Here is a 120283-nt window from a genome sequence, read left to right as displayed (position 1 = left end):
ACCTCGAAACGTGTTCCTCGTAAACTACACGTAAATACCTTGAAAGTGTTTCCTCGCAAAATACACGTAACTACCACGAAAGTATTTCCTCGTAAAATACTCGTTTATCTTTCCTCGTAAATGTTTCCTCGTAAAATACTCGTTTATTTTTTCTCGTCATTTCCTCGTAAATTTTCCACGTAAATAGGTCGTAAATTTTCCACGTAAATAGGTCGTAAATTAGCTATGAATTTACTTCGTTTTTTTTTATTTTACAAAATTTAAAAATATAATTAAAAAAATAATTAAAATTATTTAATTTATTAATAAAATTATAATTTAAAATAAAAATCAAATCAAGGCCAAAATATTTTATATATAAATAAGTTTTGAATTTATAATACAACAACCGGAAAAAAAAGAACTAAGGCCCGTTCATCGCCTGGTAGAATTCTTCACTCCTCCTCGCAACATCCGCCTCGTTATGTGTGTCGGATGACTCGCCTAGAATGGGATGTTGTTGTCGCATGTTCCTCAACATGGACTCCCATTCCGGATTTGTGGCCGCTATAACGTCCATGAAGCCCTCGACTCCACCCATACGAGCTTTTGTCGCGGCCAACTCGTTACGCAGCTCAGTGACTTCATCATCCCGTCGCTGACCATAAGACGATGTCGCTCTCGGAACATCGTTGACGGAACCAACGTCCGTCCCTTTTTTTTAGGGACAACCTTAAAAACAAAAAATAAATATTGTTAGTAAAAATTTAAAGTTAAATTAAATGAATAATAAAAAATTAAAATTTTAGAAAATTTACCTCCTCGTAAATCTTATCCACTTCAAGTGTGGATAAGGTGACGGATAATCCGTCGGTAGACTGCTGGGTCAGCTGGGTCTGGCGGTCTTCAACCCGAGCAACCAGGTCGTTGTAGATTTGTTCGGACTTGCCATCTACAAATACGCCCGCCTTGTTTTTGTGGGTCCTCTCGTAAAGTTCCATAAGAGACGGGAGATGTCCCTTCTCTTTGGCCTAAAAAGCATTTAAGAAAGTTAGAATAAAAATATATATATTAAAAAAATTATTTAATAAATTATTTAATTACCATTTCCAAACGGACACCGGCGTGGGGTTTTTGGCCCGTAGTGTGAAGCATCGGCCCATTTCCGTGCTCATCGACCGTGTTACGGGAGTTAGAGCAAGACTGGGCGATTCTAATGGAATCAGGAAGACGCCCATAATGGATGCGGCCATCCCACACATCTGTGGTGAGCTCAGCGGGTTTGCCATGCTCATACCCCTTCACGATCCAGTCACCCTTCCAGTTGGAGACCGTGCCCAACAAGCGAACTTTCGCCTTCGCGTTAAACTTCTTCCTCACCCTCTCAGTGTTCCCTGACATTCCGAACGGACTAAATCCATCTGTGCATAGTCCGAGGTACACATTCCGGCTATTGCTAGTGAAATCCGGATGTACTTTGTTGAAATGTTTCCAGGCTCTTGCATCTGATGGATGAGTCATCTCACCATCCGTCTGAGTATGCTCGGCATGTCATCTCATCTTTCCAGCAGTCTGCTCTGATTGATACAATCTTTTCAATCTGTCTGTAATTGGTAGGTACCACATCCTTTGGTACGGTACCCTATTACGTCCCCGTCCTTGCGGCTTGAATCGTGGCCTCTTGCAGAATCGACATTCTTCTAGCTTCTCATCATCTCCCCAATAGATCATGCAGTTGTCGATGCAAACATCTATCATCTCCGAAGGCAACCCAAGACTATAAACCAGTTTATGAATCTCATAATAAGAATCAGCAGACACATTGTCTTCCGGCAAATACTCTTTAAACAACTCTGCCCATTCGTTCATGTAACTTTCAGGTAGATTGTGATCAGTTTTAATATTCATCATTCTAGCAGCCAACGACAATTTAGAGAGACCTTCTCTACAACCACTGTAAAGTGGTTGATTCGCCGCGTTTAACCTTTCGTAAAACTTTTTTGCATCTATATTAGGTTCTTCATCTTCACCATAAGCTACGAATGCATCAGTTACCATATCATGAACCCTATCATAATCTACCATCTCCTCCTAATGGTAACTATGTTCATTATGCAAATGATGATCAACCGGTTCTTTTTCCTGAAAATTGCTATTGCTACTACTAGCTTCATTCTGATCATAATTAAAACCTTCTCTATGTTGAAACCAGATATAGCAATTTGGCGTGAAACCTCTATTTATTAAATGCTTCCAAACATTTTCACGGTTTGCCAGTTTCGAATTGTTGCATTTCCGACAAGGACAGAATATCTTACCACTTTCTTGGGCGAGCGGTGTTGAATCTGTTTGATGCATAAATGTCTCCAGCCCCGCGAGGTATTCTTTCATCACTCTCCCGTTAGCATCTCTATGCATATACATCCACTTCCGCAACTCGTAAATAGTCCCGGAGCCAGACATTTTTTTTTTTCTTTCACGTTTTTTTGTTGTTGGTGTGTTTAAAATGATGTTCAAACATCCATATTTATAGGAAATTTCGAATCTGGTAGTTGTAATTTTCCTATGAATTTACGACGAAAATTAATTAGGTGAAAAAAAAAAACGTGTAACACCTACAAAGTTGGTGAATTCAAAATTTACTCGCTAAATACACGTAAATTATTTCCTCGTAAATAACACGCGAAGTTTACGTTGTATTTACGAGGAAATAGTATTTCCTCGTAAAAGACACGTCAATTTGCATCGATTTTACGACGAAACGCTTTTGTCGTTACTTTACGAGGAAATAACGATGACACTATTTTTCCACGTAAGTTCCTTGTAAAATCGACGTAAATTTACGAAGATTGTTTTTCCTCGTTAAATTTTCTCGGTAGGCTTGTGTTTTCTTGTAGTGGAAGTACTCCATATTATTTTCTATTGCATTGTATTTTTTATTATTAGTTACACCTTCTTTAAATACATTTTATCTAAACTTGAATTTTTGTTTCAAAAGAATTTTAACACTATAAGAACAAAGAAAAATATATACAAATTTGATTTGATTTCAAATGAATTTTAATATCTAAAATTAGAAAAATTAAAATATTATGACATTATTATTAAAAACTTGATAATTTCTAGTTGTATTAATATAGTGTCACTATTATAATATTTTGTAATCCAAAACCAACTTCAATAAAATACTTATTTTTCGTATTTTGGTATTTTAGTTATTATTGTTTAGTTTAAATATTAATTTTAATAAAATCATATACATCTATTTATTTTTAGAAATAAGATTGGACCGGTTGGTTAAACCGGACGAGCCATTAGTTATTCTTCTATCTGTTACATATTGGGTTAAAAATCATATTTGGGTTAAACTAAAAAAATCAATTTAAAGACCGGTCAAAACAAGTGATTTGTTCAATACCAAATTAAATTTTTAACTTTGAATTAAAAAATTAAATAAAAAATGGTAAATTGTAAAAAATTACATTTCAGAAATATTTCACATTAATTTTATTTTATTTTTCTCTCTCAAAACCGCACTACCTTTTTATCAAAACCGCACTACTTTTTCAACCAAATCCGCTCTTGTCCCGCAAACCGCATGAACCGCAGTTGGATCGTAACGAATTTTAATTATGTACCGCTTATATTATCAAAACCGCTGTCACCATTCGGACCCTTAGTTTTTCTTTATTCTTCCTTGTCACATTAGACGACCATAGTGTCTAAAAAGTAATTCAATAATCATATTACTTTTTTGGATATAAAGATTATAAATAAGCAAAAAATGAGGGAGAAACCTGATTTCTGATATGAACTCGTTTTAAAAATCTCACCGCTCAATATATATATAACTAGGTGTTTTCCCCACACTTACAAACTTAATAATTTACAAAATTTTGTAAAAATATATATTATCAATTCAAAAACCATTAAATTTCATGCTTTTGAATATTTAATAACTAATTAAATAATAATTTTTATATACAATATTTTTTAATAAAATATATTTTATTAGGTAAAATAAATTTGAAAACACTCATATACACATTAACCTATACACATGGATTTATATTTATTTTTAAAATATTTAAAATATTATGATGTAAAATATTTTCTGGATAACATAATAAAGAATCTTTTTAGATAATGATGATTATCAAATTAATGATTTTTTTAATTTATGGGTAATTATATATTAAAAAAATCTAAGCTAATTATTTACTAAGGGTAATAAAGATTTTAAACGCTTTAACTTTTAACGTGAGAGTGAAAAAATCACAATGAGTGATTTTGATTTTCCTAAGAAATTTATCTTAAAAGATAAATGGTTCTTTCTTATATGATATATATTAAAATAGAGCCGGTTTAATATTACTAAACGAAATATAATATAAACATATATATAATGTTTTAATATTACTAACGTAAATATAATATAAATTTAACTATGATATTATCGTTATAATTTTTCAATTATTCTGAATATAATGATAAATTTAACAGTTAAACCACTTAAATTATTTATTAAAATTAATTAACAATAAAATATGAGTAAACTTAAAACTATGGAAAGCATGACAAATCAACAAATTTACTTTTCAAATAATAATATATATATGTTTATAGGCCATTTAGCAGAATATTCGTAACATGTCTAACAATGAAAAATATAGCCTTGTTACAGTAAAACAAAGTGGAAGGAACAATTACATTTAATTTTTTTTTCGAGCAACTGGAAATAGGCTTATGGGGGCCCAAATACAATGAAAAACAAGCTTTAGCTATAGAGTTTGTAAGCCCATCACTTGAGCGACAGATAAAAAGAAAGCGACAAAAGAGAAAGGTCGATGTAGGAAGAGAAGCCAGAGAATCGACGTCTGAGGGTACTCTAAAGAGGTCTGAAGGTCTTCTTCTCGTGGCGATTGCTCTAGAGAGCACTTGAGAGTCTGTTCTGAGACATATTTGAGTAAGATTGAGAGATGAGGCATGAATTAATGCTTCTCTTACCGCTAGCGCCTCCGCCAAAAGAGAAGAAGAGACGTGAAATTGAATGCTCGATCCTCTGGTAAATTATTGGCCTTCATTGTCTGTGAAGATCCATCCTAATCCGGCTAATTTTGTGTCTGATTTCCATGACGCGTCTGTATTGCAGTAAATCATCGGAGAGGGCATCTCGATCGCTGGAGTCTGTAAGGTCGATGGGACTGGTTCCGAAATGTTTCCATTCTGTCCCGCTTCCCATTCTTTGAATTCCAAAGCGCCTTCACCACAATCTCTTGCGGGGAGAGGGTAGAATCGAACACTAGAAGGTTCCTTGCAGTCTAGAGATTCCAACATATCCAGGGGAAGAGATTGGTAGTAACGCCAAGGAGGGGGGGGGGGAGATTTACCCATTTGCACGAAGCTTGGAGAGTGTCCTTGAAAGATGACATCCTTTCGGTATCAATGCTGATTGACCAGAGATCAAGCTTCCATACTTCTTTTGCGTTCTCACAATAGAATAGGAAGTGGTCGATGGTTTCCTCAGCTCCGCATCTCATGCAATTCATATTGACAAGGAGACCTCGCGATTGCAGGTTTGCACCGGTTGGAAGGGAGTTCGTGGCGATTTTCCAGAGCAAGAACTTGAGTTTCTGAAGTAGGGATAGTGTCCATAAGTGCTTGTTCCAGTTCCATGTGCTAGCTTCATCCACGAGTGATAGCGATTGGGTATCATAGCTATGCACAGAGAAATACCCCGACTTGACAATTTATTCTCCAGTCTTCTGCAGAGGCCATACGTATGAGTCCTCAGCTCCTAACATACTTGGTTTGATGTTAAAGATGTGATCAGCTAGTTCAGGTAAGAGGCTTACAATGCGATCCTTGTTTCATTCTTTAGTTTCTCTTGTAAGGATATCACCTACCATGAGGTCTTTATCTTGCAGGGCGACAGGGCCGATAGGTTTGAGATTTGTTTCAGGGTGTATACATGAATCCGACCAGAGATTAGTTTTCTTTCCGCTTCCTATTACTTTGCCAAGATGCTTAAGCAGCAAGTCTCTGCCCGCTAGAATGCCTCTCAAACCGTGTGAAATCGCTGAGCCTGGAGATACTTTTGTGAAGGAAGTCTTGTAGCAGTATTTGCTCAATAGAATTCTTGCCAAGAGACTGTTTGGCTTGGTGAGGATCCTCCAAACAATTTTTGCAAGCAGAGCCTTATAAAATGTTTGAACATCACGCCATCACAGAATGCTAGTCCTCCAAGACTCTTGGGATGAGTTAGAGAGTCCCAAGATTTCCAGCAGATTTTCTTCTCTCCATCCTTTGAGTCCCACCAGAATCTGGTGAGTATTGATTGCATTTGTTTGCACAGACTGACTGGTAACCGAAAGGCTGACATAGCGAAGTTTGGTGTGGCTGATATGACTGACTGGATCATTGTAGCTTTTCCCGCAGTGGAGAGAAAAAATCCTTCTTATTTTTTAAAAGCGTGTGTGCTTGAAAAATGTTAGAGCCTACTATATATAAAACTATCTATAAGATAAAACATATAGTATAGTCGGAAAATGAAAACCAAACAGATCACCTCTGATACTGCATATTGTTTTGTAAAAGCAAGTTTCAGAAATGGTGGGGGTAATTGGTAGTTGCTGTAGGTGATGTCCACAACCATATTTATTTCTACAGCACCAAATTCAGAGCAATCAATCTTTAATTTTTTTTTGAAACAACAGCTCTTGAAATAACCTACAGCTGTACAAGTGCTCTGCAGAGCCAAATATCCAAAGCAATTTTTAGTGTTTTCCATAAAATTCTACATCAATAAATTTTAAAGCCACAGCAAAAAATCTACAGATTTTTTTCTACAGCAAAAATTTTAAAGCTACAGCCATTACCAATCGGACCCGGTAAGTGTCCGTTGTGCGAATGTCTGCACTGATTCAAGAAGCAAATCACGATACAACTAGTAAATTTAAAAGACTCAAAATTGTTCTTTTCGATATGAAACATATCATAGTCCTTACACATAACATAAATTATATTGTTTTATACATGTTTATAATAAGAGGAGGAAGCTATACTGTTTCGATAAATATAATAGTAGAGTATAATGCACATTAACAATACTCAACATCATATTGATCATCGTTCATTTTTAATAATATAATCCTAATATATTGCCATTTATAAATGATTAATTTTAATCAGTAAGTATAAATCAATCGATTCATAATAATGTTACGCTTACAAAATATAACACATATTTATTTAATGTAAAGTCACATTTCTATATGTTCACTAAATTGAATAAATAAATAAATAAATAGTGCATTTGCAATGCAAGAAGGAGAGATGTTGAAGTAGTGACGAAGAAGAATTACGAGGTGCATGAGAAGATACGATTAGCAGTAGAGTTGATGTTTGAGTTGTAGTGGAGTCCATGAAGTACGAGAGAAACCACCACAAAAGTTAAAAGGAGAAGAAGAACATGTAGGAGGTAAGGACACAATGAGTAGCTAGTGACGGTGCTGGAGGACAAGACACTGGAGCTAGATGAGTAGTGAACAAGAAGACTCATGGAGGCAGAGAAATAGATACAATTCACATAAGAGGAAGAAGAAAAGTGTATCATATTATAATATAATTATAAAATAGAATAGAACATATGACACAAAATTTATTGTTCATCTTCTCTAACAATTCATCGCTAATTTTTCATCTTCTTTAAAATTATGGTTCACCCACTTATTTCTCTGGCCACGAAACTGTTGTTCGAGTCCCTAATTTCACTCAGTCATACCGAGCTTGCTGAGATTCAATGACTGGTTTCTCAGTAATTGCATCGCCGATAATCTTTTCGGATGTAACCTTAAAGTTGATTGTCCTACTTCTGTGAACACAATACGTAACCATAATTCTCTGATATACTTTTTTTTAACTCCTGGCCACAATCGCCTCTTTAAATTTCCTGGAACAAAGCATGAAAACATCTCACTTTTTTCCTACACGAAAGGAAATACATTTTTGTCCAAAATCAATATAATATGTAACATATCATAACCATTTCCTTGTTATGTGTATAAACTGCATTTTCATTCTACTATGCATGTGATCCTAAATTTCTCATGTTTGTACTACTTTCAAAAAACATTTAATTTTTGTCTTTCTCTTACATGCTTCTACCACAAGAACATCGAAAACAAATTCTCTGTACGTATATGCTAGGCCTGGGCGTTCGGGTACCCGTTGGCGTTCAGGTCGGGTTTTTCGGATTTCAGTTCTTTTTGATAACACCTCCTAGGTCTCATTCTTGTAAATTTGCAAGTACGGGTCGGGTTCGGATATAACACATCGGATTCGGGTCGGTTTTGTATCACATCATAGAACCTATAAAGTAACATATATCATTCGGATTGGGGTTATATCGGATCGGTTCGGATATACCCGAAATGAAATCTAAAATTTAAAAGCAAAACATAAGAAATATATACTTATTTATATATAATTAAGTATTTAAAGCAGTTATTTAAATTTTAAATACTTATTATTAGATACCATATCAAAATAAATATGAAATTGAATATTTGAATTATATATTCATGTTTCATATAATTACATTGTATATTAGTTTGGACATTCGGACCGGTTTCTTCGGATATCTTTTCGGATTTTTTGATTTTTTCGGTTTTTCGGGTTACCCGTTCGGGTTCGGTTAATAACACTTCGGGTTCGGATATGTTTTTGTACCGCCTTACAAGATCCATTCGGGTATTTTTTACATTTCAGATCGGGTACAGATCGGATTTTTTGGTTCGGGTTCGGTTCGGATTTCGGATTATGGATTTTATGCCCAGGCCTAGTAATAATAATGATAATTTAATTACCATTCAAGTCTAACAGTACAATTTTAAAAGAAAAAAAGTATCAAACAGAACAAAATGAATTTTGGATTTTAGACAATTTTATGTTTGTTTCTCGGGTTAGAAGACGGTATTGTGTGTGTTTTCATGGATTTTTTCGACTGCAGTGATTTCAACGAGCATCAGAAAAGCTTTGTCTTATCCTTTAGATTCAATACAAAAATTACAGAGATAAAATAAAAATGACAAAAGTAGATGCGGCGTGTACGTTTGCTTCGGATCATGGGCTATCAAATATTGTATGGCCCATAAATGTTTATGAATTGGTTAATCACTATTTGGGCTTTTATTTAAACAAAGTAAGTCGACTTACTTTTTTTTTTTTTTGCCTTCTGTCGTATGCAAGTCATAACTCATAATAAGTAACACCTTATCTTCACCCACGCAACCGCACATATGTTTATTTTTATTTATTTTTATATAAACATTTTGTTTTCACTTTTAAATTGGTATATATTATAATTTATGAGATGTGTATATAAAATTTTCAAAAATAATAATATGATGTTTTTCATTAAATAGTTTGTTTTAAACTTTCACATGTATTTATATCTTTCTTCTATATATTTTTTTGGATTATTATTTCATTATCGAGTAACTAATTAAACATTGAGTTTTTGTTATTTTTAAAAATAAACTATATAATTTAAAAAGATAACATCGACAAATATTTAAATAAATTAAATATGAAGGTATGCTATTACAACATAAAATTATATCTAAAATTATAAAATTATAGATGGGTAGAGATTTTTAGGGTATTCTACAGAGTATATTATGTGTGATTTGTAATTATTATATATTAAATATAGGATATAATACAAAATATAATTATATAAAAAAAAACGCTCTCTCTCTTCGGCGATGGTTTTGGCGATCTAGGGTTCCAATGATTTTTTGAATATGGGATCCGGGCATTCTCGTCAGAGATTGGATCGGTGTGGAATTTCAAGACCACAATCCTGATGGATGGAAACATGGCTTTATTTTGGTTCAATTAGGGATCGATTTGGGTATCAATAAGGAGATTTTGGGGAAATAAGCATACACAAGATCTGGTTTGAATGGAGTCTGATTCCGATCATCATCAAGACGGAATCGCGGACTCATGAAGGTTATCTCTCTGGTTACACCTTTTTCATTCACATATTATTTTTTCTGGAGATTGATCGAATCAATCTTTTCAACGGGGAATGGAGGTTATGGTATTTTGGGAAGTTGAGATTGATAGGTATCTATATACATCAATATGGGCTCATTGGGGAATATTTCTCGAGGAAAGATATGGAAATTTGGGGCCAATATAATAGAATGATGAGATCGTCTCTACGGAGTATCATTTTCATAACATTGGCATCTCTCTTCTCTAACAGAGCTCAAAGGTCGTGTTTCTTTGTTGTTATCATGACACAGAGTCAGCTGTTGGACCACAGCGAGGACACGAAGAATGGTGAAGGTTCTCGTAAGAGACTGAAGATCTCGGTGGCGCATTTTGATAACCCTGCGTTAATCAAGACCTACTCCAAAACCCTGGCGCTTTTCACAAATCTTCCAAAGATCTGGAAAATGGAGGAAGAGGCTATTGGAACTGATTTGGGATTTGGCAGGTTTCAGTTTGACTTCAAGACGGAGGAGGACCCGGAGGCGGTGTTGAAGCAGCAGCCTTTCCACTTCGACTATTGGATGCTTTCCTTGGCGAGGTGGCAACCGAAGCAGTCCAAATCATTTCCTTCAAAGATAATGTTTTGGATCAGAATCATTGGGGTCCCACTTGAGTTCAGAACGGTTGCAGTGGACCTTGATGCGTTCAAGGAGCTATGTTTGAAACTACGATGGATTTCAAAGGAGGGGAGTTCTATGATGGGGAAGATGTGGCAGTATCATTTCGCTATGAAAAGCTCTCTGGCTACTGCAAGCTTTGCTCTAGCCTCTGTCACAAGGAGGAGCTATACCCACTCGAGTTGAAGAATTTAAAGACGAGTCCAGAGAGAAAGCGGGAAGCCAGAGAGGGAAATGGAGGATGGTCTGATGGGGCAAAGCACGATGATCGAGCTAGGAGTTACAAAGGTGTGGTCATTAATAGCAATTTAGGACAACAAAACAAAGAAAGAGATGGAATGGACTACTACGGCAAGGGTAAAGGCAAGATGGTTGACGCACCAGACTCTAAATGGGTTAAGGTGGCGGAGAGAGGACATAGAAGACCCTCAAATCATCATGGATACTACAAAGGGGAGAGTGAGGGATCACAATACAGATCTGCACGTAGAGAAGATGGGAGAAATGGTGTTTCAGAAGCGGGAACTGGTGCTCAAGATGCATATTCTAGATCTTCCTCAAGATAGCCTAGAGCAGATAACGTTCCGTAGATTCCATCTAAGGAAGTGCGAGAAGAAGGAGAGATCAAGAGCACTAGAGAGGATGACACGTTGTTACCGTCTATAGAGTTCCAATTGGGGCTGGCTAAGACACAAGCATAGGGCACAAAGGTAGTTGTGGAGTCTACTGATGAGGACAAGGGGCTACAGATGGTTCGAGGATTGGTAGAACAATGGGACGATCAAGAAGATGAGTTTGATATGGAGATGGACGCTATCAATGCTACTTTAGCAGAGGGTGGTGTTGATATGGAGGCAGAGGAGGAATTTCAGACTCTCTCGGAGGAGGAAGCTGATCATGCTTCCCGGGCTCAGGAGGAGCTAGTTCGTATACAACGGGAAGAGGAGGTGGTGTCTGGAAAAGCTGACATTGAGATAGGAACGGGGGAAGGGGATCTGACGTTGAAGCAAGTAAGCCGTAAGAGGCTTTTTAAGCCTTCCATCAGCACGGCAGGAAGCACCAAGATGAGGATGGCTAGTGCGCTTGTCTCTCCACGAAGAAAGGCTGCAGGCAAGGTGGGACATCATGGAGAAGGCAGTAAACTGCCGGAGAGAAAGGGTCCTTCAAACCCGAAACCAGTCAACCTCAAATTTTAAGCTTATGAATCAAGTCTTATCCGCAGTAAGATTGAGTAAGAAGGAACTAGCTTTTGGGGGATTTTCAATTTTTACAATAAGCTCTATGAGTATTGAAGTTTTATTTAGTTCTAAGGGTAGAAGGGAAGTAGTTATTGCTTTGTCTTCTTGGTTTGTTTTTATGCTTAGGAATAATAATGGTTTTTGGTTTTCACGGTGCTCTGAATTGGTTTTGACGGTATTTCTATTCGGTGTTGGCTTCTCTAATTTGGAAATGAAGTATGGCTATGCTGAGGGTATTATATATGTGGCAAGCTTTTTATATCGTTATGGGATTACTGGTTAATGGTATGATGGAGCGGGAAGGTTTTCAGATTTGGTGGTTATGGCTCTCTAAGATACAAAGAGGGGCCGCGAGAAGAGTTTTTTGGTGTTACGAGAACGTACAAGACAGAGTGCTAAAGGTAGTATCTGATATGAAATATGGGTTCGATTTTATAGATATTCAGCTGCTATCAGACTATAAGAGTGTTCATATAATTTGTCTCGCTTGTATTATTATTTTGTGGAATGTAAGGATAATTACGCCACACTTTGGTACTGCAGTCGTCGGCCCCGACGTTAACACTTATTTTGTCGAGTGGAAGTTTAATTTGTTGGAACTAAGAGCGATATTATGCAAATGGTCACATTTGAAAAAGCTTTTCATTGGCAATTATAAGAAATCTACGGTCAACTGCTGGTTTGAGGAGATGGGAAGAAAGTATATTCACACTGGTGAGCCTGAATTATTGGTTATCATTAAGCTCAAGTCTACAAAAAATAACTGTTGTATGGCGTTATATTCGGATTGGGCTCGTGTACTTCTAATAGTAACATGTTTTCTCTTTGGTCTCCTATGGGGGTTTTGGAGTTTAATGTTACTAGCCTATATTTTAAAATTGGACTTGGTAAACAAAAGGATGGTCTTTTAGGCCTCGATTCGAGAATGGCGGTTGTTTGGAAAAATTTGGTCTAATTATTATCATAAGGATACTGAACTACGACGGCGTCTGTTTGTTTTACATTCGTTTGGTTGTTGTGAACAAGAGATGAAATCGTGTTCTATTGTTCTTATTATCTCTGAATCAAAGTGTTCCCTTATATAGGAGATACAAAGGGATAGATAAAAGGAAAGTATCCAAATCATAATCCTAGAGTGAAAAGGAAAACCTCCTAAAGATAAACATGAAAGATAAATGGAAACATGATAGACATGGGGCGGCCGACTCTCTCTCCTCTTGGGCCGCCGACTCTCTCTCTCTCTATGGGCCTCGGTCTTGGCCTTTGGCTTCTAGCAATCCACATTGTTCATAACACTCCCCCTTGGATGCTAGAACCATATGGGCTCGTATCATGCACGATGTTGCCTCGTTAAAACTTCTCTAGGAAAACCAAAAACCCAAGGTGGGAAAAAATGGAAACCGTAGACAGGAAAAAGAGTACAACGCATGACACTCCCCCTGATGAAGGCATCACTGCAGATCCTTCAGGCGGCGCATCCCTATCTGATGAACCAGCTTCCTGAATGTTGAGGTTGGCAGAGACTTGGTGAAAAGGTCGGCTGAGTTGTCGCTGGATCGGACTTGGACTACTTGAACCTCCTTTGCCTTCTGCAAGTCGTGGGTGAAAAAGAACTTGGGCATGATGTGCTTGGTCCTGTCTCCCTTGATGTATCCTTCCTTGAGCTGAGCTATGCACGCTGCATTATCCTCGTAGATGATTATTGGCTCCTCTTTCTCTTGTCCCACGGACAGACCACTCTCTTTCAAGACATGGCCGGTCATATTCCTCAACCAAACAAGCTCACGGCTTGCCTCATACATTGCTATGATCTCGGCGTGATTAGACGATGTAGCAACTAAGGATTGCTTTGTTGAACGCCAGCATATTGCGGCTCCACTATGTGTAAACACATATCCTGTCTGAGATCTAGCCTGGTGTGGGTCAGATAAGTACCCAACATCTGCATATCCGACCATGTTCTCTCCTGGCCGGTTGGTATAGAATAAACCAAGGTCTTTTGTTCCTTGCAGATACCTGAACAGATGTTTCACTCCGTTCCAATGCCTTAAGGTCGGACATGATCCAAATCTGGATAGTAAGCTCACGGCAAAGCTTATGTCCGGTCTAGTATGACTAGCTAAATACATTAAGGCCCCAATGGCACTTAAGTAAGGCATGTCCGGTCCGAGTGCTTCCTCGTCCGGTTTCTTAGGTCCGAATGGATCCTTCTCAAGGTCTAAGGACCTTACGACCATAGGACACGGTAAGGGGTGTGCCTGGTCCATATTGAATTGCTTGAGTATCTTTTCTGTATAAGTTTCTTGATGCACAAGGATGCCATTTGTTATGAACATTGTGGATTGCCATTAACCAAGACAAGAAGAGATGGCTTCTCAGGCCACGACCAGGCCCAGCCACGACCAGGCCCAACCACAGCCGTGTCCAAGAGGAGAGAGAGTCGGCGGCTGAGGAGAGAGAGTCTGCCTATCCTTTGGCCGACCTTAGATCTAGATGTTTTCCATTTATCTGTTTTAGATCTTTTCCTATTTCATGTTGTATTAGGTTTTGGATAATTTCCTTTTTCCTATTCCTTGTAACCCCTATATAAGGGAACACTTTGATTGAGTAAAAAGATACAGAGACACACGAAAATATTCAGTCTCAAACCCTTCGTTCACAACACGTTATCAGCACGATAGTCTCTAGACCCTGAGACAAAACCCTAACCTAAAATCCGTCACACATAAACCCTAAATCAGACGGAACTTCAAATCGATCTATCTCTCCAACCCCGAGGAACCAGAAGACGAGCCACATATCAAATTGAAGCTCTGGACGAGAAGAATCTATCTGCGAAAACCGTTTGTCAATCCGATCTCAGACGCGCCCACACTTGCAGAAACAACAGACGGCGCCGACTTAGTTCTTTGGAACCCTAATCCGAACCTACAAGTTTTCTAGCCAATTTCAAATCATGTTGAAAGATAAGTTTATCATACCTCAGTTATTTGATGATACCTTGTTTAGAATATGGTGTTTCATGTAATCTAATACCCCTTTGTTTAATTGTTTCATGAGCTGAAGAGGAGTTAGTGCGAAGAACCCTAACTTGTTCTTGCTTGAGTTCTGGCTTACATACATCTGATCAGATCCAGCCCTAAGGTGTTCCTGATCCCAGACGTCCTCAGCTCCCCGTTCAAAACAAGGCCAGCCCACGTTTCAAGTGAGACAGCTCGCAATCCAGATCAGCTTGCGCTCGCAAAGGAAGCAACTCGCGACCCAATAGGAGGCAGCGTCTGAAACAGCTCACACCCGAGACGGCCCGCGATCGTCCTCAGCTCGCGCCTGCATCCGTTCCGCGACCCGAGTGGAGACAGCAAACGTCCGTCCACTTCAGCTTGGAGGTTCATCCGTTCCTGATCTCTCTCTTGGTGGTCCGGTTCAACCCTTCAAACAGAGGTATACCGTGATCTGAGAACCTAGAAAGAACAAACCCTAAAATCCTAATCCATGATTATGGACTCCATTTGTTCTTGATGAAACCCTAAATTGATATAACCTAGAATTGATCATCTCATAAATCACTAGATTAAAATTGATTCCCTAGAACATGTTTGATTGTTTGATTGTTTCTGATTTGAATTAAAGAAACCCTAAATTTGGAATCGTAATCCTAGAAACCCTAAAACCCTAAAATCGGTTTTGACTTCATATGATCTATTGATCATTGAGGTTTCTAAATTAATTTATTGATTGATGATCTGAGATATGAGGATTGTTTGATAGATTGATTGATAGATCTAAATCTCTAAATTCGAAATCCTTAAGGCCTTGAAACCCTTAATCGGCTACTTGAAAGTTTTAAGATCCTAACTCTCGTTTTGATTTCCTAAAGGTTTTGAAATCTTAAATCTAATAAAAGTTTTAAAAGATTGAAAGTTTAAAAATGTTTTTTTGAATGAGAGTTAGGTTGCTAGATTGATTGATTCTAAAATCTAGTTGAAACATTACCAACCTTGAAATAGGTAAACTTGATATGTATTGTGTGGCATTGTGTTTTGTCGTGAATCATATTGGACGACTGTAAGGCCTAATACATTGTACACACTTGCGGCCTTGTGCCCTTGGTTGATTAAAAGCCATGTGGCTTAGTGTACATCTAAGAGGCCGAGTGGCCTAGCATCCGGATAGTCATATGACCCGGACTGCATCATGATCCGATCCTTAAGATCGTTGTATCACATAATAAATCGTGAAAGTCTAAGGCAAAAGCCGTATGGCCTTATATCCGGATTGATATAGAAACCGGATTGTATCATGAACCAATCTCTAGGATTGTTGTATCACACTAACATGGCCGTGTGACCTAATTCACACCATGATCGACTGTTTTCATAGATGCGTAAGACTTGTTTGTGGCCGAGCTTGTTAAATATCATGCGGCTACATGACCACATTGTGAACCGAAATTTTTAAATGACAATGTGACTCAGATATCGAAAAGGGACTTGGTGATACAATCACCAAGGACAACAATGAGAATGAATTGGTACAGTATTCCATCATCTCATTGAAGGTCTACAAGATCAGTACATCACTATGAAAATCCACTAGACTTTGGGGATGCTTTACGGCATAGAAATTACCACCAGAAAACGGTGTTGCTTCCAAAGGCTAGAAATGACTAGAAGAATCTAAGATTCTTGGATTACAAAGTCATGGATGAGTACGACTCAGTCTTGTTTAAGACAGTCTCGATGCTGAGACTTTGTGGTGAAGTAGTAACCAAGGAAGAGTTACTAGAGAAGTCTTATTCCACATTCCATGTGTCGAAAGTCATACTGTAGAAGGCTTCGCCACTTATACTGATCTGATTTTCAAAAGGACCAAATTTCGATACGACTAGTCTTATTGCTTTATGATTGCATTCGTGTTTACTTTAACCTAAGGATCATTCACGATTTATATGGAATTGGTTTTAAGTTTATTAAATCTTGTCTGATCTTACTTAAACATATGAATGTTTTAAAGAGTTGCCTAAAGGGCATAAAACCAAGTAAGAAATCATGAATGGTATAGAAAGCCTAGTAGGAAACTATGGCTAAGGCATTTGCCTATAAGGCATTATATACACCCAAAGAAATGTGGTCCATTGAAGTTATAATGAATGGTTTCCAAATAAGATACAATGGGCAAGAAAGGTAACAAAGTTCCTTCAGATCTTTAAGAATAAAAACGCCTAAGACCTTTGAAAGAAAGTGGTCGAGACTATACCGATGATCTCTACTGATTTATACTATGCTAAGGATCAGTATGATAAGAGGCAAGAGATGTGGTGATCATATTGAGAAACACCACGAAATTTTACACTATATGGCATGATAGGATTAGCCATCCTAGTATAGAACTTGATGCAAAAGATTAATATTGAAAAAGCACAGAGTTATCCCGTAAAGATCTCACGTTGTGAAACATGTACACATAGGGAAACTCATTAGGCTTAATTATCCCAAAGCACCACGACCTTATAGTATGGTCATGAGGGGGAGAGAGGATAAACCCATGATCAATACTACAAGTTCGTGTACTATGGTCTAAACACCATGATATATGGCTTGGCCATTACTAGACCATAAAGGGTCATTACCCGGCCAAAGAGGCCATGATACAAACGGCCAAACCAAAGAGGCATGTGACTTGTCCATTACACGACTTGGCCATGACTTGGCCGTGACTTGTCTGAATAGTGCAGGCTTGTCCGCACACAGTCCATGACTCGGCCAAAGAAGCCGAAGAGACAATGAGAGACAACGGTCTGGCCGCAAAGGCCATAACCGGCTGGAAAGATCATTACCTATAAAAGGTTCGGCCATTACCTATATGCTTGGGGACATTATGAATATACATGTACAGAATGATAATAAGCATCAGGCCATATAAGTGAGCATAGATATTCCCATCTAAAGAATGAATACGGGTCATTAAAACCAGACAAACCATCTTAGGAGATTCTGAGATAAAACCACCACATACATATATGTGCCGTCTAAAATGAAACCTCAGAAGAGGATTGGGAATATATGTTGGATAGGAGTAATACTTTCTCCCACGAATTCAAAGAAAGCTTGAGCCAAAACATGGGTGATTAAAATAGTGGTCAAGTACGGATTGCATGATCAAATGGATCCGACTATCCAAACATTAAAGGAGAAAGATTATAAGCTGGATAAAGAAAGAGTAAATGAATGATAAGAATGGTTTTAACCATCATTGTCTTGGCAAGATCCTCGGACTATACATTATGATATAAGACGTCCAAAGATAGATAATATAAAGATAGCCAATTGAGAAGCTAATCGAAATGCCAGACACTGACCCGAAAAAGAATGACTAACCAGCTTAGCACCAAACGAAATTTAAAGTCCTAGAAGAGACATAATCAAGTTGCTATAGAGTCTATGCAAGATAGACCAAGTGTTCCATAAGAGTAAAGAAACTCGGATAGAAAGAAAAGGTGCATAGACAGATCCGAAGTCATGATAAGAGAAACCATACCAGACATAGAGATAAAGGCTGGCCAGCTACACATCTAAGGTACCAAACCAAGTAGTCTTGGGACGCCAAGCTGCTAGGTAACAAAGGTCCTGGATAATGAAATCTCAAAGTGATCAGATCATGTCTGGAACATAGTGGAATCACATGAAAGTGTCGACACACACATTTGTATAAAGATACATAAGAGAATAGCACTTGAACATAAGCGAGGATCATGTACCCACGAATGAGTACTCATCATACAATCATAGAATCATAACGATTATAAAAGAATAGAAAGATAAACGTGGAGGTTCAAAGTATCTAAAGAGAGATGAGCGTATTGGCCATGTACAGAAACGCCATCTGATAAACCAGTGAAATAGATGGATCTTGTGAGATAAAGAAACCGTGAGAGAGGACACATGATCACGTGGCCTAGAGTGTCTATGACTTCATATTAACAGCATTAGATCATAGCTTGTTTACACGAGGTACTCACAGAGATCAAAGGAACAGATTATAAGGAGATGAACTCCTATGTGGTGATTGCTGCTACAGATTTTCGATATTAAACCAAGTCTGGTCATAAGAAAGAAAATAGATACACTAAATGTAGTAAGCAGCATATGGATCACTGGATAAGATAAGATAAGAGAACAGCTTTGTTCCTAAGCTGATTCATGGACTGAAGCAAAAGCAGCTGCATAAAGTATATAAAAGAAATTGATCACACATGATCATTGATCTTGGAGTTGTGTAAAAGACAATCCAATAACAATCCATATATATATGAGAATTTATAAAGAAATTCCTTGTGCTTATACTAAACCTAAAAGAGGTTAGTAGATATAGAATGAAATCTATACGGGTGTCTGGCTAAAAACGTCCAGCACACCAGCTAAGAGCATCCGGCTCTCTGACCAAAAGCGTCCAGCCCTCAGGCTATAAGCATCCGGCTCCTTCTACCAAGGATGTCCGACTCATATCCTTTGATCACGGCTAGTATAAGAGATCAACCAACAGGTTGTAATCCGACATCAGATCCCTTAAGGATCCGGGATAGCAGAATAGTTTACAGCTGCTGTGTAACCTACACAAGACTTTGTCGTGAGGATAATAGGAGATATTTGATCTACCCTTTCCCGGTCGGATACCAAAAGTATTGTAAGCCCGTGGAGTCAAGATCCATGACCTAACAATATATATTAAGCGTGTGATATGATCCACAACAACTAAGGTCATGAGACGCCATCATATGGCATTACCTAAGGCAAAGGAATCAATGCCCACATCCATGAGTGTGTTCGGCCTAAGAGCCACAGCAATGATTGATCATGAACACTCATGAAACAAGTAGTGAACATGTATAGACAAGGTCTATGACCTGGACATAGATCGACCAGATTGAAACATGGTCGAATGATAAACCATATGTAGTATGTTGTCCATAAATACTTGGTCTGTCCGACCTAAGTAAAGGAGTTTGATAAGTAGACAGTCACGTCTAGACTATGGACAGATGCAAACACGTTTTTGCAAAGACCAACATGTGATTCCCGAGGACAATGTGGTTCACATTGCTTAGCACACATGCTTCAAACGGGACACTCAATGTCAAAGGACATGAGAAACGACCTAAGAGGTCTAAGTGGTCTTAATTACGGTGCAGTAATGAAACTGGCCGATTACTCCCTTCCTACACAGACAGGATAGATCACGCATCAAGATGCGTAGTATGTAGAACCTACACCGAGGTTCACATCAGGGGGAGTAGTGCGTGTTGTACTCTTTTTCCTTCATCATGGTTTTGTCCCACTGGGTTTTCCTGATAAGGTTTTAATGAGGCAACATTAAGCGTACTACAAATCCTGTATGGTTATGGCATCCAAGGGGGAGTGTTATGAACATTGTGGATTGCCATTAACCAAGACAAGAAGAGATGGCTTCTCAGGCCACGACCAGGCCCAGCCACGACCAGGCCCAACCACAGCCGTGTCCAAGAGGAGAGAGAGTCGGCGGCTGAGGAGAGAGAGTCTGCCTATCCTTTGGCCGACCTTAGATCTAGATGTTTTCCATTTATCTGTTTTAGATCTTTTCCTATTTCATGTTGTATTAGGTTTTGGATAATTTCCTTTTTCCTATTCCTTGTAACCCCTATATAAGGGAACACTTTGATTGAGTAATAAGATACAGAGACACACGAAAATATTCAGTCTCAAACCCTTCGTTCACAACACCATTTGCTTTATACTCAAACTGTAATCCCAAACAGAACTTAGTTTTCCCTAAGTCTTTCATTTCGAATTCTTTCTTTAGACATTCGACCGTTTGGGAAATCTCTCCAGAGGTTCCTATTATGTTCAGGTCGTCCACATAGACAGATATTATAACATAGCCCTTGCTGTCGAATTTCTTTATGAATATACATGGACTTATTGGATCGTTCTTATATCCCTCTTTGGTTAGGTACTCGGATAGCCGGTTATACCACATTCGACCTGATTGTTTTAAACCATATAAAGCTTTGTTCAGCTTAATGCAATGTTGTTCTCGAGAACCTTTCTTATCTTTGAGCTCAATACCCTCTGGAACTCTCATATGTATTTCGTTGTCCAGTGGTCCGTACAGGTATGCTGTAACTACATCCATTAGGCGCAAATCAATGTTTTCTCTCACGGCCAGACTGATTAAATATCTCAATGTAGTCGCATCCACCACAGGGGAATAAGTTTCCTCATAGTCTATTCCTGGTCTTTGTGAGAATCCTTGTGCTACAAGCCGTGCTTTGTATCTCACTACTTCTCCTTTCTCATTTCTCTTCCTTACAAAGACCCATTTGTATCCCACTGGTTTGACATCTCTAGGTGTCAAGATTATAGGGCCAAAAACGCCTCTCTTTCTCAATGATTCTAACTCCACGTTTATAGCTTGTTTCCATTTGATCCAATCCGATCTTAGCATGCATTCTTGTATGGACGTGGGTTCTAGATCCTCATCTTTATCCATGATCTCAAGTGCTACCTTGTATGCAAATAAATCATCAACGTTGATATCTTTTCTGTTCCATTGTTTTCCAGACATCACATGGTTTATAGAGATCTCTTGGTTGTCCGGCTCTGGTGTCCCGTGAAGTCCAGCGTCCCGGACCTCACTTGGAGGAACGACCGGATCATCGGGTGTGGACGGTACACTCGGCTCAACCGTCATGGTTGGCTCGACCGGTCCATCTATGTCCTGGACGGTTTCCTTGATGCTCTCGGATCCAGCACCTTTCTTGGATTTCCGAGGCTGTTTGTCTTTGGAACCAATTGGTCTACCACGTTTTAAACGTTGCTTAGACTCTGTAGCCGCTTGACATTGTCCATCTTGGACGTCTAATCTTACAGGTGCATTACAAGCCGGGATATGTGATATTGTCACTCTATTTGGGTCAGCAAATGTATCTGGCAGTCTATTAGCTAGCTCTTGAAGATGTATTATCTTTTGGACTTCTAAATCACAATCTTTAGTCCGAGGATCTTGCCAAGATGTTGATGGTCTAAACCATTCTATTTCTTTTGTTATCAACCGGCTGTTATCTCCCCCTAAGGGCGGATATGTGGACTCATCAAACTGTGAGTCTTCGTATCTGGCCTTAAACAAATCACCGGTTGTTGGCTCAAGATACTTTATAATACTTGGGGATTCATATCCTACGTATATTCCCATCCTCCTCTGCGGTCCCATCTTAGTTCTCTGTGGTGGAGCAGTTGGAACGTAGACGGCACATCCAAATGTTTTGATGTGGGACACGTCTGGCTCATGACCCGTAAGTAATTGGGATGGTGAATATCTATGCTCACTAGATGGCCTGATGCGAATCAGTTCCGTTGCATGTAAAACCGCATGTCCCCATGCTGATACCGGAAGTTTAGACTTCATAAGTAATGGACGGGCTATCAGCTGGATACGTTTAATGAAAGATTCGGCCAAGCCGTTCTGTGTATGGACATGTGCCACGGAGTGTTCTACTTTTACCCCCATGGACATACAGTATTCATTAAACGCCTGGGACGTGAACTCACCAGCATTGTCTAGACGTATAGTCTTGAGTGGAAAGTCTGGAAAATGTGCTCTCAGCCTTATCATCTGAGCAAGCAGCCGTGCAAAGGCTAGGTTCCGAGTGGACAATAGACATACATGCGACCATCTGGTCGATGCATCAATGAGGACCATGAAGTATCTAAACGTCCCACAAGGTGGGTGTATTGGTCCACATATGTCCTCTTGGATCCTTTCCAGAAAGTTTAAGGTTTCTTTATTAACCTTGGCTGGTGATGGCCTAGTTATGAGTTTCCCTTGTGCACATGCAGCACATGTGAGATTTCGTGGGATTACTCCTTTAAACGTGTGCCCTAATGAATTCATCATCAGTTTTCGCATCATTCCTGTTCCGGGATGGCCAAGCCGGTTATGCCATAAAGTGAATAGCTCTGAGGTATTTGCCTCGACCATACTGATCTTTGCATAGTAAAGACCAGTGGACATTGCGGGCATGGTCTCTAGGATCTTTTTATTGCCTTTGGTGATCAAAGTTATGTTAAGGAATTCTTTGTTTCCTTCTTCCCATGTTTCAAGGTGAAAACCGTTCAACCTTATGTCCTTAAAACTCAATAAGCTTCTTCTAGAGCTTGGGGAATACAAGGCGGTTTTGATCTCTAGGTGAGTGCCTTTGGGCATCATCACATAGGCCTGGCCGTGACCTTCAATCAGGCTGGCCTCACCCGCAATGGTTTGTACCTTTGCACTTTGCAATGTGAGATTCATGAAATACCTTTTGTCTCTAAGGATCGTATGACTTGTGCCACTATCCACCACAAGTATACTCATCTCATCATTCATTTCTATAAGTAAAATTTTACTAGGCTTTAGAGACTTTGTAAAACTTTTATTATAAATGTCATTTCATAAAATAAAAACACCAAATCAAAGACATAAAGCAATAAGACAATGTGATTCGAAAAACTAGTCCTTTAGACAGTCAGATGTCTCAAAATCCATTTGGTCATCTTTGTTGTCCCTGTCGGATTCATCATCAGCATCATACCCATATCCTTTGTCATCATGACCTTTTTCTTGGATCATGTTTGCCTCCGGGTTCTTATTCTTGATACTCTCTTGATAGAGTTCGCACAAGTGCTTTGGAGTTCTGCAATTCTTGGCCCAATGATTGTCCATCCCGCATCTGTGACACAATGACTTGGACGTGTAAGATGGTTTGGATATGCCACCTCGTCCACGGCCATAAATCCCTCGGCCCCGACCGTAATTGGAACCACGACCACGGTTATTGTGGTTTCCTCTTCGGCCGGTTGAGTAGTTATCTCGACCGTTATGATTGTCACGCCTACGCCCCCTGTACCCACCACGGCCATGACCGTATGGTTTCCTGTTGTCTTGGGCGTAGTAGGTTTCTTTGGGATCTTTCTTTTCAACGTCATGGGCTTCGGGTAATGGTGCTGTCCCGGCCGGTCTAGCTCCACTGTTCTTCATGAGAAGCTCATTATTTGCCTCGGCCAAGAGTAGACAGGAGATCAGATCAGTGTATGTGGCAAAACCTTTTGTTCTATATTGCTGCTGCAATACAGAATTCGACTGATTGAAAGTCGTATAGGTCTTTTCAAGCATCATCACATCAGACACTTCTTCACCACACAGTCTTAGTATTGAGACGATTTTGAACAAGGCTGAGTTATACTCATCCACGGACTTAAAGTCCATGAATCTGAAATGCATCCAATCGTGCCTTGCCTTTGGAAGCAACACCATCTTTTGGTGATCATATCTGTGCTTTAAAGCATTCCAAAGATCCAATGGATTCTCAATCGTCATGTACTGATCCTTAAGACCTTCAATGAGATGATGGCGCATATAACATATGGCCCTGTATCTATTCTTTTCATTCTCATTACTGTCCTCGATGATAGTATCACCGAGTCCCTTGGATTTTAGACTAATCCTTGTGTCTAGCGCCCACTGCAAGTAATTGTCTCCGGAGAGATTCAGGGCTGCATAGTCTCTGTTTGCTATTTTCGACATCTGATCCACATTATCATACAAGACATTAGATTCATAATGGGATCACGTGGCCGCATGATATAAGCAAGCTCGGCCACAACACGTCTTACGCATTTATGATGTTCAAACAATTCTAATTCGACCATGGTGCTATCAAACAAGCCGCACGGCTCTATGATCAATCATCAGGTTCGGTTATGCAATTCTAAATTTACCATGGTGCGATCAATCCTAAAAATCAATTCTACATGTACCAGGAAGGTTAATGCCACACGGCCATATGAGTTTTAATGCAATCAGATTCGAGGTCAAGTGTTTTCTATATGCTGGCCGATCTTGTTTTAATCAGTTGTGAATGCAATACCATGTTCGGATTTGTGCAAAACGATTTAAGCATTCCTAAGGTTTCAATCTTTAATGTTCTATCAACTTATGTTTAAGGTTTCAAGGCCTTAAGTATTTTCATGTTCAGACAGATTGATTCAAGCAATCTAAACAATCCTAAACCTCAATTCAAATCAAGCAATCAAGATCAATCTTAGAATCGGCTACATGTTTCCTTTAGGGTTTAGGGTTTTCGATTCCTTGATTAGGGTTTGTCAAATTCAGATTCAATCAATCAACATACAGCAGGTTCTAATTGGAATCAATTCATGTTTCTAGTTCTAGGGCTTGTCGATTTTAATCTCATAGTTTCTTTTAGGGTTTCATCAAGACATTGTTTCCATAATGATGGAATTAGGGTTCTTACTGTTCTAGGTTCTCAGATTGTGTTTATACCTTAGTTTCGTAGGGGATTATGAACCGGACCACCAGAGAATGGAAGAGACTTCAAGCTGAGATGATCGGACGTCTGCTGCCTCCTATCGGGTCGCGGATGGAGTCGATCGCGGCTGGAGGTGTCTCGGCTGATCGCTAATCGGAGATTGGATCATCTCGGGTCAGTCGCGGGGTTCGGGTTTGATCGCGAGCTGGTTTGCGGTTCTTCTCGGTCTGGAACGTGATCTGAGAAGCTAGGATGGTTCTTGATGAACAAGGGACAATATTAGGTTTAGGGTTTTGGTTTTGGATCGCCGGCTTAGACTTTTGGGTTTCTAGGTTTCGATTTTTTTTGGTCTCAGGGTTCAGAGGCTATCGTGCTGATAACGTGTTGTGAACAAGAGATGAAATCGTGTTCAATTGTTCTTATTATCTCTGAATCAAAGTGTTCCCTTATATAGGGGATACAAAGGGATAGATAAAAGGAAAGTATCCAAATCATAATCCTAGAGTGAAAAGGAAAACCTCCTAAAGATAAACATGAAAGATAAATGGAAACATGATAGACATGGGGCGGCCGACTCTCTCTCCTCTTGGGCCGCCGACTCTCTCTCTCTCTATGGGCCTCGGTCTTGGCCTTTGGCTTCTAGCAATCCACATTGTTCATAACATTGGTGAGTATTTGAATGTTATTCTAATATGGTGGTTATGGAATTTGAGGTTAAACATTATCGGGTATCATTAAACTTGTATTTTCTGGCTCGAAAGAGCAATATAAATTTTGTTATATATGAAGATTTTAAGCTGGAATTGTAGAGGACTCAGAAGTCATTGGACCATAAGTTGTCTTCGGGAGATATGACACCAACACAAACCAAAATTTCTAGTTTTGTCTGAAACGAAACAGAATTTCGATTTCGTATAAAGATTTCAAACACATTTTGGCTAAGATAGTATGGTTACGGTGGAATAGTATGGTTACGGTGGATCGAACTGGGAGAAGCGGTGGATTAGCCCTCTTTTATAACAATGAGTATCAAGTTAAAATTTTATATTCTAGCAACAGAATGATAGACATCGAAACGGTGGTCAAAGAAAAACAAGTTTTTCTTACTTTTGTCTATGGGGAACCGGTACAAAAGTTAAGAGAACAGGTATGGGAGAGACTAACTCTGTACGGATTATCATGATCTGAACCTTGGTTTATTATTGGAGATCTAAATGAGATCACTGGAATCATGAGAAGGATGGGGGATCCCTAAGATGTGCAACTTCGTTCATCCCTTTTAACAATATGATACAGAATAGTGGACTACTAGAAATTCTGGCTCGAGGTAATAAATTTTCATGGCAAGGAAGGAGAGGCAAAGGAAAAAGTGCAGTGACGGTCAGATGTCGATTGGATCGGGCCTTGGCAAATGAGGAATCGCATACGCTTTTCCCATGTTCCTACACAGAATATTTGAGTTTAGTGGGCTCTGATCATCGTCATGTGGTCGCTATTTTGGAGGATAATTTTTCAAGGAAAAAAAGGGGACAGTTCGGGTTTGATAAGAGATGGATCAGACAGGAGAGTCTTATGGAATCAATTGTGACAGGCTGGACAAATAACCAGGGAGGGCAAAATGAGGACTTTGTTACAAAAATTAATATTTGTCGTCATGAAATTTCCTCATGGCGAAAAGACAATAAGCCATATGGGAAGGACAAAATTAAAGATCTTCAACATGCACTGGTGGAAGTTCAGACAGATAACAATAGATCACAAGAAGAGATTCTTGAAGTTTCCAGGAACTTACAAGAGGCTTATAAGGATGAGGAGGAATATTGGCATCAGAAAAGTCGGAATATGTGGCACTCATCTGGAGATCTTAATACCAAGTTTTACCATGCTCTAACAAAGCAGCATAGGGTCCGCAATAAAATTGTGGGACTCCATGATGAAATGGGTAATTGGATAACAGAGGAGAATGAAGTTGAGAAGGTAGCGGTTGATTATTTTGAAGGTATGTTTAGTACTACCACTCCAACAGAATTTGATAGTTTTTTGGAAGAGATAGTACCGTCTATTTCCCCCCAAATGAATCAAATATTATTGAGAATAGCAACAGAGGATGAGGTCCGAGAAGCTTTATTCATGATGCATCCGGAGAAAGCGCCAGGTCCGGATGGAATGACATCCATTTTTTCAGCATTTCTGGCATGTTATTAAGAAGGATGTAGTCGAGATGGTGAATACTTTTTTGGTTTCATGAGATATGGATCCACGGTTAAATATTACGAATATTTGTATGATTCCGAAAATAGAGAGGCCTACAAAGATGACGGAACTGAGGCTGATAAGTCTATGTAATGTGGGTTACAAGATTATTTCGAAAGTTTTGTGTCAACGACTGAAAATTTGCCTCGCACGTCTAATATCGGAGACACAATCGGCTTTTGTGGAAGGAAGGTTAATATCGGATAATATTCTTATAGCGCAGGAAATGTTTCATGGACTGAGAACCAATAAGTCATGTCAAAATAAGTTTATGGCGATTAAAACAGATATGAACAAGGCGTATGATAGAATATAGTGGAGTTTTATTGAGGCTCTTCTTCACAAAATGGGGTTTGATCCTCGTTGGATCAACTTAATGTTGGAATATATATCTTCGGTTCAATATAGGGTCCTTCTCAATGGTCAGCCACGAGGCCTTATAATTCCCAGCGGGGCTTACGTCAATGGAACCCTTTGTCTCCTTATTTATTTATTATGTGTTCTGAGGCTTTAATTATGAATATCAAGAAGGCGGAGAGAGTGAAACAATTAACCGATATGAAGGTAGCAAGAGCTTGTCCAGCAATCTCTCATTTACTATTTGCCGATGATAGCTTTTTCTTTTGCAAGGCAAATAAGGAAGAGTGTCAAACCATTCTCAGGATTTTAAAGGAATACAAGGCTGTTTCAGGGCAACAAATTAATTTCCAGAAATTCTCAATTCAATTTCGACATAAGATCAAAGAATCCAGTCGCCAAGAAATGAGAGATATTTTGGGTATTCAGAATTTAGGAGGAATGAGATCTTATTTAGGGTTGTCCGAAAGCCTTGGAGGATCTAAGGTACATGTGTTTGAGTTTGTTCAAGATCGCTTGAATAATAGGGTTAATGGATATACTTTTAATTCTTTACTAGAGGAGAAAAAGAGGTGATTATTAAATCAGTGGTCACAGCCCTGCCAAAACATGTGATGTCTATTTTTATCGGTTACCAAAAGCTACAATAAAGAAGTTAATGAGTGCAGTAGCTCAGTTTTGGTGGAGCCCAGAAGGGAGCACAAAAGACATGCATTGGAAATCATGGGATAAGGTATGTGTGCCTAAAGACAATGGTGGACTAGGTTTTAAGGATCTTATGGATTTTAACACGGCGATGCTTGGAAAGCAATTGTGGAGGCTGATTGAAAAGCCAAATACTCTTTTTTTCTAGAGTTTTCAAAGGACGGTACTACAAGAATGCTTCACCCCTAGAACCGATCCGCTCTTACTCCCCGTCATATGGCTGGAGGAGTATTATATCTGCTAGACCTTTGGTTTGTAAAGGACTAATTAAAAAGGTGGGAACATGTTCATTTATTTCGATATGGAATGATCCTTAGATCCCAGCCACTCACCCGAGACCGGCAAACAAAAACCTTCAACACAGTTACCAGGACCTCACAGTAGATTCCCTCATCAACTCAGAATCCCAAACTTGGAACCTTCTTGCAATTAGGGCTTTGGTGGATCCTCATGATGTAAAAATTATTGAAAGTATCCCATTAAGTAAACATTAGATAGAAGATAGGAATGGATGACATTTCACTAACAATCGGAAATATTCGGTAACATCAGGGTATCAAGTGGAACGGGTCTATCCTGATAAGGAAAAACCACCAGAAATTTTTGGGCCCACAGTGGATTTACTTAAAGCCTTCTGTTGGGAAGTGCGGTGTCCGCCGAAGATTAAGCATTTTTTTATGGCAACTCCTTTCAGGTTGTATAGGGGTAATGAAAAACTAAAGGCGAGAGGAATACAAGGAGACATATGTTGTGCTCGATGCGGAGACCCGGAGGAATCAATAAACCATGTTTTTTTTAAATGTCCTCCAACACGTCAAGTGTGGGCATTATCTAAAATACCATCGAATCCTAATTTTTTTCCTGTAAGGTCTTTTTTTGGTAACATGGATCATCTTTTTGGAGAGTCAATCCAAAGATGGATGACCATCAATTTGTATGGATATTATGGTACATATGGAAATGTCGGAATAATAAAGTATTTAGTAACCTGGATATTGACCCAAGGAAAACATTTAAATTAGCAGAATTGGAATCAACACTTTGGGTTGAGGCACATGTACTCACTGATCAAAAGAAGGAACTTCAGGTGGAGACCAGAACCCCATTAGTAACTTCAGGACGTTGGTGTTTTATAGATGGTTCATGGAAAGATAATGAACTATTTTCAGGACAAAGCTGGTATAGTACCCTACCGGGTTTTGATGGTTTATTAGGGGCGAGGAATGTAAGGGCATGTCTTTCACTTCTTCATTCGGAGGTGGAAGTTTTGATTTGGGCAATGAAATGTATGAAGAATTTAAGACAGTTTCATGTTACGTTTGCCACAGATGTTCTCAATTGGTGAAGATAGTTTCGGAACCAGAAGAATGACCAGCATTTGAAAGTTATCTGAAAGATATCAAGTTTTTACAAAGAAGTTTCCTCAACTCAGACATCGTTTATATACCTCGGACGGAGAACCAACGGGCGGATAGCTTAGCACGCAGTGCTAGAAAACAACGGTCTTTCGTCGTTCACATATATGCAGAGTTACCGATTTGGTTTACAGAGTCAATATGAGTATGTGAATGTCTTGTTTTCAAAAAAAATATATATTAAGAATCTGTTGTTATGGTTACCTATATTGTAGATATTGATATATTCATCGTAAATCTGGTATCAAATATATTATATAGAGGATATTATGAATTAGTTGTTATGGAAAATATAAGTATATTAGGTAATTCTGTTTCGACAAATGTAGGAAACCATTTGAGAAGGTGTCGGCAAAAATAAATATGTGATCTTGATCTCCAAGCTTTGAAATTTATGCGTAGAATATCCTATATTTTATTACTCACACGATAATCAATATTCTTATATATTAAAATAGAAGTCACAACTTTGATTCATGTGTATTTTTTTTAAAAATAGACCTAATGGACATATTTCTAGAAAATCATGTTACATTTAATCTCTAATCTTATCATTTAAATTTTGGGCATACCAGAAATTTTTATTGGGCTATCAATAATTTGATTTAAACAATAGAAGATCCTTTGGATTTATAGATAGTATAAATTAAATATACATAATTTAATGTTGTAATATTATATCTTCATAAGTTAAATATTTAAATATTTGTCGATATTAACTTTTAAAATTATAAAGATTTTTTTTTAAATATCAAAAATCATATTATCTAACAGTGATTAATCTCTACCTTAAACCAATGAAAACAAATTTTAAACTATATAGTTTATTTTAAAAATTAAACAAAAAATAAATGTTTAATTATTTACTCGATAATATAAATCTATGAAGCGAAATGTTTAATTTTTTAAAAACTTTCTAAATTTGTAAAATATTACAATATCTTTGAATATGACAATAAAACAATATTTTACTAATCTTTATATATATAGTTACGATTTTAATAATGAAATAATAATCCAAAAATATATATATAAGAAGATACAAATACATGTGAAAGTTTGAAACAATCTATTCAATGAAAAAAATATACCGTAAACTTATTATGTTTTAAAAATTGATAGACACATGTATATTACTCTCGCTGTTTCATAATACTTTTTTCAATAAAAATAAAGTTAACCTTAAAATCTCAAAACTTCATGTAAATTGAAACAAAATAATCATTCTAAAACATCATCTATATTGAAACGGAAGAAGTATAATATATACCAATTTAGAATTGAAAACAAAATATTTATATAAAAATAAATGAAAACAAAAACCCGCGCGGTTGCACGGATCGAGATCTAGTTTATATTTAAAAGTAGATACAACTGAATGATATTTTTAATCTTGCGGTTGAAAATTTGTAACTACTAAAATATAGTCATAGATGGGTTTAAAATGATCTAGGTACAAATTCTTAATGACGTTAACAATGCACCAATTTCATCTTCTCCAAATGCTCAATGTGTTCACTAAATTATTAACAAATGTTCAAAGCTTACAATCAAATAATCTATAGTAAATGATAGGACAACTAAATCAACTTAATTGTATCAAGCGAGCATAATTTAAATATTGTCTTCGCTTTCGTTGACTGCAAAAACAGCACTACCAAAACACAATAAATCATAGAATCTGGGAAAACGCATGTGACCGTCAAAATTGACATGAACTTGATATTCATTAAAAATCAGAAACTGGAAAGATGATATTAGTTTATTATAGAGTAACACTTCCGAGACGTGAATGAGTTATAGACGTTTATGTCTTTGACCGAAGAACAAAAGTATTCATTTAAAGTCATGAGCTGGCTCAATGATATTAGTTCATTTGGTTATAGAGTAGATGTCGAGATGTGTTTCTAATATTGTCTTTACTTAATATTAAAGTTATTAACGATTGAAAAATGTAAGAGCATGATTAACCCTACAACCCTATTAGGGTCTCTTAATGATTTTTTTAATAATAAATGTTATTTAAGAACTTAGTTAAGAGACACTAACATTTATATGTTCCAATGCTAGTCTCTTAATTAAGAGTTTTTAAAAAAAATTATTTGGTTTATATTGAAAATGATTAACCCTTTATACAGAGAAGGAGAGAAGAGAATATGACTTTATAGAAAGAACGAGAGAGAAAAAAATTGTGATCAAATTGTTTGGTTTTACCAAAACTTAATATAGAGAAGATTACAAGGGAACAATACTGTGTAAGCTTACTTGATCTAGAGAACGATAAGCCATTAATGAAAAGGGAATAATACCTTTAGTTGTATCAAGATATTCCATCAAGCAAGATCTTTCAGATTTTGATCCAGAGAACCACTGAGACATATTCGTTACAGCTTGGTCGATGCTCTCGAACTCCCACCTTCACATCAAATTAGCTTCAATAGCAAGAGAAGTGTCTGTCTGCATAAAGATATAGATAAACGTAAGAAACAATAAAAGCAAAACAGTGGAGAATTGCAAGGGAAGTACCTGTGTTAATTGCAATAGAAGAGACGGCTCTTCCGCACCCTAATTAGGAGACGTCTCTTGTGGTAATTATATTTTTTCTTTTTTCTTTTTAAATCACAATTACACTAAAAACCTATCTAAGAGACAGCATTAATGCTTTTCTAATGTAATCAATTCTAGTAGATGGTTTATTTTAAAATATCACACATTAAAAGAGTCATGACTGTTGATCGAAAAAAAAAAAAGAGTCATGCCGTCTTTTTTAATAGATTAGATTAGATACTGCAATAATTTTGTTCAAGTAAGACTTTAATAAACTTATACACCATTTGTTCTAATAAAATAAGAACTATAAAATTCTCAGAATTTTGAAGTAATTGTCAGTCAATTGTCGTCAATCAACGCCCTAAGCCGCTCTCCGATTAGTTTCCAATGATACAAAACTCTTGATGATCCTTTTATAATATTGGTATGGTTCATCTAGACTAGATTGCGTTTTGAAGAATCGAATATAAAACTGACTATTTAGAGTTTTAACTAGATATGGTTTGACATAGTTGTGAATGTGAAGTCATTGAAGAAATACACATAAGAGATGTTTAGTTTAGCGATGTAAGAGTCTTCGAACTAATTATTTATGGTCCAGGTATGAGTCATGTGGACCTACTAATTCATAATTCAAAATCTAGAGAAAAGTATAAGTATTATTTAACCAAATAATATGAAATGGAGTTGAGAATAGTTTAAGATTTCGAGAATATCAGAACTGGAATATGTATACTACGTGATAGCATTGTATTTTGTCGGGAAAAAATGCAAATTTCAAATCCAACAATTTTAGTCGTGCCAAATATAACCTGAACAAATAGTTAGTGTCAAATACGATTTCGACTCAATTATAATTCAATAAAACTACCCGGACTTCTTAAAATGTGCATAAATCAACATTAACTCTAACAGAAGTTAGTCAACCGTTAACAAGCTAAAACGACATCGTTTTGATTTTTTAAATATGTTCATTCCGGAATTTGAACTTGTGCCTCGATACCCATTTAAAGGGGCACATTAACCATTAGACTAAAGTAAATTTTTGAAAAATTATTATAAATTAGAAATTATATAAACAACTATACTTCTTCATCTTATCCAATTAAAAATTTGGTGATGATTGTTTCTGATTTAGATAAATATATTAACATTTTTTATTTATCATATCTTTCATAATAAAATATCTTACTAAAATATAAATAATAAAATATTTCTAATTATAAGAAATTAAATATACTTAAAACTTTGAAGCTATTTATAAAACTTTCTTATTTACATTATTTTTAATTTTTAAACTTACGTGGATTTTTTTATTTTCCAAAGTTAATATTATATTTTTTTGTCAGCAAGTTAATATTATATATTTGTAATATTTTGTTCAAAACGTTAATAGGCCTTTTACCTTTCTTTCACTAAGATATTTTGTTCAAAATATTAGACATATTAAACAATAACTAAAAATATAAAAACATAAAATATATAGTATGTTGTATTAATTTTGAAGAAAAAATTACCATTCAAGGTTAAAAAAAATTAAAATAAAATTATAAAATTGTATAAAACTTTTATAAATAGTTTCAAAGTTTTAAATATATTTAATTTCGTATAAGTATAAATATTTTATTATTTATATTTTAGTAAGATATAAATTTATTAAATTTATGATAATTAAAAGGATTTTAATGTATTTATATAAATCATAAATAATCATCACCATAGTTTTAATTGGATAAGATGAAGATGTATAGTAGTTTATATAATTTCAAATTTTTAATAATATTTCAAATGTTTCTTTAGTCTAGTGGTTAGTGTGCCCTTTTGAACGGGTATCAAAGCACGGGTTTGAGTCCTGGAATGACCATATTTTTTAAAAAAAATTAGATCAAAATGAAGTCGTGTTTTTGGTAACGATTGACTAACTTTGGTTAGAGTCAATGTAGATTTAGGCACGTTTTAAGAAATTAATGTAATTTTTTAAAATTATAATTGAGTTAAAACCGTATTTGACACTGACTATTTGTTCGGGTTGTATTTGGCACGACATAAATTGTTGGGGTTGAAATTGACACTTTTCCCGTTTGGTCTTAGTCCAGTCCACGATGGGATGGTATGTCACCGATCGGGGGCAAGTGAATGGTTGAGTGTGAAAACTTAGGAATATAACTAGATTCATGAGAATGTGATTATGTGCTGATTGAACCCGATCGGAAAACTTTTTTTTTTTAATTAATCTATCACTTGTGTTGTAAATCCTTACAAAATAGAACGTCATCTTTCTTGAAGTATAATATATTTTGTCAGCATAGATATATATTAAACATATGAAACTGTAGGGATATAAAATCGACATTGGCCTGACCAAGTTCGGTACAATGTTGCTAACAAACATATGCAGCAGGAGTTGTTTCTCTCCATATTCAAATACCTAACAATGTACGTTCATGATGATACATCTCACATGTTATTTCAAAGATATCTAACTTTCTTCGAATGGTAACACCTAATTCATCAGGTCTTTGCTGTAGTTTATCGCAGTAACAACAGCTCAAAACCCTATTAATTGGAGATTGTAACAGTTCATTTTTTCTTTTGTTTTGGCATTCCTTAATTTTTATTTCTTTATTTAACTATTTTGTACTTTTTGTGAGTATTCAGTTAGATTAGATTTAGTTCCCACCTAATTCTGATTTAATGGAAATCTAATCATCAGAAATCACAAGCCATTCTCATGAACGATCATTAGTTTCAACGGTTCTTTAATAAATCAATTAAAAACTAATCTTTTTCATCATAGCAAGTTAGCAACCAACAAAGATTAGATCTGTGGGCCTCTGGCTCTCCTTTTAATTCAAAGTTTTTTTTTTTTTAATTTTCTAGTCATTTTATATAAACTTGAAGAAAACTATCTTTTAACACAAAATATGTAAAATATGTAAAAGAGTATTTTTCCATATTGGAAATGTAAAAGAGTATTTTATTACTGGAAACATGCACGGAAAGGCATATTCCGAAGGAAGTGGTACCTTATGGCACAATCGGTAATTATGAACTTATATAATTTAATCGATCTCTAGTTTGAAACATGTACTTTTGAAAATAACATTAATATATGTAATAGTGATTTAAAAGTTAACTACCACAAGTTCCATATTTTTTTAAAGGCAAAAGGAGTCCTCTCAGCATAACCAAATTTAACCGTTTTTCTCTTCTCATTCCACAAAATTAATATAAAATGATGTATTTTGTCCGTACATACAAATTTTTTTACAAATATTTATTAGTTTAAAATTTTGCATAATAAATAATTATTTATGTTCTTAAAAGATTTAAAACAAACATCAATTTATTTATATATGAGAATTTTTTTCATCAAACTATAAATACTTATTATTGTGTTAAAACTTTAAAAACACTCACGTATTAGAAATAATTTAGAAAATATCTTGATACAAATGTTTTTGCTTAGTTAATATTTAATTATAATTTTTTTAAAAAAAATTTCGACTTTAGAATAGAAAATATTATTTCTAGATAACAACATGATATATATAATAATTATCTTGTTTTTAGAAAATATGTTACTTATTTTGAAAATTTTACTATACTACTTTATAATAAATTATTTAATATAACTGATAATCTAATATTATTAACATAAAATTCATTTTTAATTATATAATAAATTATATATAAAATTCATTAAGGGTAACAATGTCTTTAACCGTTCTAATTTTTAGAAGTATATATGAACAATTAAGAAATTGAGAGAAACAATAATTCTATTTCTATATTTATCTAGCTTTGTTACAAGAGAGGAACCTTCCATATATGTTAAGGGAACAATCAATCTCGTTCATTCATCAAGAAATACCCATATATACATGTTCTAAGAATACAAGATTAAATTTGTTACAAATTTATTTCACAATACACTTAGTAGTTTGTCTTAAAGTGACATTGATTTGAAACGATATATGCTTCGACCACATAATCAAAATACATTAATTTGACCAGAAACAGAAAATCAAACTTTATAAAACATTACATAAAAACAACAATAATCTTCTTTTTTCTTGAAACTTATAAGCTTCATATTTCATAGATCTTTTCTGAGACATGCTTAAAGCATCCAGTTATTATAGATCTTCCACAACCTCCAATCTATACATCTCTGAAATTTTCTGCTTTACTTCTCAACGAGACACAAACCCTTGACACTACGAAGGTATTAAAACAATATAATATATATTTTCAGAATTTCAGCCGTGTATTATATATATAATATATAGCACACAAAGACACAACCAATTAACTCTTACCTAGGTCTAGTTTTTACTGGTCTAGTTTCCAGTCGAAGGAGGTGAATTACAGTCGCAAACAACCTCGGTTTCGATTTCTCTACGATGGAAACTGCGGTGGCAGCCACAGGCGGCGCACGTTAGCGCTGCCACCGAACCTTCCTCTCCGTTGCTTGCCATGAACTCACGGCAGCCATCGACGGCGTATCCGCCGACCGCCGCGGCATGGTTCTTCTGACACTCGCCGTATCTCAACCCTCTCACCGTCAGAGACGAAGCCGTCGACGAGCTTCTAGAAGGTTCCTCCGGCGAGGCTCTCCTCAACACCACTTGACGCTTTCTCATATGCTTCTTCTTCTTCTTCTCGACTCCTTTGTAAAATTTAAATTTGTAATAATGTATTAATGTGATGTATATATATAGGTATATTTAAGAAGATGATATATCTATATATAAATAATTTTTATTACTTTAAATTTCTACGGTGGGAGATAGAAATGAGAGTGAAAGATCGAGACAATTACAAGAGTTGTTAACCCTAACCCTAGATGACATATTTATAGCATTCCTGATAGCAATCGACAACCAACCTTAGATATTTTTCGTGTGTATGTCAGTATGTATATATATATGGGTGTGTGTGTAGATGTACATGATCATGGTATATATTAATGCATTATCACATATTCAGATTCACATCCGATAATCAACTTATCAAATATTTTCATATATTTAGATGGATATATGCAACATATATTTTCATCCGATAATCAACATATGCAAATATGTTTTTTCTTAATTTAAGTTTATTTTGGCGTCCACAACTATGCATTCACATGTGTATGCATGTTATTGAATGAGTACATCTTCTTTTTGGGTTATGAACCTAAATGTGCTGGAAGTTTCTTTTGCTCATGTTATTTAAAATTCATTTTACTCAGTCACTAAGTTTCTTCATCCAGTTGGAAGTGATTAACTAATTATGCTGAGTCAGAAATTGGAACTTGGCTAGGCTTAGCTAGAAAAGAGATTTATTTGTCTACTGTAACCTATTGGTTTAGTAATAATGTTCAAAAATATCCGTAACTCCGGAGATACCAAGAAGAAAAAAAATCACGTGCAATTATAAGCATGAGACATGGAGCCGCACCACTATGTGAGTTAGGCACCCGTCTTTTAGTTGATAGTATTATGATCCTTGAACGTAGTATTCGGATAAAAAAAAACTGCTGCTATATGAAACTTTCAGAAGAAAAAAACATTATCATATTCCATCATGTATATATTGCGCGCTAGCTTATAATCTATTTTTATTGTTTTAACTAACTTATCAATGATCGTAACAATAAGCAATAGAATAACGTAATATCTAAAGAAGTGGGTGCTGATACAGATTGTAACAATTAATATCATGAAAGGAAAATTAAATTATGTTTGCAAGTGCGTGAATGAATCTTTTGTTCAATCCTGCTAGAAAACCCTAAAATGATGAAAAAACTTTTCTTTAAGACCAAACAAAGTGATTGGTTTTAAAAGGAAGAAAACAGCTAAGCTTGTCTTTTAAGACCTAATATGTACTGTGGTGGCCCCCTTAACCCTCATCCCCTTTAATCCCATGTTTTGCTTCTACTATATTCTCTTATTCATTTTGTTTATTATAATTACACGTATGGTTACGAAAATCATTATTACATATCGTAAAGAATATGAATTAGTATCCAGCTCGAGTATAAATCTATGCATAGACAAAAATAACTGTTTATGTCGGATACGTGATATTGTGATCCACTTGGTTTCTACCCGATCAAATGTACGGACTTAAACTCTAGATTTCAACTTCTGTTGTAATCTAAGTAACAATCAATATGTTTAGATTGTGTGATGAAAATGCATGAACTAAGATAGAAATGTGTGTATAAATGTATACATTTGGACCTAAAAACGTGGGACTGATAAGTTGGGCTACCAAACTTACTATGTACATCATGAGGACAACGCAATCCTTCACGATCTTTTGCTACTTTGCAATTACGTCTTGATATTTTCAATTACACGTGCATACATTCATTCGTATTTCGGTTAGACATCAAAGGGTCTTTATTCATGTGTTCCATCAATATCGGATAATTAGATAAGAAATATTTTGATCTTTTCTTCTTCGAGATTTGATATAAATATATTAACCTTTGAATTTTACGCAAGTCATGAGATATTATCTGAATATCATCGTATTAACTGAGATGACATCATTGATATGTATCATTCATCTAAGTAAATATACGTGTATATATAGTGTCTGTGTGTCTTCAATTGATTGGGAGTTAAAAATGTCAAATAACACTGATCATAGTTTCCTTGTTTCAACTTTCATCTTACTGTTGGTGGAAGATTGATTTAGAATAGACGCACTCAGTACAATGCTCACTTCACATCTGCAAGTTCCGAGATTCATCGTTCTGTCATATTTTTATAATTTTATATCAAGACATATATATGCATGGGTGTAGATAAATGTATAAAGCATTTGCAGACAATGTACAACCAATTTTATTTTGATTTGATAAGATTGTTTCTGTCTAACGACAATTAGGAGTCGTACCAGACATATATGCGCCATAAGTTAGTAATATAATTATAGGCCAACAGAACCTTTTTGTAGTTTTACTTGATAGTTTATACAGGAATAACTAAATGTTCCATGGCAAAAAAATCTTTATGGTTCCTTTTTACTATTTTTGGTGTGGATTAGGATTTAAACAATATACAACGTTCTTATAGTCAGGTCACTTACTTTAAATAATAGAGTATAATCTAATAATCTGTGTTAAAAACCATTTCCCCATTTGGAAACTAATATGTCCACACAAGTCAGAAAAAAAGATAAAACCTTCATGATCGAAAGTATTCAAATGCCTTACTAACCGTGCATTGTGTTAGTCGTTTAGCACAAATATTGGTTCTGTTGTACTCTTATTTCGGTTTCCGTTGAAAAATACTTTACGCTATGCCATCAAATATTAGCAAATACTGGTGGTCTTAGATCTAAAAAGAGATTAGGATCTGACTCGAACTCCTTCTAGTTATCAAAAAAAATGTTAAAAGAGGGTTAGTGGAGGCTGAATTTATATAAGTAAAGTAAAATTACAATATATTAATGGAAAAGACAAAAGTGGTTAGTGGAGTAATGATGGTTATGATAAGGAGAGTAGATAGAGATTTAAAGCAACGAGAGATTATGTTTCTCAATAACCCAACTCTCATTCCCCAGCTTCCATTAGTGATGTGTAATCTTTGACTACTCAACGGTCAATCTTATTTATTTATTTAGGAGGTACTAATCTCCTTGCGGCTAAACAATTTGTATAGGAAGTGCGAGTTTAAAAAATTGACTGCAGTTTTAATATTTTGTAAGATAATTGCAATATGAACCTGTCTGAATGTTGATTCCATTAAGAATGAAAAGAAGCCCTGATTTTTGAGTTTCTGTGAAGGAACCTCTTTCTTCTTCAAATTTTATCGAATGTGTTTTCACTATTTGGCAAATGTTAGAAATTTCACTTGTTTTTCAAAACTTAAAAATAAGACAGACAGTTTAGCCATGAGAAGATTAGCACCTTTACCTGATCTAGGTCGCATGTGGGGTGTTACCAATTCACTCTCAAGATACACTGAAAAAAATACTTCAAAATTTTTCTAACCTTTTTTTGTAATTTTTTTTTTAACCTTTTAAAACTAAGAATTACCGCATATCACATGATGCAGTTGTTCTCTAAACATTCACCTAAATATTTTCGAGAACTTTTTGACTTGAGCGTCCGAATATCCTTATAAGGCATACTTTGCCTCTAGTGTCCGAGCCATCATGGATGTTTTCTCAGTGGTGCATGAACAATATTTGTTACTATATTTTTGTCATATTGGATCTGGTACTGCAAGCATTTTACTTATTTATATGAGTTTGATAGATTTTGTTTCTGAAATCTTTCATTTATATGATGCAAGCTCCTCAAATATTTTGATGTTTTCTTGTTCTTGTTCTTGTTCATGTTTTTTTATCAAGTTCATGTTTTTTTTATATTTATCTATTTAGGAATTGAGTTATAGATTGCCAGAAGCTTTTTGAATAATCGTTCCTATATTTAAAAAGTATTATCTCTATATATTTGCATTAACTAATAGCCATATCTTTGAATTATGTCCTCTTCGTAGTTTCATTTACATTATTTAAATATTAATGCAAACATATTTTTTTTATCAATAGATTCTTGGAGTTTTGATTTGATCATGATTCATGAGAACGATGGAATAGAAGAAAAAACAAATAAGCTAAACAGAGTCACGAGTCATGGATACGAAGAGTACAATTAAATTTGGATAAACTCCAAAACATTACAAAAACATTTGGATTTTTTTTTTCGATTTGACGTAGTTTGGAATTAATTACAAGACTGAGAATCTAAATAATTTAACTTTTTAAGGATTGCTTTCATTTGAGGGAAAAGCGAGAAAGAAAGGCTTTCAATCAAAACCTGTCAACCTCTTATCCTCCTCTGCATATTGCATAATTAGGGTTTTGGACCACACACGGCCACTACTAAGAATCAATATTCAGAACGATGTTCATTATACCCCAATACTTATAAATATGGTGATGATGATGAATGTCATCTTTTTTTTCTCCATCAAGCTAATACCTATTAAGAACTAAAATTAACCAGTTAGAAAAGAAAACCACCCATGTTATTAAGGTCATATTGTAGAGAATTCAGCTTTTCGTGAAAGTTAGAACATCAGTCTTTCCGTGATTTCAATCATGGTTTTAAATTTTGAAACCATCCTTTGGGAAAAATGCCACAAATATATTAATAGATTATAATTAATAAACTTCAAAAATAGACAAATTAGAAATAATTTTTTGTTAATATCTAAACTAATAAATTTTACAAAATTAATTTCGAATATATTAAGTACAATCAACATTTTTTTTATTTCTAAGATTTTTTATTAATAGATATAAGATTACAAATATATATTATTTATTATGTATATATATGGCCGCATTTGATATCTATGCTTTAAGCCACCAAAATATTAGGGACGATACTATTTACACCTCTGGACAAAACAAAATCCATGCTAAGAAATTATAAATGTTGTTCAATCCATTAATGAACACAATAGTGAACATTGTAACAATAAAAACTTAATTTTTAAAATTATGGAGAAATTTCACTTTTACCTTTTTTTGGTACCACAATTCATGTTTACCTTCATGAAATAGACATTTTCAAAAATATATATTCATTAAAAAGTCAAAAGATCATACCTTTACTTTATAGATATAAAAATATAAATAATTATTTAAATAAATAGTAAAAAGTAAAAATAAAAAACAATAATTTTATATGGTTTTCGAATTATACATTTTTAATTTCAAATTTTTTTATAAAAAAAATTGAATATATATTTTTCTTCAAATTTTATTTTTGAAATTCGAAATTTTTCTTTGAAACTATTTTTAAAAAATTTTAAAAGAAATTTTGACATTTATTTATATATTTATTAAAATTCTAAACCCCACATTTCAATACTTCAACTTCAACTCTCAAATTTAAATTTTAAGTCTGATTAGTTAACTTAGAGTTATAAATGTGTCTATTTACCTTTTTAAAAATGATATAAATATGGTTAAGCTAAACGTGAAAAATGGTATTATATGAATGAGATGATTTTGACAATTTCTCTGGATTTATCCTAAATAGGTGGGAATGGGTCTTGGGATCATCCAACACTCCTCTGCCATTCGACTAAAATCATCAAAAGCTTACCTTTCCACTTTGTTTAGATTTCAAGTCTTAAACGCATCTTGGTTAACTTTATTTTCGTGCCTCTTGTTATTGCTTCACTTGACTTTCGTCATTAACTTGACTTGTATCCACTTACTTCCGCTTCTACTATATACATGATGTCCATTTTAAATAGGATGTACAAAAGCATTATAATGTTTGATGTTTGAACAAAGTTCATGTTTACCATATTGTTTGTATCATTATTCATGTTTATCTTCACTAAAACAATATTTTCTTCATTAAGAAGCAAAAAATTCTTATATTTTTCTTCTTTCTATATATATAATAAATAATTATTTAAATAAAAAGTTTTCAAATTTGACTTTTTTTTTAATTCGAACTTTTTTTAATTTTCTTTTTTCGATTTTTTTTTCAAATTTTATTTTTTCAAATTTTATTTTTTTTAAAGTATGTATTTATATATTTATTAGAATCATAAACTCTACGTTCCAAAACCTATCATATCCCCCAATTTTAAACCTTAAATCTAGATTATTTAACTTTAGAGTTATCAGCAAAGATCTACAATCTCCTCCACTTTTTGCCTCTGGAATGGTTGATTACGGATTTCTCTTTTTGTGAGGGTCAGGGGCGGGACGCCTAACCGCCTCCGCATGTATCCTCCAAGATTATCTCCGTTGTTGCTCGCTTCTTCCTTGACTATTTGTCTTGGAGGTTCATGAATTAGCTCAGTTGGTCATACTGGTTGCTAAGTGTTAACGGCTTATCTACTCCTCTAGCTTTAGTCTTACTGTCTTAGTTACTGGATTGAGATTAATCAGACTTAAGTATTGTGTTTAAGAATATTTTTATCTGTTTGGGGGATTTTTAGATAGTCCTTTATTATTTGTAGCAGATTTTAATTCAGGTTTACTTGTATCACAATGCCATTTTTATGAAATAAATTTAGAATTTGACAAAAAAAATGTTACTAACATGTTGGTTGTATAAGAGAATGAGCTTATTTGTGAAATAGCCAAAAAAAAAGAAAATTGGTTTTGTAGAAATAAGATAGAAAGAGATAGGAAGAGAAAAAATGTGAGAGATCGTGTTATTCTGGTTAGTGAGTGAATTTTAAATTTTTTGTTGGTGTTATACCATGCAATTTCCATCAGAGAAATTAGTTTTTTTGTGCTCCGAGTTCAAATCACATTTAATACAGAACAATACCTTTCAGATAAAAATATTTAAAAGCTGACTTCAGAACTAAGAGAAATTATGGACCTTATATATTTAAAATTGGAATATTTAAAAGCTAACTTCGAATATGTAAGAGATTATACGGAGCTTCAACTGTTACAAAAATAATAATATTAATTCTGTATCACTTATATAGATTGAATTAAGTTAACTGTGTGATATGCACTTTATTATGGGATGTTCTTAATTAACTTTAGGTAGTAATCAACATTTTATCGTCTAGTTTAATTTAGGCACTCTGCTACTAAATAATTAATATCTCAGTCATAATAACATGTGAGAAAGCAAGAAAGATCATTGCACTAAATAGAACCAAGAGGTTGGGCTTTGAGACCTCATGCAAGAACGCACATGGTTCTTCAGTTCTTTTTAACATTTTTTCTTCCTATTGGGCTAAAAGTCTAACACGGGCCTAAGACCAAGTTCACCAACTATTCACAACTCACACACACATTGACTTGCTTATGTGTTATTTTATTTTGCCAACTTATAATGATCCAAAAGAATGTTTTTATGTTTGAAATTTTAGAAAAAATTACATCTAGACATACTTTTACCCTCTCATTTTACACTTACACATACTTTGGACTGATCATGTACTTTGTTCTTGTAATTTACCCAAAAAGCCCTTGTACTTAAAAAACTTTATCTTCTTCTCTTTATGTCTCCATCGCCGCAAGATTTCAATCTCGTCCAACTCCACCATAAGCCCTCACTCCTCCAACACTCGTGGCTGAAGAAGATGGTGATAGTGATGGTTCTGAATCAAATTTTTCGAGGAGCCATTACCTGCGTGACGCTCACCATAACAATGATGTGAGGTTCTTGAGGAACATTGCTTGTACGAAGACAGCTATGGGCAGGGGTCAGGTGAACGATGTGGGTTCTGGAAATTGGAAGAAGCTTACGAGGTAAGGTGTGGTATTGGCGGCCAGTTACAGTGGGAGATGAATATACAGCACCGTTTCATGAGTCCATTAATTACTATTTTTTCCACCAAGTGTTTATGGTATGGCCAGAGCAATAAGATTTTGTGCAGTGACCATAAAGATGAAAATACACCAACCAACAGCCTGGATCTACGGATTTACCAATATCTAGTGCCCACAATTTCAAGTTGTTTTTGACCACTGACCACAACTACGGCTAGGCTAACTGTTACGTTTGTCTTGTGACTATACCTTCAACATTAATCAATGACCACAAGTCCAACAAGACTTACAAAACCGTGACCACGAACTCGGTTGTCAAGTAACCACAAACTAGTGTTTAGGACCGAACCAATGTTGTAATCTATTATGTTAAAGCATTTACTTTCTGTTAGGGGCAATTTCGGCACAAAAAAAGACCAACACATGTCGAAAGTACACTGCAAGCATAAAGTATGTTAAAGTGTAAAACTACAAGGGTAAAGTATGTCAATGTGATATGCTCTCGAAATTTTATTGGGAAAATCGCATTTTAAACTCTGAGAGTGTCACAGTCTCGCACATTGAACACTGAATGTTTTGACTAGCACTTTAAACTTTGAAAGTGACATTTTTATCATAACAAACCTCCAATGAAGTTTACTTGTTTACCAAGTCAACTAGGTGACATGTACTTAGAGTTGTCAAAATGGGTAAACCAACCCAAACCAAACAATATCCAAATAAATCCAGTCTTCTATTGGTTATGGTTTGGGTTCAACCCAAACCATTTACCTAATGGTTTGGTTTAGTCTCTAATTCATTTAGAATGGTTTGGTTTAGTCTCTAATTCATTTAGATTAATGAGTTAGTGGTTTTAATGAGTTGACTAACTATTATATAGTAACAATATTAACCAATAATACCATAACTCATATAACCTTTTTTGTTCTCTATAATTTATAAATTAAAAATCATAAAATTTAATACAATGGAGAAAATTGTATAAAATGCATGTTTCACAATAATATTTTCATATTCTCAGCAGTTTCATGAAATTAAAAACTAAAGCATAGATTTATAAAAGACTCTTAAGATTCTCCTCTTCGTCACCAACGTAAAAGCTTACGAATCTCTTCATACTGACAGAACCAATCTCTTCCTTACAAGTGCCTGAAACATGAAATGAGCTCAGAGTGAATCAACTTGCGAAAGCTCAGAAAAACTGTCTTTGACTGTTGTAAATAGCTACAAAGATCTGAGCACACAACTAAGATACTATCAGAAAACAACAAGGTAATATAAGCTAAAGTACAAGAGCTTCATCAAAACTCAATGAATCTAGTGGAAGGAACAACACTTTAGCGCTTGTAAGAGAAAAAAAGGTCATAGAAGCTAAAACGATGATTAAGTTTCACAATACACTAAGACCTGAAAACTAAAGCGATGATTAACTAAGTAACTTTCAGACAAATAAGGTCATAGAAGCTAAAGCTCGAGCACACCATAAAACACACAAACCAGCGGCAAACTACAAGTCTACAACAGTTCCATCAAACTCAATCTATCTATAAGCTAAAAAACAATACTTTGAGTGCTTGTAAGACCTCAAGTTTACAATGTTTGGATTGAAGGTTCTCAGTTCTCACCGGTGGAGGACGTCGAAGTTAATTATGGATTGGATTGAAGGTTCTCAGTTCTTTGGCTGCTCCCAAATTCTTCTACTCCATTTGGGCTTGCTCGAATAATAACCATCTCACCTTCGTCATTTTCTGCAATACAATTGAACTGTTAAATTCATCTCAATTCACAGCAAATAAATCATGCTAATCAACAGACAAAATACTTTTACCTTCATCATCAAGTAGGTAACCATGTATCCAAGAACGTGTACACAATAGAGCCTGAACATTACTAGGCAACAATCTACTTCGATACTTGCTTATAACCTGAGAACCAATACTAAACGAAGATTCAGAAGCCACTGTAGTTATAGGAATGCTAAGCACATCCATTGCCATATATGTCAGAGCGCCAAAACGATATATATTTTCTTTCCAATACTGCAGAACATTCAAATTAGGATGGCTCCTCATATCTAACTTTGGATCCTCTAAGTACATATCCAAAGCTGACTTTCCTTCTTCCAAATAGTCTGGAACATCATCTAAATCAAACAGATCATGTATCATTTAAAGAGAAGTAATCAAAGATCATTTGAAACTTAAATGAATCAACGATCATAATAAATAACTCAAACAGAACTTACATCTTGTACATCCAAGTTCCCTCTTCCTCTTTTAGCAACACGCGAGTCTACTCTTGTAGAGCTCACAACAGGAGTTAAAGGATACTTTTTCCTATACTCTTCAAAAAGCTTATAAAGCTTATCCTTAAGATGTTTAATCTTTTCTTTCGAAGTGAAGGGATCAAGCTCGTCATAAACAACGCTTCAGGAGTCTAAATTTCATCCTAGGATCAAAGACTGCCTCCATTGCTAGAATAACGCTATACTGCTCCCAATATTTATCGAACTTTTTTTCATCTTAGATATCATCTCTCTAATGATGCTATCTTCATGGCTCCTGTTCACTTCCAACAAACACTGAATTTTCCAAATATGCCCAAAGTATAAGTTGGATGTAGAATAACTTGTCCCAGACATTAGAGTGGTTATACAGTAAAAGGGCATCAAAATCTCGTGGATAATCTTTGCCCTCTTCCATTCTTGACTCGAGGGACAATGCCTATAGCTTTTATCAACCACTTTGAACCTATTTAAGGCACGCTCATACCTCAAAGCTTTCTCAAGCATTAAATAAGTTGAGTTCCATCTATGCTGAACATCCAAAGAGAAGACAGCTTCCTCATCACTTTCTATGCAATCTGAGAGTGCAATCCTTGTAGCTGTTGAAGCTTTGAAATACTTCACAGTATCTCGAATCTTAGACGATGCACCACTAATACCATCTAAAGCATCTTGTACTATCAGGTTTAAGATGTGAGCACAGCACCGCACGTGAAAAAATTCTCCTTTACACAACAGATTATCATCCAAATTTAGCATATCCTTCAAAATCTCTTGCATAGAATCGTTAGCTGTGGCTTTATCTAATGTCAAAGTGAACACTTTTTTCTCAATTCCCCACTCCTTCAAGCATTCATGAACTTTACTAGCTAAAACATCACCAGTGTGTGGAGGAAGCAAATCACAAAATGACAAAATTTTGCTATGCAATACCCACTTCTCGTCTACATAATGTGCAGTCAAAACTATATATCCATCTCCTGAGACTGAAGCAGTCCAACAGTCAGAGGTTAAACATATCCTACTAGGAATATTTTCTAACTCAGACTTTAACTTTTTCTTCTCTTTCTCCCAAGTTTTAACCACGTCGGCTGCAGCAGTGTTCCTAGTGTAAAACTTATAATCTGGGTTTAAATAACTTAGATAATCCCTAAGTTCCTTATATTCAACCGCAAGGAAAGGAAGGTTATGTCGGATAATGACTCGACTGAATTTTTCCCTAGCAACTTTATCATCAATCTTCCTCTCCTCTTTCACCATCTAATCCATGTGAAACCATTAAAACCATCAACATAAGCTCTACGATACAAAAAAACCCACAACGAAAACAAAATACTCACAACGAATATAACGATCGAGAAGATGGAGATGAGATCGAGCCTCTTAGGTGACGAGATACGGCAGGTGACGAGATGAGATACAGTAGATGGAGATGAGATCGAGCCTCTTAGATGACAAGATACGGCAGGTGACGAGATGAGAAACGATAGAGATCAATTGAAGAGGTCGAGATCAATCGAAGAGATCGAGAGGGTCGCGGCCGAAAAGGGTGAAATAGAGAGGGTCGCGGCCGAAGAGGGTGATCGAGAGGATCGCCGCCGAAGCTTAAAGGGTAGCCGAAGGCGAAATCGTCGGAGCTTTCGAGAGGATCGTCACCGCTTCTAATTTCTTTTAATGGAATTAAAGAAGAAATTGGTTTGGTTTGGGTTATTCATTAACTCATATTAGTCCAATCCATTCTAAACCAAACTTATTAAACCCACTATCCATTAAACTCAATTATCCAATAAGATTCAAATTCTTGACTCATTAAAGTCCATGGGTTCGTTAAGTTTGGGTTGATCCACTAAATTATACCCATTTTGATATGTCTACCTGTACTGTTCATTTTTGTGATGACGTGTCGGTTTTTTTTTAAAAAAATAGAATACATTGAAATTTCGAAAAAATTAGAAAAAATCGATTTTTTTGAAAAATTCAAAAAAATATAAAATTCAAAAATAAATATAATATTTCAAAATTAAAAATAAAATAAAATATTTTTAAAAAATTGATCCAATTATAAACCAATATATATATATATAATATTATAACTTGAATGGTGATACTAGATTCTGTTTTTTTTTTTAATTATTTTTTTTTAATTTTTGATTTATTAATATTTAACTTGTTAAATTTTTGTGAAACTAGAAAAAATCTCATAAACCACTTAAAATGTTTTTGACCTTAACTAAAATTTTGTAAGTTAGTTTGAAATATAATTAAATGATATAGATGTATGCCTATAGATTTGTATATGTTAGGTTTTGGTATGCGTTGAGCTTCTTAGATAAGTAACATATATTTTAGTTTCACTAAAGTTTGATTAGTTATTTATTTAATTTCAAAGTTATTTACTATTTTAAAGAACTTCACGTATAAGTTAATTTATTTTTAAACAAACTTAAAATTACTAAAATAAATATCTTTTTGATAAATAATACCAATAATAGGATTAATTTTGAAAATTTAACAAGTTAAGTATTAATAAATCAAAAAAAATTAAAAAATCAAAAACCAAAAACCAGAATCTAGAATCACCATTCAAGTTATTATATTATATATATTTATTGGTTTATAATTGGATTAATTTTTAAAAATATTTGTTTTATTTTTATTTTGAAATGTTGTTTTCTATTTTTTTGAATTTTTACATTTTTTGAATTTTTTCGAATTTTTTCGATCTTTTCGTATTTTTCGAATTTTCAATGTATTTTATTTTTTATTTTTAAAAAATGAAAAAAAAACCGACACGTCATCACAAAATGAACAGTATAGGTCACCTAGTTGACTTGGAGGTTTGTTATGATAAAAATCTCACTTTCAAGGTTTAAAATGCTAGTCAAAAACGTTCAGTGTTTAAAGTGTTATAATGTGACACTCTGAGGGTTTAAAATGCGATTTTCCCAAATTTTATTTACAGACGTAATGTTTGAACCGTTTGCAAGAACTAAGGGGAGCTTATTGTATTGATGATTTGAGAGTTTTGAAAGGATTTAACAATCCCCTAAATTTGTGATGTAGCGTACATCCTAAACCCATTGAGCTTGGTTTTCTTATTTCCTTTTCTAAGTCATCTAGGTTTTCCTTTTATTCATACGTTTAGTTTTTCCTTTATTCTTTTGTTTTAGGACTTCTGTCCCTATATATTGTGATCTCTTAGGTTTGTGAGACACACAACTTTGATTATTGATTTTTATAAAACTTAGAGCTTTGTTTTAAACAACTCTTGAATCCTTATTTCCGGGCATTCTATAAGAATTCAACGGTGTTAAGAAGGCTAAGATAACAAGCATTCTCAGAATTCAACGTTAGCTTCGCATTATCGGTTACTAAAGGTACTTCCGCTCCTTCAGTTGGTATCAGAGACTTTGAACTTCGATTCCTATCGTTGTTTCAATCTTGTGATGGCTCCTCGACCGGGCAAAGAACCAGCCAATGACTGGACACACTTTCAACAATTCTTGGAAGACTTCCAAGAAAACTTTCATGATGAAATCCGTAGAACATTGGCTGAGTCAATTCAGGCCGGAGTTCAAGCCGGAGTTCAGGCTGCGCTAACGGCGAACGCAGCAAACGCGGTAAACGCACCAATCGCACACCCACCGCAACGACAACATCACAACCACAATCTTGTTTTCGAGGAACATGAAGACGACGACGTAGACAATCCTTTCGGGGATCAACTTCTTCATCAACAGTATCATCGACAACACCATCATGACAACGCTCCTCGATGGACTTCGGGTTTAAAAATTGATATCCCTGAGTTTCACGGAGGATCGCAACCAGAGGATTTACTCGACTGGTTTGTGGCTGTCGACGAATTCATTGAATTCAAGGAAGTCCCAGAACATAAGAGGGTGCCTCTTGTCACAACTCGCTTTCGCGGACATGCAGCCGCGTGGTGGAGTCAACTGAAACTATCCCGTACTCGACGTGGAAAAGAGAAGATCTCATCTTGGGAGAAATTAAAAAAGTATATGCGCAAGACATTCATCCCTTTCAACTTTGAGCGTCTTCTATTTCAAAAATTTCACAATATCCGTCAAGGCTCTCGTTCCGTTGAAGACTATTCGAATGAATTCTACCAGATACTCACTCGGGTAGATATTCAAGACTCGGAAGACCAACTGGTGGCACGATATATTGCAGGGCTGCGAACTCAACTTCAGACGGTGCTTCATCAATTTGATCCAAGTTCAGTATCTGAAGCAAGACAACGAGCACTCCTGGTAGAGCAGCAAAATCGCTACACCGCCAATCAATGGAACAACAACTCAAAACCACACAGTTCAGCGACTTCAAATGACGAAACAAAACCGTCATCAGGTCGTGATACTACATATAACACGCGGAACAATCCTCGCGCAACGGCCAATATCACTACAAACGTCGACGCCAGACCGTCCCGACCAAACGCCCTACGCTGTTTCACTTGTGGGGAAAGAGGTCATATTCAAACTGCTTGCCCAACTCTTGGTCGTCATGGTCTGCTCGCCTCAGATAAGGAAATCAACGGATACCCCATCTATGATGACGAGGACGAGAAACTAGAGGAGCTCGACGAAGAACAGGTCGCATGGGACACCGGGACAATGCTCATGCTACGTCGTAATTGCTTTGCTCCAAAGACAAGTGAAGCATGGCAACAAACGTCATTGTTCAGCTCAACGTGTACGGTCAAAGGGAAAGTATGTCGTTTTGTGGTCGACTCAGGTTGCTCTGCTAACGTCGTCTCTGAGGAAGCAGTGCGCAAACTAGCACTTACTGCGGAAGCCCACCCACACCCCTACCGCCTCTTATGGATGCAGACAGGAGCTGAAGTCTTCGTTTCCCAACGAACCCCAGTAACTCTGTCGATCGGATCCTTTTATAAGGATACATTTTATTGTGATATAGCTCCAATGGACGTGTCACATATAATACTTGGGCGTCCTTGGCAGTACGATCGCGAGGTTATACACAACGGCTTATACACAACGGCAAAACAAACACTCATTCGTTTATATTCCAGGGTCGGAAGATCACGCTGCTTCCCTCACCTGAAAAGGACCTCACGACTTGCGCCAACCAGCAACAAACGGAACCCAAGCAGAACCTTTTGATTATTTCGAGAGCACAGTTTGAACTCGAGCTGCGGGCTTCACGTCCCATTTTTGCTTTGGTCGCTACGTCTCCAGCTACATTACAACAACAATCAACGCCATCAACATTTTTGCCGTTATTACAAGAGTTTAATGATCTTTTTCCGGACGACCTCCCAGCTGGTTTGCCTCCTCTTCGTGATATACAACATCAAATCGATCTTGTACCCAACGCAGTTTTACCAAATCGGGCACATTATCGAATGAGCCCTGAGGAACACGAAGAACTTCGTCGACAAGTAGAGGATTTACTTCTCAAAGGCTATGTACGGGAAAGCTTAAGCCCATGTGACGTTCCAGCCTTATTGATAAAGAAGAAAGATCGTTCGTGGCGCATGTGCGTAGACAGCAGAGCTATCAACAAAATCACAACTCGGTACAGGTTTTCTATCCCGCGACTTGATGACTTACTGGATCAGATCGGTAAAGCATCAATTTTTACGAAACTTGACCTTAAAAGCGGGTATCATCAAATTCGTATCCGTCCTGGGGATGAATGGAAAATGGCTTTTAAGACTCGGGAAGGATTGTTTGAATGGTTAGTAATGTCGTTTGGGTTATCAAACGCACCAAGTACCTTCATGCGTGTCATGAATCAGGCCCTTCGACCGTTCATCGGGAGGTTTGTGGTTGTCTATTTCGATGACATTCTGATTTTTAGTACCACGTTGGAGGACCACTTGATACATCTTTGAGACGTCTTACACGCGCTAAGAAAGGAGAAGCTCTTTATCGCCATGCAGAAGTGTGACTTCGGGACTTCGGAGGTTTTATTCCTTGGCTATGTGGTTTCGGCGGCCGGTTTACGGGTGGATCCTCAGAAGGTTGATGTTGTGGCTTCCTGGCCAACGCCAAAGACAATTTCAGAGGTCCGGAGTTTTCATGGATTGACCTCCTTCTATCGACGCTTCGTACACAATTTTAGTACTATTATGGCACCTATGACGGATTGTATGAAGAATGTCACTTTCTCGTGGACTAAGGAAGCCGATGATGCCTTTTCACTTATCAAGGCGAAGTTGACAACAGCCCCAATACTTGTGTTACCAGATTTCGACGCCCCTTTCGAATTACACTGTGATGCCTCGAAATTAGGAGTGGGAGCTGTTTTAAGCCAACATTGTCGCCCTATTGTTTATTACAGTGAGAAGTTGGCAGGTGCTCGTAGTCGGTACAGTACCTATGATGTGGAGTTCTATGCGGTTGTGCAAGCAGTCAAACATTGGTGGCACTATCTCGCCCACAAAGAGTTTGTGTTGTTCACCGATCATGTTGCTTTAAAGTATTTGGGCACTCAGGACAAAATCTCTTCTCGCCATGCATCTTGGACTGCATACTTGCAACAGTTTACATTCGTTATTAAACATTAGTCCGCGAAGCTCAACAAAGTTGCAGATGCGCTTAGTTGACGCCATGCTCTGGTCGCTACCTTGCGGGTTTCGGTCCTCGGGTTCGAGTGTTTTGCAGACCTCTATCCGACTGACCCTTTCTTCGCCGCGATGTGGTTGGATCTTACGCACGGGGTACGTTCTGATTTCGCTATGGTTGACGGTTTTGTCTTCAAAGACAATCGATTGTGCGTCCCTGCATGCAGTCTTCGTTTGCAGATCATCAAGGAATTACATGGAGAAGGCCATGTGGGACGAGATCGGATGCTAAAACTTGTCTCCGAATCTTACTTTTGGCCAACGCTGCGGCGTGATGTGGAAAGGTTCGTTACTCGTTGTACGGCGTGTCAACAGGGCAAAGGACATGCTTCCAACGCTGGCCTTTATCTCCCTTTACCAGTTCCGACGCAACCTTGGAGCGATATCAGCATGGATTTCGTTCTCGGGCTTCCTCGAACTCAACGTGGGAATGATTCTGTTTTCGTTGTGGTTGATCGATTCTCCAAAATGGCACATTTTATTCCTTGCAAAAAGACTACAGATGCCGTGCAGATTGCTCAGCTTTTCTTTCGAGAAATTTATAGGCTTCACTGACTCCCTACGTCTATTGTTTCAGATCGCGATTCAAGGTTCATTAGTCACTTTTGGTGTTCTCTTTGGAAGCTCTTTAAGACATCCTTGGACATGAGTTCTGCTTACCATCCCCAAACCGATGGACAAACGGAAGTTACCAATCGGAACTTGGGAAATATGTTACGCTGCTTGGTTGGTGATAATCTTCGCTCTTGGGATTCAGTTTTGTGTCAAGCAGAGTTTGCTCACAATCACGCAAATAATAGGAGCCTTGGATTCAGCCCTTTTAAAGTTGTTTATGGTGTGGTGCCGTGGGGGCCTCTGTCTTTGACTCCTCTTCCCCAACATGGCGAGTTCCATGGACGAGCTGTCGAGCTGATCGACGAGATCTCCCACATCCATCTGAAAGCGCAGGATAACTTGCAGGGCACATCCATCAAATACAAGCGGACAGCAGACAAGCGTCGCAGGGAAGTGCATTTTCAGGTTGGCGATTCTGTTTGGGTTGTTCTCACCAAGGAAAGGTTTCCAATGGGTCAGTACAACAAGTTGAAGGCGCGAAAAATAGGTCCGGTGGAAATCATTGAGAAGATTAACGCCAATGCCTATCGGCTTCCTTTGCCTCCCCATGTTCATACCGCATATGTTTTTAACGTCCGGCACCTGTTCAAATACGAACCTGATGATGACTTGCTATCTGGATTGGACGAATCTCTCGTACGGGAGGGGACCTGATGTAGCGTACATCCTAAACCCATTGAGCTTTGGTTTTCCTTTTATTCATACGTTTAGGTTTTCCTTTATTCTTTTGTTTTAGGACTTCTGTCCCTATATATTGTGATCTCTTAGGTTTGTGAGACACACAACTTTGATTATTGATTTTTATAAAACTTAGAGCTTTGTTTTAAACAACTCTTGAATCCTTATTTCTGGGCATTCTATAAGAATTCAACGGTGTTAAGAAGGCTACGATAACGGGCATTCTCAGAATTCAACGTTAGGTTCGCATTATCGGTTACTAAAGGTACTTCCGTTCTTTCAATTTGGGATTTGAATAAAAAAATTTAGGAAGAGATTAGAAGAGATTTTATGAAATCTGATGGTTTTTGAAAAAAGTTAACACGTCACTTTTAGTTTTATTAGTTTGAAAGTATCAATAAGACAAAACAACTCAGAAAACTGTTGAATGAGAAATAGTTAGGGAAGTCATTCATGTCGTAATGATGAGATACATGAATGGTATCCTCTCTCTTTTGCCCATGATGATGTCACCTACAGTCATGTCAATAATCTTGAAGACCACCGTTGTAAGCGCTTGTTTCTTTTGGTCCAAATATTGCAAATTGTAGCGTGTGCAGCAATGAACTTACGGGTTCGGGAGCAATGAGTCCCTCAATGAAAGCTAGTCAGAGAAAGCATTCCAGATTTCTCAGACCTATCCTGAGAATCCCAATGTTCTGTAGCTTATCCTTTGAAGAACCAAAAACCAGATTTCTCAGATGGTCCCTGCTTTCAGAGACGACTTCACAGAGGCAGCAGGACGACGATGGAACAAATGAACAATACCCCAGATGAATTCCAAAAAAAAATTTGTCGCCAACAGCTTATCGATCAATTTTGGATAAATGTTTAAACGAGAAAAGGAAAATACCTTTTCAATTTTCCCAAATACCATATCGTGAGGTGGTATTTTGTGTCTACTAAATTTTAACTGCAAATCTGTTTTTATATAACTCAAAATAACCAGTGATATATTTTACTAATGAAATTCTTATTTTCCAATAAGGGGGGATTTGAAAGAGTTTTTATAAATGATTAGTCCAATAAAAAGAGATTTTAAAAAGTTTTTATAAATATTACGAAGGTGATTGGTTGGGATTTATCTTCTTACTTTAGCTTTATTTATTTTTAAATCACTAAATTTTATCAATCATGTTGTAGCTTTATTTTTAATAGTTAAAGCTTAAATCAAGTTTCTATAAGTTTTTACCAATCATGATTTAGTTTTATTTTTAAAACTACAGCAAAAAAGTTAAAGCAAAAAATTTTTTAAAGTATTTTAGGTAAAAAACCTAAAACTTTTTTTTATAGACTGTAGAATCTGTGAAATAAAAAAACTATCTATAATATCAAATAAATTAGATAATCATAATTAAAAACATCTTTAAATATTTAGGTTTTTTAGAGGGTTCCTTAGAGGGTGAGCATCAAGTGAAGTCGGCTTTTTGGGTTCTTTGTCGGAGATCTGGGAGTTACCTTTTTCAGATCTGGTTCTCCGACAGAAGGTGGTAGCGCGTGGGGGTCCGAGCAGCATCATCCTCTCCACATCCGGTGTTATAGTGCTTGTTTCGGTGGTTATTTTGCGGATCTGGTCTGGTCTGGTTCGCTTCCTCTCTGGGTGTCCTGAGGGTTGCCCCGTTGTTTGTTACAGGCTCAAGGTGGACGTTTGTTGCTATGGCTTCATCATCTAGGCGTGCTTGTGTGTCAGTCTCGAGCTCTCCGGTCAAGTGCGTGCAGGTAAAAGGTCTTCAGGTTTCGCTTACGTCTATGTTCTGTTGCTCCTCCCCCGTCCACACCGTTCCTCCAGGCTCTGTGAGGCTTCCTTGCCTCTGTTTGGGTCTTGTTCCTGCCATCATGTGCTGCGGGTTTTGATGTCACCGAAATTTCAAAGCCTTGGTCAAAGGACTCCTTTCCTCATTGCTGGTATTCGGTATTCTTGTGATTGTTTTCTTGGAGTTTACTGATGCTAGTGGTGAAGAGCTCTTATGCTCTGGATTAGTACTTTTCTGGGATAGGACTGTTGATCAGTTTAGCTTATGTTCTTCATCTCCCTGTATTTTGTTCTTTTGCAGTATGGTCGTCGCTCAGGGACTTACTTCTGTATTGATACTTCTGTCGTCATCAAGGTTTGATAATTAACCTTCAAAGTTTCCAACTTTCTGGTGGAATTGTTCTGAGTAGTGAATATATGTATTTGTTCAAAGATTATATGATTTTGGAGGAGATTGCTTCTTCTACTTGTAGATAATGATTTGCCAGAAGTAGATTTAGCGTTGTTTTCTTGATGTATACAGTAGCTATTTCATATCTTTATGTGGAATTTTGTTGCATATGTGGTGGTTTTTGTCTAAAGTAACTATCTTTCTGCGTTGATTATAATCTACTTGGAGAAGAAGTTCATTTGAAGAACTTGAAATCTATTTCTTATTAACTGATCAACTTGCTGAGTTTTCTTCTTCTAATAGTGAATGAGTCTGCAGAAGAAACTGAGTTGGTATTTGGGCATTATTTTTAAAGAGCATTTGTAATTTTAAATATCAATTCAACAAAGTCTGATATATGTTATTTTTGGTGTACACATTTTGATGATAAAGCTCAGAGGTTAGACAGGGCTCGTGGAACTCTCCTTGTGTTCCAATGAGAGAGAGGTAAGAAGTAGCTCCATGTGCCTGCAGAATGTGTGTTTGTTTTATATACTAAGCATAGAAGATTCTTTTGGAGACACGGGTTATATGTCATATGCTGGAGACCGTCTTAGAATTGTTTATGGTTTGTAACTGGATAGTGTTCAGAAGCATATGCACGTTATAGTTTCCATAGAGGTTACAAATGCCAGATTGCTAGGCAAGTAGAGGTTTGATTTACTGAATCATTTCTATCTTATTTTGTTTCGCAACTCTGTCTCTCTCTCTCTTTCTCTTAGTGTTCTTATTCTGGTTTTGCTTTTTTGTTCTTAGTTAAACAAGGTGGAGGCGGCTGAAGAAGCTTGATGGTGGTGGTCTCCCCACCGACGCCATGTCAGAAGAAGCATGGCTCGAGACGAGAAGACAAAGGTCTGGTGATTCAAGATTCAAGAAGAACATAACTCGTGATGCCCTTTTTCAAAAAAAAAAAAAAAAAAGAACATAACTCGTGCTCTGTTTTTTTTCTGTGTGTGTTTTTTATTTACTTGGGGTAAAGTTCTGATCTTGTGTTGCAGTTTTGCTAGATTTACGTTCACAATCTCAATCTAGCATGTCTGATTCAATTGTTTGTCCATTGAGTTACATATAAGTCTAATGAAATACCATTACAAAATACTCTCTCTGTTTTTTAACGTAACATATTCTAGATTTTTCACACATTTTAATAAAACACATTAAATTTGCATATTTTTTGTGTTTATCTTTGTTTCATAATTTTAAGCCAATAACAATTCAATAATTGCAATTAAGTTTTTGAAATTTACAATTAGTTAATAAAACATGTCTTGAAAATGGATCTTTTTAAAACATTTTTTTTCCTAGAATATGTATTACTAAAATTTTGTATTTTTGGATAAGTTTTATGGAATAGAAAAATTTGTATTTTGTAATTTAAAAAAAAACAAAACAAAACCCAAACCATAAACATGTTTTTAAAATCTAAACCTCAAATATAATATAAATTTAAAAATTTAAGTCCAAGTATATTCTAAAATTCAAACCATATAATTAATTCTAAATCTTTACCCTAAACCCTGAATCACATACCTCATATTGACCTACATTACAAAACATTAAATCTTAATTTTCAATCTTTTCATAATATAACTTCAATTTTAATTTAAACTTAAAATTTAATGTTTTTAAAATATAACCTCAAATGTAAAATTTAAATCTCAAACACTAAATCTTAAATCTACATCCTAAATCTAATACCCTAAACCCTAAACTTAAACCCTACATACAAAATCATAATTCTAATCTTTTCAAATATTATAATTACTAGACTAGAACCAATTTCTTATAGAAATTATAAATTATAATTTATTTTTCAAATATGTATCCTAATTTATAAATAAAATATAATTCCTAGCTATTAAACATGACTTTTAAACTTAAAACTAATTGTAGTCACTAAAGTTAATGATATTTTTATTTCTCGATCCTCCAAAACCCTAAACTTTAAAAACAATATCTATAACTCATTTGTATTTTGTAATTTTTTTTAAAAAAATCAAACCCTAAATATGTTTTATACCCTAAACATAAACTTTAAAATTCAATATTTTCATAAGATAGCTTCAACCTTAAATTTAAGTTCAAAATTTAATCATTTTAAAAAATATAATCTCAAATTTAAATTCTAAACCTCAAACACTAAATCTTAAATCTATACCCTAAATCTAATACCCTAAACCCTAAACTTAAACCTTGCATACAAAGTCATAAATCTAATCTTTTCAAACTTATATATAAACTTTAAACTTAAACTCCAGTTATATTCTAAAACTCAAACCATATACTCAGTTATAAATCTAAACCCTTAACCCTAAAATACATATCTCGCACTAACCTATATCATAAAGACATAAACCATAATTCCATTTCATATATCCCAAACATCAATAACAAATTTAAAGCTAAAATTAAATTTTTAATTTTCAAATTGTGAATCCTAATTCTTTGAATTATGTCTTAAAATAATTTTTGTACATTAAAAGTCACCACTAATTGTTTTGTGTATTAAAACAAAAATAAAACAATAAATAGTTATAAAAGATATGATTGGTCAAAGTAAAGTAACCAATAATGTGCAAGCACTAGGATTACACTATATTTCAATCACAACCGATGATTAAGATACATCCAATGGACAAAAAAGCATTGAAAAAGATGTGTTTGTTTCTCTCTCTCCTCTCATCCGTGTATCCTCTGATTCTTTTCTCTCAATTTCTCTGTCTCCGTCTCTCATCTTCTTCTCCATCCCTCTAACAAAATCTCTCTCAACCACCACCATCACCATAACCACAAACGAATCTGTATCTAAGACCCTCACGGTGTTGTTTGGAAGTGATGTGCCGCAGTCCACGGATCATTACATGGAACCAGCTCAGCATGGAGTTCAGGACGTTTTGAACATTTCAACTGAGGTTCATGTTTTTCACCGTACCAGACTTGACTTGGATCATGCCAGACTTGAGAAAGATCAAGCCATACTTGAGAAAGATCATGCCAGACTTGAGAAAGATCATGCCAGACTTGACTTGGATCATGCCAGACTTGACGTGGATCATGCCAGACTTGACTTGGGTGGTGAAGAAACCGAAGACGGACATGCATTCTCATCCGGCGGACCATCCGGACAGTCCCGCAAGCGTCCTTATCGTTACCCCGTGCATCCATCTGGTTCGGATGAACCTGGACATTATCTGAAGGGCCATCTTTGACCAATCTGCATGGAAGACTGAGTCTTTGACTCATTAATTCAGATCTGGTCAAATTTGTATTTTCTATGCATTGTTTTCCCACATTTTCTTTAATTGTCTTTGACTACAAAACACTATAAATATGTAGTCCCTTTGATGAATAAAATCAGTTCAGTTTTGGTTGTTTATTTTGTTTCTTCTCTGAGTGAGAGAGAGAGAGTTCTTTAGCTAGTTCATTGGTGTGAACTGGCTTGTTGATTTGGTGGTCAGCCAATTCATCTTTGTGTGTTGTTTGGTGGTTAGCCAACACATTCATTCTTTCTTTGGTGGTTAGCCTTAGATCGTGGGTATATCAAGAGTCATTCTGCATCTCTTGACGATCCTTTCAATCCATCTCAGTTCCAGAAGTGTCGTTTGCCTTCTCGGATCCTATCCAAGACCCAGCTAAAGTGATCCTCCCTATCTTAGGGTTCTTCAGTTGGTATCAGAGCCACTTTGGCTGGTTTGTTTTCAATTCATCTTTTCATCTTCTCATCTCTCCACGATTTTATTTTCTTATTTCTTGTTGGATCCGGGCTGTTCCTTTACTCCCTTGTGATCGCCAGTTATTAAAAAAAAAAAAAGAGAGAAAAAAAAAATCTATCAAAAAAAAGAGTAAAAGTTTTGGCTTGAATCACTTCTGAAGAGAAATCCAGGGGGAGTGGTGGAAGAGAAACCCTGCCGGCTGAAGAGAAACCCAGCCTTAGGACAGTTAAGGCGGATCCATATCAAAATTCTCTTCATCTTTCTTTCTCTTTTCTTTTTGCCACAAAGTTCGTTTTGGGTTTTGATTGCTGAATTTTGACTGCATATCATCTTTTGAACCAGTGAAAGAACTCTGAGTGACCATCTAAAAATCGTGAGCTAAACACTTGAGAGTGTGAGGATTCTTATTTGCTAACTTTGTTAAGTGTTTTCAGGATGTTTGGACTTCTCAAAAAATCAAAACCACAACAAGACGTCTACTTTCCTTTTAAAACTGTTTTTGAAAAGGAGCAATTAATTTTTGATAAGAAACAGTTTGCTTCTAATGGGTTTGACTTTGTGCAGAAACAAAGGAAGAGACAAAACAGATCCGATGATGAGAAGTTGGTCAGAAGTGGTGATCGTCCCTTCACCAAAGCCAAGAGAAGCAACCGTGATGTGTCTAATCAGAACGAGCTTCAGACTTATGCCAGCTTGGAAAAGATGTTGCATAAGGCGATTCATGTTGTCCGGCAACTCAAAAAGAAGGGAAACACCAACACTTCTTCTGCACCAAAACAACAAAGTAATTCTTCTTCTCCTTCAAATTCTGATTTGAAAATTAATGTGTTGTCTTCTGATAAAAGCAAGGCTGTGAAAACCACAAGCAAGGCTCTTTCTACCAGGTGCTTCAAATGCCATAGGGTCGGTCATTATGCCAACAAGTGCCAAAAACAGAAATCGTTGGTGACTTTGGAGAAAATTGAAACCGAGCCAGAATAGGAAGACCCTTTACCAATTTTCGATGACTATGCACATGAACCGAAGGAAGGGTCAGGTGGAGAGCAAAACTGTGGTCATAAAGAAGGATCTTCTTCCATTCAGAAACCGGACCAAACTCAAGGTGAGCAACGTTCTGATTATGGTTCTTTTGCTTATAATCCTTTTCCTTTTAGTGTTTCAGATTTGAGGACAAATCTTTTTGAAGTGGAAGGGAATGATGTGCCGCAGTCCACAGATCATTACATGGAACCAGTTCAGTATGGAGTTCAGGACGTTCTGAACATTTCAACCGAGGTTCATGTTTTTCACCGTACCAGACTTGACTTGGATCATGCCAGACTTGAGAAAGATCATGCCAGACTTGAGAAAGATCATGCCAGAATTGAGAAAGATCATGCCAGACTTGAGAAAGATCATGCCAGACTTGAGAAAGATCATGCCAGACTTGACTTGGATCATGCCAGACTTGACGTGGATCATGCCAGACTTGACTTGGGTGGTGAAGAAACCAAAGACGGACATGCATTCTCATCCGACGGACCATCCGGACAGTCCCGCAAGCGTCCTTATCGTTACCCCGTGCATCCATTTGGTTCGGATGAACCTGGACATTATCTGAAGGGCCATCTTTGACCAATCTGCATGGAAGACTGAGTCTTTGACTCATTAATTCAGATCTGGTCAAATTTGTATTTTCTATGCATTGTTTTCCCACATTTTCTTTAATTGTCTTTGACTACAAAACACAATAAATATGTAGTTCCTTTGATGAATAAAATCAGTTCAGTTTTGGTTGTTTATTTTGTTTCTTCTCTGAGTGAGAGAGAGAGAGTTCTTTAGCTAGTTCATTGGTGTGAACCGGCTTGTTGATTTGGTGGTCAGCCAATTCATCTTTGTGTGTTGTTTGGTGGTTAGCCAACACATTCATTCTTTTTTTGGTGGTTAGCCTTAGATCGTGGGTATATCAAGAGTCATTCTGCATCTCTTGACGATCCTTTCAATCCATCTCAGTTCCAGAAGTGCCGTTTGCCTTCTCGGATCATATCCAACACCCAGGTAAAGTGATCTTCCCTATCTTAGGGTTCTTCAGGAAGGGACCACACGAGAGAGACGACTACAGCAACGCATCCGAAGAAGACCATGCCGAAGGATGAGTGGAAGAAGAGGTGAATCACGTGATGGCTCCACCAAGTCACCTCCTAGATTCTGAGATACCCAAAAACCTAAATCAGAAACAGGTCTTTATATCTCCTACGCATCTCTCTCTCTCTCTCTCTCTTGATTCTGGTTTTGTCACTGTTTTTGGTATAGAAAGTTGATGGAAAGGATTTGCCATGAAAGTTTAAATCTTTTAATGTTTGTGTTCTGAAATCTGGGTTTCAGGATAAACAGAAGATGAAGAACATCAGGAGACATAGAGAAGAGAGAAGGGGCGAAGGCAGATGAATAAGAAGGTAAACAAGGCATAGGAGCTTAAAGGAGGTGGAGGTAAGGCGAAATCGGAGCTCTGTAGTGATGGAGATGGCGGCTATGACAACCATGAAAGGAGGAGAGAGTAGCGGCTTAAAGTTAGGTTTTTGGAAAACTAGGTTTCATAGATGGATGTTGTGTGGCGGAGGAGGCAGAGCGGGGGAGGCAGTGCGAAGAAGTTAGGTTTTTTTTCCAGATTTCGTTTTTAAACTGGTTTAATTTGTAAACCGAAAATATTTGTAATCTGGTTTAATTTATAAACCGAAATCAGTTGTAAACCGATTTTTTTAATATAAACCGAAATAATTTATAAACCGGTTTAATTTATATATCGAAATCAGTTGTAAACCCATTTTTATATATCATTTTTTTTTATTTGTCAGCAATCAATATTTATAGCAATGAAAATATGTTATTATAAATTACGTTATTACAAAATAATAACGCCATAAAAAATAATGAATAGCCAAAATAAGGTGCTATTAAAACAATTTAATATAATACATGATAAACGCTACAATATATCTATTTCTTGTAGCACACGAAAATACGCTACGATAAGGGGGGAGGGTCTACTATAGCTGCGGCTGTCAGACGGTTTACAAAAACGCTATGAAACCCTATGATAGCGTTTTTCGGGTGCTACTAATGCCGATTTTTCTTGTAGTGTATAATGCACAGGCAAAATACTGATGAACCATGTATATATTTATGCCTGCTGTTTTAATTTTTAAATCAACAAAAGATAAAATAAAACGGCTGATGAGAATTAAATCAAAAGCCAAGAAGTTGCATACGGTTCTTGCCGTACATAAGCTTCACAGCAAAGGAGCTGCTGCTTCTTGTGCCTCTATATGATTTTCACTATTTCTTGTTTGGATCAAAAAATTCATGATAAATTTTCTCTTTACGAGATTAGTGGGACAAATACAATGTATTAGCTTAAAAAATTACAGTGTATAAACTTATGTCATATTAATTCATTTGGGAATAGTGGGTTAGGCCGATTGAACCATAATCCAACAAACAATAACACTAGCTCAATTTAATCTCCGGTTCAATTTTTGTTAACACATGATTCCACTGTTCTTTTACCGTCAAACGACCACGACGCATTATCTTAAAACCAAAGGAGATGGTAAATTAATGGTGACATTGACTTCTGGAGAACTTATCTTAATGGTAAGTCACGAGTCGCAACACAACTCACAAGGTCACAAAAGATTGAAAGTCAAACTTTAATTCTTCATCACTTTCAATCCATCCCGTTTTAAAATACTTTTATAACTTGTCGGCCCCATTTATTTCAAGCAATAAATATTTCATTTAATTTTATTTACTAGTGTTATTTTCTTTATCAATAGGTGTATCAAATTCACCAATAGTAAGCCTGTCTTTAAATCTACGTTTTTCTTTTGATGAGCGTCGCCATTTGACACTCTAAACCAAGTGTAGTGTACTTTTCTGCTAATAAAAGGGCAAGTTGGAACTTGTAAGTATTGATTGTTTACTAGTAGTAATCGTTTTATAGCAATAGTTCTTATCTACCCACTACACATAGAGCGCATCTTATACTGAATTAGCCTAACTAATCCCGATATTAGTAAACAACTTAACAAGTTGCTAAGTTTTTTTTTTTTTGTCATTTCAGTTTAGGTATATAAATATATTGGCGTTTATGTCTACATGCAATGTGGACATTTCAAAGACTCAAATATAACATAGTAAAAACAATGATTCAATATAACATTTAGTAAACTGAAAATATAGATATGGAATTTTACGCCAATACTAAGACATTGGGTGAGCAATATTTTACCCCTTTGGAATTCATAAGGCCATTTGTAAAACAACGCCCCCATAATAATTGTAATTACCGAGGGAAATTAAATAAAATTATTAATATTAGCTCAGGTTATCTAAGCTAGTTAATTCGGAAAGCCAAAAATAAACAAATTATAAAAAGAAAAAGAGATGATGATCCTAAAATTAGAACCATCTGATTAGGCAAATTCTTCAGAAGAAATTAGGGTTTTCATCCAACACAATATCACCAATCGGTCCACCAGAATCCTCAAACAGCCACTTTTCAAACAAAGACCATTGACTTTGGTTACTGCATCCAGTTATGTCTGGTTTGGTCTCATGATCCGGTGATACTCCAGCCTGATGATATGATGAGTCACAATCTTTCAAGTGATCAAACCCCGAAAATGACTGGAATTCCCCTGCACAGTCCTCGACATCACTCTTGAGCACATCTTTTGTCTCAGAATCTGGAGAAACCATTAAATCCGCAGAGTTCGAAATCTTCGGAGAGTTCTTCACCCACCCTTTGAGCAATTTTGCTATATTCTCGGTGCTCGAGGCATAAGCGGTAGATGTTTCTTGCGTCCTAAGAAACCTGCAAGCTGAGGAAGTAGAACGTCTTGATTCAGCAGAAGAAGATGTTGTGGCCGTGGTGGCAAATGTAGAGGTAATGATTGGCGCCACAGCAGGAGACAAAGCCTCAGAGAGAGCCTTCTTCGCCAAGTGAATATCAGTTTGAAGCCTTCTTTCCCATTGGCCTCTTGAGATGTTTGAGTTGGAGTTAGCAGAAGAAGATGATGGAGAAGAAGAGAGGTCTCTTGATTGATCAAAATCTTGATGAGAATCTTGATTGGCTTTGTTGAGTTTCTTCTTCAAATGAGTGTTCCAATAGTTCTTAATGTCATTGTCGGTCCTTTGTGGAAGATATGATGCAATTGCAGCCCATCTACACCAAATATTAAATGCCCTCTATTATTTTTTCATTCGTTTAAACTCAAAAAATTGCGGAAAACAAAATTAGAGAAATCATCTTTTGATTTAGGAGTGAATAATTAAATTTACCTATTGCCTAATAGGGCTTGGAGATGAACAATCATCTTTTCTTCATGTTCTGTGAAGTTGCCTCTTTTGATTCCTGGCCTTAAATAGTTTGTCCATCTAAGCCTACAACTCTTGCTGCATCTAAGCAATCCTAAATTTCCAAGAAAAAATGTTCATGAAGGTTAAACAATGTTTAAAAGTTAAAACCAATGAGTAGAGCTTGACCTTTACATACATACATACATATATATATATATATATATATATATATATAACAAGAACAAGATCTCATGCATTAAATCTTGATCTGAAATTCATTAACCAAAACGGCAAAACCCTAGCTAATTTATTTCAAATATAGTTTTGGTTACGATTATTTCACAATCAAACCCATTTGGAGAACAGTGTATATATTCGTTAACCAAATTTAATCCATACCCATTTTGGTTCCTTATCTACATATATACATATAAACCTTGAGAGATGATTTAATATCTATGTAAATAACGAAAGAGATGAAGAATGAAGATTGACATACCAGTATTGGTCGGAACGGCTCTCCAATTACCAGGACCATGTTCTTTGATGTAAGTAACTAAAATGATATCTTCTTCAGGAGTCCATGGCCCTTTCTTCACTCCTCCTTTGTCACAACAAGGAGGTCTCACCATTATCTTGAGCTCTCTTAATCTAATTAAAAATCACTCCCTTTTTAACTTTTTTCCCTCTCTTAGTTTCCCACTACAACAACTCTTTGCCAAGAAAATAGAAGAAAATTGGAATAACTTTACTTGTTGATAAGTCACAGTACTCTTAAGCTCACTAATTAGTACTCTTGACTTTGGATGTATCTAATGGTTAAGCTTGGCGACAAAGTTCTATGTCCACCTTCTTCTTCTATATATATATAAATAGAAAGAGAGATTGCTGACCCCTCTTGGTCTCTCAAAATTGAGTATTTAATCTAATAAATATAAAATGAATTATAATAAAATGTGTAAAGCATTAACTACAAAAGTAGAGGTAAAGCCTCCAAAGTCAGCTGTGTAGCGAAAGTAAAAGTCTCTACCCTCCACACAAAACCGCGTGGCATTCAATGTGGGCTTGCTCCTTTCAAAAACCCTAATATCAAAACAAATATATTATTATTTGGGTTATGTTATTTTTTTTTGAACAACTGGGTTATGTTATTTTTTTTTTTGAACAACTGGTTATCTATTCTATTAAAATAGCAGTATGACCCATTGATAAAAGTATGATCCAACTATTATTTTTTTTATCTTTATCATTATTTAGAATATTATTTATTATGCTTTATGTCATTAGACCTATATTTAAATTACCAATTGAAAAGACTAAAAAGATGTAAAACAAAAAATATATCCGCCTTTAAAAAGACGGGTCAGAATCTAGTGTTATTTAAAAATGAAGAATAACGGGAACATGCATGATAACATGATAATGATATGTGAGATGCTATCTCCCTCTCTAGCTTTTGATTTATTGCTATGATAATTTTAAGAATTGAATAGTGGCTATTGCATTTATGTGTAATGCATAGGCTTTGTTAATAATAGAAATTGACGAAAGGGTCTTTTGACGAACGAGATTTTCTCTGCGTCATGATTTGCTGTTTCGGTGTTCCATGAAAATGAATTGATATTCTTTTAAAAAGGAAAAAAATTGCTGTTTCGGATAGAACCAGTGGGTCTTTGGCGTTTGTCAAATTACATGATGGTCTACGTCATTCATGATGTTAAGGACTTCTCTATATAAAATGTTTGTATATCCATGATAATATATCAAAATATGATTTTGTATGTTTTATTCGGGTATGGTTCGCGATTGGTATTAGTGGACCACATCTGGATTTTTGGTAAACATAGTTTTAGATGACATTAATTGTACGTTACATATGTCGTTATCGTAGGTGGTGGTGTAAGCAGATTAATTAGAGATATTAGTATGAGAATTTGGCATAAGATAATGGAGATTTCTGGATTTGATAGACACAAGTCATACAACCATATCTATTTATGTGAACATGTGTATGTATGTATATATGTCAACAAATAGTTAAAAAGATGAGATCAATTTGATTTTCACGAGGCCGGAAGAAAAGGAAGAAGAAGAGACACGGGACTCCTTCAATTTCGTCTCTTTTGTCAATGTTGTGCTATGTCTATTTATTTTATGCAGGTAGGTTTTCTTTTTTAATAACAAGTGTGAAATTTCATTTTGTCGACAGTTTACCGATTATGTACGAATAAAACTTTTTTTTATTGTGTTAACAGGCTGTTTATCAACCATTTAGATTTAAATTGCATAGTTGCGTTATCAACTCAAAGACGTCAATAAAAATACAACTCATATAGCACGAATCCAACTTTCTTTTAAAGTAATACGAATTTTCAACTCATATATATTGTAGATTTGATATTTTTACTATATAATATATCTCACATAACGCATTGAAAGTGTAGGGATGAATCATAATAAGCATGGAGGTGGAATATCAGAGGCATAATATTCTTATAAATGCATATATATGTTTTGCTATTATTAAATGACGACTCAATAACATGGAATGCATGTGTGATGTATGGATGGTGCTTGTGATGTAGGGACGGGCAAAGCACATTTTCCAGCGTAAATACCTATTTTAGTTATTAGATAGATAAAATAAATAAAAAGAGGGAAAATTATAATTTATAAGCATAAAAAATAAATATTAGGTATTGACTAGTATTTGCCAATATTAAAAACAGAAAACTAAAATAATATTTGCAATGAAGAGAAATAAAAGCACTGCAAGCGCACATGCAGTAATACATAAGAACAAATGCATAGTTCAGTCGATATTTATTATCAGCAAGTGACAGTGCATGCGATCGGTACCATTTTCCTTTAACCAAAACGAATTGATAACCGAACTTAACCGGTTGTTAGGTTTGGTTATCAAGTTGTTAAACTACCGAGTCAAGGCTATTGAATGTTTGGGCCTGGTGATCAAATAACGGGCCTTATTTTATAAACTGGGACCCATTAATTGAAGTCATCTTCTCAGATATTCCGGCCATCTGGTCAAGTCTTAATGGTATCAAGAAGACTAGCCGTTGGCAAGTCAAGTATTTTACCTTTATCTGCCAATTTGATTGTTAGTGCCATTCAAAAAAAAAGTCAAGGGTATAAATAAAAAGTAACAATATAATTTTAAAGTTAATTTATGATTTTTTTTTCTTTTCGTTTTAAATGATATGATATAAATGAAAATTGAAAGTTTTAAATTCTAGTTTAGATGTTTTTATAAAGATTTTTTTTATAAAAAAATGGACAATGTTCAATCGTTATGCTTACCTATGCTATTACACGACTCAGAAAATTGTTATTCTTCTTATTAATTTTGATCAATTTTGAGTCAAATAAACAAAAAAAGAGAACAAACTTATAAATAGTAGTTATTATGAAATAGTAATGTCCAAAAATTCTTCTTAAATAGTTTAGGCCGTTTAAACCGCCTTATTCATGCAGATTTTATGACTTCATTATGCATTATAACCATCAAAAATCGATCCACGGGAGTAGATTGTCTTGCACCTAATACTAAGAGGATGAATGGCCTGATGAATAATGCTTGAGACTTATATGATAGAGACTTGAATAATTCTAAACTAGAGATAACATATATACTAAAAATAAAGATAAAATAACACACAATAAAGTGCGGCTAGGTTGGAAACATTTTTAAAGTGGGAGGAGATGAAAATGTAAATCATATAGTTTTTGCTTACACATTAATTCACCGTTTGGATACATACTAGTGGATGATGACTACATTTTTGACTCAACGCATCTTAGCCTATCAAGCTATTGTTTCCAAACTATGATTTATTAAACTTGAAAACATAAATTCTCGAAGGCATAGATGGTTGTTTTGGACACAGAATCATCATCATCATCATCATCATCATCCTGTATCAATTGCTTTAATCAGCAATGCAGTCACAGGAAGTATTGAACCAGCCCTGGCAAATGCATGTGCCACAACGTGTACTGTCTTTTCAGCAAGTAGTGTCCCCACCGTCACAAGTCAATTATATAAGAAAGGTCTAAATTTACATGACAAGCTTGTAATGCAAAGTCTCTTATATTTTACATGACAAGGTCATAATCCATTAACATTTTGTAAAAATCACAATGTTGAAATAGTATTTGTCCAAGGGCGTAGTACTCTTATGTTTTAGAATCATTGTGGCATAACCTCGTAAATAGCAAAAAGTATATTTTCAAAGTTCCCAAAACTATTGTTACAACAAAGCAGAGAGCGTGAGAGAGAGAGGCCAAAACATACCATTACCATCTATCTGAGAAGAAAATACGGATCAAAACCTTCCCAAACCTCTCCAGCAAGAACACTAGACAGGTCCACCAAAGAATCATCCACCGACTTCTCATGTAATCCGACAACTACTCTGAACATGTTAGACACCAAAGGGTTCCTCAGAAACGGTTTCAAGGCTTCCCCGAGCTCAACCATATCAGCAAACATAGCTTTCTTGTCATTGCCATCAGTTGAGAATCTGAGAATACAGTTGGAGAAGACGTAGAGACCTAAGAGGTTACCATAGAGTGGCAAAAACACATCCTTGTGGTTCCCTACACCTCCCACCCAGCTCTCTCTTTGTTTCCCCACATGGTCTTTAGCGAAACAAAGCAGCTTATTGTGAAATTTACTCCTCCACTCCAGTAGCTGCCCTTGGGGCAAGTCCCTGTTCGCTAGCTTCTGCAGATGGTCACAGCAAAACTGCAAGATGAGGAGCTTTTCTTCGTGGTGATTATCTATCTCCTTGTCGAAAACCCGTCTCACTAGATCACTACCTCCCTTTAGCGGTGCAGTGTAATCTGCAGTGCTGAAGACCCATCTCGAGAGATACAAGAAATACTCGTTCCAATGACCAAAGACGGAAGATAAATGGTCGAAGCTCAGTTCCAAGACTTTCTCAACTTGCGTAGGCACTTCCATGGCAGTGGAGAAGAAACACTTCTGGACATCCGTGGCGAGTTTTGACCTGATGAGATCATCTTCGTCCTCCAGCAGTTTGATGCAAGTGAACCACATCTCCAGGATCTGATACGCGTATACATCACAAGCGTTTTGAAACTTGCTTCGTGAGGGTGTTTGGTGATTTGAAACAAGAGGACCAATGAGATTCGCTTGTTCTAATATACCAGATGCTATAATAGCCTCTGCAGATGCTTGGCGAACATTCACTTGCTCGGATGATGAGCTTTTCTCTTTGATCAAGTTAACAAAGTAGGAGACACAATCGATTACACAACTCCATCTTGGCTCCTCTTCCTTTTTGTCAAAGAACAAACCAGTGAGATGTTTCACACAAATCGCTAGGCAAGACATGAGTGTACCTCGAGTCTTAACATGTCTTGTCCTCTCATATAAAGAAGTCAGCCTACCCCAAAGATGAACCACCGAATCATAACTCAACGAACCAACATAAACGCCTTCTTTGGATGATTTTTTGAACATAAGAAGATTCCATTGGCAAAGAATCCTCAGAATGTAATTCTCACATCTATGATTCTTCTCCTTCTCCAAGAGATCCAATAACATCACCTGGAGTCCGTTACTCGCCCAATGCCAGATACTGCTCGTCTCTGAGAAACTGGAATCTTCTGCTTTCAGAAACTGCAGAAACCACTTCAGTGTTGCTAAACGAACTTCATATGACTGATCAGATAAACAACGGAGGAGCCTATCCTTAAGGTCAGGAAAATCTAACGCTTCAGGAACTTTCTGCAACGGCGAATTTGGTTTTTGAGTGATTTGGAACACTTCAGCTGCTTCATCAGATGGCTGAAACACGCAGCCAAAGTAAGATACAGCTGCCTGCTCCCTAAGCTCAGCGACTGTAGGGTCATAGTAGGAGAAACCGTAAGAAGCGTCTGCATCCAAGCACCTTGTAGATAAATCCAAATGCAACTTGTAAACATCCCTTAGATTTTTCCATCCAATAGCTCGCATATGATCAAGCACTCTCAAGAACGATGTACTGATGATCGGACAAGGGCACAGTAACGGAGAAACCATCCATGTGCATTTCGCAAGGACATTGACTAGTTGTTCGATAATCTGATCCTTCTTGGAGTCATCAGCAAGGTCTCTACAGTTTGTATCTAGGAGATTGCCAAGCTGCAACAAAACTCCGTGAAGATAGTTGAAGGACCCACATTGGACTTCATTAGAAGGCAATGTTGAGGCAATGCGGAGAAGAACGCTTTGTAGTTTCTCATTGGAAACGAGACCTACTAAAGCACGGGATGCCAAAACACGAACACGGAGATTGCTTTGAGTAGAGCATTTCATAATAAAGGGCATGAACACAAAAGGGTCCAGGTCATCTCCAGATTCACTTGCGATGGGTGAAGGCTTGAGCCTTGATAAGAGAATGAGGATGGGCCATAAACTCGGATGCACATGGTTTGCGAGGTTTGAATCTGATGGACCAGATGTGTCGAGCATATCAGTCGCTGCCTTTAGTTCACCGTATATGAAAGGGTGCAACAAGGGGTACCTTCAAAGAAACCACCACAATATTAACTAACTACAAAGATCTTTATTTCACACTGGGGAGGATCTAATAGACATACCTGTGAAAAAATTCAAGGCCAGTCAAGCCACGCCGAGCAGATCCACGTTTTTGAACATTAAGGAAACCAACCATTCGGCGTAGCAAGGCGGTATACGCAAGTGTGGCACTGTTTCTGACCTCCCAATATGGTGAAGAGAAGGATCTTATTGCAACAGTCATAGCCTCCGCAGAAAATCCAGAAGTATCAGTGCCCAAGTTTGTGTCGTTGAAAGCAGCTTTGAGAACATTGAAGGCATGCACCGTTGGAACAACACCTTCATCACGGACCTTTGAGAGTTTTTCACTTGGATGCATATTAGAAGGATCGACCTCCTCATCCATATGTTTAGAATTAGAATCCTTCTGCTCCACGGGATCCATGAGAGGCTTTTCTGCAAGACCTATCAGCCACCTAAGCGCCTGTGGGAGAAGTTTCTTTGGTGAACCTTCTGGCTCTGAGAGAAACAGAGCGATGAATGCAGCCGGAATGCCTGCACTTCTTCTTAATAGATCGTCCACTGTTTGTCCTTTGGCTACGGTTCTTTCCATAAGTTGCTCCATCCAGGATTCTGTCAACCTACAAAGTCTACAAAAAGAAAAACACGAACACAATATGTCGGTAAATAGAAGAACAAATTACAATATTACATGGACATGCAAGAAGCTTAGAATCATACCTTGGATCGTTAGAACATAGCAAACGGTGGCACAGAGCTGAAAACCCAGCTCTTGTCTTATCTATGGCACCATTGTGCTTCATTTTTAAAAGTACTTCCAAGAAGTGATCTCCAATCTTTTCAAGCTGCTTCAGGTCAAGCAGTGATTCAGAATTTCCTACTACTGAATCATCAGGGACTGCAGAAGCCAGATCACCATTCTCTAAAGGTGCAAGGCTGCTGGTAGGTAATGGAATTTTTCTTATGATGGTTCCTAAAAGAAGACTCACCTGAAGAAAGAAGACAGTTTAAGAAACACACAGAAAAAAGTGACGTCAAAGTAAAGATAATTGGGAGAAGAAGACAGAACCAGTACCTCCTTCATGGCGAGCCAACAACCAACCATAACCACCTGTTCTGATTGTATTGTTTCTTGAACAGGTTTTGGATGTGTATCCTTTTGTTCCTTTGAGATAGCTGTAGCAGCAGCAGCATCTTGAACATCTGACAAGAAACTATCGTCATCTACTATGTCATCCATATCCTCATCCAAACACAAAGCATCTGCAGAAACCACCCAGAGCGCCAACGTAGTTATCCGCGTCACCAATTTAAGAAGCTTTTCAAGTTCCTCTCTCATCTCTGATACGCTAGATAACAATGCGTTGGAGTTCCAATCCAATTCCTCAAAAGTATAACGCAAAGCCAGTAACACTCCATGAACAAAACTGTTTCTGCACGCTTCAGAGAGATCACGCTCTCCCTCCTTCACACAAGTATCAAGCCAGTGAATCAGCGATTTGATATACTCAATCACAGGATACTTGGGCTTGGAGTTCTGATGAAACCCATTCGTGGCTTCACACTCTCTTTGACAACAAACAACATCGGTGGAAACCTTGACTATCCATCCAAGGTCCAACACGTACTTTCTAAAGATGAGCCGTAGAGTCAAAGAACCTGCATCGCTCTCTCTTACACGTGGACTGCACACTAGATGTTTGGCCCAGGGGATAATGGTCTGAACCATGTCTTCGCTTGAAACGCCGGTAAATGGAGTTGGGAAATGAAGCAGTATACGGAAAGCGTTTTCCCTAAGCCTGTCCCAACTATCAACAATCGATCCCACCAGCAATAAAGTTGAATCATGCGAAGTGACAATATCACAGTAAGGGTAAAGATGAGAAGTGGGGTCCTTGGAAGGTACGATAGGCCAGAATTCAATCATGATTTGTATAAGTTCCGTCGCCATTATTTTTCTCCTGTAAGGAGCAGACGGGTAGCAAGACAAAGACAAAAACGAGCTCAGCCACCTCATAAACTTGAACAGACTCTCTGCTCGTAAGACTGCATCCTCGTCACACTTTTTACTCAAACATGTTTCACTGTTTCCGTTCGCTAGGCGTGGCTGCCAGCTTCCTAGCTTATACTGCTTCTCCAGCGACGTGCGAACTCGAGAAAAGAACTTCCTAAACAAACTAGTCCATTTCATTTGAAAACCTGTGGAAGACGACCTCATGTTCAAGGGAACAGCCTCCTTGATGAGATAGAGCTCTAAGGGGGAAGGAAGACTAGCTGTCTTGGGGTTTAAGAAGAGCGTCTCTGCAGCATCCACACGAACGGACTCATCAACATGTGTCAATGCCATTTTAAGCCACTCAACGGGGACTTTCAACTCGATACCCTTGATTTTGACAAATGCAAATGCATCAGCGCTTCCTTTTTGTTCAATGTCCCCTTCAAGGAAGGCAAGTGTGCGACAAACTTTCAGCAGCGACACTAACACAGCCACTTTCTGCTCAACTGTCAGTTCCATACTAATGCTACTCAACTCAGTGTAGACTAGCTTGGTCTCTTCCTCACTCGGCCCAATTGATATCAAACCAAGCAAAGGAAATATACAATCCACATCCAGCTCTAGCAAAACTTGAACTGCATAAGTATTTAAATTAGACCTGAGTTTCGACATTCCAGAAGCAAGACCGTAAAGAAAAGGAGGCAAACAACGCTGTCGATAAACCGCATAGCCCCGTTCGACGCCTTCACTCCCCCAGCATTCATCACGCAACATCTCAAGGAAACATTTTATAAACGACGTGACAGCACAGCAGACATCATCATCAACATACGCATTCGCCATCTCAAACAATAGGTTAGGACTCATATCCAACAGAGTCTTCGCACCTAACCGCCTCGTCAAGGACGCTAACGGAACGTACCTTCCTTTACACCGTGACCCCAAACGAAGAAGGTAATTAACAATCTTCAGCAGAGACTCCCTCACTTCCACTTTATCATACGTCTGGTGAACGGTGGTTTGAATGTCTAGCAAGAGGTCGAACATGAGATGAACTTGCTTGACCGTCTGGCTCAGAGGATCCTCCAAGTTGTTCCATATGATTTTGAGCACCCGGGAGACTTTGCTGTCCGGCATTGGATCATAATCTTCCGCCAGATCGTTCAACGTAGACATCTTGATCTGCTGCAAGCAGATCTGCATCACGGTTAGCGCGTGGAAGTTTAAATGGCTGTCGATAGGGTTCTCGCATAAATCACAAAGCTCAGGCAATATTCCATCGTACAGAATAGTTTTATTATCACAATCAACAGAGGAAACAAGAACACCTCTAGAAACCGCTGTAAGAATGCCTCTGATCAAACAGAGTCTACTCAGAGACGAAAAGCATCTGATCTCAGAACAAATGTCTCCACCAAATGGAATTTTACCAACAATATCATTAAACTCAACGACACCGCTCCAGCGAAACATACCTTGAGCTATAAACAATCCAACCTCCTCCTCCTCGAGACAAACCTGTAGAGCAGCACAGAAACTCACACCAGCAGCCACACAACAGTCTCTAGAGAAAGCCGCCGACTTCAAAATACTCATCTGAACAGCGAAAACCTTCTCCATAAAACTCGCATCCTCCCCAACTAAACTCTTAAACTTCAAAGGAAACCGCTGAAACAAGTAATAAGAACAAGACAAAGCCTCTTGGCACTGCTCCATAACGGTAGGAGGAGGTCTAGCACAAGCTTCGGTCTCTAAAACAATACCATTCAACCCGGAGACAACATCACGACCCACCAAAACAGCACAATCCTCAATTATATCAACCAAGTATCCCAATTTAGGCATTCCCATCACAGATAAAGCAACTCTAGACACGCAGAATCTCTTCCCACCACCGTCTTCCAAACCGCCGTACACATCACAAAGCTCTCTAAAACACAAACTAATCACGGAGTGGAACTTACGGGTTTTAGCCAGAGCTGAGACGAGAGTTCTATGAAGAGGCTGTGAGTTCTCCATGAAGAGAACCTCAAGGTAAAGCCTGATGGCTTCACGTACAAAGGCTGGCTCTTTCTCCCCGTCATTCTCGTGGGTCTTCGAGAGTACTTCGCCGAACGAAGCGACGACTCTCTTGGCGTGGTTAACTTGCGCGTAGGTTGAGTTCAGAGAGACCAACTCTTCGATGTCGGAGTAGAACTTGGGACAACATTGAGATAAACTAGATTGGTTTAAAGAAGTGGTGAAGGAGGTTGGGAACACGATGGCGCTGTATGTGTAACGGTGGCGATGCTGGAGAGCTCGCCACTTTGCAGACATTGTTGGATGAGCTGAGAGTGTAAAGAGGAGACAAAGTTAGAACTTTTTTCTTTTCTAAAAGCAAAAAAAAAAAAAAAAAATTAGAACTTTGTTGTACCCTTTGTAGCAGAGGACCAAGACGAGCTTTGGATGGAGGTCCTTCAATGGCGGCTCGGTACTAAGAACAAAGTTTTGATTTTGAGAGGCAAAATCGAAAGACAGAGGTTTTAGGGCAAAAACCTGAGTTGGAGATTCACTGTAAGGAATATTTTGAGAAGACAATAAAATAGGCCCAAAATAAGTTATGGGCTAATCCCTTAAGGCCCGTTAATAATTTTTTTGAATCTAATGTATTTGGTGCAGTGGTGGAACTAGTTTTAGATGGGAAAACATTAAGAAGCAGCGTTGTTCTTATGAAAAAAAAATGCGTCTTGACCTTGTTGAAGAATACGGTCTTAGTTGCAAGAGAGAGAGAGAGCTATACTCTTTGCTAAATCCGTGTTGCTTCAAGAGAGACAGTTTATTACTCTTGGTTAGATGAACACAACGTATCTTAGATTTAGAATGTGAAGCTCTTCTTGTAAGATGAACAGATATGGACTTTTCGATGAAAGATAGAACAAGCTCTAGCTTAAAACCGATGTATGCAATGTTTCCATTACCTGGCTTACACAATCCAAGTTCATAGTAGCGTATTTTTTTGTTAACCGAGTATCTTGCCCCAACCGAAGTGGTCCAGACTAGAGACCGAAGTGAGCATGGACGCTGCCAGGGCGTCACCATGTGGCTCACCGTGTAACGGTCTTCGGTCTCGGGTGCTGCAGCCCACATGTAAATTTCGCAGTGGCCAAAGTTCGAACCCAGGGACGGACACTCCAGCTGGAGCTCCTATACCACTAAACCAAAGCAACTTGGTTCATAGTAGCGTATGAACTGTGTGTATAGTCATTTGGGTGTGTGTGAAAGAACCTGATGAATCCTAAAATTCACTCAGAAATATAATTTATAAAAAAAAAGACTAGACTATGATCAACTATGAAAAAATAGATGTTTTATTGATGATTTAATAACGAGTACAAAGGGTGTGCTCGATAACAATGGAGTTTGAATATCAAGAGAATATAATTTAGCTATAATAGAATTCGGATCCCCTTTCTTTGGCTCCTCTTTGTCTTTTTTATTGGTTGTCCCGGTATATCGTAACGGTGGCATGGTTTCCGCCTTCCGGTGCAGATCATGTGATTTTACGATGGGCTGTAATGACTTTGATTCCTTCACGTTTTGGGTTAAATTCCCGAGCTTGGGGTGTTAGACTCCTCGAAGTCATGATGGACTTCGATTTTCGTGGACCTATGTTTCTTTCATGGACCTTGATGGTGCTCGATTTTGGGCTTTATTGCATTCGGGTTGAGATCTCAGACCGAGTCTGGATCGGGGTGTCATTGGCATATCGGTCAACCTTGTTCTTACTAAGAGCATATGCATTGGTGTACTTGTATTAGGAGTCCTTAGGAGTTAAAAAGTATTATTTTTTAACTTTTGAATAGTTAAAGATTATTGTCTTAATCTTACGTCCAATAGTGTTATCCAATCAGAAGTCCTTAGGAATAAAATAATAATATATTTTTTAAAAAATTGAAAAAAAAAAAAAAAATTTATTGCATAAAAAAATATAAAAATACAATAATTACTGATTTCATGATTAAAAGAAACATACAACAATTATTAATTTTGATCACCAAATTTGTTCCAAACATTTTCGATTAAATCGTTTTTTAGTTGTTCATGTATACGCCTATCGCGAACATGAGTCCGAATGCCAACCATATTATCGAGATTTGTAGGCGTCTCGGTACTGTAGGACATATCTACCTGAGAACTTCTGCTTCCATCTCCTTCTTCAAACTCAGATATATTGTACTGAGTGTATCCGTCTCGTTCATATTCGACTATCATATTGTGTAGTATGATACATGCTCTCATAATCTTCCCAACTTTCGTCTTGTCTAATGTAAGAGCCGGGTTTTTCACAATCGCAAATCGAGCTTGCAAAACTCCAAAAGCCCGCTCAACATCTTTTCGAGTCGCTTCTTGACATTTAGCAAATAACTCTGCTTTAGGACCTTGCGGGAGGGAGATAGATTGGATAAATGTTGACCATTTTGGATATATGCCGTCTGTGAGGTAGTACGCCAAATCATACTGGTGTCCGTTGACCACGTACTGAACTCTTGGTGCTCGACCTTGTAAAATGTCATCAAAAACAGGTGATCGATCAAGGACGTTAATATCGTTCAAAGTACCTGGAGAACCAAAAAAAGCGTGCCATATCCAAAGATCTTGTGAAGCTACTGCCTCCAAGACAATTGTCGGTTTTCCGGATCCACGTGTGTATTGTCCTTTCCAAGAGGTTGGACAATTTTTCCACTCCCAATGCATACAATCGATGCTTCCTACCATTCCAGGAAAGCCGCGTATCTCTCCAATATCAAGTAGTCGTTGAAGATCCTCTGGAGTTGGTCTTCGTAGATACTCATCTCCAAATAACCGTATTATGTTTTCTGTGAACTTATGTAAACACAAAAGTGCCGTGGATTCACCAAGTCGAAGATACTCGTCAACTGCGTCAGCTGCAGAACCATAAGCGAGGAGACGAATAGCAGCCGTACATTTTTGTAGTGGAGAAAGACCGGGCCTCCCGGTTGCATCTCTTGACTGACGAAAGAAAGGGACGTCATCTGAAAGGCGATGGACAATATGCATGAATAAGTCTTTGTTCATGCGGAAACGACGTCTGAATAAGTTGGGGGAAAAAGTCGAATTCTCGCAGAAGTAATCATTCCATAAACGTTCGTGTCCCGTTTCTCGATCGCGTTCTATATAAAGACGTCTAACTGGGTTATTGTGATGGGACTCCACTATGTTGTTGTATGTGTCCTCCAAAATGTCGTCAAAAACTTCTTCTAGTCTTTCTTCGAGTTCGTCGGATGAAGATGATGACATTTTGTGTGTTTACTTCGTAATCCTTCACTGAAAATGAAGATTGTTAATTAATTTTTTGTTTAAAAAAACACTTGTGTTGTAAATTTTACAAGTGAAGACTTCTGTTATCTAAATAGTTTGCTAAAATGTTGTATATATTTTTTAAAAATTGTTTAAAATTCACAAGTGAAGACATATTCTTTGTAAAATTTTTTTTTTTAAAAATTCACAAGTGAAGACATATGCTTTGTAATTTTTTTTTTAAAATTGTTTAAAATTCTCAAGTGAGTTCCATATGCTTTGTAATTTTTTTTTATTTAAATTTGTTTAAAATTCACAAGCGATACACGAAGCTGATCACATTAATACAATCCGAAAGAACCACAAGCCATACATAGATAACAAAGAAACAAGTACCTGCTTACAACTGATACAAAGTGCTGGAGTTATGTCAATACAAGCCGAGGCTTCACGCCAATACAACGGTTTTCAAGTACACAGAAAGCTAAAGAAACAAGTGAACTACAAGTGCTACCTAAACCGAGGCTTTACGCCAACTTATAGAAGTACATAAGGCCAAATTAGAGATGAAAGGACAAGTCATGACAGAGGAACCCGTGAGCTTACTTCACCCGTGAGCTTACTTCACCCGTGAGCTGGCTTCACATGTCCTCAAAATGTGACAAGTCTAAAATGCACCCGTGACCCTGCAAGTGAAATTATATTCAAAACTATAAACATACCTTACTGTAACATCTCAGACATTAGTTTGTTTTTAAGTGATGTTTCCATCTCAGAGAGGGGGTCTTGTTTGGCTATCAAACGTTCTAGGATTTTTTGGTTAGAGAGTTTCTGTTTTATTTCAAACAGGGCCTCTAACTTTGACAACTCAAGTTCCTTACTGCTCTTCTTCCTCTTTAGAACAGCTTTTGCAGCCTTTACCCCGATAGGTCTTGCTTCAGGTTCTCTCACTTCCTCATCTCCATCAACCTCCAACACTTGCTTGCGCTTCTCCTTAGGCCCCTCCTTAGGCAGATAGGTTGAGCACCATTTACTGTCATGCCGGAGCTCCCTCCAAGCATGTTCGAGGTTGAACTTGATGGAGTGGTCGTTGTAGTAGAAGTCCAAGGCAGCTTTCATCACGTCATCCTCGTTTTGACCACTACTCTGGCACCTCAGAGCCGCGTCGTAGCAGCCAATGAACTTACAGACGCCCTCGTTAATCCTCGCCCACCGCTGCTTGCACTGACCGAGCTCCCTAGGTGCTGTCCCAACCAAGAGAGGGCTTGCATTGTAGTAATCAACGATTCTCTTCCAAAAAGCGTCAGCTTTCTGCTCATTGCTCACCACAGCGTCTTTGCTTGTGTTAAGCCAAGCCCCAATCAGGATTTTATCCTCTTTGGGAGACCACTTACGCCTCTCCTTAACATTTGAACTCTGGCTACTCATCCAAACATGTTCAGGTGCATCAAGATCAACGGGATTTTGGCTATTGAGGAGGTTAACAAAACTAGGGGTATCCATGGTTTACTAGATATAACTCTGTGTTACTCAACTACTAACACAGAGCCTTTAAGTAGAGGATTTAAAGTTTTCAAGTACACACAAGTTAAAGAAAGGTAGATAGAAATTCACTAGCATTTAAAATTATCATTTAACACCAATCAAATCGGAGAGGTTAGGAAGATATAAAACATTTTTCATTTAATTTTTCAACTCTTAAAACATTTCAAGTTATCAAATCCGAGTAGTTACTTGGTAACTATACTTATCAAAAACAACAAGAAAGATGGAAGTTGTTACAGTTAGTACCTTTTATATACACAGTGTCGAGGTGAGACACTCCCGCTTCAAGCTTTGGACCCTGCCCCTGATCACACATTACACGAAACAGTTAAAAGCTTTTAAATAACTTAAGAAACACTAAACACAAGCACAAGTATAGAACTAACCCGGCAGACACATAAGCAGGAGAGCTATTACGAGACCACCAATTAAACAACAAAGCAAGTGGAAGCCCGTGGTAACCCCTGAATTCTTCTTAGCTAGCTCACAAACTGTCTCCTTAAGCTTAACCACTTTCTCCTCACTCTCGTTACCTTGGTCCTTGAGCTGCCTAAGTTGTGTCTGAATGTCACTCAACTCCTCCGTAACGGCCACATCCCACCACTTCCAAACATGGCAGTCGTCGTCGTCTACGTTCTGACATGTGAAATACCTTCTCCCTGGATCTCTCGGTGTGTAAGATGTTGCGACTACAGGGTCACCACCACAGTAACATGTCTTCGGGATTCCTTCTTCGACATCAGGTTGAGGAACGTACTGAACAGGGACTTGAAGGTTCAACCTACTCTGAGCTTCATCGGCATACACATCTGCTTCTTCTTGAAGAAGCCAAGTTAAACTCACTTCTGAAGACGACGGTTGGCTATAGCTATAATCTTGGCCCATGATTCCGTAACCTGAGAGAATAAGATGGAAATTAAACATCAATACTAAATCAATCGAAGGAAAACAAAATCGTATTCAAAGCCTAATCAATTCGAATCGTCATCCCCAAATCATTTGAAACCCTAACTTCAATCGAAATATCCCCAAATCGATTTAAAACTGAAAAGAAACCCTAAATCTCGAGGAGAACAACATCCGACCAAAACAAATCCATAAACGAACGATAGGAGGCTTCGATTTACCTTCGATATCACCAAGTCGTCTGTCGCCTCTTCGATCGCCCAGAGCTTTTTTTTTTTAATCTCCTTCGCGTTTAATTTTTTTTTCCCTGAACCAAATTCATCCCGACATCGAACCGGGGAAGGGATGACACGTCGGTAAGGATTCAATCCTTCCAGCCTTCTAATTAAGTTACGGTCCTTAATAAACCGTACTTAATTAAAATTTTTTAATTCTATTTTTCCTAAAACCGCGAGCTAAGGACTCAATAAACCGACCGTTGCGGTTGGTCTAACGTCTTTTAGCTACTTATCATTTTTATTCATGTAACTAACACATCGGCGGAAAGAACATATATGTAATATTTCACTTTGGCTCCTAAGCGGAAAGGTTTTTGAAAAAAAAAAGATTTGGGTGTGTGTTTTACGGCAATGTCAATGAGGAAAATATGAGGAAGTTTAGTGTAAAGGGGTCGTGACAAAAACAGTTGCGACAATAACAGGTTAAAGGAATGCATGTTCTAAAGGCATTCTATCTTTCTTGTGCATTGTATCATTATACCTTTAATTTATTTGGGTATCATCATTTCCTTTAGTTTGTTATTATTGTGCGGCATATATAATCATTTTGTGGGGGGGGGGGGGGGGGGGGGGGGGGGGGGGGGTTATCTAATTAAAAGTGGATTTTCAATACTCTGAACTGTGATCTAATGAGATATGATTTTTGTTATGTGCGAATGAAGATAAAACGAGAAAAAAAGAAACTTATGGTGAATTGGTGATCTTCAAAAACAATCAACATGTTTGGAACCTTCCGAAAATAGTAAACTCGTTTTAAAATATGGGACTTACATGATCAAGCCACTGCTGATTTGAATTTAATTTGCATTTGATCAAGTCTTACAAATTACCATCCGTGTGTAGGTTTATGGTTACTTAAAGCGCATGGGTTGGTCATGTTGTGCTTCTATTTTGAGCTTCCGGTGATGAAAATGCTTCACCTTCATGCTATGTCTACGGTCTTACAAAAAGTCTTACAATTTTCATTATATAAAAATTATAGAAATGATGCCTCTCACACTATATAGCATTTCAATGTTGCATGATAACGGCGACGAAAACTCCAAGTTTGGTATTATCTTTGATCATCATTAGTCGAAATGTCTATATATCCGACGCCAAAAACGAGGAAGACAAAACTGATATCAAAACGGCAATTGTAAATTTTATCCTACTACTTTACTGATAACAAAATTTTTATTATGGGATTAATAGTTTTAGTAATTTATAATTTTTAAAAATTAAATTGTCAATATTCGTTCAAAAATTTTATCAAAAAGAATTGTTCAAAGTAAATTTCAAAATTAAAATATTTATATATTTTATATGGTATATAGTTTAATTTAAAACGATGATATATATATATATATCTTTTAATCTTAATAATTAACTAAATTAGACTTTTTATTATATGATTTTGTAATCATTTGTATTTTTAAACCATTGATCACAAAATTTGAATGTGAGACTTTTAATAGTTTTAATAATTTATAGTCGTTTTTAAAATTCAAAATATAACGTGGACATAAATATCTAAATTTTTATTATATGGTTAATGTGGTTTTTAATTTATTTTAATAGTTTAAAATTAAACAAATATGATAGAAGATACACTATTTTTTATCATATCTTTATTATTCAAAATTATTAATTGTCATATATATTTTAGCCACATTAGGTAATTCTATAACTTTTATTTAAGTAATATAATAAAAAACATTAATAATGAATTATGGTTAGTTTAATAAAAATTATATAATTAAATGGACCAACATATTTTTCTAATGATTCTAAGATCATCATAATAATGACACGTGACAACAAAAATAAGTTGTAATGTTTCTTGATTAATATACAGAGGATTGATTCTCTCGCATTTTAATTTTAACTAGGATAAGACCTGCGCCTTGCGCAAAGTAAATTTATATGAAAATTATTTAAGAAATATTTTATGGAAAATAAAATTTATATTATTGATCGAATTAATATTTTTGGCCCTTAAACAAAATTTTTTTTTAAAATTTGTTAATTACATAATTTGTTTGCTAATGAACTGACCCCTTTTTTAAAAATATTTTAGGTCAAAAAATTATTTGTCGCATAAAAACTTAACGTGTAGGCCGAAGAATCTCATGTCTACTATTTGGTTACAATGAAACTATCTTAGATCGGTTTTATATCATGATTTAACGATTTAAAAGTTAATTATGGTTATGAGAAGTTTACGTTCACGTGCCAATCCTATCTATCTTCGATATTTTTTTCTTTTTTGTATCATTTTGGTTATTGCTCGATATAATTATTGATTCTGAGTTTATTCTCATTTCTTTCTTTTATTTTGGCATGAGATTTAGAAAATGTTTAAGATTCAAAATTATTAAAGAGAAGCATACTCATGTTAAGATCTACGCCTTGTGCAGGATAAATATTTTATATTTATTACTTATTTTATATTTTTCTGCATATTATGAAATAATAAAATTATAATTATATATTAAATAACTAAGAAATCAGTTACTATTATGTAATAAATTGGCTTGTACATATAAATGAAATGACCGCTCTTGTTTATTCACAATCATTTTAGGATAAATAAATCAAAACAATCAATCTTATATATCGTATATGATATATAATTAACTTTAAACGATATGAATTATACATAAACACCAATTAAAATAAAATTATTTATTTATATGATTTTATTATCATTGTATCTTATTATAGAAAAAAATTTAAACATCGATCACAAAAGTTTATGTGGGACTTTTAACAGTTTTAGTAATCTATACTCGTTTTGAAAAATTCAAAATACAACATATTCAAAAAAAATCTAAAATTTTAATATATGATTAATGTAATTGTGTAATTTATTTTAATAATAAAGAATTTAACAAAAATGATAGAAAGTATACAGATTATTAGCAAATCTTCATTATTTAAAATCATTATTTACTATATATCATAATCACATTAGGTAATTCCGTAAGTTTTATTTAAGAAAATAATATATATTAAATTTCAATTTTGTAAATGAATGGTCCATAATGGACATACTATATAATATAACATTCTCTAGCAATTTAATTTTGGGCTAACAAAATTCTCAATTAATTTTCAAGCCGCCAAGTAAACAAATTAACATTCCAATTACGTGACAACTCAGCATAACACTTTTTTAATTAATACAAACTACATGTTATAAACTTTTTAAATGTTTCTCTATTAATATATATGGAATGTTAAACCATTGATCATTAATTTTTAACATAATAATTTTAACAGTTTTAGTAATTTTGTCATTTTTTAAATTCAAAATATAACATATATGAAAAATCTATATTTTAATTTATAGCTAATTTGATTGTTTAATTTATTTTAATAATATAAAATTAAAAAAAAAACGATAGATGAGATATAAATTGTTATCAAATCTTTATTATTAGAATCATTAATTGTCATATATATATTAGTTATATTTGATAATTCCGTAGCTTTTATTTAAGGAAATAAAAAACAATAGTAATTGTACACTTTAATTAATTTTATGATTAGTTTAATGAAAAGTATAACATATACTTAATTGGACCAACATATTTTTTAAGGATTATGAATTTTATTCTGGTTATCTACGATTAAAGTTTATAATGTTTTTCAATTAATATACAAGAGATTTGAAGTACATAACTATGGTTAGAAAAATAAGTCAATCGTTGGGAGTCGGTCCCAATATGGCGGAAGGTGTCCAATAAAATAAAGCATAACATAAAAGACCTTTCTCTGCATACTGAAAAAAATATTAGATTGAATTTCTTAAAAATGAGATATATTAAAGAGTGTGATTTAAAGGTGACAACGGCATCAAGACAAACTAATTAATTATAATTGCATCAAAGGAAAAGTGATTAATGTTGGTCCCTACAATACCCATAAAAAGGCAAACAATAATAATTCCCAAACATGTTCTATGAGTTGGTTGATCAAATTATCTCTATAATATTATCTGAGAAGTTTGTGTTCAAAAAAATATATATATATTATTTGAGAAGTCAGTTTCTTATGTGTCGCGTTCATGTTAATTTTCATGATAATTGATTACACTGATATCTTTAATAAATTAAAAAAATATTACATTTAATACTATTATTGAATTTTTTATTTAGTTTCCTTTTTAAAATTTTCTAAATAACATATATAATAAAAAGGAAACATTTATAAAGTTTTAAAAACAAATTTTAAAACGAAAATATATGTATATATAATATGATTTCATTAAAAAAAGAAAGTTCACAAAATAGAAATATTTCATTTAATAAATATTTTTAAATAACATAAAATATACTTTTGAAATAATAAAATATTTCTTTATATATATATTTTCTTAGATGAAAATATATATTTGCATATAATGTGATTTCATAAAACAACATTCACATACATGATCTTGAGATTAGAAAAAGAAATATTATTTCTTTTAATACATAATTTTAAAAAATACAAATATATATATTTTAAAGTAATATAAATAATTTTTATATATCTATCTATTTTCTTAGATGATTACATAAAATAATTAAGTAACATAAACTAATATATGTTTAATTGACTAAAAATAGTTTAAAATTAGTATTATTGAAATGTTTTATTTATTTTTCATATATTTACTTAACTATAATATCTTTCAATTACAGCAAAAAATCTATAAATTATATTTTACTTAAATAATATGATTTTTAAAATACAATCATACCTTTTTTTTAAACTGCTTATTTCTAAGAGATATTAAAAACATAATTGATAATAAACATCTTTTGATCAAATAATTACAAAATATTTTAAAATAACATAACATTATATACTTTAACGAGGTAGATATATTATATTTTTATCATTATTAAAATTATTTATTTTCATAATATTAAATAGCTCAATACAAGATATTTTTTATCTTTACCAAGATATTTTCATAATATTAAATAGCTCAATACAACAACCAACGTAAGTGAAAATTAGAAAATTAATCATAATTGTAATATATTTAAAATAAAAAAATATTTTAGTTGAATTCAGAAAAATAGATGCAAGTTAATATTCTCAAATGATAACTAAATCGACTCTTGAAAAAAGAACAAAACCAACTAGATATAACATATCTAAAATCATATCTCTAATTAAAGTAATATAATACTATTGATATAAATTATGCATAAAAGTTATAAATTAATTTAAAATTAAAAAATAAATAACAATCAATTATTATAATATATTTATTTTGTAAATATTCATATTCGTGCATGAGCGTGGAAAAATCACCTAGCATAAATAATTCACGTACTCACTCCACTATAATCAGATTTATTTATGGAATTTGGTAATTAGCACTCTCTAAGTAGGGGGTATAGAAAAGAGTGGGCACGAATCGGATATCTGGTTTTTGAAGGTATTCGTGATCTAATACTTTCGTTCGAATAACCAATTATTCAATCCGATTCGATATGTAACTATTCGGATATTTGAGATCCAGAATATCCAAAAAAATTAGATTTTTGACCGGATATCCGATTTGATCCGTAAAAAACAAGTAAAAAACTAGAAAATAAATAAAAAGTCCAAAATAATATAAAATAATAATAATTTACTACAAAATAAATATTTATATACTTTTTAAGGCTCTAATAACTGTAATAAATTTAGTAAATAAAAATATTGTAAAACTTATATAAAATATAATACATATTCTCTATGTTTCATAATAAGTGTCACTTGAAAATATTTATTTTATTTCAAAAAAATGTCATTCTATAATTTCAATGTAACTTTGTACGCTAAATTAAATCTACTTTTTACCCTTTTGAATAACTAATATATTTTTATTTAAATATATTAATAATCAAAGAGATATATTAGTCTATTATACAAGCTTCTTAATCTCCGTAAAAAATGTCAAAGTGATATTTTTTAACAAACCGAACTAGTATAATTCTTTAAATATATGTTTATAAATATATGCATATAACATATCGAATCTATAAAATATTTTTCCCAACCCTAGTATCTATAACTACTAGTATCTATAACTATATGCATTTATATAGTCGAATTTGCTGAGTTTTAAGTACCTTTAACAACTAATAAAGTTGTGCCTATTGTAAAGTGAAATCTCAAAAAGGTAATCAAACCAGCCGATTCTTTTTTTTCTCTCTTTCCTTATAAAAAGTTCATTAGGTTCAATTAAAAAAAGTTCACTTGGTTCGGCAAAATCTGATATGATACAAGCCTATATCTATCAATCTTTTATAAAAAAAAATTTGTAAATTTTTCTTGAAAATATCTTAGACAAAATCTAGTTTTCCAAAAAACAATACCATCGATTATTTTGGTTCCCGATTTTTCTAATAGTGCATAAGATATGCCTCCATCTTCGTCTTACCAAACAGTAGTAAATTAATTTTTAGCAGGATTCAAACTTAAAGCTGACGAATTTACATTTTACCTCAAACCTTCTTTTTACCACCAAGCTATCGCTTCTTGGTTTATCTCTCGATTATTCTTGTCGATGAGTTTTAATTTGTCATATGCATATATGTGCTCGCTGTAACAAATATGTTCAACATGATCTTTGTTTATGTAAATGATCAGACGAACCAATCAACCTTTAGAAACAATGTAAATATTTAGTGACAATCAACCTTTAAAGTTTTTAGCGAAACTTGTTTGAGGGGTGTTTGTTGTTACTGTATATCGTGTCGTGTCCCCTACCAAACATCGATGCTTCCTCAAAAAGTAAAAGGCACTTCGTTGAAATATACCACGATATCTTCATTATGTTGGATCATAAGCTTTATAAAAGCATTATATGAAACATTCCATCAATGGATTAAACTAGTTAGGAATAATTATAGTAGCAAGAAACCGTAGACCACAGCTTTGTCAACACATCACATGCCCCGATTTTGGCCACAACCCAATCTTTAATCTTCTGTTAGACAATAATATAGAATATTATATGATATACTATAACATAAGCGAGATGCTTTGCTCGAGAAAAGGGGTGCAGAAACAACCAAACCCACTTATTTACTATATATTCATTTATTTAGTCTTTACTATTGTCGTTGGCCACTTGGCCTATCAGGTATCTGTATTTTCCCATTTTCACTCTATTAGCTTTCAGCCTTTGACTACTTGTTTTATGATATTATTCTTTTTTTTTTTTAATGAATGTAAAATTTATTCAGTCAAAAATGTATTACATCTGGTGCTACTGTTTTATTTTTGTACAAATAATCAAAAAATCAGAGACTCTATTGTTAATCCTCCTCTCATCCTTCTCGAGACCCAAACCAAGTGATGAGACCCTCTTCAAGATATTTTTGCCCTTTGCTTTTAACTGCAAATAGCTTCAGCCTGATTGCCTTGTCAATGAACTTGACCAAAACAGCCACATCGTGTGACTCTTCACCATGCCTACGGGAGTTTCTCTCTCTCCAAATCGTATGCACAATCGTTTGCAAGCTGTATCTTATGAGAAAGGTCTCCGTTGGGTAAGAGCCGGGGTTTGCTATAATCCCAATAAGGTCATTCCAAACTGCGGTGTATCTGTCTCGCATAATTCCCTCCACAAGCTTCTTCCACACCTGCTCTGAGTAGTGACACCCAAAGAAGAGATGGGCGCAAGACTCTTGAGCGACATTGCATATAACACAAGTTTGGAGTGATATTATTCATTATAAATAATAACTAAAAAATTGGTATAAAGAGGTACAATAATATTTACATCTCACAAAGTAGTTATCAATTTTTAGGACTGACAAAAAATGATGTACCAATGGATAATATTACCGAGTTAGAGTATCCCAACGGAGAGTTCTCTTCATTGGGGTTTCAATATATATATATAGTATGACTATTTAAAACTACGGAAAACCCAAAAGAAAATATCTCATTCATTGAATGGTGAATTTGAAACAAAAAAAAAGATAATTTTGAAAAAAAATCATGAAACTATATAAAATTTGTTGAATAAAAATCTATGAATGGGACAATATTTGCTTTCCAAGTATCCTTTTTAGTATGGTCTAGGTCTGGGCATTTTATCTGATATCGAAATCCGAACACGAATCTGACCCGAAAAATTCGAACTGAAATCCGAACTAAAGTAGCAAAATATCCAATCCGAACTAAAGGAGCAAAATATCTGAGTTAAGAGAGATTCGATATCCGAACCCGAACGGATATCCGAAAATAACCGAACATATATATATTAACCTTATATTCCTAGTTTAATTATCTCATTTTACTCAATTTTTTTATATTGATGTTGTACATGGCTCGAAATCATATAATATACATATAGTTGCTGATAAAGTGATTTGTTATTCACCTAAAATTCATGTCAAGCTTCTTGTTTCATGTATCAACAAAAGTTGCATCCAAATTCTCAGAACAACAACAAGATTAGTGTCTTTCTATTTTTAAAGGTTTCTTTCTAAACCTATTAATCGTCTAACCTATTAAAAATTAGTTAAGTTAATTGTAAATTTTAGGTATAAGAAACTTTCTCAATAAAAATTTTGATTTTTTTTCAAAATCTAAAGTAATCGAACCCGGCCGATATATAAAAATACCCTAACGGTTTCAAACTCTTGTACTTAAGTACACAAAAAACTCAAAATATCTGATCCGAATCCGAACGGATATCCGTAAGTCCATGCGGCATGGACCATGCCTAATTGGGTCGTAGAATACTTGTAGTTTTTGTTAAACTTATTTGGTGAAATGGCAAATAGAGTGAGATAATTATTTTGCAATTATCCGGATTTGTGCAACACAGTTTGTTCTGGACTACTGGGCCGAGTTTGATGTGTGCACATTGAGGTGTCAATTAGACCCAACCACTCTAGGGCTCATTACAAAATAGTCTGCCTTGCATGAAATTTTATCGATTTTTTTTCTCAACGATGCATAGTTATTTCATACATCCATCATATAAATTAAATTATATCCACACCAAAGAAATGCATATTCAATTACATCCATATATTTATAAAACGCACACCGAAGTGACTAAATAACAAATTGATCGGAAAAAACCATTGGAGACAGTGACTGATGATCGAGAGGATATATATTACATGGATGGTAATAGACAACTCATATATACAGACAATCTATTTACTCCATGTTAATAGTCTAAAGATATTCAAAATCGAATCAGACAGTATACTAAGTTTTCAGACTAATCTATTTAGTTGTCTTGCATTTTTTCTGGGACCGGCCGAATAGCCGATAGATTTATTAAAAAAAAGTTTATCAACACAATAAATTAACATCGATGATCATTTGAAGCAAATCAAACATATTTAATATCAAGAGAAAAAACAAAACAACATAAATCAAAATTTGATCTTGCATCCATACCAACCACTAACATGGCAGATTTAGTAACAATTAGCTCATTACACGTTAAATCATGATTCATTAACTATATGCGTATATACGTACATACACAAACATATATACTTAGCTCATTACACGTTAAATCATGATTCATTAACTATATGCGTATATACGTACATACACAAACATACCCTCATCATGCCAAAATTGAATATTGTACAATATCGCAAGCACATGTGTGGACAATTATTGTTTTTTTCTTAACAAACAAAATGTGTGGACAATTATTTTCACTTTATATAATGTATTTATATTTGTGGTTTTCATGAATATAAATTTATATACTCAAATGGGTATTTTTTAAACATTAAAATTCGTATCAAAGTATTATCATCAATTCATAATAATAATATTGGGCTGATCGCCTAATGATTTTTAAAAAAAATTAATAGTTCTGGTGGTTGGAAAATTGCTAAGAGTTTCGACAGTGGAGAGTATTTGTTATTAGAATTCAAATCTCAAACATTTTATGTCTGTGACAATGGATACACCACTTTTGAAAGACAATTTAATGTCCAACATCTTAGTAAATACATAATAAAACCTCTACGATCAATACCATACTTCTGACGATTATTTAATCACATCGTCGTACACTATTATTACAAGACCGTTCTATCTATATTCGTATATGCAAATTATTATTTTTTCAGAATTGGTTGCATCTATCATCTATATTCATACAGCAATATCTCTAGATTTTGATGTATATATAAAATAGAAAAATGGGATAAACGAAACATCGTTGAAGCCGTGCAGTGCCATTGGTCTACACCAAAGCAGCACAAGAAGACAACCACTTCACATGGTCTGCTCTTACATTCATATAACCGAATCTTAAGTCACTTTTAGTTGGTTGTAAATCTGGAATTACTATACTATCCAGCGACTCTCTTTTTTTTCCTTTTTTTCTTTCCATTTACGGCATTTCCAAAACCAACTTCATTTTTAAATTGGCAAAATTTCAAATTTGAATTTTGAGAATGATTCTCTCAAAAAAAAAAAAAAAACAACTTCAAACTTAGCTTTAAAATTTTTACACTTTTCACTAACCTTTTTTATTAATAAGAGTTAACAAAAATCATAAAACTTTTATTTAACAATAAAATATGTAACAAAATATTATACACATTATTAATTAATAAGATAATACATTTTAATAGCGTATTGATATATAATAAGTTTAATCCTAAGTAGTTGTAATATCTTAGGGTCAATCCAATTTTTAGATAATTTCAATCACTAAGAATGCAAACCATACAACTTAATTTAAATGCAATCAATCGATTCAAGTTGATAAGTAACAAGATTCAAACTAAGCAAGCAATATCAAAGACTTTCAATCAATTGTTCAAGTAAGAATCCATGGGCTTAAAAAAATTGATTCAAGGTAATTAGTTTCCAAGTCAATGTGTTAACTTTAACCAATCACAAGTTTCTATAGTTCTAAAAAGTCTAAAAGGTATTTATAGAAATCTAAAAACGAGCTGGGTCAACCCAACAAACCTGGGTTAACCCAGTAAAAAAACAATCTTTTTGCCTGTAGAGACATGATTTTCCCTCTACAGGTTGGTCGCTATGCACTCCTCAGCTCTTCAGGGTCTGTAGCGACCTTGCTATGTCGCTACAAAGGTCGCTACAATCGCTCGCGTCACGCCATAGCAATCAGATGATATCGCTATGCCCACGTCGCTATGACACTTAGCCGTCTGCAGCTTCAGTCATGGTCTTCTCGTAGCGACCAGGGGTGGTCGCTACGCATGTCGCTAAGATGACTCGCGTGGTTTCTTAGCTACTCGTTGATGTCTCTACGCTCACGTCACTACGGACACTTAGTCGTTTCAAGATATCACAGCTCTTCTTCTTCGTAGCGACCAGGCGGGTTTCGCTACGGACGTCGTTACAAAGGCTTGACAAGTGCTATAGCGAACAGACAATGTTGCTACACTCTCATCTCTACGACACTTAGCACCAGAAACTGATATACGCTCCAAACATCTCTCTTTTGGCCTTAGAACGTCTCAATTGTTTTCAAAGTCACCAACAAGGATCTTCAACACCTGATTTAAACACATGTAATGCAATGCAACCTAAATGTACTCTAAATGCATCCAAATGATCAATATGAAAACTAAAATGAATCTTGAAATCATGTATAATACACAAGATATCACGTATTACATGCATTTCGAAATAATAACTAAATCTTTTTTTTTATTTGCATATTACAAGTTAAAACTCGTTAAAATCTTGTACTTTCGTTAGTTGATATAATAATTTTGTTTTCATACATTTTATCTTTTTGTATTTTCACTTTATGATTTGTGTGAAATGTGTATTGTAATATTTTTTGTGTAATATTTCGCTTTACTCGTAACTATAGAAGATAGTAAAATAATTTGAAAATAAATAATTGTATAAATACTTAAAAGTAAAAATACTTCAAATATGTGTATTGTATAGTGAAACTTCGTATTTGAAGTTGTTTTTGAAAATGTTCTTAGCTATTTCTACTCAGTTGCCATTTTAGCACACTTTTATAGTGAGGATATGTGAAACGCTTTAAAAAGTTGATAAAACTTAAGAAGCATCTGATTGAAAGAATTGGTAATTCAAATTTGGATATGAATGTTTGAATCGAAGCACTACAAGAAAACATAATCTTAACGAGGGCGGTTTTCCTCGCAAATTCGTCGTAAAAGAGGCTTTACGACGAATTAGCGAGGAAACGCGTTTGCTCGTTACACGTCTGTCGTAACACATATTTCCTCGCTAATTCGTCGTAACTTAGCGAGGAATATATTTCGTCGTAAAGACGAAGTAGGACGATTCGTCGTAAAGACCACGTCAAAATTCCACGTAAGGACGTCGCTATAATACCTCGTAAATACCTCGAAAATATTTCCTCGTAACCTACACGTAAATACCTTGAAAGAGTTTCCTCGCAAAATACACGTAACAACCACGAAATGATTTCCTCGTAAAATGGTCGTAAACTTTTCCTCGTTATTTCCTCGTAAATGATTCCTCGTAAAATACTCGTTAAATGTTTCTCGTCATTTCCTCGTAAGGTTTTCACGTAAAGAGGTCGTACATTGGCTACGAATTTACTTCGTTTTTATTATTTTACAGAATTTAAAAATATAATTAAAAAATAATTAAAATTATTTAATTTAATAATAAATTAAAATTCAAAATAAAAATAAATCAATATGAAAATATTTTATATATAAATAAGTTTTGAATTTATATAATACAACAACCAAAAAAAAAAACTAAGGGTCGTTCATCGCCCGGTAGAATTCATCACTCCTCCTCGTAACATCCGCCTCGTTATGTACGTCGGATGACTCGCCTTGAATGGGATGTTGTTGTCGCATGTTCCTCAACATGGACTCCCATTCCGGATTTGTGGCCGCAATAACGTCCAAGAAGCCCTCGACTCCACCCATACGAGATTTTGTCGCGGTCAACTCGTTACGCAGCTGAGCGGACTCTCTACGCAGCTCCGTGACTTCATCATCCCGTCGCTGACCATAAGACGATGTCGCTCTCGGAACATCGTTGACGGAACCAATACCCAACGTCCGTCCCTTTTTTTTAGGGACAACCTTAAAAACAAAAAATAAATATTGTAAGTAAAAATTTAAAGTTAAATTAAATGAATAATTAAAAATTATTTTTTTTGAAAATTTACCTCCTCGTAAATCTTATCCACTTCAAGTGTGGATAAGGTGACGGGTAATCCGTCGGTAGACTGCTGGGTCAGCTGAGTCTGGCGGTCTTCAACCCGAGCAACTACGTCGTTGTAGATTTGCTCGGACTTGCCATCTACAAATACGCCCGCCTTGTTCTTGTGGGTCCTCTCGTAAAGTTCCATAAGAGACGGGAGATGTCCCGTCTCTTTGGCCTAAAAAACAGTTAAGAAAGTTAGAATAAATTAATATATGTATTAAAAAAATTATTTAATAAAATATTTAATTACCATTTCCAAACGGACACCGGCGTGGGGTTTTTGGCCCGTAGTGTGAAGCATCGGCCCGTTCCCGTGCTCATCGACCGTGTTACGGGAGTTAGAGCAAGCCTGGGCGATTCTAATGGAATCAGGAAGGCGCCAATAACGGATGAGGCCATCCCACACATCCGTGGTGAGCTCAGCGGGTTTGCCACGCTCATACCCCTTCACGATCCAGTCACCCTTCCAGTTGGAGACCGTGTCCAACAAGCGAACTTTCGCTTTCGCGTTAAACTTCTTCCTCACCCTCTCAGTGATCCCCAAGGCCCAATTATATTTTTGCTGTTGGAAAAAATAAATTAACAATTAGTTTTTTAGAAAGTATATATATAAATCATGAAAAAATTAAATATATATAATTAATTAATAGAAAATTACAGCGTAAATTTTGAACCACGTCTTTCTGACGTAGTGAGGCGTCTTACTCCAGTTTGGATGTGCCATGGAGAAGTAACCCTTGATCGTGTCGGTTACGTCCGATGCAAGACATCCGTCAACCCCCCACCTGGAAAATACAAATTTAAAATATAAATTATTTTTAATGTTATAAAAGAAATTTAAACGAATTAAAAAAAAATTAATGCAACATACCACAACGTTCCGTCCGGTCGGTCTGGGTCGATGACTGGTAAACCTTCTCTGCCTGGCAGACTGAGAATGTCCTCTACAGTGTACTGCGAGTAAGGAGCACTCGGAGGCACCATCAGATCAGGATGAATATCGGCGACCATCGGAGGTGCCATCGGAGGAGGCACAGGAGGAGGCATCGGAGGAGGCACATGAGGAGCCGATGGTGCACTAGAAGAAGTAGACCCAGAGACTCTCTGAGTGTACTGAGTCTCGGGGACAGTCTCCTGGCCCGAAGAACTGGGAGCGGAAGAAGAGGCCGGGTCTAAACGACTACCCGGCTCACCGAAGATCTCTCTGTAATGGGCAGTAAGTCTTCCTTTTCGAACCTGGAAAAAAAATGAAATTTTTAAAATTAACATCAACAATATATTTCCCAACATTATCCACCTAATCAACACTAAATAACATAAAATCCGCAAACCTATCTAAATTCCTATACTAACCACCTAATCTATCCTAAACTAACCAAATTAGAGAGGAATCAGAGAGGCTTACCATTGCTACGAAATGGAGAGGAAGTAGAGAGGAAAGAAAGAGTGAGCGCTCGGGTGTATATATAAGATTACATATCGTCGCAAATTCGTCGTAAGTTTACGACGAAATAGCGAGCAGTTACAAAGGCCCGTGTTTTTTTTTACGAGGAAATTGCGAGGAATCACAAAGGCCCGTGTTTTTGTTTACGAGGTATTAACGACGATTTTGCCTACGTGGAATTAACGAGGCTTGCTTTCCTATAAATATACCCACAACTCTCATTCTCAAACCACACATAAACTCCCAAATCACACACCTATCTGAAATCACATTCCTCAGCAAAATCATATTCAAATTATAAATATTTGAAAAAAATAGGAAAAGGATAAGATATTAGAATTCATGTGGGCGAGACTTACGTATTATAATTGCTGGAAGTCTTGCCACATGTTATTCTGGTATTTTGATCCTTTTCCCTTTTTTCTAGTTTTTACACTATGAGGTATTTACGACGATTTATGCTTACGTGGAATTAACGTGTTTTATGTTTAAATCTTTTTACGTGGTCTTTACGACGATTTCTGGTTACGTGGTCTTTACGACGATTTATGCTTACGTGGTATTTACGACGATTTCATCCTACGTGGAATTAACGAGTGTTATGTTTAAATCCCTAGAATCCGAAACCCGAAACCCCATACCCGAATTAACGATTTATGCTTACGTGGTATTTACGACGATTTCATCCTACGTGGATTTAACGATTTAAGTTTCGTCGTTATTCCTAAACCCCAACCCCCAAACCCGAAACCCGAAAGCCCAAACCCGAAACCCGAAACCCCAACCCCGAAACCCGAAACCCGAAACCCGAAACCTCAAACCCGAAACCCCAAACCCCAACCCCTAAACCCGAAACCCGAAAGCCCAAACCCGAAACCCGAAACCCAAACCCCCATCTTTAATTTTCTACTTCATATATTCCAAACCCCATATTTAATTTTAAGTTTCGTCGTTATTTTTAACGAGTGTTATGGTTAAATCCCTAGAACCCCAAACCCGAAACACGAAACCCGAAACCCGAAATCCAAAACCCGAATTAACGAGTCCCGCGTTCTGTATTTTTATATTTCCTCGTTATTTCCTCGTTGACCTACGAGTCCTTTACGACGATTTTTTGTTACGTGGAATTAACGAGTGTTATGTTTAAATCCCTTGAAACCAAACCCCATATTCCTTATTTTCTACTTCATATACTCCAAACCCCATCTTTATTTCCATTCCAAACCACAATTCCCACATTTGCTTATTCATAAAACAAACTCCCAGCATTACCTTATTCATAAAACAAACCCCACATTATCTTATTCATAAAACAAACTCCCTCATCTTATTCATAAAACAAATACATCAATCGGATACATCGACATTCTCGTCATCACTAGAAACATCATCATTTTCATTAAACTCGTCTTCAACAGCTTCGTCTATGGCATCATCGGTAAGATCTTCGTACTCGTGATTATGCGGATCAATGAGAAGGATGTCATCAATTTCTTGTTCAGGTTCCTCAACTTCATTTATCTGTTCTTCTTGCAATGGTGGTTCTTCTCCACTGATGATTCGTCCTCGAGGTGTAACTTTGATCACTGCTAACCAATTTATACCTGAATCTCTCATCCGAGGGTATGGAAGGAAGCTAACTTGGTCTGCTTGTGAAGCTAAGATGAAAGGCTCGAATTTGTTGTACCTTCGTCCACCGTTGACATCAACTACACCGAATTTGTTAGACCGAACACCTCTGTTGACGACGGGGTCGAACCATTCACATTTGAAGAGGACGCATTTCAGCTTCAGTATCCCTGGAAATTCGACTTCAATAATCTCCGTCAAGATCCCGTAGAAATCTGTTTCCCCTTTCACACATATTCCATAGTTACTGGTCGCCCGCTGTCTACCATAGTCATATGTATGAAAAGTATAGCCTCGTGTGAAATACATCTGTGATGTGGTGACCTTTACAAGTGGAGATTGAATTACTTCGTGTAACCACTTAGGATAATCTGCATCGTCGTCGTCATAATCAACCTGCAAAAATAAAGAGAATGTTAATGAAATACAGATAATGTATGAAAAAAACGTTTTAGTTAATACCTGATTCCGCAACCACTTAATGAAGTGTTGATCTTTCCTTTTGTCTACGTCACTTGTGGATATACCAGGAAATGTTTCTTCGACTTGAGAAACAAATAGGCTGTAAAATCACATTTTATAGGAATGAATCTCTCGCAATTATACAATTAATTATACTTATATGTGTTTCGAAGTGTCAATATATGTTACCTTTCAAAATAACGCATCAATGGATCTTCGCAATTGAGTAGAATATAGGTGTGTGCACTATGAGCGTCTTCTTCACTCGACCACCAAACCTCTTTAGACTTCCCACCGAGTCGCCCAATCTGGCTAAAGATGTCTGGAACACCAGCAACTGCATATGTTGGCGCAACACCACCATCATCATATCTTCTTGGAGCTCTTCTCCGTGTACGTACTTTTGACGCAAAGTAGTACGATGTGAAGTGAGAAACTTCTTCCGTCAAACTTCCAGCAATTATAGAACCTTCAACTTTGGCGAGGTTCTTTGCTTTTCCCTTCAAATATTTCATGGCTCGCTCATACTGATACATCCATCCGTAATGTACAGGTCCACGAAGCAATGCCTCATATGGGAGGTGGACAGCTAGATGCTCCATGACGTCAAAAAATCCGGGAGGAAATATCTTCTCCAAGTTGCACAATAAGATGGGAATGTTCTCCTGAAGCTGTTCCACAACTTCTTCTTTAAGAGTGCGTGTGCTCAGATCCCTGAAAAATGCTCCAATGCCTTTTATATTCAAAAAAAATTAAACACATTGTTAGTCATATATTATTTTGTAAATTATTGTGATATAATACACTACGTACCTGCAAGTGCTTCATGTACGTTTGTTGGAAGTAGCTCCGCAAATGCAAAGGGCAGTAGTCGTTGCATAAATACATGACAATCATGACTCTTCATCCCGGAGAACTTTTGACCCTTTTCAACACATCTAGAGAGATTCGAAACATACCCATCGGGGAACTTCACTTCTGATGCCACCCAGTTGAACAACACCGACTTTTTTTCTGAAGATAATCTGAATATCGGAACGGGAACTTGTCCATTGCTTTTAATATGTAACTCGCTTCTTGAGCAAATATCCGGCAAGTCCAACCTCGATTTTATGTTGTCTTTTGTCTTCCCTGGGACATTCAATATTGTATTCATGATGTTCTCAAAGAAATTCTTCTCTATATGCATCACATCGAGGTTGTGGCGCAGAAGAAGATCCTTCCAATATGGCAACTCCCAAAATATACTCTTCTTGTGCCAGTTGTGATGAACACCGTAAGAATCTGGCATATTACGAGGGACATGCCAATTACCACCCCAACGAACTGTTTCGTTAGCTCCGTAGTAGTCGATTTGCGCTTCAATTTGTTCTCCAGTTAGATATGGAGGAGGAGTGTCTCTCACAACCCTTTTGTGCCTAAACAAATTCTTGTTTCTTCGGTAAGGATGGCCAATGGGAAGAAATCGACGGTGACAATCAAACCAACTTGTCTTCCTACCATTCTTCAGTTGAAACGCATCTGTCGTTCCATTACAATATGGACAAGCTAATCTCCCATGTGTAGTCCATCCAGACAACATCCCATAGGCAGGGAAATCACTTATGGTCCACAAAAGCATCGCTCGCATCGTAAAATTCGTCTTCGTTGAACAGTCATACGTCCTCACCCCTGTTGACCACAAATCCTTCAACTCTTTTATCAGTGGTTGTAGGAAAACATCCAGGGACCTTTTTGGATGGTTCGGACCAGGTATTAATATGGTCAAGAATAGTAACTCCCGTTGCATGCACATCTCCGGTGGCAGGTTGTATGGAGTAAGAAAGACTGGCCACAATGAATATTGTCTCCCTGACATTCCGAACGGACTAAATCCATCTGTGCATAATCCGAGATACACATTCCGGATATTGCTAGCGAAATCTGGATGTACTTTGTTGAAATGTTTCCAGGCTCTTGCATCTGATGGATGAGTCATCTCACCATCCGTCTGAGTATGCTCGGCATGCCATCTCATCTTTCCAGCAGTCTGCTCTGATTGATACAATCTTTTCAATCTGTCTGTAATTGGTAGGTACCACATCCTTTGGTACGGTACCCTATTACGTCCCCGTCCTTGCGGCTTGAATCGTGGCTTCTTGCAGAATCGACATTCTTCTAGCTTCTCATCATCTCCCCAATAGATCATGCAGTTGTCGATGCAAACATCTATCATCTCCGAAGGCAACCCAAGACTATAAACCAGTTTCTGAATCTCATAATAAGAATCAGCAGACACATTGTCTTCCGGCAAATACTCTTTAAACAAGTCCGCCCATTCGTTCATGCAACTTTCAGGTAGATTGTGATCAGTTTTAATATTCATCATTCTAGCAGCTAACGACAATTTAGAGAGACCTTCTCTACAACCACTGTAAAGTGGTTGATTCGCCGCGTTTAACATTTCGTAAAACTTTTTTGCATCTATATTAGGTTCTTCATCTTCATCATGAGCTACGAATGCATCAGCTACCATATCATGAACCCTATCATAATCTACCATCTCCTCCTGATGGTAACTATGTTCATTATGCAAATGATGATCAACCGGTTCTTTTTCCTGAAAATTGCTATTACTACTACTAGCTTCATTCTGATCATAATTAAAACCTTCTCCATGTTGAAACCAGATATAGTAATTTGCCGTGAAACCTCTATTTATTAAATGCTTCCAAACATTTTCACGGTTTGCCAGTTTCGAATTGTTGCATTTCCGACAAGGACAGAACATCTTACCACTTTCTTGGGCGAGCGGTGTTGAATCTGCTTGATGCATAAATGTCTCCAGACCCGCAAGGTATTCTTTCGTCACTCTCCCGTTAGCATCTCTATGCATATACATCCACTTCCGCAACTCGTAAATAGTCCCGGAGCCAGCCATTTTTTTTCTTTCACGTTTTTTGTTGTTGGTGTGTTTAAAATGATGTTCAAACATCCATATTTATAGGAAAATTCGAATCTGGTAGTTGTAATTTTGCTATGAATTTACGACGAAAATTAATTAGGTGGGAAAAAAAACGTGTAACACCTATGAAGTTGGTGGATTCAAAAATTTCTTCGCTAAATACACGTAAACTATTCCCTCGTAAATACCACGCAAAGTTTACGTCGTATTTACGAGGAAATAGTTTTTCCTCGTAAAATACTCGTAAAATTACATCCACTTTACGACGAAACAGTTTTGTCGTTACGTTACGAGGAAATAACGATGGCTTTAGTTTTTCACGTAAATTCGTCGTAAACTCGACGTAAATTTACGAAGATTGTTTTTCCTCGTTAATTTTCGTCGTTAAGCATGTGTTTTCTTGTAGTGAAGTCACTCCTTAGTTTCTTGTAGTGAAGTCACTCTCTTCCCACACCTTTTTAAATTCGTAAAATATAATAATAACAAATGTAATATTATAAGTTAGTACATAGCAGTTCACGTGAACAGATTTAAATAGTTGTTAGAATTCAAGAAGCATTTGAAACCCTTGAATTCGATGAATAATGTATCATTATCATCACTTACGGCCTTTGTTGAATAATATAATTTCTATTAATAAGGTCGTGTGCGATGACAATGATACATTATTAAGTGGTATAAAATGGTACATCACATAAAAATGTATTAGAGTAAATTAGTAATGTTGATGATATTTACTGACTAGCCACTTATCTGCACTATTTGAAATTTTCAAATAAGGACTATGTTATGGAAACTCTTCCCGAATATATTGAAACATAATTTATATACATATAAACATTCACATAAAAGAGTAGAAGGATAAACTTTTTATTATTATTGATAGAGATTCATAGACATTCTTAAACTTGTGGAAACATAGTTTTTCTTTTTTTCATATGGAAAGAAACTTAAGTCAAAGGATTAATGGTCCATCACAAGTTCATTCGCTTGTAGATTATAGCAAAGTTTATAATTTAGTTTAAAATAGTCGGTGATGTTATATAAATGGTCTATTGGAAAGGAAAGAAACTGATGAATTCTCATAACAGAGATGGTAGACCAGCCGAAAGAAAATATACTTGCATATTTGTTAAAAACCACTAATTAAATTTAACCAATCTTGAATGTGTTTTCAAAACTACTATAGTTGAATACGTCATCATTTTAAGGAAGCTACAAATAATAATATATACAAAATAGATCAATCTTCATTCAAAACTTACTAGTAACAAATATCAACTGGCCTTATTTTCACTAATTTTTCTGCTTACCAGTTAAATTACCGATCCCAGTCCACGAGCGCACACATAGGGGGGTACATACGAATCTCTCTTATTTCATATCTCAATGCTCTTGTAGTCTTTGACCACTGGTCTTCTTCAACAGTTGTGCTTTCTCTCCCTCTCTCTCTCATCTCTTCTTCTCTATATATACACATAACACCTTCCTCTCCACACTCTCATTCTCTCTCTATCTCTCTCTCCATTTTTCGATTTCACCACTCCCAAACAAGACTCTAGTACAGAGTTCTCGAACTTACAAAACAATTGTCAGTTTTTTTCTTTCGAGACATTTTTATTCAAAACATTATTATCTCAGCTCTGGATCTCTCCTCCATTTACCAATGACCTCGTTTCCTCTCTGAGCCAACTCGTCTTTGACTCACTATAACTCAGTCCCTTCCTCCTTCTCCTCACTCCACAACTTCGGATCCACAAAAATGTCGGAGACAACGGCGGACCCAAAGCCGGTTCCACCGGCCGAAGCCGAGAAGAAGAAAGAAGAGAGCTTACCGTTCTTCAAACTCTTCTCTTTCGCAGACAAATTCGATTACCTCCTGATGATCACTGGCACTCTTGGCGCCATCGTTCACGGCTCATCCATGCCTGTCTTCTTCTTGCTCTTCGGTGAAATGGTTAACGGATTCGGCAAAAACCAGATGGATTTACACCAAATGACACACGAAGTCTCCAAAGTAAAAACCTTTTCTTTCTATTTACTTATTTAATAAATTAAAAAAAAAATACAGATCTAAGATCTGATCTGTTATTATGTTCTGTCTTAAAAAAAACTGCAGTATGCTCTGTACTTCGTCTACTTGGGTTTGATCGTGTGCTTCTCTTCATACGCAGGTTTGTCAAAATTAAAAACCCAAACTTTCTTTTTCTTTACACACTTCAATCAATAACCCCAGAAACAATAGGATCAAAATATTCAATCTTTAATAAAAAAAAAAGTGAGGATAAACCGAGTCCACGTGATTCATCATGGACTCTTACTTTGTCCGTATCCATTAAGCCGTCATCAAATCGGCATCTCTCTCACATTTATTACGCTTCGTAAAAATAAAAAGATTCTATTTTTATTTTATTTTATTTTATTGTTATCGAATTATACAGAGATTGCATGTTGGATGTACTCTGGAGAAAGACAAGTAGCTGCGCTGAGAAAAAAGTATCTTGAAGCTGTTCTGAAACAAGACGTTGGTTTCTTCGACACTGATGCAAGAACTGGTGACATTGTCTTCAGTGTCTCTACCGATACTCTTCTTGTTCAAGACGCCATTAGCGAGAAGGTAACTAAAATCTTCTTTTATTTTAGGGGTTCTTGTGTATTTGAGGTCGTGTTTATTATTACCGGCGGGTCCCATTTCTATCCCGAACAATCTCAATCAGAGCTTCTTTCCCGTCTACGTTAGCAATTCGAGTGCACGTTAGCAAACGTTTAGTTAACGTGCGCATTAAACTTTTCAGGTTGGGAACTTTATTCATTACCTGTCGACGTTTTTGGCGGGGCTTGTGGTTGGGTTTGTGTCAGCATGGAGACTAGCTTTGTTGAGCGTGGCGGTGATTCCCGGAATCGCTTTCGCCGGCGGTTTATACGCTTATACGCTCACCGGAATCACTTCCAAGAGCCGTGAGTCTTATGCTAACGCCGGAGTTATTGCCGAGCAGGTAAAAAAAGAAGAATAAAAATCTTTAACTTTTTCATATTTTAAATCATTTTTATTGACCACCACCTGTTCGACGTAATGCTTTGTACTGTTCTTAGGCTTGCTCTTTGTACTTGATCCCTCTAATGATTATGTTTCTCTCTCTTCTCTTTCAATCCAGCAAGGACTTAAACAGTGATTTTAACTTCATAATTAACATTTTAATTTTCACTCTTCTTTGGTCAAATCTTAAGTCAATCATTGTCTTTCTCTTCAAAAGTTATCAAAACAGAGTTTAATGTTTTTTTTTTTGTGTGTTTGTGTAATATTATTACAGGCAATTGCTCAAGTTCGAACTGTTTACTCTTATGTTGGGGAGAGCAAGGCCCTGAGCTCGTATTCTGATGCCATTCAGTACACTCTTAAGCTTGGATATAAAGCAGGGATGGCTAAAGGATTGGGTTTGGGATGTACATATGGGATAGCTTGTATGTCGTGGGCTCTGGTGTTCTGGTACGCTGGCGTTTTCATCAGGAGCGGAACAACCGATGGAGGAAAGGCATTCACTGCTATCTTCTCAGCCATTGTTGGTGGAATGTAAGAAACCACAACATGAAACAGTGTTTTTTTCTTTCTAAGGTTGTTTTTTTGTTAATCTTTGTTATGTTTTTGTTGTTTTTAGGAGCTTGGGACAATCTTTCTCAAATCTTGGGGCGTTTAGTAAAGGCAAAGCTGCTGGTTTCAAGTTGATGGAGATTATAAACCAGAGACCGACGATAATCCAAGACCCGTTGGATGGGAAATGCTTGGACCAAGTTCGTGGAGACATTGAGTTTAAAGATGTGACATTTAGCTATCCTTCACGTCCTGATGTTATCATCTTCAGAAACTTCTCTATTTTCTTCCCTTCTGGAAAGACCGTGGCTGTGGTTGGTGGTAGTGGCTCTGGGAAAAGTACTGTTGTTTCCCTCATAGAGAGATTCTACGATCCAAACAACGGTAAACTTGAATATAGACTATCATCTCTTTTTATCCGAGTCTTTGGCTAGTGACATGATCATAATAGCTTTTGTTTTTTTTTGGATGAGCAGGGCAAATTCTGTTGGATGGTGTTGAGATAAAGACGCTTCAGTTGAAGTTTTTGCGTGAACAGATTGGGCTTGTGAACCAAGAACCTGCGCTCTTCGCCACTACTATACTTGAGAACATACTCTACGGAAAGCCAGATGCAACAATGGTTGAAGTTGAAGCTGCTGCCTCTGCTGCTAACGCGCATAGCTTCATTACGTTGCTTCCTAAAGGTTACGAAACTCAGGTATCATCACTATCAACTGATGATATGTCTAAGAAAATGTCATGACCTTCTGTTTAACTTCTTCTTTATGTCTATAAGGTTGGAGAAAGAGGTGTTCAACTCTCAGGTGGACAGAAGCAGAGAATAGCAATCGCTAGGGCGATGCTGAAAGACCCTAAGATTCTGTTACTAGATGAAGCTACAAGCGCTCTTGATGCTAGCTCTGAGAGCATTGTTCAGGAAGCTTTAGACAGAGTCATGGTTGGGAGGACCACCGTGGTTGTTGCTCATCGTCTCTGCACCATAAGAAACGTCGACTCCATCGCTGTGATACAGCAAGGCCAAGTCGTTGAAACCGGAACACATGAAGAGCTCATCGCCAAGGCCGGTGCTTACGCATCCCTCATCAGGTTTCAAGAGATGGTTGGAACTCGAGACTTCTCAAACCCTTCCACACGTCGCACCCGTTCCACCCGCCTGAGCAACTCCCTGTCGACAAAGTCACTCAGCTTGAGATCAGGAAGCTTGAGGAACCTGAGCTACTCGTACAGCACAGGAGCTGATGGTCGGATAGAGATGATCTCTAACGCAGAGACGGATAGAAAGACTCGTGCTCCTCAGAACTACTTCTACAGGCTTCTCAAGCTTAATGCACCGGAATGGCCTTACTCAATCATGGGAGCAGTTGGCTCTGTTCTGTCTGGTTTCATTGGTCCTACGTTTGCTATTGTGATGAGTAATATGATCGAAGTCTTCTACTACACAGACTATGATTCAATGGAGAGGAAAACAAAAGAGTATGTGTTCATCTACATCGGTGCTGGTATCTACGCAGTGATCGCCTACTTGATCCAACATTACTTCTTTAGCATCATGGGAGAAAACCTCACAACAAGAGTAAGAAGAATGATGCTCTCAGGTATATATATCAAACTCTGAACTTTTTACTACTGAATATATCGTCCCATTTTCTAATTGTTTTGGTTTCTTGATTGTTCCTTATCAGCTATCTTGAGGAATGAGGTTGGTTGGTTCGATGAGGATGAACACAACTCCAGCCTGATAGCTGCACGTTTAGCCACGGATGCAGCAGATGTTAAATCTGCCATAGCTGAGAGAATATCAGTGATACTGCAAAACATGACTTCACTTCTCACATCCTTCATTGTTGCCTTCATAGTAGAATGGAGAGTTTCTCTTCTCATCTTAGCCACGTTCCCACTTCTAGTCCTTGCCAACTTTGCTCAGGTAAACAAATATTATCTTTCAGTAGTCTCAGTTTTTTTAATTTTACAACTATATGCATCAAATCATAAAACTTAAATTAAGTAAATATTTGTAAATTTTGTGAGTTTTGTTGGATCAATGGGAATCTTGCATTCACCATTATGATCTACAGAAAAAACGACAAAAGGCCAGTTTTTAATTTTATTTAAATCTCCTTTTTTTGCAAAAGTTCAAAACTTTATAGAACATGGCAACACATCCACTGCCTCTGCACGTGCTTCTTCACTGAGTGCATTTATTTTTACAATAATAATCATAAAAGAATTATTAAGTCTCTTTTTTTTTTCTCCTTTTTGAGAATAGTGTGAGGGTCAAGGACTCAAGATCATGGAGCCCTCACATCAATGAATGTGGAAAACAGTAGACTTTATTTAATCTCTGGGCATCTGTGTAGAATATTTATTATATAGTTTCTATTGGTAGTACGGCCCATAGATAACAGTGTTCACGAAAATAGCTAAGATTCCTCTGTCTTTTATGCATCTATCTTCTTGCTTTACTTATGCTAAATTTCTCCTACTTTAAGCTTTCACACTTACTCAACTCTGAACTCTGTTCCCACTCTCTTATTATTCAATTATTTTACCCATAAACCCATTTTTCCATAAATCACACAAAATCCAAAAAACCTGCAACTTTTCTTTTCTTCCAAGAACCAGTTATTTACAGAAATTGTGTAAGAAGAGACCTTTTTTTTCCTTTTCCTTGCTGTTGTTTTCTCCATTGGTCAAAGTTTTTGTCTCAGCTTTTTATTTACTTATCTCAGTTGTGTGTGTAAGTGTCAGAGTGTCAGTGTTTAACAGTCGTCCAATGGTCAATGCTTGCTTGTGTTTCTTTGTTTTTTCTATCTGCAAGCTTCAGAACTTTGCTTAGATATCACCTAACATGATTTCAAATCTCCATAAGATTTTTCACCCGTGATGTAATTATTAGTTGAAAATCTATCAATAGATTTCACACACAATGACATAGAGATACAATGTATATGCACCTATAATTGATGAGGTTGACGTTTTGCATATGTGATTAACTGAATGGTTCCACATCATGTTTTACCTGGGACTTAAAGAAAGTGAACTAAATTTAGATTTGGACTTAACTTCTATTATAATATTTACTGTTGTTTGCCATCTGTAGTTGTTCTGATGCATAAGTGTGTGTATTGCAGCAACTATCTCTGAAGGGTTTTGCCGGAGACACAGCCAAGGCTCATGCAAAGACTTCAATGATTGCTGGTGAAGGAGTCAGCAACATTAGAACCGTAGCAGCATTCAATGCGCAAAGCAAAATCCTCTCCTTGTTCTGTCACGAGCTCCGTGTCCCTCAGAAAAGAAGCTTCTACCGAAGCCAGACCTCTGGTTTCCTCTTTGGCCTCTCTCAGCTTGCTCTCTATGGCTCCGAGGCTCTAATCCTCTGGTACGGCGCCCACCTTGTGAGCGAAGGCAAGTCAACATTCTCCAAAGTGATCAAAGTCTTTGTGGTTTTAGTCATCACCGCAAACTCTGTTGCTGAAACTGTCAGTCTTGCTCCTGAGATCATCCGGGGAGGTGAAGCTGTTGGTTCGGTCTTCTCGGTGTTGGATAGGCAAACCAGGATTGACCCTGACGATGCTGATGCTGATCCGGTTGAGACAATCCGTGGAGACATTGATTTTAGGCATGTGGACTTTGCTTACCCTTCAAGACCGGACGTCATGGTGTTCAGAGACTTTAACTTAAGAATCAGAGCTGGACATAGTCAAGCTCTTGTTGGAGCCAGTGGGTCAGGGAAAAGTTCTGTGATCGCTATGATCGAGCGGTTTTATGATCCCCTTGGTGGAAAAGTTATGATTGATGGCAAAGACATCCGCAGGCTAAACCTAAAATCTCTGAGGCTCAAGATAGGTCTTGTTCAACAAGAGCCAGCTCTTTTCGCAGCAACCATCTTCGACAACATCGCATATGGGAAAGATGGTGCGACTGAGTCCGAGGTTATTGAGGCAGCCCGAGCGGCAAACGCTCATGGTTTCATCAGTGGTTTGCCGGAAGGTTACAAAACTCCAGTGGGTGAACGAGGAGTGCAGTTATCAGGTGGACAGAAACAAAGGATCGCCATAGCAAGAGCAGTGCTCAAGAACCCTACTGTGTTGCTTCTTGATGAAGCTACAAGTGCGCTAGATGCGGAATCTGAATGCATGCTGCAGGAAGCTTTGGAGAGGCTCATGAGAGGCAGGACCACTGTGGTAGTTGCTCACCGGTTGTCGACCATAAGAGGTGTTGATTCCATCGGTGTGATTCAAGACGGGAGGATTGTGGAGCAAGGAAGCCATTCCGAGCTTGTAAGCCGACCAGAGGGAGCTTATTCAAGGCTGTTACAGCTTCAAACACATAGGATTTGAGCTTATTTAAGGCTGTTACAGCTTCAAACGCTTATGATTTGATGCTTGATGAATTAAGAACAAAAGTTGGCTTGTGTAACTTTTATCAAAACTTTAATATGGGAGGTTTCTATGGATTATAATGATAATATGAATAGGTGTAGATAATGAAGCTTTTGAGTGTTATGGAAGTTCTTTCAGGTTTTTCTTTTAATTTGAATTTTGTCAGAAGCTTATGTATATGCTTATGCGCCCTTCCTGGGACATGAGGCTAAACTATATTTTCATTATGCTTTTAACTTGTGCCTCAAGGAAACGTGTTGTCCTATATTTTGGTTCATCAATATTTGGCAGAAACGTTTGGATGGTAAGTAGACTTGGTCGGAGATGGTGTGAGTGGTTTAATCAGGCATGGTCTGATCCGGTCAAGTGGTCTTAGAGTGGATGAGTCCATGATTAAATTAACCATCAAAATGTAAGAAACTAATGAAGCTTCTTTGGCTCAAAAGGCCTTCACACATGTCTCAGAAATGTTCATGACATAACAATTCATGTCTTTTTGTGACAACTTGGCTGCAAATTGTTTGACAGTAAATCTGGTGTTCCACGAGTATACCATTTGTCACGTCTCGACACATGATATTGATAAGTTAGCTGGTATTTTCACTAAAGTTTTCGGGTGGGCAAGCACATTTTTTTTTTTCTTATTGGGTGTATGTAATTTTTACGTGTCTAATAAACCGGGCCGGTCCTGGGCAAAGCCTAATGAAACAATCGCCTTAGGTCTCCAAATTTTTTGAAAAATTTGGCATGTAAATAGATCCCCAAATTTAAAAAAAAAAAAAAAAAAAAATTTAGGCCCCCAATTTTTTTAAATATTTACTAAATAGTGTAGGACCCCTAAATTCTCATAGCCGGTCCTGCTAATAAATGAAAAGATACCACGAAATCCTCAATAATTATTTGTGTATGTTTCTCACGTGTTATTGGTATATATACATTACATTTCTATAAATGTAAATTTCTAGAACGACTAGAAGAAATTAGGTTAGATAGGTAGCATGTAGATATATCAGTGTTTTGCTGTTTTTTTAAAAATAGATTAGTGCAACTTATCAATGTTTAAGAGAGCTCAAGAACACCACTAACCCAAGTCTTAGTTGGTCTCGATTATGATATTGTAGATATATCTTCTAATTGTTGGGGTCACGAAAAAGAAAGGATGTACTTGATTCATTTCTTCTTTTTTCGTCATATTTTTTGCTGGTGTGTGTGGGGGTGTACATAAAGTTCAATAATTACATGAAAAGAAAAACAAACTGAATAAACCAACTGTAAAGCCCTTCAATCTTATTATTCTATAAGTTGGATCTCTTTGCTTTTATTTGCTTTAGCATGTGGTTTTCAAAACCTCCTTTTAAGATAAAGACCATATCTTATTGCAATTTTTTTAAAATTTCCAATCAACACATGCAATAAAGATAGAAAACTTGCGTAGTTATTTTCAAATTGGAATAGAAATTAATTAGAACACTGAACCAAGCCACATAGAATAAAAGCATATCACGCGAAAGTGATGAAAACTTCAGGAAAAGCTAAATCGAGTTATGAATTTTATGAAAAGTGTTAATGTGTGTTACTGTTATCATTACAACTTTTAAATAAAGAAATAAATTGAACATGAAAAGCAGCATTGGGAAGGAGTAGCATGTCCCCACTTACTGACACACCTCAAGTATGTTCACTTTACAGTAGTATGTGTATGTGTCCACACTATTTTAAATAGATACTAAAATCGTTTTAGAATTGTTCACACAGATTTTTTTTTTTTAATAATAATATTTACCTAACTACAAATCAACCAATAATAAAATAAAAGATATATTATCATTGGTTATATAATATTAAATATTAATAAATTTTACATAAAAAACCGAAAACGTCATCTAATTTGGAACATAAAAATTTCTCTAAAACGACTTATATTAAAAAAACAGAAAGGTATGTTTTTTGTATTAAATCACTTTGAATTTTGTTATAAAAAAGGAAAAGAGAGATGTTTTGCTTAATTACATAATGTGTGTGATAATTTCTATGAAATATTTCTGCAATTATACTTTTAGGCCGAATGGATATTTCATATTTTAATTTTGGACAATTCTCTCAAATTTTTTTTTAAAAGTTTTTATCACAAAAATAGCTTTCAAAAAAGAAAATAACCAAAATAATCTTTTTTTATTTTGAATTTTTTTTTTTTGTTTTTTTTTAAATTTGAAACTCTATCCCCAAAATTCTACTCCTTAACTCTAAAACCTAAGTCTAGATTAGTTAATCCTAGAGTAAAAATGCATTTTTACCCTTTAATAAGACTTGTTTTGGTTATTTTTTTCGTTGAAAACTATTTTTGTGACAAAAACTTAAAAAGAACTATTTAAAAAAATTTAGAGATTTAATTATACTATCTGTAATTTGCTATATATATAACAGATAAACTTACTAGTATCCGTATCTTTCAATCTGATTGAGCTACATGCTAATATTATATACTGTTATGATTCCGGTCTGTAGTTGATTTCAATATTACGCTGTTCTGATTTGATCCAAGGCTACCCACAATTCATCACGGTTCAAGTTTGTGCCTGTGGCATGAAACAACCTCGAACCTGCTCATCTTTGTGCTAATTTGTCAAAAGTTTAAAGCAGGCTAGTTTAAAAGAAAACTATTCAGAGATGTAGTTATCATTTTTCATTTACCGATGGATATGTAGGGAAAAAGTGTGAAGATTTTTTGGTGTTTATACAGAAAATCTTTCCTTTTTAATTGTATGATGAGAGGGCAAAAGGGCAGACATGTGCTTCGCAATCTCCCATTATCAACGATGTCACTCGTTGTATTATTCATATTTTAGCAAACAGTCCATTCATATATATATCTCTATCAATCATTCAAAACATCATATCAATCAATTTTAGGACATTGCTCCATGTCTTTTTATGTTACGAGTTACATATATAATATAATTATAATACTTGACTAGTTTTCGATAATACCTAGTAGAACGTAAAATTTACAATTTCAGCATAATTTCGAATTTGAATAACAAAGATTCAATTTTATTCCAAATAAAGTCATGCTAGCCAAGTGATGACGCTATCGGTGGGTATTCGGGTACCCGTTCGGATTCGGATAGGGTATTTCGAATTTTCGGATATTTTGGTATAGAGGTATAGAACCCGTTCGGATATTTCTGTACTTCGGGTCGGGTTCGGGTATTTTTCGTTCGGATTCGGTTATTTTAATCGGGTTCGGATATTTAGATTTTGAAAAAAAAAATTAAATTTTTCATTTCTCAAATTTTTTGTATTTAAAAATATAATTTTCATTTAACTAATTTTTTATTTTTAATAGATTGAATGGTTAATAGATTTGGACATAACATTTTGAAACTAAAAGACATTAATTTGGTTATTGTTTTTAAATTTTGGATATAACTTTTTGTTAATTCTTGAAATATAAAGTTTGACATGCATTTTAAGTGAGTAGCAAATCATATTCTCCGTAATTCTATGTATATCATATGAACTTAAAGTATGTGTAGTATCAATATAAATATTTTATATAAAATGAGAGATATAAACTAAAAATATATGGTTAATTATACATATGTTTGGTTATCTTCGGATATCCATTCAGGTTCGGATATCCAATCTCTCCTAATTCAATACCCGTTCAGATATTTTGCTACTTCGGTTCGGATTTCGGTTCAGATTTTTCGGATCGGGTTCGGATGCGGCTTCGGATATCGGGTAAAGTGCCCACCCCTAGATGACGCTATAGGTGTTAGTGAGTACGATGTATATATGTACACTACAAGAAAACAACGGCATTCTGACGGACATTCCGACGGAAAATGAAATCCTCGGAATATCCCGAGGAATTTACGAGGATATTCCGAGGAAACACAAAATTTGGTTTCCTCGGAATATACCGACGGAATTCCGAGGAAATATTAATCCGTCGGAATATTCTTATGGAATACCGAGGAAAAATGTATTCCTCGGAAAAAACCGATGAATTCCGAGGATATATTATAGCCGTTAGAGAGCCGTTGGGGGATTTTAAAAATTCCGAGGAAATTCCGACGAACTAGCCGTTTCCGTCGGAATTCTGTCGGAATTTCTTTGGTCTGTCAGCAGGATTTCAACTATAAATATAAGCACCCCTCTTCCTCTTCATTCACTCCATATCTTCATCCTCTCTCTTACTCTCTTTACATACGAATTTGATTCATAAAAAACATGTCTTCTTCAAATTATTTTCGTTATTGGATCGATCGACCTCATTTGGATCCGAACACGAGATTGCTTACGGAAGAATACCAACGAGGTATAACCGAATTCATGGGATTAGTTCACCGACAACCGGAAGCAAAAACATGTATGTTAAGATGTCCTTGCTCTAATTGTAAAAATAGAAAGGTTATTAAAGAATGAGATGTTTGGACTCATCTATATTTGAGTGGGTTTACACGAAGTTACAAAATTTGGTATCATCATGGGGAAACTGATTATGAACATGGTAGTACTAGCGAACCTCAGCCAGCGGTTAGATTAGAAGAACCAATTAGAACAAATGTAGATTATGGTGTAGGTACTGAGCAGATGGTAAATGATCATTTTAGAGGGGGAGATTTACCTAATGCACAAGCTAGGAGATTTTATGATATGTTGGATGCTGGAAAGCAACCATTGTACGAAGGTTGCAGAGATGGTCATTCAGCTTTATCATCTGCTACAAGATTGATGGACATTAAAACAGATTATAATTTGGCCGAATACTGTGTGGATGCGATTGCTGATTTTGTAAAAGGTATTCTACCCGAGGATAATGTAGCTCCTGGTTCATACTACGAGGTTCAGAAACTCATAGCTGGTCTTGGTTTATCGTATCAGGTAATAGATGTATGCAGCGACAACTGCATGATTTATTGGAGGGCGGATGAACATCGGGTTACATGCAAATTTTGTGGAAAGCCTCGTTATAAAGATACGAGTGGAAGAGTTCCAGTGCCATATAAAAGGATGTGGTATTTGCCTTTGACGGAAAGGTGATCTGTATAGTATAGATGGATGTATCTGTATGAGCGGTATATGTTCCATTTGAAGAAGATGGTGAAAAATTTAAGTAAGGTGGAAGGTTCTATAGTCGCACAGATGATCAATGAAGAAACTTCAAACTTTGCCGAGTACTACTTTCTAGCAGAAGTTCAGACCAAAAACAGAAGACCTGCTCGGCATGATGATAGAGGCGAACATGCAACATATCATGTTACGGTTCCAGACATTTTCACAGACGTTGGACGACTTAGCAGAAAACCAAAGGACCGTCGACCTACTGAGCAGGAGCACAGTAATTTGTAAACATATTTGCTCACCAATTACGAAGATGTTCTTCAATATGAGAAGTAAATAAATTAGCTTACAAATTTTTATTTTAACAAGTTGAAATTTAAATCTTAATTAATTACATTATTGTCATCATATGTACATGATTTTCATGGCAGAAAAGAGGTTCGAATATAGATACGCCACAGAGGACGAACTAGAAGAAATCAAGCAGAGAGAATTTTCTAGATGGATGTTTACTTATGTGAGTGCTTTAAACAAATTGAAATATCATTTATCACATATTTATACTAATTCACATTTATTGATATAACGTATATATGTGCTATTAATATATGTGTCTGCTGGTTTGGCCAGAGGTGAAACATTTGACGATTGGATACGCGAGATGGTCGTTGGACCAAAATTTGTTGTGAAGTCATATCCGAGATTTTGTACTCGAGGATATGCATTCACAACTCAGAAGAGGAGACGTTCGAGTACGACTTATGATGCTGGCGTTTGTTCTACATCAGGAGATGATGTATACTACCGACACATACATGAGATTTTGAAAATCAAGTATTTGGGCATGGTTGGATTGCGCTGTACTGTTTTCTATTGTGATTGGCACGACAACACTCTAGATCGAGGTGTGAGAACAGATGCATTTGGTGTTACATCAGTAAATTCGAGGCGAAAGCTGCAATATTATGATCCTTTCATTCTTGCTTCTCAGGCTGATCAGGTAATTAAATGTTAATTATTTAGAATGATTCATCATCATGTGTATTAATTTATAATTTTACTAATAATTTTTTAAATGTTACATGTTTGTTATATCAAGTACCCCCGGGTAAGGAACAGAGATGATCCATGGGTTATTGTTACAAGACTCAACCCGAGAGGCCGAGTTCAGAGAAGTTCTGAGCTGGAAGACCCACTACAACCAAGCACATCCGGCAACTTAAGGGCAGCAGAAGATTTAGCTGGAGTTGGCCTTGTAGTCGATTTAACCGACTTCGGAGAGGAAGCCGTCGTTCACGTTGAGGATGAACCAGTGATTGGAGAGTTTCACCAAGATCCAGATTCAGATTCATCTGGTGATGATGACTCGGAAACAGACTAGCTTCGACTTTTTTTTTTTTTCTTAAATAGAAATACCGACGGAATTCCGAGGAAGATAAGGGTTTCCTCAGAATTTCCTCGGAATATAAGGGTTTCCTCGGAATTTCCTCGGAATATTCAGAGGAAATTCCGAGGAAGTAGGGTTTTTAAACCGAAAACAACGTTTTGCGGTTTGAATAACACTTATATAACCCTTATTAAGTGTCTTAGACTGATTATGAAGTCAAAAATTTGTTCCTTACCCTGTAATAAACACGTTTTCGATTGTATGAACGAAATCCCTACAATATAAGAGAAACACTTATACACTTTAATGAACAGTAAAGGGAATACTTACAATTCGTTTTGAAATTTTGTTATTTCATGGTTTATGATCATCTATACAAAGAATCCTCAGTGGTATGCATTACAATTGTATAAGAAATGAAATACGGCAAAAAAAATCGATGTTTTGAAACTCCAAACACTAGTTCCTCGGTATCTCCTCGGAATATTCTGACGGAATTCCGAGGAAGATAAGGGTTTCCTCGGAATTCCCTCGGAATATTCCGAGGAAATTCCGAGGAAGTAGGGTTTTTAAACCGAAAACAACGTTTTGCGGTTTGAATAACACTTATATAACCCTTATTAAGTGTCTTAGACTAATTATGAAGTCAAAAATTTGTTCCTTACCCTATAATAAACACTTTTCCGATTGTATGAACGAAATCCCCACAACATAAGAGAAACACTTATACACTTTAATGAACAGTAAAGGAAATACTTACAATTCGGTATGAAATTTTGTTATTTCATGGTTTATGATCATCGATACAAAGAATCCTCAATGGTATGCATTACAATTGTATAAGAAATGAAATACAGCAAAAAAAATCGATGTTTTGAAACTCCAAACACTAGTTCCTCGGTATTTCCTCTGAATATTCCGACCGAATTCCGACGGATATTTAAGTATCCGTCGGAATTTCCTCGGAATATTTTCATTTAACCGGGCAAATATTTCGCGAAAATTGAAATTGGAATTCCGAGGAAATTCCGACGGAAACTGTCCGTCGGACCCTAGGTTTTATATCCACGAGCCGCTTCTTCTTCCCCATTTCTCTCTTCTTCCTCTCCGCCTCCTCTCCCTCCTCTCCGGCGATCTCCCCCTTCTCTCCGACGATATCTTCGGCGATCTCCCCCTTCTCTTACACAAATCATGTCAGGACCATATCCCACTCTCTTAGATTCTATTTGTTAGGTTTTTGTGTAGATTTGATAGATTTTTGTTAGGGTGATTGGTTAGGATTGTGATTTGGTTGTATAATAGGTTTAGAATTGTGATTTGGTTGAATAATTTGTTTTGTTGAATTGATTTAGAATTTTTTTATAAATTTTTTATTTTTTTTTTGTATTTATAAAATCGATTTTTGTATATAAATTTTATTTTTGTGTATAAATTCGATTTTTGTATTTTACAAAACAATTTTTTTATATAAATTCGATTTTTTGGATTTTATAAAACATTTTTAATATCTATAAAACTTTTTTTGTGATTAAAAACTATTATTTAGGATTTAAAAAAAATATATATATATAATATAAATTTCTATATTTATTAAACATTTTTAATATTATTAAAAATATTTTTTGTAATTATTAAACTATTTTTTATTTATTAAAACTATTTTTTGTTTATTAGAACTATTTTTATATATTTATTAAACATTTTTAATATCTATAAAACTTTTTTGTGATTAAAAACTATAATTTGGGATTTAAAAAAAAAATATATATATATATAATATAAATTTCTATATTTATTAAACATTTTTAATATTATTAAAAATATTTTTTGTAATTATTAAACTATTTTTTATTTATTAAAACTATTTTTTTGTTTATTAGAACTATTTTTATATATTTATTAAACATTTTTAATATCTATAAAACTTTTTTGTGATTAAAAAGTATTATTTGGGATTTTAAAAAAATAATAATTTATATATTTCTATATTTATTAAATATTTTTTTTTTAATTTACAGGTCTCATGATGATCAGACCAGACCTCGACAGCGTCGTGGTCGTGGTGGTACGGGGAGCTAGTCTCGGTATTCCAGCCATTTTCAGGATTCCCCTTCGCCCCACAGCTCCTACCATACATCTCCCTCTGCTGCACCCGCTCCTGCTCCTCTCGCTACCGCTGCTGTACCCGCTCCTGCTCCTCCGGGTCCTCCGGGAGTGATGAGTGTTGCGGAGTTGGTTCGACAGCCCGGTCGTGACTATCTTCCCTATCTCACTCCGTATCCACATGGACGGGGTCAAACATGGTAATTAGACATATTTTTTTTTTCATTAAAATTTGATTCATTATTAAGCGTTTGTTCTTTTTATTAGGTTCAACCGATCCGGGAACGGGATCAACGCATGGATCAACTGTATGATGTACTCGGCCCTCGACAAGGGACATCCGACTTTCACTGACTTCCCTACCGACAAGCAGCATCTGTGGTTTCGTCAGTTTGCGGTAAGTATTCTAATTTTTTACTTATATTTTTAATCTTTAATATAAATTTTCTACTAATTGTGTTTTTTTTTCAGCAAGAATTCAACTGGAATTCCGATGAGACGCTCTTTATCTATCGCCACTTCGTCCATAAAGTTATGGACAACTATGGGAAGCAGATCCACGAGTGGAAGATGAAGTAGGAAATCAACAAGGTTTGTTTTTAATTTATTAAACATTTTTTTTAATTTATTAAACTATTTTTTAATTTATTAAACTATTTTTTTTTTATTAAAAGGTCCCAAAGTCGATAAACAACACGGTCTGGACGGAGTTGTGTGCGCATTGGGATAAGGAAGAGACAAAAGAAACTTCTTCCACCAACTCCACCAACTCCACCAACCGCAAGAGCGACCGTAAAGGGAAGAGCATCTTCAAGCATAACTTGGGTGCTCAATCTATTGCCTCTCTCGGAGATCGCATGGTAAGTTCAGTCGCTTTTTCTTCAATTATTTAAGTTTTGAAATTTTATTTTTTGTGCATTTTTTCTAATTTCTAATGTTTCTTTAATTTATGTTTTTTTCAAGGCGGATGAAAATGATGGCGAGCCGGTTGATGATCTCGCCCTAATGAAGAGGGCGTATACCAACAAGAAGACCGGCCAGATTGATGACGGTCTTGTGAGGGAAGTGGTCAGCCTGGTCCAAACTCAGGTGCAAGACGAAGTGTCTCAGCTTCAAACCGAGGATGACGATTCGACGGCTTCGACCAACTTGTCCCGGTTTCGAATCAACGAAATCGTTGAATCCGTAAGTTCTTTTTTATTTAAGTTCAATTCATTTATTTCTTGATTTAAATTTGGCTA

General features: G+C 35.9%; 10 protein-coding genes and 2 long non-coding RNA genes across 16 annotated transcripts; 5 read left to right on the top strand and 7 right to left on the bottom strand.

The window, feature by feature from the left end:
* Nucleotides 1-9684: 9684 nt before the first annotated feature.
* LOC106410957 lies at nucleotides 9685-12527 on the top strand. The gene is made up of 2 exons (XM_013851596.3): nucleotides 9685-9996; nucleotides 10296-12527. Exons 1-2 carry the CDS (start codon nucleotides 9991-9993, stop codon nucleotides 10845-10847), a joined length of 558 nt encoding a protein of 185 aa, XP_013707050.1. The 5' UTR covers nucleotides 9685-9990; the 3' UTR covers nucleotides 10848-12527.
* Nucleotides 12528-23422: 10895 nt separating this feature from the next.
* Nucleotides 23423-24328, bottom strand: LOC106408196. The gene has a single exon (XM_013849010.2). The coding sequence runs from the start codon at nucleotides 24326-24328 to the stop codon at nucleotides 23423-23425; it is 906 nt and encodes a 301-aa protein (XP_013704464.2).
* Nucleotides 24329-36355: 12027 nt separating this feature from the next.
* LOC106352344 (mini zinc finger protein 2) lies at nucleotides 36356-37351 on the bottom strand. Its single transcript, XM_013791996.3, has 2 exons — nucleotides 36844-37351; nucleotides 36356-36741 (listed from the first exon to the last, which is right to left on the bottom strand). The coding sequence occupies exon 1, from the start codon at nucleotides 37165-37167 to the stop codon at nucleotides 36865-36867; it is 303 nt and encodes a 100-aa protein (XP_013647450.2). The 5' UTR covers nucleotides 37168-37351; the 3' UTR covers nucleotides 36356-36741; nucleotides 36844-36864.
* A 5541-nt stretch (nucleotides 37352-42892) lies between these two features.
* On the bottom strand, nucleotides 42893-46960 carry LOC125589769. The gene is made up of 2 exons (XR_007325931.1): nucleotides 46429-46960; nucleotides 42893-45952 (listed from the first exon to the last, which is right to left on the bottom strand). It is a non-coding gene; the product is annotated as an uncharacterized LOC125589769 (long non-coding RNA).
* Nucleotides 46961-50533: 3573 nt separating this feature from the next.
* Nucleotides 50534-52968, top strand: LOC106408194. Its single transcript, XM_013849009.1, has 2 exons — nucleotides 50534-51976; nucleotides 52144-52968. The coding sequence occupies exons 1-2, from the start codon at nucleotides 50534-50536 to the stop codon at nucleotides 52966-52968; spliced, it is 2268 nt and encodes a 755-aa protein (XP_013704463.1).
* Nucleotides 52969-53010: 42 nt separating this feature from the next.
* LOC111208074 (uncharacterized mitochondrial protein AtMg00860-like) lies at nucleotides 53011-53643 on the top strand. The gene has a single exon (XM_022706790.1). The coding sequence runs from the start codon at nucleotides 53011-53013 to the stop codon at nucleotides 53641-53643; it is 633 nt and encodes a 210-aa protein (XP_022562511.1).
* A 2748-nt stretch (nucleotides 53644-56391) lies between these two features.
* LOC106411348 lies at nucleotides 56392-58313 on the top strand. 5 transcript variants are annotated; one of them, XR_007325928.1, is made up of 3 exons: nucleotides 56392-57140; nucleotides 57614-57868; nucleotides 57972-58313. It is a non-coding gene; the product is annotated as an uncharacterized LOC106411348 (long non-coding RNA). The 5 variants fall into 5 exon arrangements; XR_007325930.1 differs by having other exon boundaries at nucleotides 56393-57140; nucleotides 57609-57868; XR_007325929.1 differs by having other exon boundaries at nucleotides 56393-57662; nucleotides 57800-57868.
* A 6788-nt stretch (nucleotides 58314-65101) lies between these two features.
* On the bottom strand, nucleotides 65102-67167 carry LOC106408193 (transcription factor MYB30). Its single transcript, XM_048762161.1, has 3 exons — nucleotides 66768-67167; nucleotides 66251-66380; nucleotides 65102-66134 (listed from the first exon to the last, which is right to left on the bottom strand). The coding sequence occupies exons 1-3, from the start codon at nucleotides 66898-66900 to the stop codon at nucleotides 65396-65398; spliced, it is 1002 nt and encodes a 333-aa protein (XP_048618118.1). The 5' UTR covers nucleotides 66901-67167; the 3' UTR covers nucleotides 65102-65395.
* A 3193-nt stretch (nucleotides 67168-70360) lies between these two features.
* On the bottom strand, nucleotides 70361-77386 carry LOC106410970 (thyroid adenoma-associated protein homolog). The gene is made up of 5 exons (XM_013851611.3): nucleotides 77243-77386; nucleotides 73909-77156; nucleotides 73554-73822; nucleotides 72896-73462; nucleotides 70361-72819 (listed from the first exon to the last, which is right to left on the bottom strand). Exons 2-5 carry the CDS (start codon nucleotides 77143-77145, stop codon nucleotides 70590-70592), a joined length of 6303 nt encoding a protein of 2100 aa, XP_013707065.2. The 5' UTR covers nucleotides 77146-77156; nucleotides 77243-77386; the 3' UTR covers nucleotides 70361-70589.
* A 1606-nt stretch (nucleotides 77387-78992) lies between these two features.
* Nucleotides 78993-80127, bottom strand: LOC125590625. The gene is made up of 2 exons (XM_048764257.1): nucleotides 79120-80127; nucleotides 78993-79073 (listed from the first exon to the last, which is right to left on the bottom strand). Exons 1-2 carry the CDS (start codon nucleotides 80125-80127, stop codon nucleotides 78993-78995), a joined length of 1089 nt encoding a protein of 362 aa, XP_048620214.1.
* Nucleotides 80128-80850: 723 nt separating this feature from the next.
* On the bottom strand, nucleotides 80851-81630 carry LOC125590624 (glutathione S-transferase T2-like). The gene has a single exon (XM_048764256.1). The coding sequence runs from the start codon at nucleotides 81628-81630 to the stop codon at nucleotides 80851-80853; it is 780 nt and encodes a 259-aa protein (XP_048620213.1).
* Nucleotides 81631-103894: 22264 nt separating this feature from the next.
* Nucleotides 103895-110633, top strand: LOC106410179 (ABC transporter B family member 19-like). The gene is made up of 10 exons (XM_013850665.3): nucleotides 103895-104525; nucleotides 104628-104682; nucleotides 104950-105125; nucleotides 105304-105504; nucleotides 105820-106079; nucleotides 106165-106481; nucleotides 106574-106797; nucleotides 106876-107695; nucleotides 107783-108024; nucleotides 109232-110633. Exons 1-10 carry the CDS (start codon nucleotides 104271-104273, stop codon nucleotides 110438-110440), a joined length of 3759 nt encoding a protein of 1252 aa, XP_013706119.1. The 5' UTR covers nucleotides 103895-104270; the 3' UTR covers nucleotides 110441-110633.
* The last annotated feature ends 9650 nt before the right edge of the window (nucleotides 110634-120283 follow it).

Source organism: Brassica napus, chromosome C7 (genome assembly GCF_020379485.1).
Source record: "Brassica napus cultivar Da-Ae chromosome C7, Da-Ae, whole genome shotgun sequence".
Classification (NCBI taxonomy): Eukaryota; Viridiplantae; Streptophyta; class Magnoliopsida; order Brassicales; family Brassicaceae; genus Brassica; species Brassica napus.
The sequence above is the reverse complement of the archived record's forward strand: the minus strand, read 5'-3'. Positions and strand labels throughout refer to the sequence as shown.

Excerpts from the sequence above, each read along its gene's own strand:
- LOC106408196 (XM_013849010.2), bottom strand. The coding sequence starts at position 24,328 with ATGCGCCATCATCTCATTGAAGGTCTTAAGGATCAGTACATGACGATT.
- LOC106352344 (XM_013791996.3), bottom strand. The coding sequence starts at position 37,167 with ATGAGAAAGCGTCAAGTGGTGTTGAGGAGAGCCTCGCCGGAGGAACCT.
- LOC106408194 (XM_013849009.1), top strand. The coding sequence starts at position 50,534 with ATGGCTCCTCGACCGGGCAAAGAACCAGCCAATGACTGGACACACTTT. Across the intron at positions 51,977-52,143 it reads TCGTTTCCCAACGAACCCCA|GGTCGGAAGATCACGCTGCT; the intron begins GTAACTCTGTCG and ends TTTATATTCCAG.
- LOC111208074 (XM_022706790.1), top strand. The coding sequence starts at position 53,011 with ATGCAGAAGTGTGACTTCGGGACTTCGGAGGTTTTATTCCTTGGCTAT.
- LOC106408193 (XM_048762161.1), bottom strand. The coding sequence starts at position 66,900 with ATGGTGAGACCTCCTTGTTGTGACAAAGGAGGAGTGAAGAAAGGGCCA. Across the intron at positions 66,381-66,767 it reads AGCCGTTCCGACCAATACTG|GATTGCTTAGATGCAGCAAG; the intron begins GTATGTCAATCT and ends TTGGAAATTTAG. Across the intron at positions 66,135-66,250 it reads CAAGCCCTATTAGGCAATAG|ATGGGCTGCAATTGCATCAT; the intron begins GTAAATTTAATT and ends TATTTGGTGTAG.
- LOC106410970 (XM_013851611.3), bottom strand. The coding sequence starts at position 77,145 with ATGTCTGCAAAGTGGCGAGCTCTCCAGCATCGCCACCGTTACACATAC. Across the intron at positions 73,823-73,908 it reads GTTGGCTCGCCATGAAGGAG|GTGAGTCTTCTTTTAGGAAC; the intron begins GTACTGGTTCTG and ends TTCTTTCTTCAG. Across the intron at positions 73,463-73,553 it reads CTATGTTCTAACGATCCAAG|ACTTTGTAGGTTGACAGAAT; the intron begins GTATGATTCTAA and ends TTCTTTTTGTAG.
- LOC125590625 (XM_048764257.1), bottom strand. The coding sequence starts at position 80,127 with ATGTCATCATCTTCATCCGACGAACTCGAAGAAAGACTAGAAGAAGTT. Across the intron at positions 79,074-79,119 it reads TTACATTAGACAAGACGAAA|TCGAATATGAACGAGACGGA; the intron begins GTTGGGAAGATT and ends ACAATATGATAG.
- LOC125590624 (XM_048764256.1), bottom strand. The coding sequence starts at position 81,630 with ATGGATACCCCTAGTTTTGTTAACCTCCTCAATAGCCAAAATCCCGTT.
- LOC106410179 (XM_013850665.3), top strand. The coding sequence starts at position 104,271 with ATGTCGGAGACAACGGCGGACCCAAAGCCGGTTCCACCGGCCGAAGCC. Across the intron at positions 104,526-104,627 it reads TGACACACGAAGTCTCCAAA|TATGCTCTGTACTTCGTCTA; the intron begins GTAAAAACCTTT and ends AAAAAACTGCAG. Across the intron at positions 106,080-106,164 it reads TCAGCCATTGTTGGTGGAAT|GAGCTTGGGACAATCTTTCT; the intron begins GTAAGAAACCAC and ends TGTTGTTTTTAG.